Here is a 125,714-nt window from a genome sequence, read left to right as displayed (position 1 = left end):
TAGGGGCTTTTTGACAGAATTCGATCAGTTTGGAAAAAATTTGTTTGAACTGTCAAGTGATTGGAAATCTTCTGCATTTGAGTGTTATGTTTTAATATAATTGTCAATACACATGGACATCAGGGCTTTATGCAGTCTTTTTAATCAGTAAATTCTCTTTTTTTTGTTGGATATGTTATGAGGGACATATAATAATGATAAATAATAATAATATAATAATAATACTTATTATTATTACAGTCTTAAGTAATTAGATTTTGTAATCTTATTACTGTAACTAATTACTCCCCAACACTGTAGACCTAATATAAATATGTTATAATAATCTAGAAGACATATTGGCATTTGGCATTTTTGTGGGCAGGTGCAATTATGTCTTCCAATAATGGCCTGCCCAATTTATAATCTGGCCTCAAATCTGCAGTACAAGAAAAGCTACAATCCATGCATTTTTATTTTGTTTTATTTTGGCATGAAGTTAGTCACATCCAGTAATGGCAGGATTTAATATATGAAATCATGGTGCCATACACTATGTGGCACATAGGTCACATTTTGACATTTTGTGGGTCCCCTGCTCACACAGACATTCTGGGCAATGTGGACATACTGTCCAAATAAGCTGTTAAAAGAGAAAATGCACCATAGATAGAATACAGTGTAGTTTGTAAGGTATGAATCTAGAAATAATTCATATTTACTCAAAACATATTTGGTATAATAAGAAATGGGGGAAGAAACAGGAGGTAATAATGGCCTGATAAAAAAATGATGCACATACTCTTAAGTTCACTTTGACAATTATGCATTATAGATGCAGGTTTTCAAGTCAGCCTTACAGAGACAGCTTGCCTTTTAAAAGCTTGGTAAACTGAGCTTGGGTGGTTTTTACCTCCAACATCCTTCCTTTGACTGTAAATAGTCTTTATATATTTTGTCAATTTAAGTTGCTACAAATGGCTATACTTGCGTCAGCTTACTACTTCCTGTAAGATTACAGACAGGCCACAGCCAAAGTAAAAAACATACCTCTTTTTTTCACTCTTTTACCTATTGTGCTTGCTTGTTCGAGGTTGTTTTTGCTGCCGTCATTCTGCATTGGGCAACATGCAGGGCGCTGAAAATTGATTTACTGGCAGAGATTTAGATTTTTCCATTACACAGCACACGTGTTACCGGGGTGGGCTGGTTGGAAACAGCCCTTATTGGCCTGCATATTCTTGAAAACACACCTGTCTTTATCCCGCACTGTGGCAAAACTTTTCTTCATTCTTTGCAGACTGTCACTGCGGCACACTGTAATGAGTTTCGTTGTCCATTATTAGAGTAAGATGACAGGGGTCATGTTCACCTCACCCACGCTGCATACTGTATTTCTGTGATGTCTATCAGCAGATGGGTCACTGACCTGCTCTCTTAGCTGGGCCGGGGTGTGCAGAGGCACAAATGGAGCAGCAGGAGCAGATGGGAGCGAGACGGATGAGAGGAGGATGAGACAGAGCTGTGTGCTTAATATTTAACCAGTGAAGCAGCATGCTGCTCCGCCCAGGAGGGGGGAGGATAAAATCATCACACTGAAGTGACACTGATTATAGAGACGCTGGGATTCACAGGTGGAAAGTGAAGTACTGTAATATGCTACTAACATTCTGAAGTGGCACTTTTTTTAAGTGCTAGGAGACTTTACATCCAATGGAAAATACTGCACCTTGTTAGAAATATTCCCCCAAATTGAGAATTCTATAAAGTCTTTATCCAGCTCAGTAATGCACGTTTTAGAGAATTCACTCAAACTGTAAATCTTTCTTTCTGTTCTTACGTCTTTGTTGTCTGTTTTCCCCTCTGGCTATTATTCTTTCCTTGTCCTTTATTTCTTCATTCAACTGATGTGACAATATGAAAATACTGAATACTGGAAATTTAAGATTTCACACAACAAAACTACAGTAATGGTGGCCAATATGAGAAGATTAAATGTTCAGACATTTTGCCTGTTTTTACTGTGGTGCAGTAGCTATTCCTTTAATATCTCTAAATATAGTAGGTCACCGTGGATTATGTTGCAAATCATTGAGCAGGACTGCTTTAAGCCATTATAAGATTTTGATATGATTTTTGCATCAATGTGTTGAAGAAGAAACTTTACTGTATTATTGAAGTACGAAAAAGTACAGAATCGCACTACCAGAGCGAGGCAAGCTCACCTGAACATTTGTAGACTTTCAAAACCATAATGGTGAAGGTTTCTTTTTTCTGCAGTGGTGCTACAGAGTGAAACAAACTGCCTCTTGCAATAAAGGAGCTGCAGAACCCACAAGCCTTTAAGAAAATGGTCCAACATGGGCTGTAAGATAACATCTAAAATTAAGGTCATGGTCATTTTTGTACATTAAAGTTGTTCTTTTATGTACAAGTGTGTTTTGTTGTTGCTTTTTATTGGCATGTTTCTCTGTGAGTGAGTTGTCGTGTTTGGTTGTGGCTAGTTGCGGATGTGCGTTTAATGCCTGTCCTCAAACCTTTTGTGTGGCGAAAGGAAGGACAGAACCACGATGGAAAGAAGTCCTAGACCTTGTTGTGGCGTCCCTGACAATGTCTTACATGCCTGTATTCCTGTATTTTGTTTACAACTGTATAATAATGATTTTATTTCAAATAAACTAAACTAAAAATACACTATATATCAATACTGTAATGTAAAAGCACATTCAGTATAATGTAATAAAGAATTTTATTAATATCATCCACCCCTATGTATTTTATTTTTTGTTTTACATAGGTGAAAATCTACATTGGGTATTTTGGGAAAAATATCTCTAAAGAATGACATACACAGAGATGAGCTGGTGCCCATCGGACATATTCTTGGTTAATTGTTTTTTAGCTGAGAAGCAGTTGAGTTTCCTGTGCCGGTGCTGATAGTGTAAGAGCCTGCAGAGAGTAAATGTTTATGAACATTATTAATATAGACTAAGATTAATAGTGTATTCACGTGCTTACTTTGGATGCAAATTAGTGGTAAATTTATCGTATGGTGTTGAAAAGATACAAGGAGAGGTTCTGCAGCAGCGCCCCCAGTTGAGAGTTACCTAAACTGCCAACAAGTAGGCAGTTCTCCCTTCTGGCCTCTTCATTAATCAACACACATGGGTCCAAACACACGCACACACACACATACATGCACACTGGAATTCTCAGTATATTGGCTGCAGACCAGTGGGAACCTGGTTTCACAGACACAGATTAACACCATGCCTGTGGACATCAGCACCCTATAAATGAACCCCTGGGAAGCCAAGTCGGTCTAACACAACGTTCAGTACTCAACAAACCTCAAGGTCACCTGCGTTCAGAGTATAATGTAATATTCATGACAACATTGAGTCTATTGACATTATTAACTGTATTTTTTAAAGCTTCAACAGGAATTACTATGCATCTTTATTATGGAATTCATTGAACACGGCACTGAAGTCTTTCCAGTCATCATGCTAAACTAAGCTAAGCTAGGCAGCTGCTAGCCCTGGCATTATAATCAGTCCCTTCAGGATTTTGCAAGCTGTTTTTCAGATTATTGAGGCCTGAAATGCCTCATTTCACTGCAGCTTTTCTAAAAAAAAATTGATGCATGTTGCAATGTTTTAAAGGTTACCTTTGCAGTGAGATTGCAATGGGCAAGTGTAAATTGCAAAAATAGCTGTGATGTCTCGGATTTGGAGTGTGCCATAGAAGTAGAATCTATTTGTGATTGATGGACAGACATGAAAGTGGTATCATCGATCACATGTAACTCTTTCCAAGAACTGTACTTGCTATACTGTCAAAATATTCCCTTAAAACCTTTATTGCAGCTGAAGTTATTTTTAATTTAATTTGTTGTACTGGGTTGATTGTTAAAGAGTGCACCATGAATGAGTCAAAATGTCTCAGGCAACCAGATGAACAGAAGCAAACACGTTTATCTGCAGCAAGTCAGTCACAGACAAGATGTGTCCCTTCTGTCAAACAGAACTTTGAGTGAGCAAACAAGAAAGAAAAAAAAAGTATTGATTCTTAGTCACCTTTGATTTATTCCATTTGTCACTTAAAAGAGTATATTATCCATTTGTTGCTCTTTTTAATTGAGAACCCTTTTGTCCTTAAGGTACAGCAACCCGAAAATCCATTTCACCTTTTAAATGCCTTCACAATTGTCAGAGGATTCCCAATGCAATGAACAGAGCAGGTTTATCTGTTAAATTCTAAATTGTGTGCGAGCACAATAGGCCAAATTGGTTTCCTGATTATGAGCCACAGCAATAATTACTCTGGACTAAGCTCACCTCAAATAAGCCTCGAGAAGTAGCTTGCATAATTTTTTATCATTAGCATAATAAAGACAAAAAACCTCCACTGGTAACTGACAGCTCGACAGGTTAGATGGTTCCCTGGAATCTTTATTTCCAAGCCGAGATGCTGAAACACGACTGAATAAAATCTTTAAATCTGAAGTAAATGAACCTTTTTCTTTCTGGGTAGTTTGATGTCAGATTTTCCTTCCACCAGACAATTCCCAGTTTCCATGACCACACATCTATCCAGCTGTTAAGTATGAATAATCATTCTGTTCTTGAAGTGCATCCACTTTCTAGTGTAGAAATTATGTAAATCTCTTCTCAGTCCAGAATAAATATAGCCTGGCAACACACTGCGCTTTCTTAGAAACTGTCACTTATAAGAGGGGACAAATTAAAGACATGATGAGGGAAAGAAACTGCATCAAAGAGAACAGTACTTTAAGTTATGGCTAAATAGGATGATTAAATAGAGCTATCAGCACATCTTGGAATGCACTGAAACGCATCATAAGACCTCTTCAGGCTCATTTTGTCCCCAAAGTCATCTTAAGATATTTCAAGACATGGCTGATAGTAACTCCATGGAATAACAGTTGAGCATGAACTTGATCAGATTTCCAAAAAAAGCATCTAAACAAATGACATAAATCCACTGTGCATCAAAGGGGCTCTGGTGGGATTTTACTGGTAGAAAACTTGATTCAGGGAACCTGTGAGGCATCTGAGACAAATGTTCCCAAAGATGGCTTCTCTGGATTTATGCTTCGGCGGTTGTTGGAAGAACTCTCACAAACAGAGTTTTGGTGTCTAGAGATTTTACTGATGAATCAGCTGGCAGCTCTGAAAAACAGAGAGAGACAGAGAGAGAGAGAGAGACATTAAACAGTTACAAAGTGTGCTTATTTATATTTTTGGCTAAAATTAAAAGTGGAGACACATTTTAAGCAACCACACAAGATCACAGTTTTCAAACTGGAAAGGTCTTACGATGCTCAAATTTGGAGGTTAGTTTAGTTTATTCAAATGAGATGATCCAAAAAAAAGGATCCAAAAAACTTTCATAAGTCATTAAGAAATGTCCTCGAAATGTTTCATACATTATGCATAACTTTATTGGATCCCAATTCTGCCATCATATCACAGCTACTTATATATGGGACATGTTAGTATTCCTCATGTTTTAGGAGCAGTCTATGGACATGTTCAAGGTGCATTTTGTATGCGTGTCTCAATTGTTGTTTTTACTGCAGTTTGCTGCATGCAGCTTTGTCTCTTCATGGTCAGCTCTGTGCGTTGTACACAGACAGTTGATAACAACCCTCTGAGCCTAGCAGGTGAAGCCACTTAAAACCCATATGTATGAGGATGATAACAGCCATTTAATCAAGTGATAAGAGTAGAAGCGGATGCAATAAAATAATATTATATTGTCTTTTGAAATGTAATCAATCGCCTGACAGTAGAGCCTTCACCCTTTAATACCTTCGCTATAAGATGACATTTTTCTCTTGGCATGGGATTAAAAGACAATTCCCTAATTCTAGACCTGCTCTGGAGACTCCTTTTTTTACTCAGTGACATGTTACACAATGAAGGTAAGAACTATCAATCAGATTTATTCCTCACTGGATACATATGCCCAGAATGACTGGCCTTAAACCAGTTTACAAGTCAATATGATATCGATCATTTTCTCTCTTACCCTGCGTGAGGTCCTCGTCCAGGTAGAGTTTGAGCCGTCTGCTGCGGAGGCCGAAAACCTTGGCAGCCTCAGACAGCAGACCTGAGAAGCTGAGTCCATTCTGGCCCACTGGGTTCATCAGCAGGAGGGTGCCCACCTCTCCTGTCTGGCACTCTGGAGGAGATAATGTTGAAGAGAAGTGAACCAGACAGACTTTACTTCCTTTACAAATTAAGAAATGATTGTCTTGTTAGTGAAGCTTGTTCACAAGTCCTGGAACGGTATCAAGACTAAGATTAAGCTTTGGGAAAAGGGAAGAGACGGAGAGGAGGACTGATAGGTCAAAAAGAGAGGACGCGAGATGTAGGGTCAGAGGGTCAAGGTGAAAGGGTTAAAGGATAAACCTGGATTATGTTACATATCTTTCAGTACAATTCATACAGCACATTATGAGTGCAGCTGATGCAAACGGTGGTAAACATCTCAGCATATTAATTCAACCTATAAAATATTGTGCCCACCCAAAATCATATAAAAAGTAGTATAAGGATAAGTCCTTTTTTGGGGGGCAAAAAAACAGGATTTAGCTTTCCTCTCTGTACAGTAAATATTAATCTACAGCCAAGAATTGGATATCTTAGCCAAGAACGAACACAGACAACAGCAGAGGAAAATGGCCTGTCACTATTCAAAGGTAAAAGACATGAAAGGACATGCTGGTCAACCTACCAGCATGTCTTAATATCAATAATTAACTTGTTCTTTCTCATTTTTAAAGCTGCACTGTGAATGATAGGACCTGAAATTTTGTTTAAAATATCTACAAATGAAGTAATATTATCAACAGGACATCACAAAGTAACAGTTTTGACATTTTGTCAAACACGCATAAGTATAGTGCTGCAGAGATATCAGGGTTCCTGCAGCTCAAGGTAAGTTATATACAGTATAAGACTTTTTAACACTTTTAATGCCATTCAGAATTAAGTTTACCACCAAGTTTCTCATAACCAATGTTGGGGGACAATGTTTATTGTAACATAAAACATGATGGGTTTTTTTTCACCAGTGAAAATAGTTAATCTATGTAAAATGCTGAAAAAAACAACCCTTTTCAGAGTGTAGAAAGTGTCACTGTCCTGTGATGTCACTTGTACGTCGAGAGGCGATAGTGAGTCTCTAAAGGGTCTGCAAAGGTTTGACTACACAGACTAAAATTTGTCAGAGGGATGACTGAGTCACGATAGCTGTGTGTTAAGTATATTTTGGTGTATATTTCTCACCAGCTGGTTGTGCGTTGCAGAGCAGCAGGTTCACGTAAGGACACAGGAGGGTGTCTGTGGTGGGGGCGGGGCCAGGGGAGGATGCGCCTGAAGTCACTGACAAAGTTTTACCGCTTAAAGTCTGAAGGTCCATTTTGCTGGTCAACTCTGTCACAAACACACAAGCACACAGAGGACTTTCAGATTTTCATCTGAGTTACTATGGAGACCAAAAACTTAGATGATGATTTTCTATCATCTATCATCATTGAACACGGAACCAATCATTGCTCTGAACATCCATGTGCACTTCCACAAATTATTATTATATAGGCATTAGGAAAATTATAAATACTGTGTGGAAAAAATAGGAAATTATTTTGATAAATGGTTGTGTGCAAATAACCACACTACTTAAAGATCAATTTAAAGTAAAAATAATTGTTTAAATTGATACTATCAACTGATACAGTAAAAGTATAAAGCCTTACATTATTTCAACATGCTATTTAATAATGTAACAATTGTAATGTAACAGTATTATTTATTCTATGTATTATATTTTTCTTTACTTACAATGTAGAACCTTTTACTATATTTTGTCAGTTTTAGGGCCCTACAGTTAACTATAATGAAATGCTTCAACAGTAAAGACTAAGTACTTAAGTCTTTAACATGAGGTTTCAGCAAGAGGGTGATTATAGTCACTCAATAATAAGAGATGGCAGATGTTTCTACCCTAACTGCATTTATGTCTTTCTCAGGGGCTAAAACCAGTTCTCACCAGTGCTACCATTGAAGAATTTGAGCTGGGTGTTATTTGTTCCAAAGATGCTGCCGCACACTTTCTTCAGCTTGTCCAAGTTGAGTCTGTTATCCCCTTTGGGGTTCTCCAGCAGCACCACCCCCTCTGAATAGAAACCAGTCAGGCAGGATTACTAATGTAGCCAAACAGTTCACAGAGTGAGTTACAGGTAAAACAAGGAAAACTTATCCAGTATATATCATGTTATCTTGATAATCAGTAAATGGGTTTTTTTTTTTTTGCCAAAATGCAAAAACACCTGAGAGCACCTTCTGTTTGCACTTTAACAGTTGTATACACTCTTGTTTAATATTCTTTGGCTGGCTAGAAAAACAGACTTTATTTTTGGCCTTTTCATGTGCTACCTTGTTCTTTGTTGTTGACCTTAACTCTGACGTTCACGTAGGTGCAAGCTGGTCCATTTAGAGGAGCCCGAGGGGCTGAAGATCCATTTACTATGGTTAACTCCAAGTCTGAGCCCTTCAGCTGCAACAAAGACGAAAAGAGCATGAAGGAGGCAAAAAGAGAAATACATACTGACTTTGTTATTTTCTTAAATAAAATAAATAAAAATATAGAACAGCAGAGTGGTACAATGGAAATCACTAGAGGGAAAATGTTCCTCATTTTGGGCATAAAATCAAGAGAATTCACCGCAAAGTATCACTCACGCTCATCGTAACACACACTGTCTGTTACCAGCATGTTTCCTGAATCTTGAAAGGTTGTGTTACACAACAAGCTTCCTGTTCAAGTGAACTTGTATTATAGCACAGCAAACAATAATCCTGCTTGCCCTGAGGTGTTCTTTCATACCCAAGTCTTTTCCTCTATGATGACGCTGGCAGTCTTGGGGACAGGGAAGGGCAACAGTGGAGCCTTGGTGGTAGCCAGGATAAAGTCAGTGTGAGCCTGAATCACAGAGCCCAAGTACTCCCCCTCTGGCTGGCAGCGATAGTACACAGTTATCTCATCTGATGGCACTAAATGACCCTGAGAGACAAGGAATGGAAAGACAGGTAGTGAGTAAATATGTAAACAAACACCAAGCACAGCATTTTCCACAAATAAATAAGGATGTTTAAGTTAAAAAAAAAACTCCAAAATATCAAAATAGCTAAAAGACATCATAAGAAACCATAAATGAGTAATGTGCAAAAAGTACTGCTTGAATAGCTCTTCAAAAAGCAACGCACGTTATCTGTTCTCTGACAAATGATTGCCAGAGACACATTTTTGCTCCAGGTAATTGTCTGCAAAGCTTTTTCCTCTTCTATAAGAAAAATAAATCTGGGGGAAACAATTACCTGAAAGAAGGAAGTTAGCAGGCGGGAGGATGGGACAAACAAAATGGAAGGGCGGCCAAAAGAAGAGAGGGTAGGGATTAAAAAAAAGGCAAAAATCAGACAGTGTAGGAACAAATAAAGACAGAAGGGAACAAGGGAAGATTTGTTTTTTTATTGGAAGAGAGCCCACCATTTTTGGCATTGTGTGCTGACAGCTTCCTCTAACCTTGACACTTTCAAACACATTGATCTCATCCTAATTTGCAGTGTGCAGACGTGTGCACAGACGTACACACATATATTGAATGTATAGTACACATGCACACACACACACACACACTCCTATTGCAGTATGTGGCTCAAGGGCGGAGTGATAACGTTAGCTAGATACAGAGGAGCAGTCAATCAATGGAGGAAGGTTTATAGGCTTTTCCTGCCAAGTCAAGGTACTGACCCTACCCTGAAGGGGTTGGTATTTTGTGTGTGTGTGTGTGTGTGTGTGTGTGTGTGTGTGTGTGTGTGTGTCAGATAGAGCCACAGAGATCTCCAGTTTGTGAGAAGCCTAATGCCAAAAAATAAAATAAATTTTTTAAAAAAGTAGAGGCTAACCTGTTTCTCAACCCTGCGTATGCTTACACACACAAATCCACGTGCAAACACTGATAAAAACATGAATGCGCACACACAAACTACTACCAAACATGTCAAAGATTTGTTAAAAAATTAATTCCCATCCCCGGGGTGGAAAATTCCTAACAGATCTCAGTTTGAAATAACTGGAGGAATTTAGCCTGGACGGGAGCCAGTGCACACCACTGCTATAGGGGGACGGAAAAAACTGTTTGTTGGTTGTGAAAACAAGGGGCTGTTGGCTAATCCGTCTTTACTCCCCAGACCACTTCAAAGCTCCTACATTAGAATCTGAAAGGGGCCAGACTGTAATTAAGCTTCCATTAAGCCTGCCTTATGATGGAGAAACTTCTAACTGTGACGCTGCAGTGGAAAGATTTCAAAACTGCCCTGACAAATTTAGCATGGGACATAAAGAGGAAGGGGGGGTGATCAAAGGGAGGGAAATGTAAAATAATTCAGCAAGTTCTCTGTTTGTTCTACCCTGTAGGGCTCCCACTAATGATTATTTGCATTCATTTCAATTAATCAGTTATTGGTTTAGTGTATGAAAAGTATTTGAAAAGAATGGGGTCCTGTTAGTAATTACCTTGAACATACAGACTTAGAAAGTATTCTGGGTCACCCTGAGTGAATCATGGGATTATTGATGCTCCTCTGATAGAAACAGGAGGGAAGCCATGCATACCTCCAATTATGTTTACTGTATGGTGGGATGAAGTTAGACATTGGTGATTACTAGCTGTGAGAGAAATATTTTTTATATTTTTATGTTTATTTATTTTATTTTTTTTCATATTTTCATTTAATTTGTGATGATTTTTAAAAGTGTATTTTTTATTTGTCTTGTACATGCTACCTAGATATATGTCGATATATTCCTTAAAGGTATTTTCTTAGAAAATGAAAAAATATAAAATTACAGAAAAGAATGAAAAAAAATGTTCAGTCTCCTAGAGCACAACACTCAAAGAAATTATTTGGGCCACTTTTAGATTCATGTTTTACAATTACATCAAATCAACCAAAAAAAGTTATATCCATATTAATCAAATACAACTGGGAGAATTTATGTCAGCAGAACTCAAAGAATGTATCTATTTATCCGGTAAAAGTTTATGTAATTACTGTTAATGTATTACTGTTAATAATTAGCGGTAAACATTAATGATAATAATGTATTTAGATATATTGTTAAACACCAAAATATTTTATATTGGTAGAAATAATTAACAGTAATTACAGAGACTTTGTCAAGTAAATTTTGTAAATTCTATTCATCTCAATTTTAATTGATCTAATTCCATAAATGGTACTTTTTTGGTTTATGTTAGAATTACTTGATTCATAAGGATGGAAATTTTATATGTAATTGAAATTTGTAAACCTAAAAAACTGACCAAATAATTTCTTTGAGCGCATGTCATCAAATATTTGTTTCGTCTAACCAATGGTCCAGTATGGAACCTCTGAATAATATAACTGCATACCTCACCATATAATATTTTTGGCTAAATATTTAAAATGGATTGTAAAAAGTAATATAAAGCTTTTTACTCTATATACTACATTTTACTCTTCTTTCACTACCTCATTTTCAGCACTTTTATATTTTTATTTTTTGTTTTAGTGCATTTGGTACATTTAAAAAAAAATATTTCTCTGTATTTTTGTCGGCAACATTTCCCATTTTCCCCATCAGATTTCAACATGTCAAAATGTTCCAATATTTACTGTATATAACAATAAGATTAGTATGACACATATGATAAGCTGTAAATCAAAATGGTTTTGTATTTTTTTTTTAATTCCCTCTCTCCCTCTCTCTTTCCTACATATTCCTATCCTCGAAGAGGGATCTCTCCTCAGTCGTTCTTCCTGAGGTTTCTACCATTTTTTTCCCTGTTATAGGGTTTTTTAGGGTAGTTTTTCCTTAGTCCATGTGAGGGTCTAAGGACAGACTTGGTATGCTGTAAAACCCTCTGAGGCATATTGTGATTTGTGATAATGGGCTTTATAAATAAAATTGACTTGACTTGACTCAAGTAACTCACTTAAATGATACATTTAAATTGCTTCTGTTTTAAATTCTGTTCATCAACTTTTAGCTCTGCTGTAATTTTCAAAACATATGACAGGGACAGGGTTTGTGGTTAAGATACTGGATTAGGATAGGATTTCAGACTAAAAGATTATTATCAACAAAAGTAATGTTAAAAGGTGCATAAGCAGGAAAACCTCCTAAAAAACAAAACAAAACTGTATCTCCATTTGAAAAGTGGTTTTAACAGTTTTTGTTGTGTATTTCTAATTGTAGAGAGCATGCAGGGTCAAACAACTTTTCTAGGAGAAGACGTGCTGGTTGTCATCATCCTTAAAAATAAGACACTGATTTGGTGTAAATTTTTCAGTCCGAGTGTGCCATGCTCCCAAATGCTTCTCGTACTCAGTCAATTTCCTTTCCGCTGCTTAACTGTCATACATTGCTCACCATGCAACAGCCTTGACTGGTATTTTTGTCTCCCATTACAACTCATCAAACTGCCTCAGTGGCATGTTTTGCTCACCCTGGCACGGCCCTGATTACATGTGTTGGCAAACTGTTTCTAATATGTCAGATTCTCTTCATTAGACACTGGATTGTAAAATTCACCAGTAGTGTGTTATGTGTCACTCTAGTTTCCAGAGCGAGTAGAGCTCCTGAAATAATTGTCCCACCTTCTTGCGTAGTTTCTGAATGCGGTTGATGACCTCTCGGGCAACGCCTTCATCCACCATGGACTGGTCCGGGGTGACATCCAGCAGCACCAGGACCTACGGGACAACATAAGTGTTTTGTTATTTTTGAAGATAAATACCGAAGTGACAACAGAAGTGATAACAGAAGTGATGTTACCAAAGACTAATATGGCAGTTTTGCCTCATGAAGAACACTTTTCATTTATTTATTTATATCTGGGGGAGCTTCATGGACTTTTTTTAAACAAAATGTTGATAGAGACCAATAAAACCTATGACAAAAGTGGGGTCGGGGCCACTGGAAATAAGGATATAAACTGTAATCTGCCCATGTAATCTTCATGATTTCTGTACACTGTAACAACTGTGACATCTGTTTTTCACCTCTGTTTTAATTTTGTCTTTGTTGTAGTGTTGTTGTTTTTTGTGTTTGGTTTTGTTTTGTTTTTGGCTTACCTTTTCATATTATGATACATCATTTTTTCCTGCCAAGACTATTTAATTATATGTAATATCTGTTTCAACTGAAAAACCCCAATGACGATAAATATTTTTACTCTTTTTCCCTGTTAAAGTTCCTTTCCTGGAATTGAGTGTATATAATAAGCTTGGTTCAATGAATATGCAAAATAGTGTCTGCCTCTTTCTCCATCTGCCCCTCAGCTGCTCACCTGCAGGCGTAGCATACCTGCTCACCTTCAACTCTGCCCATCATGAACACAAATCTCTGCTTGTTATTGTTTTCTAGCTACTACCAAAGTGGTGATATGGGAGTAATTCAGGCATACATGTTCAAACTGGAAACGGTTCAGAAGAAGAAAAAGAAGAGCGAATTGTGAAGTGTCACCTACAAGATGACTTATCAAAATTATTATATATTTCATGTAGTGCTTTCCATAATTTCATAAATATAATTGTAATAAAAAAACACAAGCCTTTGTCTTGATTACCTTATTGAAAAAAGCTAATATTGTGTTGTTTATGTTAAATAAACCTTGTTCTCGACTGCCAGCAATTTAAAGGGGGGGTCAGGAGGTAGAGCAGGTCACTCACTCATCGGAAGAGTGGTGGTTTGATCCTGGTGCCGACTATTTACTGGGGTTTACCATCAATTGGCACTAATGCATGCAATGGGTACAAACAAAGTAATTTAGTGTGTATTTGAGCACACACACCAAGTTTTAATCAGGACATTTAGTTTTTATATTTGGGTATTTGGGTAAGGGAGGTGCAGAACACGGAGGTGTCTTGTAGAGAAAAAAGTATTTTATCTTCCATCTACTAGCCTTAGTGAAGATATGAATTGATTTCCTGTTACTGTAACAACAAACAATGTGCTCCTGCAGCACTTTAATGATGACAGGTTGTACTATAATCACCACTCAATTATTGCAATATGCATTCGACAGACTAGTAGCAGAGAGTGACAGAATTTCACATGATGTGAAGACATCAGAGGTTACTGTAGCCACTGAGTAACAGGCTCCTTCAGTGCAGTGGGACAAACTGTACAGCTGCAGAGACCAAACTTCTGAAATATATCTGCCTTCCATTGTTGTTCAAACATCTATAATGTAAAAGTAATAAATAAAAACAACTAACCAAGCAGCAACAATGGCAATATTGTAGTCTGTGTGAGTCACTAATGTAAAATGAGCATCCTGCTGTGTGAGGCTGAGCTGCTGCCAGCTCTCAACACTTTATCAGGTGAGGAAGGAGGGAACGAGATGACAGGGTGACAGAGAAGAGTACACAATAGCATACAGAAAAGGAATATGAGAGAGAAAGAACAGAGAGACAGACAGATGGGAGCTGGGGAGTCGGCGTGAGCGAGCGAGAGTAACAGAGAGAATTAAAAAGCCAGCTCAGTAAACTGGTATTAAGGTGCAGCCGTGTGGTGTGTGTACGGTTGGAGGAGCACTGATTAGAGAGGGCCTGTGGGAAACGCATACATGCTGGTTTCCACTTAGCCGTGAAATGATTTCATACATCACACACTTACAGTAAAGAAAAATAAATGCATTTACAGTATATGGCAGGTCGGTGCAGGAGCCGCAGCAGAGAAGCATTTATGTTTTTAGATCCTGTTACATTACGCTTTCCAGCTCAATCTATACAACAGTAATGTAAAACTAAGGAGACAGGAGGAGTCGAGGTGAACATGTGTCTGTTTCTATGCCTTTTCATGTTTGTTAACAAGTGACTACAATTTTATAGAGAATATATAAAAAAAGAATTAAAAAAAGAAATACATAACTAGAAATTAAAAGAAAAAAGATCCAAACTTCATATCTTTTTTCATTGAAAAATAAAAGGATGTGATTGCTACCAGGTTATAGGAACAGCCTCACATTTTAGGTTATAAGTTTATTCTCTTTCTTGCTAAGAATTTTATGCAAAGAATGGTACCACCACCATGTTTGTACTTTAGATTTGAAGCTACTGCCAGGATATGATTAGCACAGCATTAGGACGGCATTGTCTTGTCTGGGTGCAGGAACGTAGCACATGACCCTCTGAAAATCCACAACAATATTTTGCCACACCTCTGTTGTTATCAGATTAAATAAACAAGATATAAACTTTTGTTTGATGACCTTTGAGGTGCTGGTTGGCAGATTTTGTTACCTTTGGACAAAGCCAGGCTCAGGTTTCCGCATTTCCAGCATGTGCTAAGCTAAGCTAACTGACGGCTAGCAGTAACTTCTTATTTCCCATACAGATACAACCTCTCTGTTTCTGTTTGTAATAGAGAGCCCTAGTAATTCCTACAACCCGGAAATGAGTTAGCATTTCAGCTCCTCTGGTTCTCTCATATCAAAGTCAAGGATTTTTTGAATGGGTTTTTGGTTATACGACTGAAATAAGGTCGTATGTATCTTTAAAAAAGGTGGCTGCTAACAAGTGGTGAAACAAGACTACAAAGCATCATCACGCCGAGCTGCGCTGAACATGGCTTTACAGCTTTGTCACGGTGGCAGCATTAATTCATGCGGCTGTTTGTTTATAGCCTCGACTGCATTTACGCTTCCAAAATGGAAGTGGTGTTTATCTGTGAAGATTATCTTGCTGAACAAAACATGCAAGTATCATAAGTGTTTGTTTACCACAGAGCTTATTTTCTGCAATAATCAAAAATGTAATGGAAAAATCCCATAGGCTTTTTGACGACAAAACCAGGGCAAAGATAACATCCACGTTAGCCTACAGAAAAGCGTCATCCCTGGGGTATGCTTTTATGTTCTGTTCTATTTTTCTAGTATAATGAGGATGCTCCCAAGCATTGAACACAAAGAAATGCATCTCTTCCAGGATGGATAGAAAAGCCATTGCAAAAATGGGAAATAAGTTAATTTTGTCTGTTTTTGCTATCCAGTGTTACAGAATATGTGCATGAAGAAAAAAACAGGACCATTAATTAGTGGTGACAAACAAGTGGGGAGGTTAGCATGCCAGGTGTGTGGCTAGTTTTGTGAAACTATTTTTTAAAAAAGACATATGAATCACTGTGTATGCTCTCTGTATGTTACCTAGCTTGCATGCAACCACTATCAATCCAGAGCTATCAACTAAATCAAGCCGCTAAATTTAGGAAATAAAACCTGTCAGCTAATTTGTTTTTGCTTACAGTCAGAAATCTGTGGCAAATTATGGCAGTTCTCATAAGACTTAATGATCTTCTGTTTGACTTGCATACGTACACAGAGCTACGTGTAAATGAGGCGTAAGAGAGGTATTGATCTCCTTTAACTTCCAGCAAGGATTTGAAAAAGCAAATTAAATGTCAAACTACTTCCTTACTACAAGGGCATTTACATAGTCTCCTTAAAAGTTGGCACTTAAACAGAAAATGCAAAATAAAGAAAACCAATTTCCTGTTAGCCACCAATTCTCCAAAGGCAATTCTGTTATGAGGAGCCCCTACCGTCTTGCAATTAACTTTGCACTTCATTCCTTAAATACAGAAGCTACGTTCATACACATAAAAACAAGTATTACTCCTTTTTAATCCTTTTTTTCCCAATATGGCCTTCAGTTTAGATGCAAAAGGTATCTAATGCAAAAAAACCTTGGGTTTAAATTTGTAGCATACCTGTGCATCAGAGTGTGCTTCATACTGAGCTGCTGAGCCAGAGCTCTGGTCGAAGGAGTACATGAGCCTCAGGTCCTCCTCATGGAGCTCATGGCCGTCCACCATGATGGATCCTTACAATTACACATTAGAATATGAAAATGTAAAATAATCAAGAAATAAACATTGTTATATGGCAGTTTACATCAGCATTCATCAATTCATAGAAAAACAGCGTGTGTGAATATGCTGTTCATGCAGAATGCAACACCACTGTGCACTACAGTGTCGTCGCAGCATCAGACCACATATCTGAACAGCCATAAATTATACAGCCCAAACAAAACTCACCAGGGGGTATGAGAAAATAAGTCAAACCATACTTAATATACATTAATTAAAAAGTTTGCTACTAAGCATATTAAGATTTTCCTCTTGGGTTGAAACATTCTTGTCAACAATGACATAAAATGTTCTGGTACAAAGTCAGATGGATGTTGAGTGATAAATATTTAAGAAAATCTTTGGAAATGGTATCATTTTTTTTTCAGATCACTCACATTACTGCATAAATAAACAAAAATATTAACATAATAATTTGAATAGAAAGATAACATACTGATTTTTCTTTTTTTTCTGTGAGAGATTCTAAAAGGATCCTCGATTCTTTCTGACAGAGAGATCTATATGCACACAAAACTAATATTGCACTGTCTGTTAGCAGACATCGATAATTTAGGAGAGGATGAAAATGCATTGATGCATTTAAAATCATTTATATTGATGCCCATTATGATTCAATCAATGATGGCAACAGACGTTAATGCAAATGTGATAAACAATTTTCTGCCCAACTATTCTCCTAATTAAATTTGAATAAATTACTGAGTGATTGTGTGAAATGGGTCTTAATTTTGGTGTTTGAAGGATTCTAGAAATGGTTTCAATTACTCCGAATCATACTGAGTAAAGTGCTCTGTTAACTTGCATGCAGACTGAGGCTTTGTTTCGAGTTAGCTGGGGTCTGGACCAGTATTTGCATGCTTTCGAGATTCCTTACACGGCAGTCTTCTTGGCCACATCCACATGAGATCTGAGCATTTAAACAATAGAGCGAACCCAATCTAGTCAGGTTTATATCTCCATTTTGCCAGTGGCAGCAATTACCCACGTCTGTGTTCTGACTAAAACCGTGACCGTGTTCTCCTCTCCTCTTCACTTCTCCACACCCAGAGGCTGGGTGAAACAGTCACTCCGTTTCTCTCTAATCCGAGATTTCCATGCTTTGATTTCCTGTGTCCCTCCCCGCTTCTCTGCTCTTTTCCGCCTTCTCTCTTAACCTCTTTTTTTCTGCCCCGACAAAATGATGGGATCAAAAGGTGCAGGTAGGGAATAATGAGTAATACAACCAATAGCCATGAACGAACAATCAGTTTCTTGCCAAATTGCCACCCTTCTAGTCTAAAAGGGTTTTCTGAGTCACAGATTCTCGGCTAGAAATTGCTCAAGAGGTTAAAAGTGGACTCTCAACTCAGGGTGAGCTGTTATCTTTTCCATGGACAGATTGTTTTGTGGTTTACCTTTCACTACCTGACTGATCAGTTAACAGACCTTTATTTTGTTTTTGTACTCCAATGATTTCCCATCCTTTTTTGTTTTTGTTACTCTGCAGGGACAGAGCCAGGCGAGCTGTTTCCCCTGCTTCAGTCTTTGTGCTGAGATAATAAAACTGCCTCCTTACTGCAGCTTTATACTGTGTTTAACTATCCCTTACAAGGAAGATCGGTGATGCGGTATAAAGTTTAGCACTTTAAAGGGGACCTGTTAAGCTTTTCCTTATTTTCTGTAATATATCTAAAGTAAAAATGTTAGATAATTATATTAAACAAGGGCAGCTACAAATGATAAGTTAAACATAAATGATCCCAGTGAACAAATACCTCAGGCTTCAGACCATTCCCTACTTTCTAGAAAAGCTACTGTCAGCTTGTGATGGATTTCTTTATATAGTCATTTGCTCCAGGCACATCACAGCAAGTGTATAAATTATGTAGTCTACACTGCTACATGCTAATGACAGGGAAACATGTAATCTTGGTTGCCGATGTTTTAAATTGCTCCCTGATTTTAGATAACATTCCAACAGGGACATGTCTAGAGTGTTTAGAAGCTTTTATTGGTCATTTTAAATAGAAAGGCAAAATCCCACTTCTCCCCCTTGGCCCTACGCCTAGATTTGGAGTGCCCTCCACTAAATAGGGGTCCTTAAAAAAGAGCCACAAGGGGTAGGGTTTGAAATCTTAATTCAGGCAATGCGATGACACTATGCCATCAGCAGCTGACAATGGCCCATATGTAAATTAGTAGTTAGCTAACACTGATGAATAAAAGGTTATAACAGTGAGCTAAAAGTAAATGATAAACAGTTGAAATAGCATTACCTAGCTAACACCTAACACTAATGAATATGCTTGTTTACATTTTCCTCTACCACTCCGTCTGGAGGGCCACCTGGAGGGCTGGATGATCACTACTCCTTGATCCCCTAAAAGAAATGAGACACCCTACCCTACACAACAGCACTCAAACAGAGCGGTAGGGCCAAGGAGGAGAATTGGAATTGGGTCAAAGTCATTCCCAGTCTGCAAGTACACAGCTACATGAAGCTCTACGCTAACGTCGGGGAAACATGTAATCTTCGTTGCCAACGTTGTGAATTTCTACCTTATTTTGCATCATATTCCTGCAGGAACATGTCCTGTTATGTTTTGAAGTGCTGGAATTCTTTGTTACAGTCATTCCCCAGATGCAATGACGGTGCAGTGACACTGAAATGTAGACCTGTAAATGCTGACCAATCAGAGCAGACTGGGCTTTTTTTGGGAGGGGAGCTTAAAGAGACAGGCGCTAAAATGGAGTGCTTCAGAAAGAAAGTGAATACAGGTGTTACAGCACAGACAGTATGAGGAAAATTTAGTGTTTTTTGAACATTAAAGCATGTAAACACATTCTAGTCGAAACCCAAACTACAAGTATGAACCTGAAAATTAGAAAAATAAGTCCCCTTTAAAAGCAAGCTTTGCACACTCAAACATCACGTCAGTGAAATGTTACTCAGTTACGCTGTGCGTAATTCCATCTGTGTGTTTCCTCTCTCCATCATTTTTCCACCATCCTATACCACATCTACCTCTTTCCTGTCATCGCTCATCCTCCGTCTTTCCTTCCAATTGGCTAGACTTCAAACATCCAACTGATTGGAAATGTTAAGTTCCCACAGCCCAGCTGACCTCCGCTGCTCCCTTCCCCAGAGACTCTGGGGGCTCTCCTCGTTTTTCTATAATTGGAGAGACAAGATACCTTGCACTGCTTTGATCCGTGCTCGAGCTCTGATTATAGTTTCAGAAGGACGAGGGGTTTGCATTCAGAGGATAAACTGGCAGTCTGTCTGTATCCGACCTTCAATGCAACGATTCATTGTTGGATTTTTGGTGTAATTAGTATGATTTTGACAAAATTTGCAGCAATTGTGCAGTTGTGATTAAAATCCTAACAGGAACCAACTCCTCTGTACTGACTAAATTACCTGGTGAACAAAATCTTTGATGACTGAACAAGTCTTTTGTATGTGTGGTCACTTGCACAGAGAACAAAATGTCTGATTGAAAAATTAATATATAAAAATAATTCTGGGATATAATTTGCAGAGACAGTATGTAAACTTTCACATGTGTAAATGACTGAACTATATTAGGCTGCTGATAGCTGTTTCACATTGCACCACGAGTTATGAGTTCACAGATTTTGCTCACACAACCAGACAGCCACATTCATCAATACCTGTTTTCTGGAAGGCCTCGAGCTGTTCGTTGGTGAGTTCCTTAATAGAAGCAGTGATAGCTTTGAAGGCCCCCTTTAGTCTCTTCCCCAGCACCATGTGGTCTGGCTCGGCTCTCAGACGAATACCGTACTTGTCCTTGTCTGTTGATAGAGTCAACTGTCGGACATTAAGTTCCTGCAGGAGGAAAAAAAAGACACAATCCATGTCTTACAGAAGTTAAAGTCACTGTCTTGTTATTCTTTGAGTTAAAATTCCAAGTATACTGATGAGTACCAGGATTCTTAATGTTGACAAAACCAAACTCGAACATGAATACAAAAGTTGAAACATAAAACCTGTAATGTGCACTGCAAAACTAACAAAATTGAAATTTAATTAGGCATGGCATTACTTTTGAGACCCTTTGTTTTCATTATATGCTGCTTAACCATTAAATGCCAAAAAAACACAGCTAAAAGATGAACAAAGCTCTCCTGGTAACAGTGTGGACATTAGATGAGCCGAATGCATTTGCTCAATTAACCTTTACAAAGCTCATCCTGCACCCAGTATATCTTCTGCTGACCAAATGGAATGTGAAATACCTAGTGCCATGTGCAATAACATTTTTTGTATCAAAAGTAAAGAAAAAATGCTTGTGATTTATCCACAAATGGAGATACACTTAGAACTTTAAATGCCCACTGAAAATGAATGACAACTAACTTGACAGAATTCCAAACAATAACAAAATTAGACAAAATTTAATTTAAAAATTAAAACATAAACACTTTGGGCATGCACTGTTAAGAGCAAATCAAAAACTGATTAGAGTGAGTCATACACTCAAAGAGTAAGTCAGCCACAAAATTGGCCTCTTAGTCAGTCCGTGAGCGATTCCTACTATTCAGTCAATATCTCCGCCTTTCAATGTAGTACGTTTCCTTCTTCAATCTAAATGGAAATAAAAATCTGTGATTTGGTTATATATGGTGAAGACAGAGATGCTAAATTTAGCCATACTGATACCAACCCTGGCCCGCCACGCACAGCATCTTTCAGTCGGTCAAACTGAAAACTGAAACTGAGTTTAAGTGACTTGCTGACAGAGAGCACAGATAAGCTGCTGCAGTGCGCTGAGTAATAAACTGAAGGGCAGTGTGGGGTTGAACAGAGCAGCTACAACATTTGTTTTGAGCTGAGCACGGTTACGGAAAACAAGGCTGAATCGATGCAGAAGTGCACAAAAAGAACTTCTTTTATCTTGAGGGCATACATGGCTTTTATTTGTGTGATTTTATTGCATTACAATTTATTCAGGCTGCTGTAAACTCAAACAGCATCTTGATGGATATTTCAACTGAACATCCTCAAACCTCTCGACAGTGGAGCCATCAACATGCTTTTCGGCCAAACAATGCTGACCAAAGCTAAAATTAAAATTGCCACTGACCATCAACAGCGAATCTCACTGTTTGCCTAATTTCTTCCCTCTGAACACTGGAGACTTACAACACTCATGTTTTGCCTCAAGACAAAGACAATAAAAATGTAATCAGCACCATTCAGGGTTTACCCTTGCTTCGTGTGAAAGGCAAAGTTGCTGTGTCTTCTTTTGTTTTGAAAGTTAAGACTGAAACACTAGCACTGGCCACTAATGCCCAATTCACACTACATGACTTTAGCCCTGATTCTCAGTTTTTGGAGCTCCTTCCATCCTGACCTGTGATGTATTGCAGACGCACCAAGATAAAGATCTGAATTTGTCAATGAGCTATAATCAATGAGAGCACAAGATATGGTAGACAAGTAGTGCTGCAGCAATGTGTGTGTGTATGTTTGTGTGAGAGGGTGTGGAGAGAGTGACAGAGGGGAAGAGAAGGTGGAAGGTGGACTATTGCACACAATGTTTCTTTAAGTTGTTAGCCTCATAACTTAACTAAGAACGCTGTTTGTCACTTTTTGGCTTTGATATTTTCTTTAAAGCAACCAACCCTGTGTCATGGTATAACCTATGCATCACATGACAACACTCATCAGATTCCTGATGTAGGGTGACAACTGCAACAACTTCAAGACTCCAAGGCAGCAATTCAATGGCCTTTTGGCACTTCCACAGTGGCTTCATTTTTCAGCCTTGAAGGTTACAGTTTGAACTCACCCATTTAAATGTTACTAAGGCTTAAAGTTGCACATACATAAAGGTACAGCAGCTTTAAGTGACGAGTTGTCTGCGAGATGTCCCTAGAGTCTATGAGTCACATCCACCCTCTTATTTAAATCTGCTCACTTCTGGCATCCAAAATGGCATCAGCCAATGTGCTGAATTCAGGGCTTCAAAAACCAGTGGGTGATATCATGGTGACTACGTCCATTACTTTTTTGTAGTCTATGGCTTAAAGTTATCAAACCCATGAAGCTAGGATTAATGCCAATAGTATCCCACAACTCTATACATCAGACAAGGCAATTGTGTGGGGTCTTGAGTTAAGCTAAATGCTTTGTTACATCCTGCAGGAGTCAAATTAAAACCTGTAATTGCTTCAGTCATGTGCTGTAAAGGAGCAATCAAAAAATGTAATTCACTCAGACAGCAAGTCAGCCATGAAATCAACTGGTCGTTGAGCCAGTCGGCAACAGTAGGTGTCCAATCAGTGCACATATAAGTAAAACCAATTTGAATAAATTACAAAGAATTACCTGTTTAATAGTAATAATTATAGCATAATAATAAAATGAATCTAAGAAGACGCAAGAGTGAAAAGGTGAATCCAGACTTAATTTCTCTAACTTTCAAATGCTAAACTAAAACGCCATCAACAGTAAGAGAGTTTGAAGGTTCTTCCCTCGGCTGCAGGACCTTAAACTGCTCTCAATTCTGATCAAATAAACCTTGTTTATTGGAGGGAAGCTAGAAGCCAGCAAGGTTAAATGTTTTCCTCACCAGAAATGAAACAGAGTGAGAGATAAGAAGTGGCTTGAACTAAGATTAATCTTGCAGGATCCAACAGAAGGTTGCACCAGAGGCCCTTTTCCCACATAATCCTTAATCTCTATATGTTCTGTCAATTTTCTTGGTCAGCCATATATGAGAACAAGAAACGCAATCAATTTTCCATCCTTGATGCATCAGTAATTTCTCAGCTTGAGACCTTTAAGGCTTCATGTGGCTATAGTGGGAACAAAAACAGCAACACTTCCAGGTAAAGCATCCGAGAGGTTGAATAATTCTCAGTTAAGACGGCAGTGGGGTTATATGAGTCAGCTGTGGAACAGCATTGACTTCTTGAGCTTCGTTGGTGGAAAATCAAACCCAAAGACATAGGGATAATTGTCAGTGTAATGGCTTCCTGCACTAAAAGGCTATGACAATTAGTCTGTCTACTGTCTGAGTTGTCATTTTTCCGTTCTTTTTGACAGCACCTGAATGGACACAACAAACTTATGAAATTAATCAGCATTTCCTGGTGCATACAGTAACCATACTTTATGATGTTCCATTTAATAAAATGACATTTAAAGAAATATTTCACCCCCAAATTACCTTTTGTTCATTAATGGATCACCCCCGTGTCATACTTAATTTGTGAAGACAACTTTTTTTCCACACATGCCTCCACGGTGAATGAAGAATGCAAAAACTGATATAGTTTTGCTGTTAACTTCAATTCATCAGTAATTTTTCAAAGCATGAGTTTAAAAACTCTCTCACAACTTATGCAGTATAGTCCAAGTCTCATTTATCTAGGAGTATGCTCAGTACCTCTGAAAAAGAGCGCCCTTTCAGACAGGGAACTGAACCGATCCTTTTCAAAGCAAAAATCTATCAACAAAAACAATAATTTTATCTCCGGGAACATGTGAGATGCTGATAACACTGCCTCCATCAGTTTATTTGTTTGTATTATTGTGTGACTTTGGTGAATCTGAACTTACCATTTAAAACACAAAAGTCACATAATAACACAAACAACATCACTGATTAAGGCATTGACATAACGGCAGCTACCGAGCTCAGTGAGGTAAAATTACTGTTTTTGTTGACAGAGTCTAGATTTGAAGATAGCAACTATAAATTTTTCTTTTTGTTAAGTTCCCTGTCGGAAAGGGCTGTCTTTTTGGAAAGTACTGAGCATACAACTGGATAATGAGTCTTGTATTATACTGCAGGAGATGTGTTAAGAGTTTGTGGATGGATGTTTTCATGTAGCTTTGCTGTTGTTACATGCATTTGTCTATAATTTCCATTTATCAAGAATTCTTCCTTAACCGTGGATGCATATAAAAAAAGTTTTTTTCATTGATTCAATGAAACAAGAGGTGAGTAATTAATATACAAATGGTCACTTAGGAGGCCAAAGTATTCCTTTACCACTGCAGTCCTTTACTTTATGTCTTTTTTTAATTTATATGTGAAGCCCACAGGATGTATGAATGGCAAAAAACATTACTTTGCAGTATCATCAACTCAGTAATGTGGCAACATCTATTTGTGAAATGAGAGCTAGAAGAGCTGTGTAAACTATAATGATGCAAACTGCGTCTATGACATACACAGACACATTAACAGTAATGTAGTGTTTCCTTGTGCTGGAGAAAAAAAAAAATACTGCTCATGTTAGCGTTCTATATTTGAAAGGTCTGCGTGTGTGGCAAGTGGAGTAGATCAAATGTGAAATTCTTTTCCAAGACATCTCCTCCACCCCCTTTTCAAGTGAACCAAGCACAGAAATTTCAATTACAGCTGAAGACACAAACGACGTGTGAAGATGAGCTTCCTCTGTTGTACACCCCCTCTGTGGAGTCAACACACTGGCTTTGGAGTGTCAACAAGGTTCCAGGAGGGCTTTCTCTTTAACTTTGAAATTTAATAGTGCTGATTAAAGCATAGTAAACAGACAAAAAAGACAAAAAATTGGAAAGATGAGATGAAGATGCACCTGGCTGTGATGCAGAGCACTGGTAAATGACACTTTACCAGGGCTACTTTATCAGACTGGACAAATGATCACACAAAATAAACAAAGGCTGCTCTTGGTTCACTTACTTCCAGGATGTATTTCTGCAGGGACTGGATGTCTTTCAGAGCCTCTGGGTCCTGGTGAATAACTACCACCTCCTTTAATGGGTACTGAAATACAAACCGCCATTACAGTGGGTCAATAGCTCCCGTAACAAAAAAAAAAAAAAAGGGTTGCCATTATCCACATGACAACCATACCTAGTGCATGAACACGACAAAACCAGATACACTGAAAGCTAAAGGAAATTTAGGAATTTGTGACACAGTACAGAGAACATGAGGGTTGGATTGATGCTGGATTTTTTAAGCAAATATAATAATATTTGGGTGGCACAAAAATCTTAAAGCAATATAAATTTACAGATATTCATCATTTTTATATTAAAATGTAACAAATGTAACAAGTAAGAGATCCCTTGAGCAATTGTGAACAATTAATGTACTAGATTTTTCAAAGTTCTTCACTTGTTAGTGCTTAATGGTGCGTGAAATGCCTATAAAACAAAAATACAAACATGGTTTTGGCATTTCTGTGCTGCTTTTTGTTGATTTTTTAATCATCTGACATGGCTTATCTGCACTAATCAAATATCAGCTGATATATTTTATGTTTCCCATAGTTTTAAATAGTGTATGAATGGACTGTGTAAAGCTGATGATTCACCTTGACGGGCAGGGTCTTCCTGTCTCGGATGACTCGGCCCAACTCAATCACAGACTGCATCTGTGAGACGGCGCTCTCAATGCGCTTGTCAATCAAACCCTCCCTGAAAAAAAACAGAAACACAGATTAAGAGAATGTTATCACATAAGTAGGGTTACAATGCCATGGTATAAGTGCTTGAATAACTTCTTAACTCAGCAGTTTGGATCATGTGAATGAAAAAAGGTGGTCAACCGTGAGCTGGTTAACAACAGAGACTATACTTGACTGGTCAGGCATATTGCTCTATAGGTTAAATTGCATACACATACTAACTCTGCTAAAGTCTTAAGAGTGACTCGCCGACAGTGCCATGATGCAGCTTCTTTGAGGGGGCAACCACAACCCAACGCATCTGAGACAAAGTCAGAAACACAGCCTTTGATTGGTTCGACAAAGGCATCATGGATGCCCAACAACAATAAATGTTTTCAACACGGAAAATAGATAAATAATAACAGAAGACATTTGGTACGTGATTTATCATATATTTAACAAAGTCTCAAAAGAGGCAGTTGAAGGCTAGGTATCAAATCTTCTGATACGATTGTCGCTGAAACGGCAACAGCTAACTTTAACTTCTGGGCCAAAAAATAGTAAGTCTCTCTCGCATGCAGCCTTCCAGAGATTTTTAATTTTTGTAACGTTAACGTTATGTCATGAGTGACACTGTCAGCTCCAGAGTTAGCTTCTATAGTGTGTGCTATCGCAGCTTTTTCTCGTAAATCCCATCTAACACACAGGAGAGAAAGTTTTTATCCAAAACTCTATACCTGAGGAGAAGTGCAATGGGTAGCACCTGACAGAGCTCTTTTCTTATAATAACAGGATGTAGGAGGATGAGAGGAACATCTTTCAGAACAACCCATCGTCTTAAGAGAATAATTCATTAATTTGTGAAATTCTGCACAATTTCAGGGTACAGTTAGGGGATGTAGGTGCATTTCTGCCATAACTCACAAGCATCGACCACCATTTTCGGGTTAATTGTCGGTTTCAGAAAGCAAAATAGCTAGAAAAATGAATAATAGAGCGTGACAAGGTTAGTAGAGACAGAGTTCAAAACCACCAGCGCCCGAGTTTAACTAAGGAGCATCCACTAATAAGGTACACAGAGACTTCCGCCTTTGAATCCAAATTAGAGCTGCACAGCCACCAATAATCACGCATAATAGAGATATTAGCCCGAACTGTCTGCAGGAACACAGGCTGTCTGTGTGTGTCTGTGTGTGTGCACGCACACAATGCTTGTTCATTTACTGCAGCAGTCTGCTTCTCTGTGTGCACACAACAGTGGAGTAAAATGAGAAAGGAGAGGACTCCGGGGACAGCCAATCATTTAATGAGCTGATTGAGGAGCAGCTCTTCCCCGTGCCTGATTGGTGGCTGACCTTTGGGGGGGGGGTGAAGTGTCCCATTCGACAGCAGGAAGGACAAGAGGCTAATAAAGCAGCAGCACTGAGCGCTGCCAAAGTGACAGAGGAGATTATATGAACCATTACACAAACTATTTTTCCTTATGCTAAATCAAACGGATATTTAATCATGTCAGAACTTTTTTGCAGTTAAAGATGATGCAATTAAGTTTGGGCAATTAGAAATTCCTCCCAGGCATTATAAAACTGATCAGCCACCAGGGCACGCATTTTACTGAGGTAATTGAAGGGAAGGAAATGAAATGATTATATTTTGAGAGCAATATCCATTTAGGGTTGACAATCAAAGACAGGCCTTGTGCAGTTCTGTGTGGGGTAATTCTCTGCCAAAGCGCACAAACTTGAGAGGAACTCAGGTTTATACTTCAGGGAAGCTTGGGTTTATACTTTGTGGCTCTAATGACAAATTTGAGAAAACGTGGCCTCCCTTCCTGGTGTACACTGAATCTAACATTTAAATCTTTTGTTATGTAAACCTATGCACTGTCATTGTTTCTGGACACATGGTATCAGTGAATCTTTGCATTTGAATTCTTAAGCAACTTGAACTAGGGTTCGGTACCTTTCACATTACAGGTACCTGGAATTCAGTTCTGGTACCTCACGATACCTTTGTTTCTGTGCTATTTTTTCACTGAAATAATAAAAATGTAATTTTTGAACAAGCTGCAGGGGATGACATAGAGGACTAAAAATTAATTCCGCTCCTTCTCTCTTTTCTAATCACACATAGAGCTAATGTTCTGTCTCGGTCTGTCTGCTTGCGTGTGTGTGTGTGTGTGTGTGTGTGTAGGTGTGTCTGCTTATCTATCAGTGACACCAGGCTATTATTAAAATAATCTAGAAAGGCAAATAGATCACACGCCGAAACTATCGCAGCAGATTGCTGCTGCAGCAATAGTTTTGGCCTGCTAGGGAGTCAATAGAAGAGCCGCAGAGCTCCGTGGGCAGCTTCCCCATTTCGGGGCGCTTCTGCCTTCTGTTTGAGGTTGAGGGCAGAAGCAGATCTCCTCTTTAGGCCTGGGAGCTCTGTGTCTGGCTTGTGGCTACTTCGCAGTAGTCTCTTTTTTTTTTTTTTTTTTTTAAACCCAGCGTTCTCAGCCAGATCTGTTCTCAGGTACTTGTTTTGGCACAGATGGATTCAACATAAATCTGAACTAAGTAGTACTGATGTAATAATTTCACTATCCTTAGTCGAGTTCGGTACCCTACTTTAACTAGACCCACAATTTTCTTTTTTGTTTGTGGAACACAAAAAAGTATTTGTATTGAATGTATCTTAAAAACTGAAAACCAATTAGCATAATTAAAAATATATACAGTATATATACATAGCATCCTCTCTTAATCTCTAGTCTCTGATGACCTGGTTGTTGTTTGAAACTAACTTTTTACCACTGTGGAAAACTCATCAGTGTGATTAACTTTTATCACCCAGAAAACAGCCTTGTATTTGACACATGAACAGAAAATCTGCTCATTCAAACACAACTTTTTATCTACAGAGCCAATCAATCCCATAAAATAACATGTATGATAATAAATACTAAAATGGAAATCTGATCAGAGTGATGGTGTATAAACTGACAGAGGAAGAGGACACAGCGAACAGCACGGATGAAGAGAAGAAATGGGTAAGACACAGAACAGCTGCTGTCAAGCCTGACAGTCATCTAGAAACTACTGTGAACCCTCAAGCTTCAAAAGCTTCCACTCTGTGGAGTTCAGAGTGTGATACGATCGGGGTAGAGTAAGGCCATGCACTCTGGCTGAAACTGATTAGGCTTTGGATCAGCAGTGGAAATCCTGTGAGTAAAGGGGCTAACACAAGGAGTGGTTTGCTGTGAGAGCTGCAGGGTGACTCTGTGGCAGGAGCGGCAGTTTTTGAACCAGATGACATTAGTTAAATTAATTTGGTTGAATCCGGTTTCAGTACGTGTGTGAACTAATTAGGAGTCCTTGAAAAAGACGTCCTAGAAGATACAGGGGTGTGGCTCTGTAGTCAATGCTATTTGAAGGAGTTGCAAATAACTAATTTCCCTACATAGGAAAATGAAAATAATAGCTATTATCAATAACACTGGGTTTTCCTCACCTTCCCCACTTATAACAACTCAAAAAAGTTGACATTTGATCTGCATTGTGTGACTGAAAAGTGCTACATTAAGGTTTTTACTATCATCACTTATTGAGACTATGAACAAAACAGGATCTTGTCACCTTGTGTAACATATATGTGCAGATGGAAAGAACACTGTGGCTAAAATTTGTTAAAGAACAGGTCGCCCCTGGACATGAGTGAATACAGAGTCTGCTGTCATGGCAGATGTTGTGATTTAAGATTACAGGAATGCTTAAGTAATAACCTACATATTTATAAATTCAGGGATATTTATGAGACTAAAAATATATATGATCAGTGTCAACTGGCAGTCCCTTGGGACCTCTGTGCTGTGCCGCAGACCCTGCCGCCTTTTCGGCAGGCAAAGGCGGTGCACAGAGCTTCGGAGAGGGGTGGATGATGGCCGAACGCCAAGTGTTAGATCTGTGCAAAGCACTGGAACAAATACATCGTCATATTACGGACAGCATGATCACATCCATAACATAAGTTTCAATCCCAGCAGTTTCTGTGACATGAGAAATACTCTCAACATAAATTAAGTCACACAACACCACTGTTATTATGAATCTATCAAGGATTGCCTGTTCTCAATGTCACATTTTTGGGGAAAATAATATCAAAATCAATCACTGCCACCTTGTGAGTTGAATCAGGCAGATCCTGATATATTCTCTTTTGATAAATTAAAGTTTATTGAATTGATATGTAGCTTTTTATTACATAAATCGTTTTCCTTAGAGCTGCTGCAGCGATAGATGAAAGTTAAACAAATTTTTCTGATGTTTGCATAGGTGACCTGTGAATCATGCAGGGCAGCAGGCTTCTACTATGAAGTACTCCTGGAAAGTCTGTCTAAAGAGTATGTACTGCACATGCCCAATTTCTAGCCGGATCCACACAGCCGAAATGTTTAAAAGATGTGGGAGCAGCAGGGTGACACATTTACCATCACTATAGCATTAGACACTCTTAGCTAGTGTGAATAGCATTAACTCTAAGGGCACTTTTGCCTTTTTTCCTCTTCAGTATAAGTAGCATGAAACAGTCGATGTCCATAAAATTTTAGCTTTATCGGAGGATTTTTCCAACCTGACTTGGGGCAGCATGAGATAGTGGATGCTGCTGCTGTCCTTCTCTTCGACAGAGGCGGGGTCGATGAGGTGACACAGATTTTGGTACATCATCTCTGTAATGAAGGGTGTAAAGGGAGCCTGAGGTGAAGGTGGGAAGAAAGCAAGTCGACATGAGAGAAAAAGGAAGGGGAGAGAATTATTAGTTGCTCTGTACTGTAGTTAATTTACATTTTTTGACACGAAAGGTCTAAAAGTCAGAAGCAGCTAAAAAAATCAGCAAACAAAACACATTTTACTGCAGTTTTTTTTCCCTCATAGGTGCAAACGTTCAAAGAGAATTGTGCTAGAGTGAGGTCACTTCCCAAGTAATTCTCTACCATTTCAGCCGTGGTTAATTAATTTGTGTAGCTCACAGCTGATCTGTATTGATCTGGGTTAGGCTAACTGGCTCTTAGTGTGCATCTCGCCTCACATGCAAACATCTTCAATGTGTTATAAATAAAAACTCCTACTCCTACTCATACATAATTCATAGTCATGCCAGCACGCGCACACACACACACACACACAAACATTATTTTTTTTTGTGTCTTGCATGCACAAAAGCAAAACCTCACCACAACAAAATTTCCCCCATACCCGCCCCTCTCACTCTCACACACTCACACACACACACACACACACACACACACACACACACACACACACACACACAGGCGCAAACAGAGGCTGTATGACTCACCATCAGCCTGCACATGGAGAACAGAACACTGAAGAGGGTTTCCAGCGCCCACAGGCAGTCCTCAGTGCCACTCTCTCCCTACAAAGTTCACACACACACATCAATACAGGCGGTCCCCTTGGAACAGTGGAAAGATAAAAGTGCCCGAGCACACATCGGAGCATGTATCCCCAATTCACTTCAACCAAATGTTGATGAGGAGGGCCACAAACTGATTGCTGTAAAATGTTCAGGCGATGATGAGGAGACTTATCAGCAGTCCATCAACTGAATGAATAACTTATGTGCTTAACAAAACAACAAAACAAGAAAGGTACAGGACATCAAATGTGGATTCATCTGTATTTATACACTAAAGTCTACTTGACTCATCAGATCCTACTACTGCTACTAACTGTCACTCCTGGGCCTCCATACATTTTAGTCCCTAGCTTCATCTGCCTTACATAATAACAACATTACCTCTAAATAAGCTCTGATTCAGATTCTCACCTTTAGACGGCGTCTGTTGGTCCTCACGTACCAGTTGGTGAGCATATCCACAAACTTGACCAGACGAGGCACAACGGTATACAGGCGGTAAGCTGCAACAAGAAACTACCGTCAGTTTATTTACGCTGAATATAGAAACAACATGACCAGGTTGCCAGATGGGATGGATTTTAAAGGTCTCAAATTGTCCTCATTTTCAGGTTGATACTTATATCAAGGGTTTCTACTCAAACATGTTTAATGTTCAAAATACACTTTCTCTTTCTCATACTCTCTGCTTGAATATACTAGCATTCAAATGTTTCGTTTTAGGGCCTATCTCTTTAAGAACCCCTTTCAGAAAAGCCCAGTCTGACTGGTTAGCATTTCCAGGTCTTTCACATCTGCACTGTCACTGCAACCAGGGAATGACTTTAAGAGCACTGTAACAGCACTTTCTATATATTACTAAAAACAGGGTTTATAAATAAAAAGACATGGAAATTTTCATTTTTACAATATGGGACCTTTAAAACATGGAATTCCTGGGAGTAAAAACTGTGTGCGCTTTTGTGTTTGGAGGACGTCGGTCTCACCGTCCATCTCAGCCTTGAAGAACTGGATGAGGGACTGCGTGAAGGACTGAATCCATTTGTCCATGATGTTGTCACTCTTCTTCGCCGTGTTTTCATTGTATAGGAACTGAATGTCATCCTCCTGACATAAACACACAAGTTACTATTGTTAATGACGACACATAATATCACTAATGTGAAGCGGCTGACACCAGGCCTGAAACCTGTACCACATACACCCAAGAAAAGTAGAAGTCATAGCAGTTTCGTCCTGCATGTAAAGAAATGTTGATATTGTCATCTAGAGGCAAAGAAAGCGAGTTCTGCAGCAATACTTCACATGTATGCCTCTGCAGGCAAACAGTGTTCTGACATGTTTTCCTGCTTTCATAGGTGATGTTTGTGTCTGTGTGTGTTGAACACTTTTACATATAAGCCACAAGTTTTGAACAAAATTTGAACTGCAGATGTACAGTGTTTTCCACAAAATTGGAGTCTATGGGGGGCAAAAGCTGATGACGATTTTTATCCGCTTAGTATTATCATTCTGTGTTTTTGTGGATCCATGAATGTAGTGCATGTGAAACGCTTCATGAGAGCAGCACTGTGAGCATTTTGAGTTACACGGTTGATAGTCAGATCAAATCGATGAATGAGAGAAATAGCTGCTGCAGAGGGAGTGACAGCAAATTTTTAGAACCAGCACAAGTTCTCTGCACTCCAACAGTGTGGTGCAATGAATAACTGAGTGGTATATACTGTATATACCACATATATATATACATATACATATAATATGTATGCCAACAGCACTGAGAACGAATGGTCGGGCTCCAAAAATTTTAAAAATCATTACATGGCAGGCTGCCAAAAATAAATGAATGTGTGGGAAACCCCAACTGTTACACTGATGGCATGCAGGTGGTGCAGGTAGCTCAGCCTGCAGCAGATGTTACTGTCTTTGTCTACAGGTGGAAACACAGATATGTTTATATTTTCTTTCCTACTGGTTGGTGTAAGAGTGGTCATCCAGTGACTGAATTGCTACCCATTCAACATGAAGCATTCAGATTCTTTTTCAAAATTGCTCTCACGAGTTTTTAAAGTGCAGGTCTGAGACAATCGAGAGAAAAAAAGGTTTATGCTTAGATTTTTTTTTCAAATTGGACCCAAATACCATCAGCAAACAAACCATAAAGGGACATTAGGAAAAGGTATTACTGGAACAATTGTACCGTTATTTAGCGGTAAACAAACTGCTGTACTATCACGCAGTGCTGTGCTTTTTAGATGAGGAATATCCAAAGGAACACAGCGGAAGCTGTTGGAAGTAATGCCCTTTTTATTCTGTTCATTACCTTCTGTAACCTTTGTACATTCTGCACCAGAAAGCGGTACGCATTATACCACGGCAGGAAGACATCCTTCAACACATCTCGGACGCCCTCCTCTTTGAAACGCAGGTTCTCCGCTCTCACTACAGGAGAGTTGATGAGGTACAGCCTTCAAAGAAAGACAGTGAAAGAGTTGGTTAATGCGGCAGGATTGATTATGAGTGAGTAAGAGCATACAGTGGGAGCACAGGTAATAACTTCAACATGTGCAGAGAGAGATGTAAAAACAAGTGGTTTGTCAGAATAAACTTTGCAAAACTAAGCTGTGTTGCCCAGATACATATTCACCAAAGTTTCACAAACATCACAGTAGCTACAACTATTGTTTTACAGTCTAAGGTCAAATGTCATCGTACTCAATATAATAATATTGCTATGTTATGCTTTACTGTGGCATTTAATCAACAATAACATTATATGTACATTTGGAGCTAATCCAGATTAATTAACTGCCTGACAAAAAAAGTAAACTATTTTTATGATCAATTAATTGTTGAAGTAATTTTCATGCAAATATGGCAGAAAAGGCTGTTTTTAGGCCTCAAATGTGCAGATTCTCTGCTTTTCTCAATTTTACACATGCTGCAACCTCTGAGGCTGTAAAAATGAAGCCGAAGCAGAAGTGCCAAAAAACTGCAGTTCATCGAATGGCCATTGGCGGCTGGCTCAAAAACAGTGAATCCCAATACACACTCATGATTAACCGATCATGAAAATAATCAGTTGTTGCAAGATAAATCACCGTTATCTCTTTAAATGACAGTTCATCAGACAGTGCACACCAAGACATGTTTTCATTAGTTTCATTAAAAGTTTATATATGGAAAGTAGGAGTGTACATACTGTACACCTACACAGATGTTGGAAACTTAATAAACTGTAAACTTTTGCAATGCTAAAAATAATAATTTGTTGATACTGATTTCTATAATAATGGTAGAGTTGTCCCAAGAGACTGTGCAAGACTCTGAGAGTATCTAGTTCAGTCAGGATTTATTTCAATATAGAGCCTGAGACAACTGCATCTGTTTTTTAATTCTAAACCATTGTCAGAGTATACCAGCTGCCAATAATGCCCCATTGAGCTCTGATAAACGCTGGAACAGGAACACACATTGTTGCAAGCGAGCAAACCATGCACAGCGTTAGAGACGATTGAACCACATCATTAATTGCAACTGTATCTAGCAGATGCAGACAGCATACATCAGTGAACAAAGCAAGAAGAGCCACTTTCGGCTTACAAAAGGTCACTTTGTCATTTGTCTGACATTTAGCAGGTACAACATGCCTCTAAAGTGCCACTGTGGGTTGAAAGCAGCATTTGAACTTCAGTATGTTGCTCATGCTGATGCGTAGAGGCTGTTAAATCCCTGTTTAAAACTTCCTGCAACAACAGTCCGAGAAAACACTCCTTTTTTACATGGTCACCGTAAAAACACTTATTGGACATGATTAAAGGAAATCTGTGAGGGTGGCTGTATTTTCCTAATGCAAAGCTATTCAGCTGTCAAACGTATCTGGATTAGCTTCACCAATTAGGCTAAATGTCCAACATGAATATGTTCTGCACAAATTTTTGGGACCAAAAACCTAATTTTACCAACAGCATCTCAGTGCAAAGAAATCTCTTCATTAAAGCTAAATAAAGACACCGTAGACATGACAATGACAGATATTCAGAATAATCCATATCAGTATAATGGTCTGTGGCAGGCATCAGCACAGTGGGTTAGAGTGGTAAGAAAAGGTTTTGATGATGATTCTGGAAGCAAGCTAACATGATGCAACTTCATGAAATAGGCCCTGTGCAATTTTAATAGCATCAACTATTAAAGATACATTAGGAATAAAATGCAGGATAGACAGAACCATCAGTTGGTTAAATACTTTTGGGCATCTTAAAATGAGCCAACACACAGACTCATGGTTGACACTAACAATACTTAAACAAAAACACAGTCTGTATTTCAGTCTCTCGCTGGTTTATTTTCTATCTAATGTAAGAGAATTGGCATTATACAAAAAGTCAATCCGACCAGGCAATCTGATTGGTCAACTTCACATTTGGAATGTGATCAAATCAGCAAGACAGCACACACCTTTAATCACTAAAAATATTACTCCACCATTTCCATGGCAACATTGTAACTTCCAGAGCTCAGTGGCTACAATACTGATATAAAATGGGTCATTTTTTTGCTAACTGTCATTTAAATCCACTTTCTTTAATGACTATAATTTATTGTACTGACAGATTGCTGTTAGACTGCCCCATTAATGACTTAGAGGTGCATCCCTCCCTTGTGTGCAACAAGCCAGAGAGCAAACAATTTTGTAACTGCAGTGATAATTTTGAAACTACAAACTGGTAAACTAGGTTTCATTACATAGTTGTCTACTGACTGGACTGACAGTCAGTAGACTGACCTATACAAGCAAAAAGTATTTTATTTTGAGAGTGAATTTCCCCACAATATCAATAAATTTTGATTAAAGCTTTTATTTTGTTGGTTACTGTTGCATTATAGCAATATTACACTTGAGGATGAGCTTGACCTTCATTATTAGTACTTTAGTGATATGGCCAGGGCTGAGGTGCTTGCACAGAGGTCTGTGTGCAACATCATTGCTGAAGTAAAACTCTTAAAGAGCTCACTGTACCATAAAAATAAAATATAAAATTCTGTGAGTAAAGTTTTATGGCACACGAGAGACATTTTATATATGGAAGCCTTAAAAAGAAGTAGACTGCTTTCTCTTTTTATCTCTGCAGCTCACTCTTCATCCGTATACATGTGAGCATATGGCGTTACTGCATAGTGCTTTATTCATTAGGCCATATGGCCGTAGCACTCTCACTGCTCAGGGCGAAGGAGAGAATGTATGAGGAGAAACGCGTGTATGAATGTGTATGTACAGTATGCGTGAGTGGGGCTATACTGTTTGTATGACGAAGAACGAGCCAACTAAAGCGTGGACAGCAATTCAAACCTTTTAAAGCCATGCCTGCTAATAACATACGGTAGGGTAACACACAGAATCGTGCCACCGGCACACAAGCATTCATGCTTCAGAAACACACACTCGTTCACATTCAAGCACAGAGCTGACCTGAGGGCATCGGCTCCATAGTTCTGCACTATCAGTGCGGGATCTGGGTAGTTCTTCTTGCGTTTGCTCATCTTCTGACCATCGCTGCAGGAATGAGACAAGCAAAGGCATTAATGCACATACACATGCATGCACGCATAGAAGTGTATGTTAGAAACCATGCACTATTCAAATTAGTCCTTCCAGGTCAGTAGGCCTGTGAGCACAGTGCTGCCTATAGACCCCAGGGCTGAGGACAAGTTGCCCTATTGTAGAGCAGCTCTCAGGGCTAAATGTTACAGCACACATACCAAACTGATCATGAGAAACAGCAGAAACTACAGGATGGATGAATGGGCAGGTGGAGAAGGGAGGAGAAAATAATAAAAAAAATAGGGGTAAAGACAAGGACAAACAGTGGATTAGGCACACAAGACATATAATAACTCGGATGTGTTTGAAACTGACTGACAGGATAAAGTTGGCAATATCCTGTATTTTTCTTATTGTCAACGAATCCCATTTAAGACAAAAAACAAAAAATGGATACCAGCACTAAGCATTGCCTGTGTAGCCAAAGCCTGAACGGGAAATTGGAGGTATTGGAAATTGGAAAGTATCAAGAGAAAGAAATATTGTTGGTTTGAATCTTTTGAGAGAGGGTAGTAATGTGTACATCACTCAGGCTAAAAAAAAAAAAAATTAAAAAAAAGCATACATGACCACATGAGGACAAAGACAGACACATGAGGACAAAGACAGACGCCTAATGTTGCTGGTGAGTGTTGTGCTTTTATCATCATACATGTTGTAAGCTCGTAGTTAACTGAGTGGTCAACCCTCTGTTTATGCACTGTTACGTTTGCCACCTAGCTAACATTAATGTGAAGATACTGTTGCCATAGAAACAAAATCCACTTTTAGCACATCATAAAAAACAACATTGGGAGCTCTTTACTTATGAAATGCTAGGATGAAGTTCTCCCCAGCAGCCTGCCAACACTTTTCTGCCTAAGAAAATGTTATGTGGAAACACACCCTTATAATTTAATGGAGGTAATCTTTATTTGCAAATGAAAGAAGGAAAAGCAAGGAGTTTGTTAATAAGTCAATGGACTCACCTAGCGAGTACCAATCCGTTAACGATGACATTTTTGAAGGGCGGTTTGCCAAACAGCGCTGTGGAGAGCACCAGCAGGGTGTAGAACCTATGACAGGATACAAAAAGCAACAAGGTCAGGGTAACAAGTAGGGATTGAAACATTACAATTCATTCCTTCTGAGGTAGGACTGAAGAAAAACTCATATTTATGTAATCTACACATTTTATTCATTTATCCACTATCATTCTGGCCAATGATTAAGCCTTTGAGGAACTCGTCCACATTTTATCTGTGTCCATCCATCCATTCATGCTCTGCTCTTGTCAATTCCCTCAATGAACTCAGCAGGGAAGGTCTCAACGTCTCTATTCCTCATCTGTCAGCCTTGTTCCATCTATCCATTCATCTACAGCTTACCATCCCCTCGTCTGGTCAATGCCTTCAGCGATAAAGTCTGCTGGGAACGTGTCCTCAAACTCCTTCCTGTTCTCGAAGGGGTAGTGGGCCTGGGCGTAAGGCATGCTGCCGCTCTCAAACCAGCAGTCAAACACCTCCGTGACCCTCCGCAGCACGCCCTTACCACACCGTGACGGGATGGTCAGACTGTCAATGCTGGAAAAGAAGACAGAAAAGGGAAGAGAGAGAAAGGAGGTACAACTGTTCAGACAGATGGCAGCAATAACAGTTTGACCAGTTCGGTTTTATTTTAGGTTTCATTGTGGCCATGGGGAACTTTTTAAACATGTGTACACTATATGGTGGATCCATGGATCTATAGGCTTCTTTGCTGAAGTCCAAAACAATGATTTTATAATCTTTTACTACTGGGAACGAGGTTTAAGAAAAGAACAACTTTGTGCTGACACCCACAAGAATAAGCTTGGTTATTGCTTTGGGTCAAAAGCTTCAGACACAAGGATATGGATTAATTTACTCCATATAGCGACTCAGATTCAGCCCAAGAACAAAATCATAGTTTCTTCAGTAAAAGTTACATAAGCTGAGGAAAACAGATGGCTGGAGAAGGTACAAAGTGTCAGTACAGAATAAATTCTAAAATATATTAATTAGGGCTGCCCCTTTAGATTCTAATTATCAGTCAGAGACCCCTAAGTCGCCTGAGATACCTTAAGACTGTAATATAGTTTGCATGAGAAAGTAATCCTGCAAGTGAAAGTACATATGGAGTATTTGAGGGGATGTGCTAAGTTTTATACTTGTGTAATCAATGCTGCAGTGTCAGCTGAGCAATGTGCATTTCAGAAAATGTTGACAACCGCTACAACTGCTAAACCAGTTAGACTCTTAACTTTCTAGGGCTGCCCCTTTAAAGTCGTAGATTCAAATCATCAGTCAGAGACCCTGAGCCAATTGCCATTGCTTCAAGTAAAGCAGTCTTTTTTTTCTTTTTTCTTGTCAACATGCTGTGCAGTGTGCTTCTGGGGACGTTTTGGTCTCCAGATTTTGCTGTGGAATGAGTGCTCTTGACTTTCATGCTATTCCTTTGTTCAAATAGCTGCGCCTGTAGCAGCACAAGGGAATTACTTGACACGGGGAGAGGGAGGCTGCTCTTTTGCAAGTTAATACACGGCAGTCTCTGGCTTTTGTCTGATATCTAGTGTCTGCAAAAAATGTGCTGCTCATCTAGCAAAAAGATGGCTTGGCGATCTATGCGGTTATCAGCAAAAATAGACAGTGAAGATGATGCCAGTGTGAACAACGCCAGTGTGCAAGATGCAGCAGTTCGGTGAGGTTGCCGTCACGCACTGCTCACACCTGCAGTGCGTTCCATGCGTTTACAACAAGTGCACAACTAAAAAACACTTCCAGCCCAAGATGAGCAGAAAAAAAACACTGGTGGTGCTGTTTTTATTTATTTAATTATAACAACATTCTTCATAAACTTCATTAAAACAGTACTTTAACTTAAATAAAGCACTTTTATAAAGTAAAATAATTATGTAACAGAAGTGTCCTTATTTAATTTCAATGTTTCTGTAGTTTTTTTTAAGAGTTTAGTTTTAGATTTCAACATATCTAGATATATGTATGTGATATAGCCTAAAAATATTGCTTTATAATTTTTCGGCCATATTGCTCAGCCCTATGCATAAGTGTTTTAAATATTGAGGTTATAGCAAAAATGCAAGTGTTTGGGAAATAGTGAGCATACGACCACATAAATGAGACTTGGATTATACTGCAGGAGTTGTGTGAGAGTTTGAAAACGGATGTTTACTTTTGCTGCTGTTAAACAAGGCTCCCTTTTCCCCTTTCTTAACAAATTCAAGGTAACACGGAGTGGTAATTGGTATTCAAATGGTCATTTGGTGTTCCTTTAAGGAAATTTACCTTCTATTCCCATCCAGTAATACCCATTAAACCTGTCTAGAATTATAAGCATTCAGGCCTAAAAACAGCAGATTACACCTTTAATAATTTGCTGTTGGCCACTAAAGCCTCTCCGTCACAGTACTTTGCTGCTCTAAAGAGCTCTGCTCCTGGGCCTATTGAGGAAAGGCAGAGTGTTACGCAGGAATTTTCCAAAACGAAGTACACAGTTGAGTACATTTTGAGTAGTTTAGTGCGTCATTTTTGTGGCGCGTTATTAAGATTGTGTGAAAATGTTCACAATGAGGGCAGAGCTATCATCTCTGCGAGCTGGCCACTTCAAACCTTAAAATTTTGTGTTACAGTCTGTCCATTTAGCTTATAGACATACATACATCCTCCATATTGAGTCATACCACCGAACACTTTTAAACACCAGACAAACTGCTGAAGAGATGATCAGGTATTCTTAAAAATAAATAATCTTAAATAAATGAGTTTCTTTTTAATTCTCCTAGATTGTAAAATTATTTTAATTGCTTTTCCAGACCTGCACAAGACACTAAACACATAATCCTAACACAAGAGCAAGAGGAAGGCGACCTCTTACTCCAACATCAATTAACAATGGAAGTGATTAAAGGCTATTAGCGGATGGAGAGCGGAAGAGTAAAGTGATCTGTGCTCCACAACACACGTCTGGTTCGGGCAGACAGGTCACATTAGAAAGCCAGAGGGCAGATTTAACGAGGACAAATTCATACGGCAACACACACATAGGACCACAGACACCATATCATAAACATCAGAGTCTCTCTCTCTCTCTCTCACACACACACACACACACACTCACACACACACACACACACACACACACACACACACACACACACATACACATACACACACACACACACACACACACACACACACACACACACACACACACACACACACACACACACAAAAAACTGAGGGTATCACACTCCCGCAGCAAACACACACCAAGTGCATGCTCAGGTAGATAGCTGATAATCTCTGTGTTCGATCAGTGACTCACTTCTCCCGATGCAGATCAGCTATTTTGACTCCGGTCAGTTCCTCAAGTTCGGCCATGGACCCGATACACACCACCTGATGAAAAAGCACACACAAAAAACACACACACAAATTAGCTTGAGTGAGCAATCTGACTAAACAGTACTCACCGTTGAAGAAATTAATTATTATTCTAAGTTTAAGTTACGTTATCAATTGGCTGATGTAAAAGAAAATGAACCGTCAGTAATTTACATAATGAGTAACTGTTTAAATCACAACACAAAAACATCAAATATTTGCTGGTTTCAGCTTCTTAAATGAGGACTTGCTTCTTTTCTCTGTTTTGTATCATTGGACTGTTGACCCAATAAAACAAGCAATTTGGAAACATCACATTAGACCTCTGTGCTCCATTTGATCAACATTTATCAATTAATTAAAAAAAAAAAAAAAAGATCAGCATTGCAGCCCGTATAATGATCATTGTTTTTGATCATTGTGTGTGTGTTTACGTTGAATAAAATTAGTGACGTTGTATTTTTCAGTGCAAATATTCAATCTGATATTGGACAAATTCATTTCACACACTACATATAACAGACCGTGTATATTAAACAATATTATGTATATTAAATAGAAATATTACCATTAGATGTACCATATTAAGCTTATGATGAGAAAATAAATACTTCACACATGTACAATGAGCAAACAAATATAACATTTTTGTTACCTTTGGACAGAGCCAGGTTAGCCGTTTCCAGTCTTTGTGCTAAGCTAAGATAAACTTAACAGGCAGCCGGCCTGATGTCGTATTACAGCTAAATGTTAGGCTAAATCATGTGAGAAATAGGCAGCTCAGTAACAGAATCTTGGTTTATATTTGATCAATGCTGCTTAGTTTTACAGGTTGATCTCAGTTTTTTCAGCCTACGTTTTACTGTGAAGCAGTATGACGCCCAGTTCCTGATCACAGGCTCTTGCTAATATGGCTAAATATGGCGCTAAATATATTTCAGAGAACATGTTAGGAGACATACAGACAGTGTGGAAATGTAATCTTGATTCTTGATCTGCATTGTCTAGTTTTACCGTTTGATCGGATTTCGGTCCATTTTTAAAAGAGAGAGAAAGGGGCAGGAAATTCTCTTGATCCAGCTCGATACTCTTTGTTTCCACGGTGACATGTTTGGTGGGCAATACGAATGTAAAAATATGTCATCGTGCAGAGTTTTGCAATGGGGGAGAGGAGGGACATCTAGGTAGATATGCTTTTATTTTGGTCGTTATTAATCTATGTTTTTTATGCTAATGCTTTTATCTTGTAGCACTTTGACATTTGTTGCAAATGTAAAATGCATTAAAAATAAAAATCTATTATTGTTATTATTATTATTATTATTATTATATTATTATTATTTATTATTATTATTAATTTGAAGTTACCCATGAAGGACTATCAGTACTTAACCTCTTATATATTTCTGATGAAAAATTATCACAATACATCAGAACTTGAAAGTAGGCCTACTTCAACACACTTCCTAAATAACTTTACCTTAGAAAGTATGGTAAAGTGTGTTATCTGGTCTCCTCTGAGAGTTAACCTGTAGGCTGTGCTCTAGTTTTGCCACAGCACCAGGTATCATGGCCCAGATACAGCCTGATACACTTTCGTCAGATGCAAAAAGAAGACAGAGTTAAAGAAACATATCCAGAAAAGACAGGAACATGGAGAGCAAGAGAGAACAAAAAAAATAACACTGAGAGAAAGATATTATACTGCCACACAAAGAGAAACACACACACTTAGACAGACACACCCGCTTTAGTTTTGGGTGTGTGATTTGCCGCTGTGGGGTGTGTGAAAGAGGCACCAGGGAGCGCAAGTGTTCTGGAAACAGTCACAATGCTATTTCCAGCAAGCAGGTCGCTGCCTGTCCCTCTTTCAGCCAGGGGACCAACGCTTCATTTTTCAAACGCTCAAACAACCCAATTCTGACATCTTTATTCAGTTCAGTCTAATTCACACAGCCAGCCGGGTTTGGCGACGAACATCCATAAAACAGGCGAACATTTATACCGTTTGGCTGGCTTCTCTGCCGTCTTCTTCTTCATTTATTTCCCTCCCCCGTTTATCTCTCATTTTCCCCCCTTCTCACGTATTTCATTTCCTGATTTTCTTCCCTGGCTAATTTATTCCATCCCCTCTCCCTCCTCCCTTTACTTTCCGTGTCTTCCCTCCTTTCCTTCCCGATCACTGTTTGTCATGAGGACCTTTTGAAGTCACCACGAGGAGAAACCAAACACATTTTTGGTTCTTTTTTATTTGCTGTTTACATTAATGAATCATTCATGTGCTGAGTTTACGGAGGCACTCGGTAATGGTGCCTGAGGGGAGCTGACTCGCAGAACGGAGTCACGCTACACTCGCTGGTTTGACACCATGGTCACCTCACTCTGCCATGCCAGAGAGTCTCTCCTACACAAGCCTCCGCACACACAGAAAAAGGGCCAGATATGCTAAATTATGTGAGTGTCAAAAAGAGGTCAGCGAGAAGAAATTTCCACCCTGCCAATTTCTGAGAGGAGTTGGATTTTGCACCCTCGCAGCGGACCAATCTTCCTTTGGAGAGACACAAGACATTTTTTCCCCAAACCCATTTCTATGGTAAATAAAAGTGAGAGTTATGGAGAGTTCAACTTTTCAATTATGCCCTCTCATGCTCAGCCCAGATTGATTTGTGAGCGCTGCCAACCCCAAGAAAAGACTAACTGTCTTGGTATTTGGTCATGACACAGACAAATTGTGTGATCTCCAGAGTACAAGGACACATTAGATGCATTAAGTACTCTATTAAAATGTAACAAGTGCGCATCTGTGTGTTTTCCTGACCTCCTCAAAGTCGTCGCTGACCCAGAGAGGGATTGGTGTGCCCCAATAACGGTTCCTGGAAATCGCCCAGTCTCGTGCGTCTCTCAGCCAGTTCCCGAAACGCTTCTCACGCACAAACTCTGGAACCCTGCAGACAGAGACAGAGAGATTATAATCTGTGTTCTGGTTTCAGTTATTCTCTCACGATATAAAACGATGATTTCAGACATCAAGAGATTCAAGTGAAGAACGGAGGTCTACTTTGTCTCAAAATGATGCACAACAAGAACACTGTGATCATACTCCTGTTTAAACCTTACTAAACGTGGCGCCCAGTCGCTCAGCTGGTAGAGCGAGCGCCCCATGTACAGAGGCTCTGTAGCGGCCGCAGGTTTGATTCTGGCCTCAGTCCTTTGCTGTATGTTATTCCCTTTATCCCTCTCCTTTTCATGCTACAGCTGTCCTATCTTTAATAAAGGCAAAAAAGCCAAAAAAACCTTTGCCTTTTACAACCCCCGCTTTTCCTGGAAACCATGTTATCAGGGTTTCTTCAGGGTTCACCAAGTGAAATCGAAGACTTTTAAAGACCTTTTCAACACCAAAGAGAATGCAATTAAACAGCCATTACACTGTCAAACAGTCCAAAATTACGTGTAAAAACAAAAGAGAAAACAAGTAGAGACGATATGGCAGAGAATTATTTACTTACCAGCAGTATATATTACAGAAATTCCTATTCAATTAACACCACCTGGACTTGGCATAAAGGGCCGTAATTGTCATGTAAAAGATGACGCAGAAGTTCTTGAGTACGGAAAAAAATTAATAATGTGAAAGTGGTGGGGGAGTGGCAAGGCGGGGCAATAAAGTAATTATATAATAATAATAATAATATAAAAATATAATAAATCAGGCAAGATGTGATCAATTGTACCTACTATGAAAACGCCATTAATGTTTTTCTAAATGACATGGGAGTAGGCACATCTGGCTGTGGATGTTTTGAACGCTGAAGGGAGTTTTTTTATATCTTTTTTTTTTCATTTTAAACTGTAACGTTTCTTTAATGTCTGCAGCCATGGTGCTTGTGCTGTTGCCTGTCTTGATTTGGACAGTTTAAAGAGAGGTTTGTAATCTCAGTGAATCTTTTCCTTCTGGTTAAAAAAACAGGTTCAATAAATATGTCTTTGCTAAAACAGATACTTCATTATAAGACAATGAGCTCTCTAGCTACTGTAACTGGCAGTAATGGCAGTGTTTGCGACAAGTCTGAATAAAAAAATAAAAAATAAAATAAAATAAATGTCTGAACAGCCTCCTGCGCTCACAATCCACTGTCAAAACAATCCCACTCATAGTTTATTAAGTGTGTAATGTTTTCAAACAGCCTGCATTCAAATAAAAAAACATTTTGTAACTAACACAAGTGCATACTGGAAGCAAGAGGAAATAATTATAATTGTAAATCAAATTTAATATTTTTTTAATACCTACTAGAATCCTTATAAGACCTGCAGATACTCTGCTAATTAAATGTGCAATGCATTTTCTGACAAGAGAAGGCATTTTTATAATGTCCATTATTGTTCCTTCTTCCTATTACTCATTTTCCTTTTCTTTCTTGTTTCAGCCCTAAAAATAAACTGCGCTGCTCTCTTTACGAAGCTCAACTGCAAAGGTTAACATTCCCTTCAAGGCAACTCCCTCCTCTGCACCCCTTTCCCTGTTTTGCCTCGACCGATTTCTAGCTTTAATCCACTATCTCACAATCTCTTCCCTTCATTTTTTTCTGTCCCCCTCTCTTGCTGTGCTGGGCCATGTTGCTCAGGAGAACAGAGCAGGGGGGGCATAAATCGTCGTCAGGATCCACGCGCTAAGCAACGAGTTCATCAATTCCCATTTGTAGGAGGCATTTCTATTTAGGCCCCTAATATATCAATTTAATGATTTTTTTTTTCTCCTGCTGCTGCTGCTCACCAGCCCCGCTCGCCCTCCCACTCCTGCTTCATGCTAAATGTAGAATTTAAAGTGTGCTGTCTTGTGCTCGAGACGCACAGAAGAGCCATTTAACATGTACAGGCTTCTATTATAAGTCAGAGACGCTAGGGATGGATACAAGAGGGAGACAGAGGGACAGAGTTTGTGGTCAGGGCCGAATGAGCGTGTGCACGATGGAAAAAAGGTACGGAGGGTGAGAAAAACAGAAAAAGAAAAAGAAAACCGATGAAAGGCAACATGCAGCTTAATGGGCAATTGACTGTTAGCTAAACTCCTCCTCCTGAACAATGATTATCCAATCATGGCTCAGTAATTGTAACTATGCACAGCAGGTCTGCTGAGCTCTGGATTTCTCTACATGTTAAAGCAGTGTTCCCGGCGCTGTGAGAGTGACAAACTGTACATGAAGAGTTTGGTTGGTGGATTCGTTTTTCAACCAAAAACACAAGCACAAAAGTGTTGGTTTTAATTGTGTGTTTGTCTGCTGTAATGTTGACTGCAAATGTAAAAGGGACAGTGCACCCCAAAGTCAAAAATACGTATTTTTGTTTTGTTTTTGTTTTTTTCAGAGTTTTAGGCATCCTTACCATTTCTGGCTAACTAAAATCTACTGGCAACAACAATGAAACAATAATTTCAGCCGACATGTCGCTTAGAAATGAGAGGCCTGCTTTTGTCTCCCACTGATTGTTTCAACAATTACTCAGAATATCAAAGTGGGTTAGCAAACACTGGGGTTGAATCAACGAGACAGTCAAAAAGAAAGAAAAGAAACTTTATGTCTGACTCCTGCCTTATCATACCTGAGTCATCATTGGACCAGTCACTCAACGCCACATTTTCTTCTCACTTATGGTCGAGAAATTTCGTTCTGAAATTCAGGCGCCAGTAACTGAGCTCCCTGAACCTTGAGCCTCAAAAGAGACCAGCTCTCCTTGCAAGCGCTCATTAATTTGGTCCTTAATTTATTCAGACAGACAGACATCTGGAGAAATCAGTCTGAACTTGCTCAATATATACTTAGCCTGAGTCTGCCCACTGCACCATTTGAGGAAAGAGAGATAAAAATGAACAAATCACCCTGAGAGGATGGTAACAACCACTTTGCTTTCTGAAGGATTCTTTCAAGTCTCTCATCAGCTAACATGAACTCCATATAGGAGGTGCTGAGCTATGCAAGCATTCACTTTTTTTAAGATGCTGATGAGTTGGCAACCCTCACCGACAGACAGACTGAAGTATGAAACTGGAGTCTAATCAACGAGGAAAAAAATCTTTTCACAGAATCAAAAAATTAAGGTTGGAGAATAAGCTTAATTAGAAAGCTGCAATAGAGCATCACCATCAGTACGTCACCACGCAGGCACTGGAGGAAAGTATATCAACTAAATGTATCATTAAAAACAATAATAAATCTACTGTGATTTTTTTCAGACACAGACAATATAAATGTTTCATAATGTCTACAGATTTTTAAAATTTCTTGGGCTGAAACAACTCCTGTAGAAACCTAATTACTTAATAACTATAAACAGCGTACTAGGTTTTGCACGGATGATTATTACTGTGGCATAACACACTTTTACTGTGGACGGGTGGCGTAAAGAGGACACATAAAATCAGAAGATATTTGATGGCATAGATTGTAAAATGAAAGAAGAGAAAAAAAATGATGAGGGGCAGGCCAATTTCGGATCATTTTAAGCTAAAAAACAACATCAACAACAAAAAAAGAAGCTGTACACTGAATCTGTTGTAAAACCAAACTAGCCTCACATTAATGCTTCAGCATCTCAACAGAAAGCAATAAGTCTGCACATCCAGTTAATGGAGCGGACCCAACCCATGGCGACGTTAACATTAGCATTTAATGTAAATTATTTTGACTGCTATATTTGAGGTAAAGCCTCATAACAAAACATCCATTATTTATGGCCAATTATGCCGATTTGTAGCCAGCTCTGTGTTGCTGCAACTTGGGCAGTAACACTAAATGCAAATTAACAATGCTAAAGCCCCCTTGACAGGAAACCCGGGGACCCCCGCCAGTGGATGAGCAGGGAACTTTGTGCAGTAGGAAGCCAAAAATGTCAGCACAAACAATACAAGCAGCACACACTGCAATGACACAAAGCTGGTTGAAAATCGGTAAAGTTTCGCTTTTAAGAACGTAAATCAATATATTAGCTGGTTAGGCTCTCACAAATTGACTGCAGCATTTTATTTTCCACATAATCTTGGGCAAAACTTAGCTAACTTAAGGACATAACCACAGAAAATGAAATGCTGCAGTCAGTTTGTGAAAGCAAGCATGCACGCACGCACGCACCCCTTGCAGTGATGCATAAAAATACCCCAAAAATCAAAGTATCAGGTGGTGTAAGCAGCAACTGCAGCACACTTCTATGCAAAGTTGTATGTAGTCTTATTTTCTATTTTGTGTATTATGTGTTATGTGTTTATTATTGCTCTTTAATAAGGAAAAAATCTTTCTTAACAGTTTACATAATTAATCAATGGATAATTGGCAGGATACTTGATTACTAAAAAAAAATCAAAACTACTAGTGGTGAAACTATCAGGTCCATTGATTGATTGAATTGAATTGAAGAAATTTGGTCAGCCATAATTTAGATTATGTAATTGTTTCAAGATTTTTTTTTTCAAAAGGAAAATGTCCAAATTTAAGGTGTAAGCTCCTCAAATGTGAATATTTGCTGATTTCTTAATTTTCTATGAAAGCAAATGTAGGTTTGGTTTATTTATTTATTTATTTTTAGCTTTAATTGGATAAAAGATGTCACCCTGAGCTTTGACCATTTTCTGACATTTTATGGAACAATAAGTTCATAAATTGAAAAGAAAACTGGCAGACTAATCAATATTAAAAATAATAAGTGAGATGACCAATTCTACATAAAAAAACACTATAACACACTGTAAATTAATTTACCATCCACATGGACATGGTGCAACACTTGTACCCCTCACATAAGGAATACAGCCTTTAAAGTAGTGTGTGCGTTTGTGCCGGTCTCTTTGTACATGTGTGTCTGTGCGTCTTCACCTTCCTAGCGGCTAGTCATTCATCTCAGTTTGACAGTCCCATTACCAGAGGCAGCTACTGTGGCTCAGAAAAGAGCACTGGGAGCACCAGGGGTAATACCACTTAGCAATGCCATCATGCTGACGCTTACTTTTGCTTCACGTTCTGCCTTTAAAATTAGCATCATCACGCTAATGTTTTATATAAAGCATCAGTCCCGTGTGCATCATAATACAATGCTTTGAGGAGGATTTTAATCCTGTTTAATGATAATAAAGAAAATTCACCACAACTTGCATTTTAAATGCAATATCTTCACATTAAAAATCAGAGAGAGGCCCATTTATTTATTTATTTACATTGGATCCCCATTAGTTGTTACCGTAGCAACAACTACTCCATAGCTGCAACAAAACACCTGATGTGGTCATGCAGAATCGCAGCCTTACTTGTTTTGGGACTGTGACTGCTGTCTGTCTTGTCTTGAAGTATTTTAGACCATTTGACGCTCATAGCTGTCAATTCACTTTGTCACTTAGCACCAAAAACGGTTTCACCTGTCCCAGAAAATGGCTTACCAGTAGCATGTGCCATTGTTGTCCAGGAGTTTCTCCACCATGTGCTCCACTCGAACAAACCAGCTGGGGACAGCCTTGTAGATCAGGGGAGTGTCTGATCTGAAAGTGCATAAACACATTACATAAAACATAAGGCTGCAACATTCTGACTATTAAAAGATCAGAGTCATAATTAATTAATCCAGCCATTTATTTTCAGGTACGAAGCTACAGATTGCAACTGTTATTCGCTTTTGCATGCGTTTGTATTTTAATGTTAATCTGCTGTACTGACCACTGAACAGAAGCAGGGCTGGCACAGTCAGTAATAGGTGGTGGTGTCTTTCAGCCATACTTCATAGTTTCATTGGTGATTTTGTGTTTCTCACGCATGTGGGATTCCACCGCCTTGATTACAGTGATGGCAACTTGTAACTTTGTGCTGTTTTCGCTCATGCTGCAAAATCCGGATTACATTTTAATACTAATAAAGGGTTTTCCCCTTATTTCTAAGATAATTTATTCAATGCCTTTAAGACTTCTTAAGGATCCTGGACCCTGTATTTGATAGTTTGCTGTGAAATATACGGACATTCATGGTGCCCAGGAATGAATCCTAATGACTATGGTGATCCCCTCACTTTTCATCTGGGCCCACAATGCGTTTAAAATTTGTGGTTTAAAGTTAACTGTCACTATTTAAAGAATTCTCTGAAATTTTGAACAGGCCGTCATGTATCAGCTGTGCTATGTATTCAGTATTAATTAGTGAACGTTAGTTAAGGAACGGGGGGGAAAAAAACCTTGATTCTTCTTGTCAGCATTGTCATTGCAAGTATGTTAACATAAAGCTCAAAGCTCTTCTCTGCCAAAGTACAACCTCACAGAGCTGCAGACTCCATCTTTATCTTTTCTCCATCATTAAGATGTTCTTTCTCAACCACAAAACAGCAGAGAAAATGTGAGCCAAGTCAAATTTAGCTCAAATATGTGTTCTGAATAAGTAAGAGTAAGTGAAAAATAAATGTGAAATCGTTATTCTATTAACTTGTCTGACTCATTGCTGCGTAATATGTTTTAAAGAATTCTACTTTTTCATCTCCAACACCAATTTGTGGTTTATGGATTCAGGCTTTGTTGAAAGCTCATCTCTCTTCACTGTGTCGGAGCTCTACCTTACAGGTGCTGTGTGGTTAATAACAGGACCGTTTCATCTGTACGAGCCTGTGTCTCCTTGTGGCTGAAAGAGCAAATCTCTGCATATTTACTGGGTTAATTAATCCTGCTCAGGTCAGACTGCAGCTGCTCCAAGAGAGACAATGACTTGGTCTCCTCAGAAAGTAAGTTTCTGTGTGTGTCTGTCTACATGTGCCTGTTAGTCACGATATGATAACGTTATACGTTAAAAGGTTCTGTGTTTGTCACCGCACTGACATTGGTTATGTCAGTTAATTTTGTGCAGAGACCACAAAATCTCTACTGACATCTGAGGGATAGATGCACAGAAGAACCTCAAACCTCTGCTTTCAAACACTGTTCTGAACACAGAGCTAATTGTACATTATGTTTTCTAGCACTAAGGCTGCCCATACTGTAGTGGCAAATACAATATTTAACTTAACTATAGCCCAGTATAGACCATGTGATTTTGGGCTGTCTCATATGAAAAATGACCAACGTGACATCACGGCTCTAATATTGTGGTCTGTCATCGAACAGTGAGAGAGGTTCAAGGATGGCTGTTGTCACAGTCTTGAGATCAAAGACAGCCTGAGATGAAATTCTGACCGAATCAGAAATTTGGGAGTATAACTGCTGTTATGACCTACATCTACTGATCAACCAATATAAATGTAGCATGAAACGACTGACACTGATAAGTGCGACACTGCACTAAAACTCAGTTTGCAAGAGGCTTACCCTTGATGTGGGGCAACAAGTAGTTGGTACCTGGTAAACAGGCACACACATACAAATGTCCTTGTCGCAGTGGCCATGCGTTCGATTCTGACCCGTGGCCCTCTGCTACATGGTATCCCTTCTATCTCTCTCCCTTTCACTCTCACTGTCTCACCCCTATCTGCCCCCCCCCCCCCCGTCCAAAAAAATAACAATAGACCAAACCTACTCCAAAACCGGGTTGGGGCTATTCTGTAACTGTGAAGAGTAAGACTCATGGACAAAATTCACAAAAATGGATTTCGACTGCTGATAGCACCCTGAATTGCACTTCCCTTGCAACCTCTATCTGCCCCATATCAACATCTGATTCACAAAAGATATTATGCTAATAATACACACTGCCATAAACTGAGTGCAATTTGCCCTTTTTTGCATTGGATAGCGGTTACTAATGGGGCATAAATGTTGAATTTGCACCAAGAAGACAGCGAGCAGAACAATGGCAGAGGGTCCTGACCAACAAGGTACAGAGAATTCCTCAAAACTTCAGGCAAGGAATTTAACCGTGATGGTGAGAAACCAAATTTGACATTTAATATCCCAGTCTGTCACTACATTTCAGTTTCTACCAACTCTCTGAAGACACTAATAATTTCACTGACTGCATGTGGCTAATAGCTATATTTGTTGTGCTCGTTCTTTGTGAATTAGACCGTTTTTGCAATAAGGTATATTTGCAAAGAAAGGGCACTGCATATTAACTAAATTAAATATACACTAGAAGCAATGGAGAATCAAGACACTATTTGCATTGCTGCAAAATTAGGGGTGCATTTCACCTCTTGTGGATGCGTTGAGACTTACACCTGTTTTTGGGGGGTCGGTTAGCAACCAGAAAAGCTGTGCAATCTTTCTGTCACGCTGTGATTGAATTGGAAGGAGCCGCACTAACATGGCACAGTGGTAACATTAGTTTCACATTTTAATTGTGTACATATCTTACCTCCAGCAGAAGGGGTAACTATGTTTGTAGCTGCTGCTATTGACGAGGCGACCCTTCTCCTTCAGCCACTTGATAATGTTCTTGTCTGCATCCTGTAAATAAAAGAAAACCAAAACAACAGACATGATTCACAACATACAGCTTTAAAGAGTAACTTTACACCAGGCTGAAAAAGCTGCTCTTCACTGTCCTCTGTGGTTGATAAACTGTTGTGTGTGTTGAGAAGCGTCCAGTGATGCATCTGTAAATACACTCAAACATGAAGTCATAGTGTGCCGACACACTGTGGATTACACTTATACATCACTACTGCAAGGTGAGAAGTTCAAGCAAAAACAAGACTTTCGGGCGATCGACTTGCTAAAACATGGAAAAAAAAAAAGAAAAAAAGATGTGATTAGGGATGATACTAAAATTCCAAATAAAAACTTATGAAAGTTCAATTGCAGCCAAAGCTTTACATAATTAAACATTTTGGCTTTTTTTGCATCTCACCATTTTTCTTCTCACTTTCTATTAATAGAAGCACTTTCAAGCTCTCTTCTCCACAAGTGGACCCTTTTTTACTAGAACCAGCAGTGAACAGTTTCTTCATGAAGCACATCTTTAAAAAATACTATTTGCTGTTTTTTTTTTATCATGTCCATTTTCTTTTCTTTGTCCATTGCTCTTTATATTTTACCCATTATATTAACATATTTATTACTGATTCTGTCAAACAAATGCTGTGGCTTAACAGCTCTGTCCCCCGTGTATGTACCTTTTATACTGAATGGCAAGGCGAAATGATGGCGCAAGATTTCCGGCTTAAACAAGCAATGTAAAAGGGGCTCCAGACCTCTCAAATTAACAGTCCTAATTATAAAACACAGTACAACATTTGTCTTAAATAATTACTACTGTCTAAAGGATTTGTCCTTTACATATTGGGTAATGCTTTATTTTAATAGGCTGCCTACAGAAATTTTATAGGGTATTCGTAACATTTCAACAGATTATTAGTTGACATTCAACAGTCTCACTTTATTCTGTAGAATATATATGTTCAATATGGATTGTTCACCCAAACTATGCAGCTTAGGTTCAGTGATCAGTACAAGTTCAACGTATTTATTCCGTGAGTATGAACTGAATTGCCACATTTACTCTATAAACATTTACAGACAATAGTAAGCCGCTGAAATACTCCAAAAAACTCTAAAAAAAAAAAAGTGTTACCATATATTGTTTGTAAAACTCTTCAGATCAAGAAAAGCTTGTGGATTCATAATGTGAAATTAGCAGCACCACAACTACAGCTGAACTTATTATTTGTAATATCTAGAATACATTAAATTAAAATGTTTTGTATTATTGTACATGCTGCATTATTATGGATCAATACATTCAGTGCAGACAAGTGGTTCCCTTTTATATCTTCTATATAAACAAGATAAGATGCAGTTGGCCCTTTTTTGTATTTCTACCTGATTTCTTGTTTTTAAAAAGGGTGCAGAGTAACTGCAGCCCTACTATGCAGTGCAGAGAGTGTGTTTCTCCAGCCATGGCTAGAGTTAAAGCAAAACATTTGTCCTATCATTCCTTATCACTGTGTAAACATTACTGACTTTTAATATTACACTTTCTCCTGCAGGAAAGAAAGCTCTGGATCATTGCATGCATCACAGCTTTAAACATTCCTCTAAGAAAAACATTAAGTCGTGCAGCCAAGGTCACGGTCTACTCATTCAGGTATGATAAGTACCACCAAACAGGTAGGATGAAATTGTCCTTTTTGTCACCCAGCTCATTGTTTATGGCAAACAATCTAATATGCAATCATCTCTGTGCCTTATCACGCACTATTTCATCTCCCTCTAACCAAGCTCGCAGTGCAATTCACAGGAAGCTCATAAATATGACTTTTCACCAAGGTGTTTGGCAGACTGTTGGTCGTGACCTCTTTGTAGAGAGAGGGGGTTTTAAACTTTCTAAGCCAGGAGTAAATTTTGTCATGCCCTGACCCCGGCTCATTAAAACATGAAAGAACACCTGTGATGTGGAGATTTACTGGAACTTTGCCTAAAACCAATCGAGAGAATTTCACCATCTGGTCAACTGAGTATAAACAAGGGTTTCTCGATATGTTTACCAGATTACTCACACACACTTGTGACTCCTTTAGAGACTCTTTGTCACAAAGCCTAATTAATCAGCAGAGTTCCTGGTTTGAAAACATGTTTCTCCTGTGTTAAAATTTGAACAGCTAAACTACCAGAACAAATCTTCCTGCTTTAGATTTACACAGCAATTTTATTCCTTAGTGGCACATTCAGTGTTTAAAATGCATGACAGGGTAAAGCAGAATACTAAAATAATTGTAATTTACTGGGCTTGACTCGGTAAAAACAGCTTTTCAGCACAATTCCTGTTTTGCAGGTTAAAATGAGGATAGAAGAGATAGATAGAGAGCAGACAGTAAAATAAAGTTATTACAGAAAGAGACCAAGTAGTCCAGCAAGAAAAGGCACATTATTAAAGAGTACAACATAGGAACTCACAGGAGAAAGGGAAAAAAAGATCAATGCATTATTTTGTATGCACTCACTTCAATCTTTATTAATTAACAGTTGGTCAACATTAGTGTAAATGGTCAATAGTTTTGTCTTTGTCAAAACATTTGGAATAATCATAGGGGGGCTGTGAAGATCAGTCAAAACACTGATATCTGCTTGGTTTAGACTGAGATGAAGCACATCACAGTTTGGAAAAAAATTTGTAATGTTTTATAAAGGAAGTAGTATCCTCAAATTGGATCATGAGAAGCAATGGTGGCGAAAAAGTGAGCAGATGCAGCAAAAGGAGGGGACTACAATGGTGAGAGAGGTAACAGTGGGTTGGTTTGGTGAAGTATTGCAAGGCTGTTGCAGGAAAAGTCATTAAGGAAAATGGTATAACTAAGGAGACCTGAGGGCCATAAACAGGGAACCAGGGGGACACTGGAAGTGAAAGGGTAGGGCTGGATAGGAAAGGGGAAGGACAGGAGGATTGTTTGTGAGAAAATCATGCAAAATTTGAAATACATAAGGACTGGGAGAAATTGAAAGGCAGGAAAACATTGTAGCAAAGACATAAGGACAACAGGGTCAGGGTGTGGGAAAGTAAACAACAAGGTAAGAAGAGCTGGGTATCAAACCTCAACACTTCATGGGTACCAAAAGAAATGTGTTCAAAACCGTTAAGTACAGAAAGCTGGCATCAAATGTTTGGTCAGATTCATAATATTGTTTGCTTATTTTCTTGATCGCATACTTCCTGCCAGCACCTCACAAGAGTAGGCATGCGTTTTTTTTCACGCAACATTTTACATTTGATATCATTGCTCTCATTTCTTAAATTTAACAAATTTAGAAAACGCATGTTTTTCAAAGAACTACTTTGGCATCCATACTAAAGCTCAGGTGTCAAATCAGCACTGGTATACAAACATTTCAAACGGTACCCAGTCCGGGGAGTAAGGAGGATAAAATAGGGAAAACTGGGTAAGATAGGGAATAATCTTTTTAACGATAATGAGCTGATCTCTCCACTCCACCATGCATGCTCTGCTGGTCTTCTCTGCTGCTGCTTTGGACTTGCGGGTCCTCTCATCTCGGATATTTAGGCATCTTTGGCAATTCCAAGCCTACTCTCCTCCCCTTCCAGCAGCTTCCTGTAGGTGGCGATCTCTGCATCCAGCTTGAGCTTAATGTGCAGCAGTTCCTGGTAGTCTTGGAGGTACTTGGTCATCTCTAGTTTGGTTTCGCAGAGCTGGGCCTCCAACTGAGCGATTATGCCCTCCAGGTTCCCCACCTTATCCATGTGAGCCATCTCCATGTCCTCCAGCTGCTGCTCCAGGGATGCGTTGCGAGCCCTCATCCCGTCGATTTGGTTCTGCAGCTCTGTCACTTGGGTGTGGTAGGTCGTGATCTCATCTTTCATGGCTTTCATTTGCTCCTCATGTTTGCCGGCATGCTCTTTGAGGGTGTCGAACTTGCTTTTGTACCACTTCTCAGCTTCCTTGACGTTGCGGGCAGCTACAGATTCTATCTCTGCACGCATGTTGCGCAGATAAGCAGCCAGGTCGGGCCGATCGCCACCCAGCTCTGCAGTAATCTTTGAGTCCTCGATCTGCTTCATGAGGTCAGCTACCTCTTCGTCGTGCAGCTTTTTGAGGAACTCTATCTCGGCCACCAGTTGCTCTATACGCTTCTCCAGCTCAGCCTTCTGCAGTGTGGCGTTGTCAACATCCTGGCGAAACTCCCTCAGGATCATCTCTGCCTCCTCTTTGAGTGCCAGCTCCTCCTCCAGCTTTAGTCTCCACACCTCAACCTCTTCTTCGATGTAGCCTCGCTCGATATCAGCTGCTCCCTTCTCATTAGTCAGAGCCTCAATCAGATCCCGCACCTCTTTGAACTTGAGCTCATATTCTTCCCCAATGCCTGTGGGGCCTCCCTTGTAGCGGTTCTGCAGTGCAGCCAGCTCAGCTTGAAGAGCAGCATTCCTCTGCTCCAGTGCCTGGACCTTCTCGATGTACCCTGCAAACTTGACATTGAGTTCCTGCATCTCCTCTTTCTCGTTGGCATGCTGCTGGTGTATCTCTGTTCCCAACTCAACCGCAGTACTGCGATAACCGGAGCGCCCGCGGCTGTCATAAGAGGATCCACGGCACCGGGAAGGCGACGGGCTCTGAACTCTTACTCTGCCGCTGGAGCCGCTAACCTGCAGGCTCTTCTGGGTGTAAGATGCGGCTCTCATGATGTGTCAAATAATGAGTTTGGCTTTCAATCTACAGACTAACAGCTGCTCTCTCGGCCTCTCTTTGTGTAACCCACGTCGCGACTGATGCTCCCTCAGATCACCCCTGAGTTTTTATGCGGCAATAAAGAATGTCTCAGACAGCCATGAAACTCACGCTTGGTTTTAACATATTTCAAAAGTGGATTATGACAGACTCTCAGAGAACTGTGGCCGCATGCTCTTTATTAGCTAACGCTGTACTGTTACCAGCCAGGCGGGTCGAGTCCACTCCCTGGCCTTTGCACCAGGATGTGAAATAGTGATCAGATCATGTATGACTGCTATTTTTCACTCAATATCCACTTAGGATGGTAATGAAGTTGGGTGTGACAGAGAGGGCACCCAGTGCACTGCTAAACAGTGACAAAGTGCTTTGGCTGCAGGTTTTCCTACACAATTTTGTGAAACTGCTCTGACGCCAATTCCCTTAATTCCCTCCATATCAATGAACGAGTCATACACCTAAAGAATAATTTAAAATCACATTTAGAAAACATGATGAATATTTCATATTCCCATGTCAGATACCACCAATCATATTTCTTAAAAGCATTAAACCTGTAACTAAAATGAGAGGTTGTGAAAGTGTTGGGAATGAAAGTGGCAAAAATCATTATGGAAAGACATTTTTCTCCAGATGCAAACACAGAAAATTGAGAGAAATAGGAGAGTGAGTGCCCAGAGAGCGGCAAATGAAATTCTGAATTAAACCAGCTATCAATATCGTTCAGGGCTTTATCTTGTGTATCATACCAGTGGCTCTTACCAGGGGTGGAAAACCCTGAAATGTCTGCTAACCTAATCTACATGTAAATGTCTGATGTGTCACTCACTTTGACATACTGTCCCGCAAAGTCAGTGACCTCTGAAGTGAAGCAGCCCGAGGCGTCCACAGGGCAGATAGGAGCCTGGTCCCTCTGGATGATCTTGTATTCAGTGCACACCCTGTAATCATCCTGCAGAGAGAATAATACACAGTTTAAAGGGTTTACTTGGTGAAGGCATCTGTTATATCCAATTCTACGTTAATTCCAAATACAGCACATTGTAAATAATACACATTGTAACTAGAGGTGAAACAATTAGTCAGTTAATCAATGATAGACATAATATATATTGGCAATAATTAATACAATCTATTTATCATTTAAGTATTTTTTTAAAGCAAAAGATGCTGCAAAAATCACAGTGTTGTATAATGTTTAACTTCATAACTTCAGGTTTGGAACTACTTGCTATACAGACAGGAAGGTTAATATTTCAGCTCTTGCTTCAGGACATTGTGATTGACATTTTATTATTATTTTTTTTTTTTTTACAATTTTCTGACATTTCTGTACCTAACAATTTATGGATCAGTTGAGAAAATTATGGTCAGATTAATTAAGAATGAAAAAAATTATTAGTTGCAATCCAAATTATAAAACAGTCATATACCAAATGTTATTACTGCATCTTTAAAATGTGTTTGCAAGTAATTAAAGATATACTGTGCAGGATTTTCAAAAAGAAAATAACAAAAAAACGTATAGACTTGCACAAAGGTAATCCCTAAATCATCACTAATGACACACTAGAAGTGTGTGGCAATATATTTATGTACAAAGACTCCACCTTCTGCCTGTGTTGCCTTATTTCTTTGTTCGGGACGTTTATGGGTGTGAGCTCCCACAGAGCCTAAGTGAGGCCTCAGTTTTTTAAAAAGATAGCGACCAAGTGCCAGACTGTAAGCAGCAAGCATCAAAGAAACACGGCGCCCAAAAAACGTGAGTATAGCCACACAAAATGCCAAACGAGAGTGAATCAAGGGTTAGCTTTCATGTTCACTAGCGATTGCGTTTACAATCCTGCATAGTGCCTTTAAGTTACATTAGGTGATACTATGTTAATACAGGGATCCATGCATTTCAAATTTTGTTTTAACAATATTCTCCAAATAAATCAAACTGTATTTGTTTTTCATTTAACTTTCATTTTAACAGGAATATTCCCAGTGAAATTCAAAATCTCCTATGCAAGGGAGCCCTTGCCAAGATGGCAGCAAAAAGAGTTTAACATAAAATAATAGACAAAACACAACTGCAAAAAAGTTAACACTAACAGCATACAAAACTTCACGTACAAGAAAGAAGCAACAGACTTTAAAAAAAAAGCCACTTTAATGCAAACAACTGAATTAGCAGCATTAACTAACTGCACATGTGCATCCAGCGGTCAAACTTAATCCTAATTTGAAAATCTCCCATCTTGAGACTTTAAATACCATCTTGAGACTCTGTAGCTGACTCCAAGATGAGGCAGCAAAATCTCTGAAAGCATTTTCAACGAGGACTGACGTACATAAGTTGTCCGTGTGACCGAAGATTGCAGCTACTGACAGTTTTAAGAGTCAGTAGGGAACATCAATAAGAAGGCCGTTCCTGTGGTATGGCCTTATAAAGAAATATGTACTAGTGTCCCATCCTATGGTAGTAAAAAAAAATAAATAAACCAGCTTTCTCATACAGAGTGCAATGATGTGTGTGGAAACCCGAATCATATGAAAATAATTATCTAACCTCTTTGGCAGCCAGCTTCACTAGTTTTAAGAAATGTTATGACTGCTTATTAAATTCCTTGTTGAGCTGGATACTTTTTGCTGTGTTGAAAGAAGCACTACTGGTATGTGGCAGCTATGCATGAAAGATCTGAGTACTGTCCAGCTGTAAATGTATTTTGTATTCAAACACCCTGTCAAGAAGATCCAAGATGGATGGCTCGCAGGGTCACTTCACATCCAGTCATGACAACATAAAATTTGAAAAATGTATTTACAGCACATTTCCTCACACTGTATATCTTCAGAGGAAATGTGTTTGTGTTTGAGATTTCCATCAACAAATCAATATGAATGTGATCACTAAATAACAAAACTGTTAACAAATCAAATAAAAATCAAACCTTGGAAAGTAAAATGTATGTGGGATGTTGATGTGAAGGGTTTAGTTAACAGCCCTGTGGGGACTGAGCTGCAGTCAAAAAAGGCAGAGAGGGCAGAAGAGGAAGCTAAGACTGAGTATGTATCCACAGCTGGCTATAGCCACAGGGGCATCCATCTGCCCTTGACAAGGGCATCTAACCTATTAGCAATGACCCAATACCTCTGATAGCACTACAACATTGGCCTTGAGACTGTGGGAATACATTGATACTGTAGCATTTGAAAGAAATATAAACTCGTGTTAGTTGATGAAGTTCATGAATTAACTGAGATGGGGTACTTTTGCCTTTTTGAACATGTAAGAATTTGTTTTTGTTGGTTGTTAGAGTCTATTTTTTGAGTTCTGTACTGATCATCACCCATTACTATTTTGTTTTGTTTTTATCTGTTTTGCTTTGTTTGTTTTACATGTTTCAAATAAAAATCAATACAATAAATCAATCACAATATTTCATACAATTATCTTGCATTTATCTTGTGCATTTCTTAACAACATAGAAATTAAAGGTGAACAAGTATTTCACCGATAAAAAGAGTCCTCACATAAAACTAATATGTCTTTGCAGTAGACAGAGGCAAAGAGTTTGGAAATTGTTGATATATAACCAGAGAAAACAGAGAAAATGATGCTTTTGATCAATAGGTAGAAAATCTACAACCACCAGCATGCAGCTCTATACAATTTTGTGCCTGTGGTGGCGGCACAGGTGGTAAAAAAAACAAATATGTTAGTCCAGCCTGTTTTTCGAGCAATAGCCCAAGAGCCAGCAAAAATCCATTGGGGGATATCTAGGTACTGGCTACATGGAGGGAAGTTTACCACAGTTTATCTAAATATACTACCCACATCGTTAGATAGAAAGCAGGTTGGAAATCGTGTAAGTATCCCTTTAAATAAGTATTTCACTAACTTCATTAACTCAAAGTGACTGCTATGAACAATTTTATGTGTTAACTGTTTCTAATCAAGCTATATGTTTGTTTTCTACTCGCTTATCTGCTTTTTATTGTGCTTGTTTCCTGTGTCTGGTGGGCCAAAAACAAATTTCCACTCTTGTGAACAATAAAGATAGATTCTTTCCTATATTCTATTCTATAATGGACCACAGTTATATTTACAGGTTAAGTCCTCTTGTAAAGTTATAATATGTTAATGTCATATATGCTTGCATGTGTTAACTCTGCTACACAGGAGCTACACCTGCCATGGCTGAAGGCACTCAAAGCAGCACAAATGAGGAAAACATGTTAACCACTTTAACAACTACAACATGAAACCCTCTGCAAATTCAGAAAAGCAGCAAATACAGGAACAGAAAATAATTGAACTGAGTTGTGTCGGTAAAGGCAATGCTTCTAGACAGACATGAAAGACTAAACTTTTTAAACACTGAACGGCAGGAAAACTGCCAAATGACTTGTTACACTTGACAAAAAGTGAACGTTTTCCTCTAGAGTTTGCTCCATATGAGCATCTGCAGGATTGGATAAACAAGCTCACTAGAAGCAACATTTCAGAAGAGCATTTCTGAACTTCATTCCAAATCACTCGAGGAAGTGGAGTACACTATAATTAAAAAGGAGGAGGGTGAGCCTGACAGGAGGCAGGTTTGAGCTCTGTGACAGTGACAGAAGGGAGCAGGATCAACTGCAAGGGCTGCACACAGAACACTCAGCCACCACAGTGCACTGTTTGATTATTGCACTCTGTTAGTCTTGGTCGAGAGTCTAGACTACTGGGCTAAAACCTTAGACTATGATGAACTGTCAAAGTACATCATCCATTATTCATTACTTTCTGATCAGTCAGGAAATGCATCACAATGTTTTTTAAACACTTGCCAATAGGTGCCAATTCCCTACATCTGTCGTTTTTATAATAAAAATAAAAAAGGACATTTTTCAAAAGGACTGTTTTATTAATTTAAGGGGACTTTTATTTATAATGTTATATTTATATATTTCAGGGGACGTTTTTATAATTTACATTTATTTATTTCAGGGGACTTTTATTAATAATTTTACATTTATTTATTTATTTCAGGGGACTTTTATTTATATCTTTAACTTTAACTTTATTTATTATTATAGTATTCTACTGCAGAGGGCTTTTATTTCCTGATGCCACATTTATTTTATTTATTTATTTTTTTTAATCAGTTTAAATTGAATATTTTTAGGTTTCTGTGGTCACAAAGACATTCATGACGCGCAAGCTAATTTTTTTTTTCTTCCTTTTACTTTCAACTGTATAAACAACAATTATAAATCTCTTGATTAAAAAAAATGCAGAAGCTGAAAAACAGTGAAAGACCACACTTACAGCTCCAAAGTACGGTGCCTGGTGGACCACTCCGGTACCTTCCTCCTCCTTGACGTAGTTATCCATCACCACCTGGAACGCTCCTCTCTCCCCACACTGAAGTGAAACACGGATGAGGAGAATTGCATCACGGAGGGTTGAGTGGTATGGAAACAAAAGAAACAGCCACAAGTAGTGATATATAGAGAAAGATTAAGAGACAGATTTAAGATGGTAAAGTGAGATGACAATTTGTTGTCAGACAGGTAATTAAAGTGAGACATTGTGTCTGTCTTCATTTGTGACAAACAATACATAAACCTGTAGAACAGCCACGAAGAGGAACACAAACTACTAACCTTGGCAAAGTACGGGAAAAGGGGCTTGTATTTTTTCCCCTTCAGAGTCTTGCCCGGAAATCTAAAAATACACAAAACACATTTCAAGTCTGTAATTCATTTTCATTTTATTTCCTCACTAATATTTCTTCTACTCTACTGCGGTCCTAAAAAGATGCTACAGTTTAGAATCAATCAAATATTATATATTACATAAGTTGTTTTTCTGTTAAGATGCACATGCATTTACATGGATTTTAGAAGAGCGAACACTGTGTCCTAGCTAGATGCAACGTGAGCGAGTGTCAGTGATTAAATCTGTTTGATTAAGTTGTTTCCAATGGGGCTGCCCGACAGTGAACAACATTACACAACATGATACAGTGCAATGCGGTGCGCCGTTTTGAGCAGCAGTTTTTTCGCATGCCCCTTTTCTATTTTATTCCTGTCGCACACGTTGACAGCACTGCAAATAATAGGGCTTCACATGTGGACACCTAAGTTAAATGCTTTTTAAGAGGTATGATCTCTTATTCAAGCAGAAGCTCTGGTGCTGAGGATGGCATTTTAGAGTCATGAAGTATGACAGACAATTCACTAATGGTGTAAACAATACACTAAAACCGCCCCCCAAAAAACAGCATAAGCTACCATGATCTGAACAGATACATTAGAAACACTAACAGAAAGAGATTTTGCATTTTGGAACATAAAACAGCAAACTCAACTGCAAACTAAACATGACTCAGTCCAGCACGGGACATGATGGGAATGTGGGCGTCGCTACAATAAAGATGGCTTCTGGCTGCAGGGAGAACACAAGGGAGCTGAATGTTTGTGTAAATATTGGAAAATGTTGTGGGATGCTAGCAAGTTAACTTGTATTAGAAAGTGGAGATGACAGTATGCTGTAAAGTGGAAGCTACAACAATGATTTCTCGAAGTTACCCTCAATAGTGCTGTTGTGACTATAGATGATGGGGAAATAAGTGCTCACACATCTTTTCAGTGGTTATGTCTCTGAGTATGCTCTGAGTGCACCGTTGATCTCTAAGCGGTTTGTTTACATGAAGCGACAGAGTTCCATTTTAATGTATGCAGTGTGGACAAAGAGCATACGATGCAACGTGATGCAGCGCGATATCCGACACTCGCCTCCAGTTAGAACATGGTGGTATGAGGGCTCATTATAATCATTGAAAACACTGTAAAAGTCACTGCCCTCATACTTGCAAGCCTCCTTTACAATAACATAAATGCAGCCAATAGATAGAAAAGTTTCACTCAACAACATGGCCAAGATCGAGGAATGTAAAACTGTAAAAATGTATTTTTTAACGGAGGAAGCATGTAGATGGTGGTGGTCTGTGAGGCCATTAAAAACACTGCAACATGTGGACAAAGAGTTGTTTTTTTTTTTTTTTAACAGATTGGTTCCGTTATGCCGTTTTTTAAAACTGTTTTTGTTGTCTCCTTCAGTTATAGTATCTTGTCTGAAGTACGCTACACTGCCCCCGAGTGCGGACATAGGGCTCCATCCATCTCCATATTATGCGCATAGACGAACATTAAGGAGAATTTAGTTTCTCCGTGCTTCGGGTAATAGGTTTTCTCCACTCTGCGTCATTCCTAACAACGCCACTTACTAAGATGATCTAGAGCCATAAACACTTAAAACACTATTACAAAGGTCAGTCATATTGGCTTTAATGCAAATTAGCAGCATTTGTCAGCAATAACAGAAGGCTGACAATCAGTCTTGATGTGTTTTAAAGCGACATGAGGCAGCTAAAAGACCTCATCAAATCATCAGTGCTCAGATTGCCAATGCATCAGTGAAAAAAGCTGCACTGATGAAAACAAACAGCAGTTTCATGTTGCCAATAATGAAACAGGACCGGGCTCTGCGGTTCAATAATTTCAAGTAATTTTGGGGAACCAATTCCCCCAGTGGATCAGCAAAGGACTGTTTTACTTTGGCACCTTACAGGCTGGGGGTTAAGGGGTTAAATTAATAAGTTAGACCTCAAGCACATTTAGTTTTAACTTACTGACCCAAACACACACCACCTGCTATGATATTTCTCTGCTCGCTACCCACTGGCTAACGGTCAAGTGCAGTTTTGCATGATGGGCGGGGGTTTGATTAGATGCATTTTTAAACACCTCCGAGATCAAGATGAATCATCAAAAAGAGGGATTATGATACAAAAACACTCAAATCTATCTTTTTGACATATATTTAGCTTGTAGCAAGAAATAAATGAACAATTTACACAAGGACATGAGATTAGAACTTCAAGAATGTATTTTTCATATTACTGTGTCTTTCACATATTAGTCACTTGCACTCTACACATTTGTTTTTGGGGATTACAGCGTCCTGTGTACTTACTTGTCCAGGAGAGTGTACTCGCTCTCAGATTTGAACAGAGCTCCCAGTCTGGCCTCCATCATGATGTAGGTCTTCTCTGTGGTGTTATCTGAGAGATGAACACAAAAACTTTATTAGTGTGTTTGTTAATTTTTCACACTTAACTGCCAGATCGAGTCATTGAGTAAATCCAGACCTCTCATTGACCTAAGGCTCAATACATAACATCCTTTGCTGCTGTTACATGGAGGCGCACATTAAACAAGAACACATCTTATGTCATTACAAAAAGGCGTACAAGCAACAAATTAAGACAAATTTAATACATGGTTTAATAGGCTAATTGAAGCCTGGTTGTTCAATAAATGCATGTACTTGTTTTTCTGTTGTTGCCCAATTTACATTTCTATTCTTTGAGCTCTACAATTATTTAATGCAAGTACTGTAATATGGAAATTACTTAAAATGCCCATTCTTACTTAGAACCTATTTAGTCTAGCTTTTATTTAGTATTTTATAATTTTAGAATTTATTATTTATTTATGGTTATTTTCTTATCATTTGTTTATTTTTCTCTCATCAAATTTTATGGTCAATCAGTATGATTTATTCTGTTTTATTTTATGATCATCTCATTATTTTTAACAAAAATGGCTTGTAAAGCACTTTGAAGTGCATTCATTAATTGTTCTGAAAGGTGCTATACATTTATTTGTTTTTTGTAAGTCTGATAGGGGCGCACAGTAGCTCAGCTGGTAGAGATGGCACCCCATGTATAAAAGCTATGTCCTTGCCACAGCAGCCGTGGGTTCGATTCCAACCTCAGGCCTTCGCTGCATGTCATCCTCTCTCTCCCCCTAACACACAATGAAAAAAAGCCCAAAAAATAATCTTAAAAATAAATGAAGTCTGATTGACTGACTGATTTACTGAAAGACTGATTGACTCAAAGAAGTGTACTGGACCTTCCGTGTTGTACCATCTGTGGCATTAAACAAAAAGGCAACAACAACAGAGAGCATTATTCAATGTCAAGATTTCTCATGTAAAAAAAAAAAAAAAAAAGTCTTTATTACATGACAAAAACAAAAATGTTTTGAAGAAGGTCACAACATTCACATTAAAGTCTCAGCAGGTGATTTTATATTTTCCCTTTTTTTCCTTTTCGGTGCAGCTTTCAAAGCTCACAGTGAATGTAATGAGGTGAGACTAAAGATACTGATCAATATGATGAAAAATGAGGGTTTTTTTAGGGGAGCTCTGGTCCCTTTTTAAAGCCTGCCATCTAAATAGCCCCTGCAGAATGATTTATGTTTATTGAACTGAATTTCACGTATAATAAACTGCACCTCATCAGACATGGTTCAAATCCAGGTATCGAATAGATGTGATACATTCAAGTCTGCTAAACATCTATGTCAACTCCTGCTTCATAATTATACAGTGAGCCGTGATGTCAAGGTCAGCAAAGGACCGCATCATGTGGCTGCAACCAATCAACCAAGAACAGGGCTGACTGAAACACACACAAACACCACCTTATTTAGGATGACTGCCTGACATTTTGGGTTACTGAACCTCCTGGAAAACTGGCCAAATGAGGACTTTAGGACGAATAAAAGGTGGAGAACATTAGGGACAACAGTTGTGAGGAGGGCAAAAACCAAAAATGGCCAGTGACAGTGAGACGCACAGAGAGAGAGAAGGGGGCAGCATCAATAAAAGATGTTTCTTCTCTTCACTGGTGTGACAAATGACTGCACAGCTCAGACCTGCCGCTGCTGACAGCCCTCAACTCAAACAGCAACAAAGGCAGCAAAGGAGAAGAGACAGACACGAAAAGAGACAGAAAATAAGAACAGCGAAGGACAAAAACAGGTGCATGTGGAGGCAAAGGGAGTGATAAGAAAATGAGGGGGGGGGGGGGGGGATTTGGATGAAGATGGAGCGAGAGAGAGGACGGGAGATAAAAAGAGAGACTGAGCTGATATAAAAAAAATAAAAAAACATTCATTGGTATTCCAAGGCGGTCTCCCATGCAGCACAGCGCAGGCAGTGCAGTGAGGGGGACAGACTGTGCTTCAACAGTGCCCCCTGCAGGATCATATACACACTGACACACTGGCATGAATCTAGGTCATCCTTTTAAAAAAAACACCAGATTCTCTCTCAGGGAACCAAAAACTACATCAGGAGGGTAACAGAAAAACACTAGCCACCTCTCTGGAGTATTTTCTTTTTTATATTTGAACAAGGACAACACTTTTTTTAATTGACCTGATTTGAGGTTCATCTACATTTGTCAGGTCTGAGCCACACACAAATGTAGATGACCTGCACAGGGACAAAACTGTCAGTTTATGTTAAAGTGATAGGCCTTTTTCCACTGAGGATATTTTGACATGTCAGTATAAAAAGCACAGGGGTAAATAATGAAATTAATGATGGTTGAGTTACATTTAGATACATACTGAGGCAGTACCATTTGCTCAGTTTTGATCATTTTCTTTCAATTCTCATCCTTCAAACTGATTTTTAAATGCCTTCACAATTTAGCACTGGATATTTCATGCAAATGTATCAGCAGGCAAAACAGTGGTGGCAACACCGGGGGCACAGCAAGCAGCAAGTGTAAACTGGCACGAAGCAAGACCTCCTTAGGGCAGTCAGCCTTTTTAAAAAAGGCTCATAAAAGGCTCTAAAATGTGGAACACACTACCAACCAAAATAAAATTAACACAAGGTATTCAGATTTTTAACAAAAGTGTTAACAGATGGCTGAAGCAAAATTGTTGTAACTGTATGTAACACTGATATTTGTGTCTTCTTTGCCTGTTTTTTCACTGCGACTGTATGTTGTAATTCTATGTAATCTTGACGTAAATGTTTACCTTTTGTACTTTTTTTTTTACCATTACTGTTATTGTATGCATGTTATTATTTGTGACCTAGATACTTCTCTTTTTTCCTTCTGTTCTTTAGTAAAAGCCTAATTACAGACAGGAGTTGGAAACTAGAAAAAACTATAATCTCAATATGTAAAACATCAGTTACAGCTTGTTTGTATCAGGTGGAAGTTGTGCTATGTTAATTCACATTGTCCATATGAAATACAATAAAATAAAATAAATAAATCTGCTTCAGTTTCAGGGTCCTGGTGCTGTGCTTGCTGGCTCACTTTCTTTTTCCATGCACAGAATATTTAGTCTTTTGCCCTTTCTCCAAAAAAGACAATGTTGCTACCAATCTGTTTACATGACTACTGAAAATGAAACACTAGGACACTGTCTATGAGGACCCCACACTATGCTGAAGATCCACACCTCTTGTAGCACTTGCTGCATCATGTCTGAGGGAGCCAGTTCTGGCCAACAAAAGGCAAAGCCATGGCATCATGCAACATATTAAAGCAAAAAAAAAGTGTTTCCATTGCAGTTTTGAAAATTATGGATTTTTCGAATCACTTGAAATACTACCTCATGCAAGCGTAAATACTTTTTTTGCAATAATTAGGAATTTTTTCAAAATTTAAGTGTTTCCATTAGGCATATTTTATACTTGAAATATCAATTTGCGCAATTTCAGGGTTAATGGAAACCCACCTACTGGCTGCATTACAGTAAAGTGATGTAATTTTATCACCAGACTGTTCCAGCTGTTCTATTATTGCTTTTACCAATGTTTGTGCCTTAACAAACTCATAGATTTTGGATTTTGCAGCTACTACTCAAAGTTGCAAAAACACTTATTGGAGCAACTTGTACGTAGCAGTCATTAGCAAAGTTGATACACAACTACATTTGTCTTTTGTTTAAATCTGAGAGGGACATTTTATGTGGGTGAGTCTACATGTACTTACAGGACAAATAATGTTTTTAATGAGCCTATATGAATATCAGTTATGCCTCAGCATCAATTTACTGCTCTTAAATGTGAAGCGTCGGCTTAGTTGTAGATAACAACAAAGTTGCAGTCACATCGAGTCTCCTGTCATACAATGAAAAAACCCTCTTATTTCATCAGCTAACACTTAGCCAGAGGCTAAAAACTCCACCAACACATTATGGTACAAAATCCCTTCCTCTGGGTGCAAATTTGCCAAGGCGGCACTCCTCCTCTGTTAATTTGTTTTTGTTTGTTCTCTCTGAATAAAAACACCCATCAGCTGATACTGTGGTCCAGAATACTTAACCCACGAGGGAAACAAGATTTTCAGTCAGAAAACTTCGGCCTCAGGCTACAGCATTTAAGTAACATCGTTCAACAAAACTATCAGTCCTTGTAATTCAAGTAACCCACAACACAAACATGTTTGTGGTCTGGATATTTGAGCAGATATTTCCTTTTTCCCCTACAATGTCTTGAAGAAAGTACAGACAACAGCAACAAAATAATAATGTTTCTTAACAGTAACCTGAAAGTATCCTGACGACAAGGTTAACACGAAGAGCAGATTCTGTTTGGACAAAACACTTCAGACCAACAAACCCTGCAGAGAGGCATTCAGTCCTATTCAGCACATCAGGGGGGTTTCTATTGGCACGGGGGACCAAGCACTGATTTTCAAAACCCTAAGCTGTCGCCCAATTTCATACCACACAACAATCCTACGCAGGTTTTTTAAGTATGTAGTGTGTTCACACAAAAAAAGTGACAAAATCGTCATACATCATCATATCTAGACACTTTTCTACCATCATCCTACAACAAATGAATGCTATTAGTTGGCTAGTGGAACAAATGTTGCTACACAGAACCAGAATTACTAGTCAGTTAAACTTCAGATAACCTGAGATAACCTGTAACCTATTCTAAAATACCCACAAGAAAACGGGAGGGATTTAAATCAGCATGCGACACTAACACACTGATCATCAACAGCTCTCCCTCTCCTCCCTTTTACACACACACGTGTGCTCTTAAGATTCAATAAATGAAACTGTATAGAGATGACGCGGTACATTAATTACTTAGTAAATATATGTTATTTGCTAACTTTTATTTATGGAGTTGTCGTGCAGTGTTCATAAGGTATGATGAAAAGTGCCACATGTTTCAGCGGCCTTCAAAATATAATTTGTTACTGAAAAATGTGATTAGCTTTTCGAAATGGCTCTTAAACACAATATTTTCTTAGACAAGGTTTAACGTTATAAATCAAGTTGTGCACATTTTTCTTCTGTTAGCTTATCTTTAAACTAATCGACCAGTCTCAGTGTAAACCTGTCTAACTTGTCTAAGAAAATAAATCATTAGGAACATCCCTACACCTTGCTATCAATAACCTCTCCATCTTCTAAAAGTTTTAAAGCCAGCTGGCAAAAAAATAGCTACTGAAACAGCAGATAACATGTGGGCAGTCTTGAGCACATATGCAAATGCTCAAAACACCAAACACTGGCTTACCCAATTTAAATTACTACAGGCTCTATTACTGATGTAAAAATACACAGCAAAAAATCCAAAATGTATCAAATGTCATTCCACAGAGGTAACTCTTTTTCATAGTTTTGTAATATGCCCAAAGGTTGAATATTTTTGGTCTGACATCATCAACAACATCTGAGAAATTATTAATACTCCTCTAGAAATAGAACCTTTATTATTACTGTTCTTACTTTCTCTGAAGAATTGAAAAGACTCACCACAGCCTAAAAAATACCTTCCTATCACCTCATGTAAAAAAAAATGCATGGCAGGAAAAGAAACGATAGATCCTGAATACAAAATGTAGTTACATGATCTAACCAGCACATCGCATTTGGAAAGGATAACATACTGCATGTCTTAATGACAAAGAATTTACTGAGTTTAATCCTAAATTACGTTTCATTTTAATTAATGAGTTTAATAAGTGAACGGAATGGACAAGGAAACAGAAGAGGTTCAGGAAGAAAAAGAAGACTAAGGGAGGAGATAAAGGTAGGAAATCAATGTTCCTAGACCCCCTTATCTTGATTATGTTTTTATTTGTAAATTTAGATTCATTTTACGTCTCTTTTTCAGTATATACATTCATTTTATTTTTGTCAATTTAGATTACATTTTTTTTTTAAATTATGTATTCTTTTAAAATTCCTCTCTCTTTTTCTCAAAAGAAAAATATAATGTTATAATTATTTTATATAAATGGAAATGAGCATTGACATAACAATATACTCATGTATGATCATATTTGGCTCAGTAAAAATATTTGGAAACACTTTTTGCACCTAATCAGATTCACAAAAAAATGGAGAAGCTATACAAAGCTCAAAAAAAACTTAAATTAATTGTGTATAATGGTGAAACAGCTCGAGGAACACGTCAGAAAACAACAACTTATGTGTGGAGTTTCATCGCTCACCTTTGACCTTGACATACAAGAACTCAGGGTTAACACAGAGGGCCAGGTTGCTCGGCAGTGTCCATGGTGTGGTCGTCCAGGCGATCAAAGCCACATCCTCATTGCCAACTATCGGGAAGTTGACAATCACAGATGGATCTTGAACATCCTGGAGACAAAAATAAAACAGAGATTAAGTCAATTCAGTGTTTTCATTCAAACATTAAATGCTGTTACTGGTGCTGAATTAGACCAGTTGAGGTGGGAGGTCGAGTTGTAATTTGTGCCAACCTTGTAGTTTTGGTGGGACTCAAAGTTGGACAGGGGGGTGTTGCAGGCAGTGGAGAAAGGCATGACTTTGACACCTCTATAAACCAGACCCTTATCGTACAGCTGTTTGAACACCCACCTGAAGGGATAGAGGATACATGAAAAAACTTAAAAGAGGAAAACAACAGAGAAAAGCTACACACAAAGGAACAGACTCAAGACTTGGACTAAGTCTGTTTTGTATTGCATTTTTTTATTATACATTGCTTTAAGTATTACACTCTAAGTACACTGAGATTATTCATTATCATCTTTGTACTCCTGTTACCTTTGTGTTTAAAGCATGGCTAAAAAACAGATTTCCTTCTGGAAAATAAGTTAAAGGGTAACTTTGGTATTTAAAAATTGACCCTATGCTCCCATTTTTTGTGTCTTTGTGACTAATGGTAACAATAATGCTTGAAATTAGTCCACTGTTGAGGGAGAACAGGCTATGCAGCCTGTTTTATTGCTGCCAGCTGCAATGCAACCACTCGGGGCATGTTAGCACCATTGATTTCCGCCCATTAAAAGTGCTGCTATTGTCTCCGATAGGCTCGTATTATTATTCTAAGCATCTGATACCTTATGGAAAGGAAGACCTTTTAGTATAAGAGTAAGATCCTTTTTGTTAATTCAAAAACCTCCCAAAATTGCTACGGCCAAAACCCACCAGACTCAATTTAATGTTTAATTTTAACTTTTTATTTTAATTTTATCATCGTAAAACAGACTTCATTCAAAGAAACAAATGACACATGCTAAAGCCTTCCGTCGTGGTTCATCTTTTTACTGTAGTTAAATCGCACCTTGTTTAACAGCCTTCTTGCTCAATACTGGGCCAATTTCAAAAACAAGGGGAAATGGGGCATAAGCTGAAAAAGACCGAAATTAAATAATTTAAGAAATGATTAAGTGGGAAAAAAAATAAATCAAAAGAAATCTCTGATGAAAATGATTTGCTGATATAAGTATATCAAAAGGGGTCTACCTTTTATTCCTTGTATACAAGTGAAATACAAATCATGTATCTTTAAGGCTAAACTTGTATATAGTAAATCTAACATTCATACCAGACAGTCTCCATGAACCATGGGTAGAGAGTCTTGTAGTCGTTTTTGAAGTCAATCCACCTTCCCATTCGCTTCACTGAGTTCTAGGAATAAAAAAAAAACAAAAAAACATTCATTTAGCAAATCAAAAAACCCAGAAACGATCACATGCTACAATTCTGCAGGGAAACTTGTTATAAAGCACTATTATTTTGGTCAGTCTTTAACAAGGAACATATAAATCCTATAATATTAAAACCGTCAGCATGTCACAGAGCAGGTTCAGTGCACTGTTCATTCAAAGTTGTGTTTTTTCATTTGTTTGCCAAATGAAATAAAAAACCAAACTGGCCTCTCAAGTATGATTCCACACAGTTCTCTCACATACTGTTCTTTCCTGTATGCTCACCTCCCACTCGTTGGCGTATCTCATGACAATGTTCCTGCACTGCTTGTTGTACTCAGCGATGCCCATCTTGGCCACATCTTCGGGCCCTTTGATCCCCAAAGTCTTATCAATCTCATACTCCTACAAAAAAACACACAAAGCAACACGAGACAAATAAATAACCACCGGATGTACATGTAAATATACAAAAAAAAATCCATACAATGTGATTTTAACAATATTCAGGATGACAGACTCTTACCACAGGCAGGCCGTGACAATCCCAGCCAAAGCGCCGGTCCACATGGAAGCCACTCTGGTGGGCGAAGCGAGTAACGATGTCCTTGATGGTGCCAGCCAGGATGTGCCCATAGTGGGGTAGACCCGTGGCAAAAGGAGGGCCATCATAGAAGGTGTACCTGGTTAGGAAATTGATGGGAAAATAATTTTAAAGATCTGGTCATCAGGCTAGATAGTGTTTTCTCACTGATTAAAAAAATGTTAGCTATGTAATGATAAGACAAGATGACCGGTTCCTCTCAATCAAGCATGTAAGACAACGAGACAATAAAACTTCTCATTCTTAGCTTACAGAATTAATGTCTGTCTCATATTTAGAGAAAATCAAGTGTAATACTAGGAGTTGCCCCAATAATTTTAACAAAACTTGAGATCTGTCATTGCATTGCATATTTCTCACCTCAAATGTTTTCAGTAACATATTTTAGTTTACAGTTTAGCTGCAAAATAAGGTTTGTGACCCAGCAGTCATGTTGTAAACAATTAAACAGCGTACCAAGCACCGCCTAACAGTCTTCTGCTCTTCTTTCAAAATTTAGAGACAGTTTCAGAAAATATGACCCAAAAAAAGATCATAAAAGTTACCAACTGTAGCTTTAACATTTAATTTTTGTGCTTACTGAGAATTATCACCTGAGAAGATTCCTATAAACTTATTAAACTGACATTAATGCCCCAGTGTTTCTTTCTACATGTTTTCATACGATGGAAAGTACTGATACTCAAGGAGATAAAATTATGAAAGTATTCAGTGGAGTCTAAAAGTAACTGGTTAATCAGGATATGCAAGTGCGTGACTTGGCAGCGCAACAGCTGGAATAACGATCCCTTTAAACAGTGCTTATTCGCTGCCAGCACTACATGATGCAGCAAGGTGAATATGTTTCTGTTCAAAACTATTTAATAATTTATTCAAAAATATTTTTAAAAAACCCATTTGCTTAAATAATACAAAAAGCATATTTATTTATTACTAGCTTAATGACTAGGTTAAAAGTTTGGGGTTTTTTTTCAAATTTTATACAGAGATAAATGTATTTCAAACTAAGAAAATTTAGACCACTGGCTTGAGTTAAAGTTTAACAAAACACTAACTTCATCTTAGGCTTCGATGGCTGTTTAACACAGTAAATTAATAACTATAAAAAATAGACAGTTGGATTTACTTGGGCCTGTTTTTGGACTGTTTGAGACACTCCTGGAAGCAGTCCTTCTGTTGCCACAACTTCAGGATCTTTTCCTCCTCGGAGGGAAAGTTGATGGACTCCGGTACTGGCTCCACCATGATGTCTGCCAAAACACAGAAAACAATAATGTAACTCAATAAACATGTGGAGCAGGCAGACACTGAAATAAATCTCACAGTATGTGTCATGAAGATTACATGATAAATATTTTATTTTTCCCCATTTAGGGCTGAGATTTTAATAAAGTATAACCCAATAAACTATCAATGATTAGCCATAATTTAAACAAATGAACCAAGATTGAGTAAATCTAACTTTCAACACACATTCATTATCCCACAATGCTACCTAACAATTGGGACAAGTTATTTGAGAAAAAGAAAAGTGTATTGTTAATAACATTTTCCTTATACTACCTATAAAAAATAATTTGTAGATATATATACAGGAAAAGACATTACCAAATTGAGGAGTAAAAGAAATAAACAACTTAAAAAAAATACATAGGAAATAGACAAACTAACAATTCACATATAACATGAGCTTATATAAATATGAAATTTAAAACTCTATTGATATTAGGGGTAGACAGACTGTCCGCCTGGTCGATTATTGGGCCAATATTTAGCATTTTGCCAGTTATCTGTATCAGCATTTTAATATTAGAGCAGCCATAAAATTAATTAATGAAACTTTGTGCATATTATACTCAACAAACACCAGAGAAGTCAGTCTGCAATATGTGCAAAGAAAGTGTCAACATGGAGGAGCTTTAGTTTGTAAAACCTCAGGGAGCTGTTTTTATTCATTCATGCCATATTTAATTTTTCACTGAACTTGTTGCAGGGAACTTGCTGTAGAAGATTTTTTAAAGTTTCAGTTTTGAGTAATATTTGCTAAATGCATTTAAAAAATATTTTGTTTTAGAGTTTATTATATCCAAATTCTAAATTTCGACAAAAATCTTTTCATTTTGATTGTAAATGCATATGACCAAATATTGGTTATCTGTTGCATTAAGCACAAATAATCAGTATTGGTATCGACCCTCAACAACCAATATTTGTCGAAAACAGAAATACAACAACAAAAGAAGACCAGGTTGTGCAGGTGACATTGAGAAACTTATGAGGAACCCCACCTCAATAAGCATATTAAACATATACAAAAGCCATGTAATCAAGAAAATCGAACAAAAGGGCAAACAAAGTTAATAAGCAAACATAAAGTAAGCAACATCAGTCAACTTAAAATAATTAAAAAAAATAAAAGTTAGTAATTTAAACCAACATTATGTGTGGATATAAAAATGTGCCTACCTTTGACGAAACCTCCCTCTGAATCTTATTAATAGCTGACTTGTCAAACCTGTCAGTGCTCGTCAGTTTAACAACAGAACAGGCGCTTCTTTTTAACATTTCATGTACTAAACTGAGGCCTGGTCCAATATTTTATTTCGAGGTTCAACATGCAGCCGCAGAAACGTTTCCCTGACTGGTTAATCACGTCAAATAACTCAGTTTTTCACAGCAGAAGTTCACAAGAATGACGCCTCCTTGTTGTTAGCTAGCAGGCTAAGCTAGCCGGTCAACGCTTAAATTAGTTAGCTTGAAGCTAAACGGACAGCAAAGTTTGTCAAAGGCGACGTTTAAACAGACACATTTACTGTCAGATGCACAGCGAAGTGTGGCTGTAACGAAACCTTTAAGTTGTGAATATTGAGTTTGAATGGATATACTCACATGTTTTCTGCCCCCGGCTGCCAAGAGAGACAAGAAATGATGCAAGTTGAAGTCAACGTGAGCGGAAATGACGACACCACGCAAGCTAGTTTGTGGGATGAAAATAAAATGCGATAATTTAAGTTGTCATGTTTTTAATACTTGTAATATCACCCTTAAAGATATAACTGGCTGTTATGATTATACAGATATTAACTATTTTAATTATGTTGTTGTTTTTTATTATTATTTTAAAGGGGAAATTCTTTATCCACAAACAAAACATTATGAGGTTCACACCCCACTTTCAGTCTTTTTTTCTTGTTTGACTTTAATTCAACGTTTTCCTCACTCACTCATAAATAACAAAAAAAGCAACAACATTTTAGATTACTATAAAAACCTATTTGGTGAAACCTCTGATGTAATGTGAAAATGTATTACTTTTGTTAGTCTGTTTTTTTAAATACTATTTTAAGTATTTTGATTAGTTTATGTACTGACATTTACTGACACTTATTTTGGACAGATTTTTTGTTACGTAAAGCTGGAAAAATCAATAAATGCAAAATACAACCACAAATGCGACCAAAATAAATAAAATGCGACCAAAAATAAATACATAAATAAGCATAAAATAAAAAGTCACCTTTGTATCTGTTTATAAAAAAAGTTTTACTGTTTATTTGTTTGATTGTATTAACTCATTTAATACAATAAAACATAAATGAAATTAAAATTAGGACATTTTACTGTGCTTGACCAACAAAATAAAAGCAACTTTAATGCTACTTTGTACTTTTACTTCACCACATTTTGGACGCTCTGTGTTATTTATTTATTTTCATTGTTATTATTATTATTATTCTTACTGAACTTCATTTATTTTTCAGCTTTAGTTGCTAGTTACTTTCTGCATTTGGATAATTAATAGCCACAAAATTGAAAATCAGATTGAAAGGAAGATTTTCTTTTGTAAGTGTGAAGAGGAGAGTAGGAAGGGATAGTAAATGTATAGTTCCAGCCTTTCCCAGCAAAATTTCAGAGAAAAAGAGATTATGAAGTTAAATGAAAAAGATGGCTTTCATATGCGCAGCAGGTCACAAAATTGGATTTTGAGTAGAGAAAAACAATCCAGTTTCTCTACCAGGGTTTTTATTTTACTCATAATCATAAATAAGAAGCTATGAAAAAAAAATGCAACCTCCATGCACCAAGACCCTGTTGGTGTCTTTAAAATTGTGATTGTTCATTTGTATTTCTTCAGCATTTTGTTCTTTATTTAGAATAAGTGTACTTCTTCCATAATAGCCCCAAATTTTAGTAATTACAGTAGAAGCAAGTGTTTTTCTACCACAGACAAAATTAGATCCCTTTTTTTAAAATAATAAATATAATCTGCCAGAGATGCTTTCTAAATTCCACTTTTCAACATGGTATTTTCTCCTCTCTTTCCTGTATTGTCTCCACAGCTTTTCCAGGTAAGGAGCTGTGTGAGAACAAATTGACTTTAAAAAGACTCGATACATAATGAACGAGGGTGTTCAGTTTCTTCACGCAGGGTAACTTTTGGGCACTTAAACAAAAAAAAAAAACAGTTGTTTAACAGTCATGCTGATAAGTTGGCCACTTTTTTGTTGTAGCATGTAATTCACTGGCAGATCAGTACCTCAATTATGAAAGTGAATTAATTTTCTATCAAGGATTTAAAAAAAATTGCAGACCACACATTTAAATTATTTCATGTTATTTGGCCTTTAAGACATACATATACGGACATCCTGTATGTAAGAGGTAATGTACTCTACTTTTCCTTAAAAAACAACACTTTTTCACAACTATTCATCAGTGAAGATATTTCTCAGATAACCATAATTTGATGTTGCAATTAGTCTAAGAGTCCTTCAGTCAATGTTTATAACTGGCGTTCCACCACGATCCTTAAGGAACAAATTAATTTCATACTAAAAATCAATCTACTTCATCCAATTTATCTTTTAAATTATTTAAATCATTTACTTTTCTTTTGTTTGCCTTGTATTTAAGGTGGCCAGAGAGACGGGTGGTAAACATGCTACAAACGTCCTCAGCCAGAGACAAAACAGGGACATGTGGTCATATTATGTGTCTTAAGCTTCCATTCCCTCTTTTGATTATAATGATCAACATTGATTATGATGACATCGCCTTGGACAAATCCCAGGCGCCAAATCAAAATCATCATTCCTTAAAAGTCAGATACAATAAAAGAGAAACATCTGATGGTTTGTTAACAAAGCATAGCTTTATTGTGACGGTGGAAACACAGTCAGTGTGACGCTGGCAGACGTGGAGGTGACCGGGTGGAGGCTTATTGCCTCTTTATTGCCTTCCTGCACCTCTTGTTGTGCTTCTTAGCAAAGCGCATGTTCCTCAGGAATTTAGGGTCCACCTGCAGCAAAGAAAGAAAACAGTGACGTGAGTAGGGTGGAACTCGAGAGAGGACAGTAAGTGCACAATTGCATGTTTGTTTTTTTAAGCAAAATAATGAAGCGATTTGAAAAAACATAAAACACACTCACAAAAGCTAAATACTTGTTTATCTGCATTTAAGTAGTGAACATGCATATCAGTCTCTGGTTTAAAGCTGCAGTTGGTACTTGTTAAATAATTTGTGTCATAGTTGCTGAAACTGTCACTACGTCCACACTTAATTAAATGAGAATAGTCTGAAAAAATGATGCCATTCTGCCTCCTCATAGTGCTTCTAATGGCCAATTTGCCAGAATTTACCCAGACAGTGTACTGTTTAGCTGTAAAATGAGAAAGTCAGCGACCCGGGCGCCATGATGGAAAACGCGACGAACCAAGCACCGCCGAGCAGCCACAACAAGCCACAGTTCACGGGCGGCGGTGAACATGATTGACAGCTGTGTTAGAGACTCTTTGGTTCTGATTGGTTGTTGTCGTTCACGTGCAGCATAGCCATTAGAAGCCATAACAGGAGCCTGAGGAGCACGATATTTTTCAAATATTTTCTGTCTCATGTATTGCTGTGTTGGTGTAGTGACAGTTTCAGCAAAGATGAGAGTTATTTTTCACAGAAGTTATAAACTGGAAATAAAAAAAAAAACACTGGATGGTACTGGAACTACCTCACTGGTACTGTTATCAACTTTGACAACAGAAGTAGCATTATAGACATCATATTTATTATATTGTGATTATGATATAGTCTGTATGAGAAAATAATCCTGTAAGTAAAAGCACAAATGATCAACATAAGACTAGTTTTCCATTGGAACAATATTTTTTATGGAGTATTTTAAGGGGATGTGCAAAGTTTTATACTGTAATGCTGTAGTGCCAGCTGAATAACGTGCATTTAAGGAATGTTGGCATCTGCTACAACTGCTAAACCTACCCACAAATAATGCTTTTAACTTTCCCACAATTAAATGAACAACAGACAGGAGGAACACTTGTAACAATGCTTTCACTATTTAATTCTTTTCAATATCTCAGCTACACGTATAGCATTAATATTTTCTGCAAAGATTTGAGATGACGGAGCTTTATAAGTTGTTTGAAAGCCTGCCTTGAAACCAATTCCTTTTAACAGTGAAGAAAATGTGGCAGCTGGCTGCTTCCGCAACAAAACTGTGCAAATTGAAATTGTGAATATAAAATACACCCAATGGAAACGCATCAGTTTTGAAAAATCTTCCATTTATCACAAAAACATGAGGTGGTATTTCAGGAGATTTGAAAAAGCCATATTTCACAAAACTGCAAAGGAAACACTTTTTCACTTTTATAAATCAGGAGATGAAAGACCTGGCTCCTTCAGGCAAGATACAACAGGCCCTTCATGAGGTGTTATTGCATCACACATCTCTTCAAAAGTTGAGCAGCTCATCCAGAAGTTTTGAATCTACAATTCGTTTGTGAAATAATCGCTTTATGGACTCTTCACCTCCCAAAAATACCTCATACGTGGCTTGCCTTACCATTATTACTAGCATAACACGCCTACATCACTTTCAACTGGAAATAATGACAGCTAATGCGGTGGCTGCAGTAAACCTACTAATGTTTTGAACATCCATCATCATACTTCTAGGAACGTTTTCACGAGAGTAAAAGTCACATGACACCACTCAATGTAAACGCACTCAACTCGCAATTCAAAACTATTGCTCAGTTTTGCACATATCTGTTATGGAAACCCGACGAGTGTGGATACAGTGAGGGAGAAAACCATTATAACATCGGCCCTCACAGAAAATTTCAGGTAATTGATATGGGTAAAAATAAATAGCCATGAGACACAGCATGCATTGATCTATGCACTTCCTTCTTTACGTAGTCTGAGCTTTTCGAACGAAAGAGGACAGCTTAACTCTGTCAGGTAACCAGTTACAAATACTGAATGTAGCTGAAGAGTGGAGACAACAAGGGTGTACATGTGTCGATACATTTCCACACGTATCACAATTATTACAACAAATGCAATACTGAACGGCATCAGATACTGTGTGCAGTATTCTTCTGCATTATTATTTTTAACAGGTGGATAACAAAAAAGCAAATAAAGACAAATAAAGACCTGGTACACAAAGGCCTTAACTTTGTTACTTATACGTATGTAAAACGACATCCATCTAGACAGAGCTGTAACTGTACATACCCCCTTTAGTGACTCATAACGGTTAGATCTGGGCTTCTTGATGCCATTCCTGTGGTATTTACGAGCTGCACAGACGAGGACAGAAAAAATTAACACAAAATAGCTGATCTATTTGTCCCATTTCTTGCATCCTCTTCAAAATATTCTTTAGTAAGTATCATGCAAGTAAAGGTAAAATCCAATGTTGCAATATATCTGATCACATATGATTGGTGTAGCAGCCTACATTTTTAAATGATAGCTCCTTAGTTGTTAAACTTTAAACTGCAGTCATACTTACACTGGTTGTGGGTTGTGTGATTCTTGGACTTTGCCATTTCGACGCTGGTTAATCTGGAAAAAAGGAAAAATTTGAATATTATTTTTGCTTAGCATCACTGCTATTAGCATGTTAGCTTACGTTTGAATCGCCAGCCGGCAACTACTAGGGATTACTATGTAGACAAAAGTGCGTTAGATAAAAGACAACTTCGCAATAAAACTATAGCTGTCAGATGTCGTTGTAAGATTAGCATCAGACCCCAAAGAAACCAGACAATAATAAAACAGGGAGGCCGTTTTGGGGCTGTTTGTGGTACTGCTGCTAAGTCGCTAGCTGCTGTGCTAAAGGCAGCGTTAGCAATTTTTAAATGTAAAATTCATCCGTTAACGATAATCACATCTGAATCATACTGCGGCGGAAACATTGCCAATAAAGTGTTTTATCAAATTCAGAAGCCGCTTTTGTGCGTGAATGCAAAATACACGAGGATTGATGAAGATTTTAGAAATTCACATCTTGGTTACCTGCCACACGAACAGACGACAACCGGAAGAGAAAGAAACTCGGCGGAGGAGAAGAAGAAGAAGAAGAAGAGGAATGGCGTAAAGAGAGGTTTACCGACACCTCCTCCTGCCGGTGGCGTCTGATATGACGGGTGAGAGCCCACAGCTGACCACAGGATGTCACCCTCTGTGCATCACATTTATCGTGTGTGTGTGTGTGTGTGTGTGTGTGTGTGTGTGTGTGTGTGTGTGTGTGTGTGTGTGTGTGTGTGTGTGTGTGTGTGTGTGTGTGTGTGTGTGTGTGTGTGTGTGTGTGTGTGTGAGTGAGAGCGCACATACATGAATGAGTCATATGTCTACTTAATTCATGTGTCTTCCTTCGAAATGAAAGTGGAAATTACATGACTTCCTGTATCTGGAAGGCCATGCATTTCTCTTTCTCATCCAAGTTGTAGTTCTTTTTTCTTTCTTTTTTTTTTTTTTTTTTTGCTGTTTAATTTCCTTTCTTTTATTTGTCATAAACAGTGGTGAATGAAGTATCTGAAAGGCATGCTTGAGTAAAATTACAAATATCTTGCCAGAAAATTACTTTAGTAGAAGTTAATGTCACTTATTAGAATATTATTGGGTAAAAACCTTAAAATATCTGATAAATACTGCATTTAAGTAACAAAAGTAATCTTATATAATAAATGCAAGTATGTAAAGTAAAAGTACAAGTAAAATGCTACTTAGAAAATAAAGCGAGCTGTCAGAATTTTGAGAGTTATTAAGGTTATTTCTTCATGACATACACCACCTTTAAAAGGAAAATTTCACTTAAAATGAGGTCTATTACAACTTAAAGGATCACAAGAACAAAATTATTTTTTCTCTTCCCTCTCATTCCCTCATTCATCCATCCCCCTCCACCCGTCCTCACTTGTTTTATAGTAAGTAACTAAAATGCTTAGGGGAAATGCAGTGGAGTAGAAGTTTACATTTTATTTAGGAAATGTAGTGAAGTAAAAGTAAAAATTGAGAGAAATATAAAAAGTTAAGTGAGTTGGTGGATTTTGTTTAACACTGTGACCATCTATCTATTGCCATCTGTTGGCAACACTTGTTTTTATTGTTATGAACCAAAATATATAAAAAAAGTGTTCAAAAAAAAAAAAAAAAAGAAGTATGGTGGTATGGTAAGGTGCCAGCCTTGCACACTGCAGTAGGTGAATCGGGGTGGTGGCATCTACGTCTCCTATAAAAGGAAAATCTGCCACTGCTGTCAAAGATACTTATCTAAGTGCTATTCTCCTTTTTGTTGTTGTTTAATTTTGCCTTCTAAATCCATTTTCTTAAAAAATAAGGGGGGGGGGGGTCCCATTAAAAAAAATACATTTCCTAAAAATCATTTTTCAAAAAAACAGCAATAAAGTACAGCCATTTCAAGTTGTAAGCCCCTCCCCTCAGCCAAAATTGCTTAAATTCTTTGACATGCCTACAGCTAACATGAAAGAAGAGACAAATAAACAAACACATAACATATCCAAAACATTCAACCAAACATTTTAGTGTTATGTTATGTCTTCAGCTACAGAAAATGAATATACCGTTATGTTACATTAATGTTATTTGATTTATTACACAGTACATTTCTATGATTTTCCCAAAACCACGACTGTGGGAACCCTGAGATTTCCAACACTGAAGTTAATAGGCTATCAAGCCCTCAGCTGACTATTGATCTGATCTGTTACCATGTCAGCTCAGTACAAAGAAATATTCAGACAAAAATATTAAAATGACCATCAGACATATTTACCATAAATTCGCATTCACGTTTTTTTTTTTTTTTTGCTTTGTGCCTGATTTTTTATTTATTTTTTAAAATATATGTTTATTATTTTAATGCAGTTATACATTTAAACATATGACACGATGTACACATGACAGAACTTTCCCCAAAGGAAAAATATCGCAGTGCTGAAATAATAATAATAATAATAATAATAATAATAATAATATAATAATAATAATAATAATAATAAAACAAAAAACAGTACGTTTAAAAAAAATGATGTGGCTTCGTGCCTGTTTATGTCTGAGGTTATAAAGAACTAAAAATGTTTTTTTTTAATGCTTTGCTCGGTGCTTTTCATGGACTGACTCCCTCTCTTAGTCACGATATCCAGCATGGTGAGATGATGGACAGATTGTAAAGCGGCCAACATTTATAAACAGATTCATAGAGATTACAGGGCTGCTGACCCTCCCCTATGTTGTGATAGATGGGAGAGGATGCACAGACATGTGACTGAGCTTACTATCTCTATCTCTCTCACTCTCTCACACACGCACACACACCCTTGATCATACACTGACAGAACCAAGAGATTTTTCTAAACATGGCCCTAACTTCTCGTCTTCCTTTCCTTTCCTTCCTCCTCTCATTCTCAGCCGAGGTTGGGTGAATCCCTGCTCAAGCAGAAGAAATCATGCAGCAGCATCCTATATTTAGACCCCTGTTTGATCATACAAGCCTCTCTCTCCACTCCGCTCCACTCTGCAGCGCTCAGCTCGGCTCTGCTCAGTCAATTACAGATTTTGGGTGCGTGTGTTATTTCATGCTTTCTCCTTGATCCGATGGTGGTCAAGAGAGGACAGCTTTCCGTTTCCTGTGAGATTCTTCACACGTGGTAGTTTTGTTAGTGTGGGAGTGCGAGCTCATACTGCACAATGAACACATCGCTGTGAATATTTTCTCGGCATTATCGGTGTGAAATCTTTATTAATGAAGTTGAATAATCTCACTTTGTTCAGTGAAACACACAATTATCATTACCACAGTAACTCTCCCTGCACAAGTGGGGAATAAGAAAATTCCTCAAATAACTGCATAAAAAACTTGCTCTCATTTCTGCTACTTTAGGTTTTGGGTGGAGATACAACTAAAAACTCATGTAATATTTCATGTTGATGCCATAAACTCGATAAGATAATGGACATGGTTACCATGACGTCACCCATTGGTTTAAGGATTCCTGTTTTGACGCCTTGAGTTTGGCATTTTTATTGTCGACATCTTGGACTTTTGGGGCCAGAAGTAACCCTATTGTGACAATAGGGTGGAGCTAACAATAACACTAGCTGCTAGCTTAGTTAGCATGGTGCATTTACAGCATACCTCCATCCCCCCTGGAAGAGTGCAAGACTTTGAAGCAAATTCCACATAGTGGCCAAAAGTGGAATTACACTGTCACTTGATGCTATGGGTCCCAGAAAGTTTTTTTTTTCCATTGACTTACAATGTGAGGTTCTTGTACAACCAAACACTCAACAAGACTTGTTTTAGATACAGTGATACAGTTAACAATGATACAGTTAACATTAATAAACTGAAAACATGGTGAAATATTGACAGCGATGGCTGCAGCTACACCTATACTCTGCAAATCTGGCGTTACAACATGGTTACACATTATGTTAACGTTGTGGCCATGCTAGTAACGTGTCAACTGACAGAACCGCCTGTCACTCAAAGTGGGTACACCCTTAAGACCCTTGTACCAGGCTGCAAACATGTTAATTTCTGCTGTAAAGTTTTTAATGTGGGGGGTGTATGGGGAGTGAGTTTCTAGAGTATATTGGAACCAGCTTCAGGTGGCCATTAGGTGTAACTGCAGTTTTTTCAGTTCTGCATTGGCTTCATTTTCAGCCTCAGGGGTTGCCACTTGGTTGATGCACACAAAATCTCCACTCTGTGATAGTCGACTAATTGACTTGCTTTGTTCGGTAGGCTCTTTTTAAAAAGATAAAGTTCAAAGTGAAGGTTAATCAGGGTGAGACTGCAGGAATTTACTGCATCTGGCTAAGAAAAAGTAAAACACTTAAACTCTTATAAAACACACCTTGTCACTTCTAAACTTTGTTCCTTGTAAGCATTAAACAAACTCAATAAAATCTGTTAATTAGTGCATTTAGAGGTGCTGGTAGGCAGATTTTGTTACCTTTAGACAAAGCCAGACTTGTTGTTTCTAGTCACTGTGCTAAGAAAAGTTAACCCCATATTGGCTGTAGCTTAATATTTAATAGACAGTTATGAGAATGGTCCCTACAAACATATACACACACTTTCAGTTCTCCCAAGACCAACACTAATTTAATTACAGAATATGAAGGTCTTGTGTGCTGTCTAACGTGATCTTAGATATTACATCCTCTCTATTGAAAAAAAATCCCTGCACATCTATTATTGTTTATGTTTATTAAACATTTTGCAATATTGCTTCCCTGATATTGCATGGCCTATTTCATATCACAGAAAAAGTTCAATTACATCTTCATTCGATGCCATGATCATTTTGTTGTAATTATCTTTTTTCCTCTCTAAAGTAAGTTCTAATGTCAGAAGGGTGTTCTTATTTAACATCACATGGCAACAGTATATATATATATATATATAAATGCAGTATAATGACGCTTCTGCAGAATGAGCAGTGCCTTCAGAGCTGTGCATTAAGTCCCACCAATAATGAAGTCTACAGGGGACCGCTCTGATACTTTATCGATTCCCTTTGAGAGAACAGAAGACATCACATGCGTTGGCCTTCTGTGGCTTTGTTTCTGTATCTGTCATCCATCTGATGTTGTCTCTTTCTCCTTCACTGTTATTTGTTTCACATGGTCCTCTTATATGTCTTTGCAGTCTACAATTGAATAGTTCCATTAAATGCTATCCCTCTACAGCAACAGCAACTCTTTGACAGCAACAGCTACTGGTTACTTTCCCTGATCATGCCAGATTTTACATCCCAAATATACAAACAGTGTTCATTTTATCAGGTACATTTCTACAATATAATCTTCACTGCATTTCCACCAATGTTTTTGGAGCCAAACATCGGTGGAGCAGCACATCATAGTATTTCCTAACAGCATTTGTGGCAACAAACGTGTGTGTTCTTTCACCAATTATATTTCTATCCTCCACTTTGATTTCCTTCACATAATCCCCCTTTCCTCCTGGTCTCCCTCATTCATGATGATCCTGCTCCCTTTTCTCTGACTCCAACTCTTTTGCTCTTTTCTCACTTTGTACCTCTCTCTCAGTTTTAACCCTGAACTCCCTCTGTTGTTCTTCAGCTCTCTCTCTTTTGCACTGCTCCCCACCCACTTTCATTTCCTTTTCATCTGTGAGAGGAAATCTTGTCTTTGAGCAGCACAGAGTCAATCCCTCTGGGACTCACTTTACCTCAACACATGAAAGAGGCTGCTTATTATGTCTCTGGATTTGGGAGGTATTATAGGGAGGCACATCCAAACAGAATGGAGGATCCATTAAGTGTCACATGCACGAGTGCAAATGAATTAAATAAGTGGGGGAAAAGCACTACAGGATATTGAAGACCTGAAGAGTCACAGTGGGTGTGAACATGTAATGTGTCTTTCTTCGGCTTTAAATTAGGAGTTCAAGTTTTACATCAATTAAAAATAGTGGTGGCAGGTGTCTGGTTGTTCCAACTGGACCCACATAACAATCTCTTAGAAGTGCTGTATACCTACGACATTCAGAGTGTATCTATGATTCAGAGTCTGAGCCAGGATTGTCTACATACGGTAGGTTCACTGCTCCATGCAACCACTACAGCAGCTTTCATGTTGACTAAAACAGAGCGAACAGAAATTGAACAAACTGATATCAGCCTGAATGAATGAAGTGAAACAAAACAGCAATTCAGTCTGATTCTCAGGCTGTCACACACAAACCCTGGTGATGATTTACAACCCTGTTGCTTCCTAAAAGATTCTAAAAACGGTAACAAGTTTAGGAACTAAGAATTTGTTTTCAGTGCAGAAGATTTCTCGTCACTGTAGATCAGAAGAGTTATCAAAGTGCAAGTAAACAGATGAATATAATAGATGTAAAAGTAAAATATCTCTTTCAAATCACACAGCTCTTTTAAATAGCAGAAGCGACAGTAACATGGCCTTTTTAAACAGCTTCTGCAGTTGTGCCCTTGAGCAACAGTGAATCATTGATTGCTCAAGTTAAGCGGCCCAGCAGGAAGGATCTGCAGCAGTTGTGGTGTGTTTTTTGTGCAAATGCTCCCTCGCCATCAGCATGTGATGAATGTCTTCCTGCCTGGTTAAAATGAAAAATGGCTTGCAGGTAATGCCCTGCTTTTCGTTAGCTTGCAGGGCAGACGGATGCACAACAAAACCCTTACTGGTGCATCACACTTGTATTGTCCCTTCACTTGCTCTTCAAGATTGCACTGATTTTTACTCACTGAGTGATTCTCTCACGCCGGCTGTGTGCATAGGTGTGTGTGAGTGTGTGAGCTTGTGTTGGATGTACATCATGCTCTGAGTGCTCAAATGCAGTTTAAATGTGTTTAAGATTTCGGTTCTTCTAATCTGTAGCATGAACAATCCAATGTACATAATCTCTCTATAACACTGTCTATCTCTGTTGTCCCTGACTCCGCATTTGCTTTGCTGCACTAACTTCATTCATTGTGGTTGAAGGACGGAGTTCAGTATACGAAAATGAATGGCAGAATGAATGCATGAAAAAGACTGTGTGTTTAGATGCTGGGAGAAAGCATGTGGGCGATCTTGGCTAAGATTGAGCTTTCCTATTGGTTAATGGGAGGGGATGAATAAAAGTATGCTGAATTGAATGAAGGCCGGGGATATAAAGCATGATCAATCTATCAATCTATCTATCTATTTATCTTTCTATCTTTTTTATCCTCCCTCATCCACATCACTGTGGCTAAGCTGGTACACACACATCAATACAAGTTACAAAGTAGAAATATGTTGAAATCTTAATTTTTTTTTATTTTGTTGCATGACAAAGAGAACTGTATTGTCTACACAAATACCAAATCCAAGACGTCCTAACACAGGCTCCAAACTTCTGACCAGAAATTAAAAATAAGTTTCTATTAAAAGTTATTCTGATTATAAACCCCTTTTCACTCAACAAAAAAATCCTATTCAACATTGGCGTGCGTCCCCCGCTCTCTCATCCTGTAACGTTTTTGGTACTTAACAGTTTTTACTGCAACAGAAACATTTCACATGATAACAGAAAAACACCCCACCCACTCTAACAACTGGGAACAATTATATTGTATTTTACACTTTGTTGTGGCTCTTTTTATGGCACAAATGTGCTTCTATTTACATTTTTTTTTAAAAAAAAGCATGTATCAGTCTTGAATTTGTCAGTGTAGTTATTTACCTTCTGTTTTTTTCTCGTCTTGACCTTGCACATCAGTCTTGATGTTTGACTTTTCCCATCATATTTGACTTTGTGCATCCATTTGCTTCTGACAAAAGAAAACAACAACAGATGTCAGTCTACATTAAACAGTCAGGACATGAGACAGATTCAAAAAGTACTTACAGTAATACAATAGTAAGCGCTATAAAATGTCAAAACAAAGAAACACTCAAAGAAATCAAACAGAAAAGATGCACAAAGTCATCAGCAAGGAGATGCAGAAACAAAAATACGACGAAAATATAGAATATGCCATAAAATCCAAAAATATTAACACAACTCATTTTGTTCATACCTCTCCGGTAGATCCTTGTTATTTAATGTTTGTAGGAAACCTTTTTATATTTTGCTTTGGCGTATATTAGTTTTCCTGCACAACAATGCAGATACACAGCCGAAATAAACAACATGAACTGAAACGAAACATGAAACAAGAAGCAGAAATATTAAGTCTTAACATATAAAAACATGGGCAAGTAACAGTTTTTTTTTCAGTCATTACTAATTTTTCAAGTGAATGCAAAGATAAATAACTTAAGACCATGTGCGAAGACCTTGGTTATTAGACATCAAAATGATTAAAAAATCCCCTATTATCTGAGGACAACAACAACATGATATCCAACACATCCAGTATTCTTAGAGGTAAACCCACGATAAGGCTTTTCCTCTCTTTAAATGACCTAGAAAAACTGCGACACACTGTTTTTTCTTCCAGTATTAATTACTGAAATGTACTTGTCTCAGGCGTCCCCTCTCCGCTCTCAATCAAACTAATTCTAAACTCAGCAGCCAGAAAATGAATGTGAGCCAGTAAATATGATTACATTATCTCGGTCTTCTTTCATTGGCGCATTGTGAATGCACATACTGATTATAAAGATCTGTTGCTAACTACTAAAACTTTACACTCCGTCACCACACAAAAACATATCACTGATTCACTCTCTTTGCTTTGTTCACAGGATCCAAGAGCATTGTTGTATTTGAAAGAGAAAACTCAAGGCAGAGACTTTCTGCTGTGGCTTCTCGACAGTATCAGGGTATCAGACGGTCTCATTATTGGAGATTCATCAAGGGAAATATATCAAGACCGATATTAATGAAGCACATAAAAAAAAGCTTTAAATTTCAGTTGCTGCACAGCTGTTAGTAGGAGTCAAGCATTTTGAGGAGGAATAAAAAGGAGGAAGATGAAAAAAAGTCGGAGATAGAAGACAAATGAGAAACACAGGAGGTTTGGGTACATTTACTCATTTATTCATTTTTGCACACTTTCCTGTAATTCTGAATATGACGATGTGACACAATGCATCAGAATTTGATGTGGGTCACGTGAACAGCAAATTCCATTCAGATTTTCCAAATTAGGCCTTATTCCAAATTCAGCATTTTTTGACTGAGACATGTGGGATATGCTGATAATTTTTGGAGTTTTAAAAGCATTCTTTTATATACATATACAGTGCTTTTAGAATATATGTCTCAATTGGGGTTTTTACCGCAGTTTGTGTCACACGGCCTCTTGAGTGTCTTTAGCTCTATGCTCTGTCATAGATTCGTTGTACACAAACCAACTAGCCAACAGTATGCAGGGCTGATGGGTAGAGGCGTATGCAAAAAAGAAAAAAACACATTTCTGGTCAGAACAAGTAATACATCTACTTTTAAATATTATGAAAGACTGGGATATTAACAGCATGTGCAAGTAATGAAACATTAACCTTTTGCAAGACGGTGGTTGAAGGAATAAATCATGGAGGCTGTGTTTACACAGATGATGCTAAGACGCAAAATGACAGTGACTCCAGCTGTTCCATTTTTCCATATTTTGACGTGATAATAAACATGTTGGACATGTTAATTGGTATATGCACAGCTGTACTGTACTAATGTCATGCACATTGTATTCTGTGCTGTGATACAAGGTCTGTGGATTATCTTGAGTAACCAGGTCACGATTTCTGGAAAGAGACATTGCTGTTGAGTTTTTTAAATGTATTTTTTGATGCTTTGAGCACCACAAGCCAAGTTCCGTCTACTTCTATTATACTGGAGCGTAGGCAGACATCTCTACAGCTGATATCTCCATCACAAGGCAACTCACACCGAACAATCTACATTAATAAAAAGCACCACAGGTTAATAAATAAATAGAAAAAGACAGAGGTAGATTCGATTTTGGGGTGAACTACAAATCCAATATTTTTCCAATCTAACCATCCACCCTAACCTCCTCTCTGTGTAGACTTTTTTATTCTATAGTATAACTTCCTGTGGTTACTTGGGAGGACTCTCACACTTAAAGTCATCATGTCATTTTTGGGCCGAAATTACTGATGCTGCTGTTTTTCTTCGGAGAACAGTCTCCTTATCGCAGGTGTCACAGATTAATGTAAAGCTGTTTGCTGGTTAAATAATGGACCAGAACCTAAGGCAAACAAACTGTATTAATCACATTCTGGTGACTCACTTGTATCATTGCCACACTCGCTCACATTCACACAGTACACACACATTTGTTGCACATACAGCACACACACATATATGTGTTTTCACAACACACCTACGCACACACTTGCACACAATGAAGCTAAGCATTGGGTATTTTTGAACACAGTGTTGTTGGGTAGCCTGTTATACAATATGTGTCTCAGGGACAGCCAGTCTTACTCTGACCTGTTTTCTGTCTCAGCGGGAAGGTGGGAAGAGACCAGCCTCACAAACAGGCACGACTCACTTTTGTGTCCTTCCTGAGAGAGACAGAGAGAGAGAGAAAGAGAAAGATTAAAAGTTATCATCTCTGCCACTGGGCATTTCTACTGAATTATACTGATGAGATCCATCGCAGAAAGAAAACACTGAGGGGCGTTGTGAGGTGCGTTTGATATGAAAATGTAATAATTCTAAAGTGTTGATGCTCTAAAAAAATGAGGCTTTGATTTGAATAACATTAATTAGATGTTATGCTAAGCTGCATTTCCACAAATGTTATTGCTTGATTAAGTGAGCGTTATCAGTGGTTATCAGACGGGCCCTGCTACGCCGACTTGTAGGTTGAGAAGTCTGTTATCAGCCCGTTAAATCTGGCCCTTATCAGTTGTCATTGGAAGCATAGATTTGAGGTACTACAGTGCTACGTTACCTCCGACATTTAGGTTTATATGGCAACCTGTAGTGGCTGTAGCATTTATGACGGGAGCAACGGAGGGAGTTAGACGTAATATAAAAAGCGCCAAAGTCCACAAAGGGAGAAGGTCAAGGTTGATGAACCAACCAAACACAGGACTTTCAACATGCTCTCCGGGTCGTCTGGCGGCACAAGTGTTAATCATGCCCAGTGCAGCACTGGTGGTGGCTGTGCCTGGTGCCTGTGCATCCAGCTCTTATATGGAGGGATGGCCACCCTCTTGCCCACTGGAACCTCTGGTGCAGTGCCGGCGTGCATTGATGCCAGCCAGGGAAGGGTGGCCGCAGAAGTGGACACCATTGGTGACACCATGTAGGGAGGCAAATGGGCAACAGGGACAGCCTGACAGAAGGAGCAAGTGTAGGAGATATGCTTTGACTGTACAACAGGGACAGACACAAAGCTTTCAGTCAACTGGTCCTCTTTCTTCAGCTCTGTCTTCAGACAGTGGATATCCCCCGTTAACTGTGAGAACTTTAGTTTGCAGACGCAGTACGCACACACAGCCATCATCGCTGGAAGTAAACTTACTCATAAAAAAGCGCGATCATTAAAATGTAGTCAGTCAGTCATTTTCTGTAACCCGGTTTGCGGGGGGCTGGAGCCAATCCCAGCTGTCATCAGGCAGAAGGCGGGGTACACCCTGGATAGGTCGCCAGACTATCGCAGGGCCGACACATATAGACAGACAACCATACACACTCACATTCACACCTAAGGTCAATTTAGAGTCACCAATCAACCTGAGCTGCATGTCTTTGGGCTGTGGGAGGAAGCCGGAGACCCCGGAGAGAACCAATGCAGACACAGGGAGAACATGCAAACTCCTAGAGTTTTCAGGTTTCTTTGTCAGCATGTCCATATTGGACAGCAATTGGCTTTTATATTAGCGACCTACCTTATCTCATCTAACTTGCCCTCTGTACATTTGAATGTCTGATTTTAGGGAAGTGCACAGACATCGCCCTCCAGTAGTGCAATGTGAAAACAACTTTCTAGTGACAAACTTTGCAGAGATACAAGTTAGTAAAGTTTAGGTCAGACATTTTAGGGGACATAAATAGAAAGAAAAGATACTTTTTAGTGGAGGGAATCTCTTGAGTTAGTACTGACCAGTTAAACATGAGGGTCAGCTACCTGGGCAGTGGTTGCCATTTTTACTATTCAACTCTGCTGCCGTGTCTGCATCTGGAAACTTCTTATTGCCTTTTACCAGAACAATGACAACAACAATAAGAAAAATAGGATATAATCACTTCCTATCCAATCACAACTCATATTTAAGATGAATACACAGTTTAAATATATGTTAATCATATAACAACGTGCCAGATTATGTGAAATCTTCTGCTTGTTTTTCTGTCAATCATTCACCACACCTGTTAGGTAACAGATGCATTTTGTCACCTGTGCTGTGGAATTTAATGTGAGAGAGTTAATTTCACACTTGGCTTCTTGGCATACACAGCAATTAAAGAGTCATGTTTTTATTCTGTAAATAACATGTGAATACAAACATTTGCTTTCTGCACAGAGGCACAAAGTGATAAACACATATAAGCCACAATTAGCAGAGGAATTTTGTCAGAAGCAAAGCATGTGTGTCACTTTAACACCAATTTACACTCTGGCCCATTTCCCAAATTCTCCCATATAATAAAGCTACTCTGTGACTGGTTGACCCTTGGTGGAAATAACACAGCTGCTGACACTTTTTTTTTAAATTGTTGATCATCTTTGTCACAGCTTCACGCTTATATAAATGCTCTTTTGAGATTTTATAGAACATGTTAAAAATTGCCGTTAGTTCATGAAAACTAAGTCACGTATTAATTAGGCACATTGGATTATCTAAAAAAATGTAATGTAGACACTTTTACAGAATGATGTGCAGAGATTCAAATGTATTCAGGAGGCAGGTTAAAAAAGACAGTGGGTGTGTATTTGTATTTTGAACGTATTGAAACCAAACATTAACCTACAGAGCTGCAAATTAAGCCAATGCAAAAGTGCCAAAAACAGCAGTTCCTCTAATAGCCACTTGAGGCTGGCTCCAAAAGTGAGTCAATCCCCATAGATGCCCATGTTAAAATGCCTAACTTTACAGCAGAGATAAAGATCAAAACCCAGTTTTGGTCTCTATAACTAATTTCCCCATTCATGACAACTAAATGCGGGGTACATTTTTAAAGCTTAAAGTTACGCATTATTAAGGCTGTGGCCACTTTTACTGACAGTCTGTCTGTGTGGTTACACCTCAAATTCTCCTCCTGCATAGCACCACCCTCTCATCCAAATTTGATCACTTTTGGCTCCAAAAATGGCAATGGTCAAAGAGCCACACTTCAAAGCGGGAGTTCACAAATAAATGGGTAAAATCGCAGTGGCTATGCCCTTAATTTTTAGTTAGTCAGTCTTTACACAGGTTGAAACAGATACAACGTGAGAAAGGTCACACGCCGGGTTTTTTGCGCCTCGTATCAATTGTTTACAAAGTGAGAGTTACGCCTTTGCAACACGAAAGTGTTTCCAAGCGCCTTTTTCTCAGGGCACAAAGGCTGCATCCTGATTTTAACAAAGTTCAACTTTTGGCAGAAAGCAATGGGCACAGCATGTCATTGACAAGGAACCAATCACAGCTTGTAGATATCTTTTCCTTTAATCTATACATATCATTCTTATTGTTAATGTTGAGAAGAAGTTCATCGTTTTAGTGCAAGGTCCCCAGAGCTTTACATCATCTATCCCACTGACAACAAATTACACCTAATGCACACTTGAGAACAACTCCTTGAAGAAGACCAGCTCCAAAAGGGATTTCTGGTAAATAGGCTATGATATGGGGCTGGTGATGGTTGCTAAGCAACGTCAGGCACAATCACCCTTAGTGCCCATAAAAGTTGGCAAAGAGTGGGCATAAGAGTAGCACCTAGCGCCTGACCTCACGTTTTCCAGGTGGTTAAAGATGCAGAATATGTCCTGGCCATTAGTCTTCTTATTTAAGTGGAGTAGGGACACTTTTTGAATTATTTGAAAGGATTTTCTGAGAACAATGTGTGCATGTGTGTGTGTGTGTTTACATTTACAGGATGATATACTGTATAAGTTGAACTCTGCTAAAACAGCTCACCTCAGAAAAAGCATCAGGTAGCTAAATGCCTCAGAGTAAAAATGGTCTAACAAATTACTTTATCTTCTATAAGCTAGGTAGCCAAAAACGCTTTAACTACCCATGTTTTTGCTCTGATCAGCCAAAGTGTGTAATATTGTGACTCATTGTCGATGGTAATAAAGGCTGTATGTTTTCAAATCTAGGTTAACACGGTGTCTTACATCTCTGGATTTAAATAGGAAAAAAAAATTATGAAAGCACTGTTATGTGAGGCTGTTTTCCAAAAGCGCATTGATGGTCATGCCTGGGTGTTTTTGACCTTCAATTTTCTTTGTTGAAGCGTTGTTAAGAGATACAGTAAAGCGTCCCTATCAAGAACAGGCTCCTCAGAGAGCTGAGTCATGTATATTGACAGACTTGTTTGGCTCTGAGTTTGCTCTGATTATTATCCTGCTTCTTTTCTTCAGGCCTGGACAAAACCAGTCGCCGGTCTCACTCAATGATCTGCTCTATATTTGTGATTTTCAAACCTTTTCTCTGAGGATCCACGCACTGGACCGTTCTCTACTGAATTTTAGATCAGCATGTTTTCAACTGCAGAAGTCTATGTTTCTGTTGAAGTATTTGTTACCATTTGTGTCAAAAATACACAATACACAAGACCAACAAGGGATATTCTGACTAGTTCAAAAATCAAAATTAAAACTTTTATCACATGATTGTTATTTAAACGTCACTTTTAAACACAAACTTTGTAGCACAGTTTTACAAGTGCAATATATGTATTTGAAGCTCTTATTTGCAGCGATTAGTAACGTTTCATTAAACTGATTTATGACCATTTTTGGTCATAATACACTTTACAACTAGTATTCATGATGATGTTTATACTAGTAATTTTAATTTTAGCATAACCTTGATTCTGCATTTATATAAACAACTATAAATCTTGGGTTGCAATTATCCACATCAAAAATCTCTTCATTTTCAAAAAGCTGTTGTTATTCAGGGGAAAAACCAATATGTCCATAGCTGAAATTCTGTAGCACTTGCAGCAGTTCTGCATATTTTCTGAAGTCGAATTACTTGCATGATACTTGCAATTTTGGGTCTGTATTCACATGGTTGAATGCATTTAATTTAAGTGATTTCGGATAAAAAGCATGAGCTAAATGAGTATAATGTAAATTGATATAGCTAAAGGAGTGGTAGTTTTTGTGGGTCATGTAGGGAGTGGTTACAATAATACTTTTAGTAACTGAGTCTTTACAGTGTGATACCTTTTTGCTTTTCTCTGCTTTCTGTTGCTCTCTTTTTTATAGGAGTAATTTCTCTGCTGTTGAGGTGTGTATACGTAATTACAGTGGAAGCTCCTGATGGTTGGCCAGTACATGTCGACACACGTGATGAGGGAGAGCAGTGCTTACAGCTGGAAACCCGCTGCTGTCTGTGTTATGGGAGAAAAAGTAGGTCTCTCATCTTGTTAATCACACATATGCAGTTTGCTGCGAGATGAAGGTGTTGATTAAACACGTTGGCAAGAGGAAAAGAGAGCTGCAGCTCTGCCTGAGGATTTTTGATGGGGAGGCTTATTTTCAGGTCAGCCCAAAATCTTTGTGCAAACACTCTCTGCTGAATAGATGTTGGGTGTGCCTGCAGATTTTTATGTGGTAGAAAGTATTTTCACTCAAAAGGTGTTTAAATGTTCTTGGATGTAGGATTTCACAGATTTGGTTTGCTAAAGCAAAATACAAATATGATCATGTCTTGTGATGTCAGTTTTGGTTCATTTTGCGAAAGGCCAACATCCATTAACTGGCAACTAACTGGCTAATTAAAAAAAAGAGATGAAATACTGAGGCCTTCCCTTTACGTCTTTAGTCTTTCCAATCTGTAAATGGCACTCATTTAACTTAGACAGCTTTAGTGTCTTCACCATAAACTGTATAAATAATGGGGGTGGCTACCATGACAGCCTTTGATGTGTGGTCTGCTGTTTTTAAGCCTCAAGTTTGCCAACTTGTTCATCACCATCTTGTTTGGTATAAGACACATTTGAGTATTGCAACAAGACAAACTGTATTTACTCTACTGTGGGCAGGAGCAGGTGGTTGGCATCACCATTGATGAATTTAAATATATATAATATTGATATCTGTTATCACTGGGTTTATCTGTGCATGTAAATGCATGGCCTCCCAGTAAACCACCATATGTACCGTTTTCACTTAGTTCCATTTCGGTTTGTTATAAATTCTTTGTAAACAAGTAATATAAAGTTTTGTTAACTTTATTTAAACATCAATAAACTCCCCGCTCCCAAAAATTGCCATCCTTTGTCTACACTAATCTGTAAAGATAGCAACAAACATCACTGCTTCTTGGAAATTGCACATTCCAGCATCTGGTTTGTGTCTGCTGCTATGGGAAACAGCACAAACTACCAGAGAAACAGGGACCTAATCCATAACATTTTTATCCAATTTTAGGTCCCACAGCTTCAAGTTTAATCCATAAGGGCTGCATGTGTCTTGTTTTCTTACAGGGTGAGGTAGACAGATTTCCAATAGAAAACACTGGTGCAAGTGGGAGTGATCAGGATCTCCATGGAAGCAGGTGGGAGTGGGATGATGCATCCGGCAGGAGTTTGAGCTGAAATGAATGGAAATCCTGCAGAAGTGGTTGAAAAACAACACTCTGTGGTCCCAAGGATTTTTTTTCGCTTGATTAATTATTGCAGGTCCCTTTAACACTACTAACACCTCACTTATATAGGCAAAAATAATGTATAACAAAGCTGGTTAATGCAAGCCTGCTAAACTGTTCTCTCACATGCAGGTGGAGAAATTGAAGAAAATCCTGACAGCGTGAGATGTGATGATTTTCCTCTGCACTGCCACTGCCTCGTGTGCTACTGAGCAGAGGCCATGTGACAGCAGATCCAAGCAAACGAGTGAGCGAGCAGGCGGCGTAGAGCAAATGCATAGACAACAATGCACGGGAGCATACACGCACCATTACTCGTGCATTCATGCAAATGCTAATGTATCTCTTTATGCATGAGAGTAAGCATGCTTTATTAGCAATACTTCTTGCTACAGATGCACTATTGTGTAGACAACATCATAAGCATGTATGAGGAAGAACAACATATTGAGAAAGTATACACAGGCATGCATGCACACACTCCCTCTACCCATCTCTGTCGTCTCTTTGACTAACTGAAGGCCAGTCATGTGTGAAACTGAGATGTGCAGCATTAATGAATGAATAGCTCTCAGTATAGACCATGTGCTTTCATATGTGTGTATGTGTATAGTGGAATTAATACTCCCTTTGATTCCCTCATGCAGATCAGTCAGTACAGTGGATTGTTATGCATGTGTGTGTGTTAGTGTGTGCGTGTGTTCGTGTGTTCGTGTGTGAGTGAGTGAGAAAGAGAGAGAGAGTAGAAGAGGGGGTGTTTGCAAATCCCTCTCATTCAGCAGCTAGCTACTGTTTGATATATCATTCAACTAAAAACGAGTCTTGGCGAAGGACAGGGAGGGGTGAGGAGAGAGATCAAGGCAGAAAAGTGGAGCTGACAGAGATGAAGCGAGGTGGTATGAGACAAATTTGGAAGAAAAAAGATATGAGAGAGGCCAATGAAGAAGGAGAAGAGACAGAGAGAGAGGAAAGAAGCCATTGCAAAGGATAATTAGAATCTAGGATCTACATTTCCTCTCCATTGATTAACAATGAATGGGGCTCTGCAGTGCAGGGCACTCACTCTCTCTCTGTCTGTGTGTGTGCGTTAGTGTGTGTGTGTCACTCTGGCCTCCATTGTATACCCACACACAAACGTGGTTGGGCAGAATCGCTGGCTGTGTCCAAACATCCTGAGTGAAGCACAGTGATCTGTGAAAAGTCACATGATCAGGTCCACTTTGAGGAGGATCACACTCTAGTAGTCAGCCCTTTAGCAGGAGCTGAACTCAAATTAAAACAGAGAAATAGAAAACGAAACCTGGATTTTACAGATGAGAATAAGACTTTGTACAATCGTCATTTGCTGTCTCAAGGCAGTGACAGACAACAGTACAATCTCGATTAAGCCATGCAAGTGAAAGTACACAAGGTCAGTTAATGGCTCATGAAATCATGGTTCCTATGGTTGTAGGGCTTTTCCGCTGGCTGTTTTCGCCACACCAAGTTAAACCACGCCGCGTTGATTTGCGTGTCCATAACCATCTGAAGCGAGTTGAGTTGTGCTGAGTTATGGACCATCTCTGAATGGATTGACTGCCTCGGTGTGGGTGTGATGCCATCAGATGGGCTTCATCATCATTCAGGGACAAGTCAGCATCAGCCTCCACTGCTGTTACTAGACATAGCAAATACTTCAGCTGTTTTAAGTGTGTCCCCAAAAAAGTCGCCCTGTCTCCAGTAGATGGCAGGCAAAATCGGAACAGCCTGAAAATCCATGATGATAGGTAGCTTCAACAACAACTGCACACTGCACTAATGAACAACTTAAAGACGGCGCTGCTTTTAAACGTCAAAGACTCTTAAGCCCTGTTTATAGAGATGAAAATCCCTGCAATTGAAGATGATTATAACTAAGTCAAGCCATGCCAGCACATATGTATGGAAATGGATATATCTGTAAAAAACAATCGCATTTTTTTTGGCAGCCTGTTGCAAACACAGTGACAAAATAACTGATTTTGTTGTTCATTGGTCTCAAACAGTGGCCTGCAGCTCGGCAGTCATCTCACCTAGGCGCCAACCCATCTATCATCCCCTCCACCTCACGATGACAAAATCAGCTCATATACTCAATCATTTTTAGAATTTGATAAGCATACAGACGTCATGTATTCATAGATTGCAGAGATGCCAACATTTTTCATCTGGCCACTGGGCGCTATGTTAAAGATCTGAGTACTTCCTTCACCACCTCTTGAAATTACTAAGAGTTTAAGAAAGGAATTAAACACAAATTTAGTGATTGATTGCTACCCACACTAGGCTAACCATGAAGCCTCATTGTAACAAAACAAAACAACAAAAAAAAGTACAGCCCATCAGTTTTTTTTAGAAGGTGCATATATTTTTGTCTAACAATAGGCTACTGTTATAGTTTACATTTATGATGAGTGTAATGCTTTTTGAGAGTGAAACGCCTATGAGCTTCAGATCCCATGAGAGACCGGTCCATAACTCTGACTGTGTGCCAAGGCCTCCACAAACTATTGATCCTCTGGTGCACTTTAGATGTAACCCAACTCTCTGCCCCCATCAATTCTCTCAGCCCCCTCTGCATCCCGCTGCAGCATCCAAAACTGCCTCCTAGGGTACCAGGGCTAACTGGAAATTATTGATTCTGGCATGGACCATCTGATTATGATGTGTTTTATGACTCTCTGGATGGGAGCTTTATTGTTTTAGTGGCCGCATCTGGTTTCTGATGATGGACTTGATGATGTCAGTGTAGGGGGAGAGGAGAGGAGCGGGAGGCACAAGTGAAGAGAAAAACACAGAGAACAATGGAGAAAGAGCGAGACAGAGTGATGCGTTAGAGGGGAGAGTTTAATCGATACTCTAAAGCATGACATCATCATTTAGCCAGTCTGGAGGGACATCAGGCGCTCTGCCAGGAACCGACAACAACCAAACCCTGGCCATGAATCATTAATGTCATCCGCTCATCCATCCCTCTACGTTGGTGCAGTCCAGTCTAATGTTACAGGCCAGGGCACCTTCAAGCGGAGCCACGTGTTTGTCAACAACAACAACAACAACTGATTTCAAATGCTGGTTGTTGGCGTGTTGCACTAACTAAGAGAAGTGGAGATGTACACTAAATACCATTACCACTACTACACCACCAACAGGTTTTTAATTTTAAGATAATGTCTGTACATTTTTTATTGGTCTATCTAACATATAACTTTGGCACTCTGTTTTCTCTCTCTTTTTATGATTCTACCATTTTAAATTTCTCTCTCTATTTTGTACGATTGTATAATATTTTTTTTTTTTTTATCATTTTTAGTGAAAAAAAATTGATAATTGAGTAATAGTCAATTTATCAAGCAAAAATGTGAAACTTGTTGCTTTTTGTCAACTTACTGTTAATTTTTTGTTTCTGCGATAGTCTGGCGATCTGTCCAAGTGTAATCCTCCTCTCGCCCAATGACAGTTTTGATAGGCTCCAGCCCCCCCAGCAACCCTTAAGAGGACAAGCGGATACGATCAATGAAGGAATTAATCAATAATATGAATAATTCAATTTATTTGAGTTTTTTGTATTTTTGGTCAGACAAAATATGATATTTAAAGATGTCAGTAAATGTAGATTACAAATTAATTATTAGTTGCAGCCCTTTGTGATGACTTACTGTATACTAGAAATTATGTTTATATCTATCTATCTATCTATATATATATATATATATATATATATAGCAACAAACATACACATTTTGCAAAGTATGAATTTGGCTAAATTATAACTACTTACATAGCAGACCTTGTACCAATCATGCAGTCGCCCTACCATTACTACCAGCACCTGCCTCAACCATAGGTGCAGATTACAGGGGGGGACGCAGGGGACACGTCCCCCTCAATTGTTAGAACATGTGCATTTGTCCCCCCTACTAAAAACATGAAAGCAGCAGAGGATCTTAACTTTGACCAAAGTAAAAACACCTTCAGTTGATACACAAAATGCACAAATGGGTGCATAAAAATTGTGAGTGCAGGAAGGTATTGCTCTAATGTCCCCCCAAATATTGAAACGAGACTAAACCAGAACAACAAAACCAGGTTTTCAATTGAAAAATACAATATATGCATTTTTTCCTATTATACAACATTTTTTTATATGACCCTACATTTTTGGAAATAAAAAAAGAAACATGTTGGAGAGTAAGGAAATCTGCACACCAGCCATATACTGAATTAAGCAAACCTATTAGATGCTAAACAGGAGGCGTTCTCAAAAGCACTTCACTGAGCTGACCTCTAGACGAGACAGGATGACTCGTCTAGAGGTCATTCATAAAAAAGAAAACACACACAGACAAAGATGCAAAAGGTAGACCACACACACCGGAAGATATGTGAGACACACACATGTAGAGACAGACAAAGAAAGGGAGAGTCTGTGGATGGGGAGAGGAAGACGTTAGTTAGTATTCCTGCTGTCTGGAGGTGAATTGGTCTCTAATGGATTATTAATGAAGCAGGGAGAACCCCTTGTAACTCAGTACGCTCACTTATTTCAACTTTAATGATCCAGGCACATCCGAACTCCCGTATATCCTCAATGATGGTTAAACGGGTGGACAGGCATGTGGACAAACCGTGGACAAATACTGTAGGTACACAGAGACACATCAAATGATCTAAAAGCACATCAGAGATTTAAACTGGTGTCTTAAGATGTCTTTTAAAGCACTACATGGTCTAACATCTGCATCAATTTTATGCCCATATGGACCTGTACACAATCTCAGATTGTTCAACAGAAACCTACTAACAGTCCCTTAATATCCATTTTACAGCTGAAGGAGACTGTGCTTTTGCTGTCAGGGCCCCAAAACTTTGGACCAGTCTCCCTGTTGAAATCCATCTTGCAACCTCCGTAACTTCTTTTAAATTACTAATAAAAAGTCATTCTTATAAACCTGCTTTTCTTCAACTTTGTTTTAATGATTTATTGTTGGTGGTGGTTTTTTTTTTTTGTCTTTTTTCTTGTCCTATGTATTGTTTCATTTGTTTGTGTGGGGTGAGTTGATGTATTGTCCTTTGTAACACTGTTTTGAAAGGTGTTATATACATAAATGTATTATTATAATAAAATCTCTCTTTGTGTGAAAATATTTATGGTAAAGTTTAAAGCAAATGGTTCACAGTATTAAACAGGAAAAAAAGCAAAAACAGCACATATATAGCAGCAATACATTGAAACATGTTGTACGGGGCTCCCATTAGCTAACAGCAGAGCGTGCGCCCCATGTACCAAAGCTACATTTTTGAAGCAGCGGCTGTGGGTTTGATTCCACCCTTAGCCCTTTGCTGCACGTCATCCCCTCTCTCTCTCCCTCTCACTCTAAAAGCTGATTTATCTATAAGAAAAAACACCAGAATATAATCTTTACAGACCACATACAAAAACGAAAACATGATAACACCAGAGGTTTGAACTGGTAGGTCTTAAGCTGTCTTTGAAATTGCTCATTATTTTTCTCGTTTCCACTAACTTCCACTGTTGGCAAGATTTACTTGATTTAAGTAATCCCACAGGGGAGTATTTCAAATTTTATGGTCAGTATCTTGGATTAAAGTTTATGATACAAAGGATTAAAATTGGCCGTGTCTGCAGTTGGAGGTGTCTTGCCAAATTTTTCTCAATAAATCTCATGAAATCTCATTTTTTAAATGTTTTTTTTTGTTTTGTTTTTTGCAGTACTGCAAGAGGCCATCCAGTTCTTCTAATACATCCATGGTCAGTTTAAGGATGTTAGTGAGTGTAATGTGAAACCTTTAAGCATGCCATTTGCTTGTTTATTATATTACATGACTACAGCTGTCACACTAAATGTCCCGCAGAGTCCATTCAGACTTTAAAACTTTGTATGGAAAATAAAACAAATCGTCGCATTGAACAGCCAAATCCGACTCGACTGGCATGAATGTTTACCATTGTCACCATCTTAGTGGGTGTTATTAGTAAAGGCTGATGAAATAAGTTTTGCAGCTATTCGGTCTTGAAACAAAGTATTACACAAACTGAATGGATGATGGTGCTACACGAGAAGTCAGGACATTGTCAAAGTCAATTAAATACATGCTTTGGGATCAATGAATATACAACATGGAGTTGCTGCCCAAAGTTGGGAGGTACAACATGCAACTACCTTGTTAAGGTCAAATTATGTGAACAAACCATGACTCGTGTCCTCAGTGATGCAAGAGATGGTGCGTTACATACGATGACAAAGGCATAACCCAACCCAATGTGCCTTACTCTGCCTCTGATTGGTTTACCGTGAGATTCTTACGCTAACCCTAACCAATCACACTCCTCTTGCCTAAATCTAACCAATCCAACCAACGAGGGCAACAAGCACTAGCCAATTAGAGCTAGAGTATAGCAGGTCATGACTCCACTGTCCCTGGAAAGGCAGATTTGCTTCCAGGACACCACCATTAACATCATTAATGACATCAGTGAACTCAGTGAGTTTGTGGTGGTTTTAATCCCCGAAACAACAGAATCAACTGTACCCAAAACTACAGTTACATTATTCAAAAAACAAGAAACCATGAATTACCAGAAGCACCTGTAAACATCGATAATTAAAAAGCAGCAGTCGCAACATAAGATGAGGCAAAAAGGAACTAAATTAAAATGCACAAATTGAAGGAGCAGATGGAGTTGCATTTCACAGGAGTTGTACTTTCTATGACTTCATGACTGACTGACTTTGTGCCAATCCATTGTTGATCAAATATTTCTCTGAATGATTAAAACATTTTTGACCCAATGGTGGCAATCACCAAAGTCGAATATAAATGTCTTCAAACGTCACAGTAATTGTTGAAAAATTTAAAACTAAACCAACTGACATTACTGTCTCTAGAGTGTTGTTGCTTTGTTGCAGTGCGTTTTTTGTAAGTTATAATAAAACAACTCAAACATAGTTGTGGTCAACAATTGGATTACTGTCCTCAGTCAGAGCAATAATAGGAACCTCTTTACAATGTTTCTCAGTTGCACAAAACACGGACCCACTCGAGCCCTTGGCATGTCAGTCAAAAAAACACAATGCCTAGTTAAAAGTGAAGTTACTAAAGGTACAGTTTGAGCCACGTTTGTCTTCGCCTGTCTGGGGCACGAATAACAACAAATCAGACTCTCGACTTTATACATGTGAGATCAAAAGGATTCCCACAGTAGCTGCTGGAGTATTTAATGAAACCCCCTCGAATATCGTCTTCACAAGCTTAAAGAGAGGCGAGATGTTAGTGTGTATCCATAAAGTTAATCACAGCCGTGCATGGGCAGACACCTAAACACATAAGCACATGTTTCCATACACAAACAAATGTGCACATGCATAGAGGTACTTATACACTCACACATAAACACGCTCACACTTCACCACCCTAGTTATGCTGTGGCCCAGTTGCCATAGTGACAGGGTGACAGAATATTGAGCTCACTGTATGTGTGTGTGTGTTTGTGTGTGTGTGTGTGTTTTGTCACACTTCACCCTCTCCCAGATCGTGTTGAGTGTTGATTTGTGAGGATTTCATCAGTGCTTCACCACAGCACTGGAGTGTGAGTGCACGCAAATGTGTGTGGGTCCATCTCAGCGCATGTCTTTGCATTTGTGAGTTGTTGTGTGTCATTGTGTGTGTGTGTGTGTGTGTGTGTGTGTGTGTGTGTGTGTGTGTGATAAAACAGAGGAAACACTTGAGCTTGTCTGTCGGCACTCCAACCAGAAATAGGCCTTATGAACACCTACTCACCAGATAAGGGCCTCTTTTCCATTGAGCCCCAGACTGAAAATCACTCTGACCACTCTGACTCAAAAATTACTCATCTTCTCCCCCTGAATCAACCTGCTGAGAGCTGACTTTTGCATATTGTGGTCTACTTTATAACTTTAATTTGGGGAAAATACTGAACTTGGTGCTTATTACAATATCTGAAACATAGAGCCAGAAATTTGTTGTTTTGTTGACATCAATCTTAAATAATAAGTTTGTGTCACATTAGGCGTTTAAGACTAATAATCAGTGCTTTAAAATAAGGGTAAGTCAGTGAAGTATGATTGATCACTGCGACAACATAAAAATGACGTGTGATTGAGTTACTGTTTTCTTTTTTCTTTTCAGAAATAAAGATACTCTACAACAGACGCTGTCTACACTTTGTTTTAAAAATACATCTTTGGTGAACAGATCACACAAGGACAGTGATAAAATGCTGCATGACTGTCCATCGTTTTGCCCTATGGAAAGACACAGTTTCAGTTTCCTAACAGCAATAAGTCCAGCCGTACTGACACAACTGCTAACTGCCAGACTGTGAATGCAGACTGTCCAGCGATTTCAAGAGAAGGATAGACTTTTCCTTCAGAAAATACTGATTGTTTATATTCCTCTTCATGTAACTGCATGTCAAAATTATTCAAAGAAAGTAAGGTTAAAGACGGAGTATTGTTGCTTGTCTGCTAGTGCAAGGACATTAATCGAGGGTATAAAATGTTAGAGAGCTTTACAACTTTGTAGACTGCTGTTGTTAGTTTGGTTGATTATATAGAACTTGCATAAAACTTGCATAAAACAAGTATCCAGTATGAATAATGTACTTTTTACAACAATAATCATCATCCTCATCATCATCATCATAAAATGTGTCAGTATTCGCACTCCTGATATGTGAAAACCTTAGTTTTGGTAGCTGTGTTCAATCACTTTTGCGCTTAAAAATGATCCAAAAGCTCAATCCTGAGATTGTTTCGTAAATTGTTTTCTAATAAATAAAAAATATAGCAACTTCTGATCAAACTGTATCAATATCAGGTTTACAATATCAGCTTCAGTCCCACCAGTTTCCAGTTTTAACTACACTCACATCCAGATTAAACTCTGGAGCACAGATACAGATCATTTAATTTGCTGGACAGATACAAATACAGATGATGATGTACTCGGTAATCTGTAGTTGTTAGCTGCCAAGCAATGCTATAATCGGCAATTTATGTTTACAACCTCACCTATGCTTTTGCCTGTTCCACTTGCTTTTCATCACACCATACAATTGCATTTTCACTTACTGTATCGCTAGACGAAAGCAGAGCTCAGTAACAAGCAGACGGATGGAAAAGGCGACCAGCAACAGGACAACAGGGCTGGAGTGGTAAGACTTGGTTGCACAAGATCTGGTGGGGAATAAGGGAAAAGGACTTCATGCACTTAATGAGGGAATGATGAGGTGATTGAGAGCAGGTGTGAAGGTATATGTTAACTTTAATTAATGTCATCCACATAAGTGAAACTCGAGGAAATTTGCCTTCACACAGAAGACATTGTGACTGGACAGTAGGAAAAGCACAGGTGTAAATAGTAAAACTAATGAAGACTGGATTCTTTTTTTTTTCAGTGAAAATCATTCACGAGAGCCTTTTCTTATATATTCTATTTTTTATTATCTTCTTTTTGATCATTAATAGTAGTGGTGGTTCCTCTGCTGTCTCTGTAACCCAACGCACCCATCATTTCTTTAACAGGAAGCCCGGTGGTTAGCATGTTGGATGTTAATGATCATAGCATCTATTTTCAGGCTGAGTGCTGCAACCTGAGATGACTGGCAGCTGTGTGGACCTGGACTGGGCCACTGGCCCTGAGTACAGGACAGGAAGGCAGATTGGACACTGGGGTTTAGGTGTCAGTATGTGTGTGTGTGTGTATGTGTGTGTTGTGTGTGCCCGTGAGGGCAGGAAGCGGACGTGGACACCCGAGTCGTCTGATATGCAGGGAATCTGTCGCCTCCGATCACATGGTGGAATCTGTCGCACCGGGCCAAGGACAGGCCAAGACTTTCCCACAGTCAGAGCGTTAGTCAAGAGCGAGAGAGACAGACAGAGAGAGAGTCACTTCTGTCAGTTTGGGCAAAGACACGTGGACAGAGCAACACTTCCTGTTTCACTGCAGCATGCATCAAGACATAAAATCCCAGTTGTTTACCAAAATAAGACTCATATACTGAGAAAGTGGCACACTCGCCGACCAAAACTGACCTGAATTTTCTTTGGAGTTAAACTGATAAAATATATAAGAGCGTGTCACTGAGGAAAATCAGCAGCGCATAAAGTGTACTGAGGTTGATTTACGATTTTATTTCTTTCTATTTACGGCCATCACAATTTCTTGATTGTTAAAATATAAAAGAAATATACAGTATAAAGTAAAAGATATGAAATTTCAGAACCAGGGTTAAAAAGTCCTCTTCACAAGACCATTTATTCATTTATATACTATTTCAGTGGCAAAACAGTACTACAGACCACAATGTCCACTAATAGCTATTCTGGAGCTTTCAATTGTATCACACAGTCTTGAAGCCTTTGCACACCTAGTCCGTAGTTTTCATAAGTCTTTTTTAATCATCATTCAGTAAAAATCGTTACACACAGAAATATTGCACACTGAGTCCAATGTGTTTTGTTGTTCTTTTTGTTGCAAAAATGTCTAATACTAGACAAAATGGAAAGACACATTTACTCCCATGCTCGCTCTGTTAACTGGAGGGACATCCTTTGCTTTCGCCTCTCTTTTCCATTTTTCGGCATTGCAGCTACATCTTGAAAGACTTTTGACTGATGAAAAAAAACCGCACAAAAAATTGAACCTGTTCTGAAAACTTTAACGACTGACAAAAGAGTCAGAGTGTTCAAATGTAACTGTCTCAATGTGAAGTTGATTTTATTTTTTCAATGTGCAACAATTTGGACTTTAAGTATGGACGTGGTGTGCAAAGGTAAGTTTCAGTGGTTGTGATGGAGATGCAGATGTTCAAATCGACATTTTTTCAGAACATTTCACGACTTTTCATTCATATTGGCCTGAAGGATTAATAGAAAAAAAGTAATCTGCTGAGAAAGATTGTGTGAAACAATCAAAAGCTCCATAGCAGCTAATACCATAAAGTTTCTTGTTATCCTGCTGTTTCCCAGGTTGATAATTAACTTTCCCTCTCAACATTTAAGACATTGTGGACAAAGAAATCCTTGAAAGGCTCAAAGGAAGACTGCTGAGGTCATTTGAAACAATTATTTTTTATGTAGTTGTGATCGTAGTAAAGTGTACATTATATACAACAGATAGCAGTGATAGTGAAAAGCTCTGAGTCATTGTTCTTACATCTTAAATGTTTGTTGATTCCTGCCCACAGCAGAAAATCTTCCAATAACGATCTGTTTTCAGCTCGAAGAGCACACACCATGTGTCACTGTGTGGCTTGTTAGCTGAGAGACTGAGAGGGCAGATTTGACTTGACCCTGGCTGTCACATGCTGTCGTTAACACAGCGGGCAAGACAGAGACAGTATCACAACCATCAACCCTCTGAGAGGGAGAGAAAACAGAAACTCAGATTCATGTGTTGTGCTGAATCACTATCAAAAAGAGAAGCCATTCAACATGTATTAAAAAGTGTGAAATGTGTGGGTGTCAATGGAAAAGCAGCAGGTCTCCTCAGTTACAGTTGCATTTTATAACTCATTAATGTATTTGTATAATTGACCATTTACATGTGTAGCTAATCCGTTAGTGAAAGGTAAACAGGCACATTTTACAGGTCAATGTTACAGCATGTTGTTTTTTTACAAATTGGATTAAGTGTTGACAAAACAACCACCTGAAACAGGAAATGCTTTGCAAGCCTTTTATGTATTAACAGATAAAACAAGGTTGTTTGAGGTTACATTTTAGAGTTACTGTGCCTTTCAAATATTTCATATTCTGATTGATGGTGGGCAGCTAAACACTGATAAGTGAATTTACAAAAGGATTTTGTGGCTCTTGCAGCCTCTAAGCCTGCACACATAAGACAAAAAGAAACCAAGCAATTCTAAAAGCAGCCACCAAGAGAGAAATGCACCCCTAACTGTGCTGCAGAGCAAATGGTGTTAGTTGCTCTGTGCTATTTGCACGTATTTAAATAAGGCTATATGCACGCATTTAATTCCTTTCCTGAGAGCAAATTAAACTCACCTGCAAAACTTTGTGGGCATGTTTGCGCTGATTTTTATTATTAACAAATATCTTTTGTGAATTGGGCCTAAAGACAGGGCAGAAAGCAGTTGCAAGTGATGCCCCAAGTCATGGTGCTATCAGCAACTGCAATCCATTATTTGTGAATTTGCCCATGACTGTAGTTTCCATTTAAGTGAATTTTCTGATGACAGAAGAGATAAAAGTTTCAAGAATTTTGCATAAATAAATAAATTAATTAATTAAATAATAAATTGAGGAAAAAAGGCATCATTTTTGTTACACTCTGTCTATTCCTTATCACTGATTATCTTTTATAAAACAGCAAATGCTGAATGTGCCAGCTGACATGACTTGGAAACTGAACACAGGTAAACAGAGGTGAAACAAATATTTGTGTAAAGTCACCACTTGGACAATAACGCCACTACCACAACACCGCACTATTTCAATGTCAGCCTGTTTTGGGATTTATCTTTTTCTTGATGAATTAAAACATTCCTATTTACTGCACTTTAAGACACTGATTTCATTACATTTCTTTTTCCTATCAGTCTAAATTTAGCAGGTGTAATTTACTGAGCTCGTACTTATAGTGCAGGAATCCCTCTTCCACTTAAAGGGATTCCACTTAGTGCGATGACATAAACTAATCTGTGTGCGTGTGTGTGTATGTGTGCGCGCTCTTACATGTGTTCTTTTGTGTTGCTGTGTGCATAATGCAGACATCTCAGCTGCTGTACTGTAAAGCTCAGATTCATATATGCCAATTAGTTGCACTGACACTAAGCCTGAGCTGCAACATGACCATGGGATTTGTAGATCATTAGTAGCCCTAACACACACACACGCACGCACGCACGCACGCACGCACGCACGCACACACACACACACACACACACACACACACACACACACACACACACACACACACACACACACACACACACACACACACACACAGCCCTGTGTCTCCTGCAGGAAATGACTTGTTGACATCCTGATTCTGAGCGCTGCATCTTTAGCTCTCCCCACAGATAAAGGACACTAATGAGGTGAGACTGAGAGAGAGAGAGGACTAAAATAAAGCATTCGCCACATGAAAGAAAAAGACGGGATGGGATGAATTAGCCCCAGAGACAATTAAATGCGTTTGAATGAAACAAGAACACCCTGTGAGCACATAATGAGATTACAATGTGGAAAGAACATTCATGATTATTTTGAATCCACCAGAGAGCTCTCATCTCCGTTAATACCGAGATGCGAGTATTCCTCGATAATAAAGCACTTGACATGCAGTCTGCACACGTTTGTGCAGTCCGAACAACCAACACAGAATTGCCTGAAATCTGTCCTGCAACAGATGGTATTGCTTGTTGTTTTAAGCCGACGATTTCTGGAAAACTCTTGGTCTCCAGTGGCCTGTTTGAGGTTTGAGGAGTCAGCAGTCAGTGATGGTATAAAACAGTCAATAAAACAAGATTTTCAAAAACTGTGAATCATTGTGACCACAAGAGGTCCTTGAGCATACAGTCATAAATGTGTGCACGAAATACGACGCTGATTGGTCCAATAATTTGCGAGATTAGCTGCAGACAAACGGGGACACACACACACACACACACACACACACACACACACACAACCAAACACATGCTCCCTCCGGACTGATGTCTGATACAGACACAGTATAAAACAAATAAAATTGATGCAAGCAGAAGCCCAGATCGCCCAACTTTTGATCATTAATATAGTGATTAATCCCCCCAAAAGGTTGGATCCTACACTTCCCTAATGCAACTTTGTAGACATCTTTTGAATCCACACCCACAACAGGCTTTCTGTCAAAAATGTCCAAGCCAAAATATCCACGTGATGTCACTTGAGTAATTTTTCCAGACTTCACAAGAGGAAGGTTACACGCTTGTCTTCACAGGTTGAGCGGTAATAAAACTGACTTTAACATGTAAAATTGTTGGAGTATCCCTTTAATTTAATTGTATCATTCCTCATTTACACACGCTTGTCATGTTGGGACTTGGTTAAAATCTCTTTATCTTAAAACTAGTCTTCTACATATTGTATGACTTTTTTGGAAAGTGGAGCTGAGAGAGCGCAGGTTACACAATACTATGTTTCTTTCTTTTCATCGCAGCTGCTATTTTAAAACAGCACTATGAATAAACAGCCTTCGGTGAGTCTTTCTGAAGGACACGGCTCACGGTCAACCTTTCTGTTAGTGTGTTTGTTACTCTGAGCTGTTGTAACCAGTTAAACAGTAAATCTGAAGTTAAAGGTGTCTGAGTTTCAGTGGCGAATAAATTTTGCATAAAAGTAGAGATTTCAAGGTTTTCTGTGTTAGGGAAGTTGTTACCCAAGCTTTAGGGAAATGCATTTATTCAACAAGCATGAAACTCAACTCATCCTCCTGTATATAAATTCATTTAAATCTGCGAGGAGCAGAACACAACACTGAAACGCAGAATTTGAATAATTATTAATGTGCATTTTTGCCATTTTTATGTGTGAAGTCTACCCTGCAGGGAATCCTGTAGCATTATGTAACACATCTCAATGTAGTTCAAGTCTTCCTACAAACAACAGGGCATGGAGTTTAAATAAGTTTAGGCCAGAGGAGGAATGCTTGAGCACATCGGGGAGAGGTGCTTATTGGAGGATTAAAGAGGAGCTTCTGAAATCTTAATTCACTCAGGGAACAGTGAACTCTTTTTAACCTTAAAAACTGGAGCTAGTCAGGCTAATTCAACTCTCTCTAATGTTGCATTTCCACTGCAGGGTATGGCTTGACTCAACTCACTCCTTTTTGGTTTTCCATTATCAAAAGTTGTGGATAGTACCTGGTATCTGCTAATATAAACGTGATAACGTTTGTTATCATGCAAAATCAGGGCAGGGGCACTGTGTGCAAGGGGCACTACAGTTTGTAAGTCAGATCCACACCTCACTCTTCCACAGCTTCAACCTCCTGTCCAAATATGGTACCATCCGGCTCCGAAAAAAAAAAAAGATGGTGACGGTCAAAATGCCAAGGCTTCAAAATGGCAAACCACAATCCAATGGGTGACGTTATGGTGGCTACATCCATAATTTATAAAGTCTGTGTATATTTGACTTCTCACCAAGACTTTATGGATCTGGAAAACAGTGAATCTAACAATGTCAGTTAAACTGTGATGGAGCTGTGCCAATGGTTGCTACAGGCAACAAAATGCTAACTGAAACTAACTGCTGGTCATGGAGCAACTCCCTTCAGTTATTCAACATTTTAAGAAACTGACTTTTTCACCTCCTGAAAAAGAACTACATGTGATGATCAATACCACTCTCATGTGTGTGCTATGCATGGAGCTGGAGCCAGTATAATCAGCCTATAATCAGCTTGACTGACTCTGTTAAAAAGTAAAAAAAAAACAAAAAACAATCAGGCTCACAGGAGGTGCGCCAGGGTTTAAAGGCAATTTATGTAGAGGTGATCCATAGGCATCAAAAAACTTTTCCCCAAAGATTTATATTGTGAAAGAAATGTCTGTAAATACGTCCTATTGACCGCTACAAAGTGAAATGACACGTTTCACTATCAGAATGTGATCCAATGCTTATAGGGCATTTCATTGTTGTAGTTTGCAGGTAATTTAAGATACTACTATATAGATACACTAATAGGAAATACTAGGCTGATTATAGAACTGTTCATATCATATAAGCATATCATATGTTTTTAATGTAAAAATGATGTTGTAGTGGAGTAAAAAGTACAATATGTGCATTTGAAATGCAATTAAAACATAAAGTAGCATAAAATGGAAAGACTCAAGTAAAGTACAAATATGTCAAAATAGTACCTCAGTACCACATGTACATTTCACCACTGCCCTTAATCTCCAGTAAATGTGATTGTACAGGCTTTTCTACATAGCACATATAGTAAATAGATACTTTCATTTGACACTAATGATTCCTGAAAAGAGAAATGCATCTTTTTACTCTGTCGACAGTGAGATCAAAGCACAGTTTCTGACACAGAATCATGCCACTTGAGCTAAAAGAGATTAATTTTCTTGCTCAAGGACACTTCAGCGGGGTACATTTTAACTGTGAAGAGTGGACTGAATCACTCTGCCACCCTGCTGACCACTTCTATAATCACGGGCACAGTGTGGTGTGCACAGTGTCAGCTCAGCTGATTTGGGTTCAGCACGGTGCAGTTCAGGTCAGTGGGAGTTTGCAGAGGCTGATTATGCAAGCTGATAGATAATCTAATGGGGTCAGATAAGACTCTGGCTAGAGTCCACAGCATGATGATAAGACCTCACCACAGTAACCACCACATGCTTCCACGCTAATCAGGAAGACACAGTAATTGTCGACTTTCCACTTGTATCTTTGATGGTTGTGCAACGTATTAATAAACCACAAACAAACACACACAGGCTGTAATCACTTATTCTGGGGTCTGTCAGTGGTTCAGCCGGTCCTGCTGAGCTCTGCAACAATTCCACTTCCTTCCTGTTCCCAGGTTACCATGGTAACAGTAAAGGAGAACTCTGTTATCATCAGATAGATTGGGCCGCAAAGATTATTTTTATCTCCACTTCCCCATCTCTCAGCCTCCATACAACCAAGGGACTGAGTGTCCTCATAGGTTTCACGCTGCAGCTGGAGTGTGCGGCCGCTTGAAAGGATGTGAGAGAAGTTGAAACAAGATAACGGTATAAAGATAATCAGAAGCTTAGAAAAAGTGTAAATATTTATTAGAGCTTCTGATATAACCAAATAAACAGAGGCACACGCAGAGCAAAGGATGGACATTAAAGCAGCAGCTGCAACACAACGTGCAGATAGGAGGGCAATGTGTTTAAAGCTCAGTGTTTCTTAAAGCCTCTGGGAAAACTTTCTTAATATGTAATTTAATGTCTTACGTGCATAATAGAAGCAGAAAAAATTATCAGACATTAGCCTCAACCAAAATTTCAAAATTCATTAGTTTAGTTTTTTCAGTTTCCTGAAGCTGGTTTGATTTGAGTGTGGTTATCTTGGATCAATATGACATAATATGGATGAAAAAGGTGTCACTTGATACTATTTCAACATGCCAAATTGAAATTCCTCGAGGCTCCTTTCAATACTGTAGATGTAATTTTACCAGATGTAGCAATGCCACTCTGGCAAGTCTTCAACTAATGAAAAGTTACATGTGCAGCACACAGTGTTTGTGTATGTTACCTGGCTTTTACCAACATTACACAGATTAACACCAGTGAGCATGTGGCAAATGGGAAAGCAAAAATAATTATGATGAATGAATAATAAGGCACTAGCGCTAACTAACGCTAAAGTGCCATAATTTATCATCGTATTCATAGTTTTGACAACAAATGTGGGATCTCAGCTCGTGTCATCTGTGCTACGTTATGCCAACTGTATGCTAAAGTAATATCGATAACAAAGTATTTTCTATTTTCACCATTCAGTGACAGAGTGAAATGTATTATTTTGAGAGTCTTGTGATTCTGGTCAGAGGGTGCGTTTGGAAACACTCACTCAGAGTGTCAGAGCATGCGAACTGGCCCATGCTAAATTCGAAGCACTGTTGGAATGTACTGTTCGGTTACACAGAGCACTGCACTCTGGGATTGTCAGAGTGCACTCTGGGTAATGAACTTAGTCATTTGTTAATTCATGGAGAAATAAAATGCTCTGTAGCTTCAAACAACAGCTCTCTGATTTTAGTGTAGAGCGTCAGATTTTTATTAACGAAAGCACCCATAGTCAGAGGACTGGAACAGATAGAGCTGTACCACGCCAATACTGTTTTGCTCCATGGCCGTCGTGGAGACGGGGACAGTTGACAAAGGTGGGATCCAAGGAGGTGTCAATCAAAGTGTAATCTGCCATGCCCACAGAGTCTTGAGAAATGCCACCATCCTTAAAAGGAGCTGTTTTGAAGTAGGTTTTCTCATAGTTGGGAACATTTATTACTTGATGATATTTACTTAATGACACTTAATGAGACACTCAACTTTGTTATAATACTGTATGTGCATTCTTACTATTTCAAGCCCCATTTTCAGAGGCTTTAACGGCTCAGCTCTTCACTGTACAGAATAACAACATCAAATTTTTTCAATCTTAAAAAATGCTGTATTCTAAAATAATTTCATTCACCCTCATCATGCACAAAAAATGCTGAAAATATCACCCAAAGGTATGAAGAAAAACTTTTTGCAATCAAAACTACTAAATGCAGCTCTGGTTTTATATGAAACTGGTAATTTTTAAAAAGTCAAAGTTAGGTCTTGTTGAGCCAGTGCAGTGTTTTGGTTTTTTTTGTTTTTTTTTTTAATCTAGAGTGAGAATAAACCTATAAACCTATTACAGTAACTTGTGATGTTATTGTTTGTAAAATCATTCAGTTTGTAGGCTATTGCTTAAAGGACAGATTTGGTGATATTGTCTCTTTTTTATTGACAATAAATCCCATGAGATGACCAAACCATCCATAAATTGATTCTACTTACACAGTATTACTTGATATATCTTATCCCTCTGTGCCCTTGACTGTTGTCAAAAAAACAAAACAAATCAGTGAGTCTCACTGTTGCACTGGGCACCATGAACATGGGCACTGAGGTTTATTTTAAGTCTTACACCCACCTGCTTCTGTAACTAAATGTGTATAAATCTGCAGCTGAAAAAACCCCTCTAACAAATATTTTTTTTACTCCTGTTTGAGTAACAAGCCCAGCTGTTTTAGGAAATTACTATGCATTTTTTGAGCCTATGAACTTTATATTTGTCGACCTGTTTAATGATTTACATCCTCAGTAGGAATCAATGGGCTCTGGGCTCAGTGCCACAGACTGAAAGTACTAAAAGATGGACTTACACATTGTTGGTTTTAGTCTTTTCATGGGATTTTTCAATAATAAGAAACACTGACAATTACACTAGACCACAGACTGTGTCAAAATAACAGACGTAGCCACCGTGATGTCACCCATTGGTGCATGGACTTAAGTTAATGCTAATGATAATTTTCACTAGCAAAAACAAGCATAAAAACATTAAAAATGTACTTATTGGAAAAAAAAGAACATCCTGCGCTTTACAGTGTGTTTACAACGAGTGAGATGTGAACGTTTTGCCTGATGAGATTACAAAGTCAATGCAAAGACACGAATAGATGCCAGTTCACACTGGGTGGGCTGAATGACGCAAATGTTGACAGTGACACATGAAAACAAAATTCAGCCACTGAGTTGCTTCTCTGTGCTGCTTACACCCGACTTTCACTGATTTCAATCCTGGTTTATTTGGTGGAGGTAACAGAAAAGAAATGCACCACAGAAGATATAAATTCCATATAATGGAAAACTTAAGGATTAAAATCTTGAAACACTGAAGGAGCATCATGGTCTGATATTTGAGCAGCCTACGAATACAGCCGTTATTTCAGAGGTTAAGATCATCCTCATGCAGCGGCTCATCCCTCGAGTGTCTGGTGCCTGTCTCACATCCAGTAATAATTTCTAATCTAAACGTTTGTCTCAGAGGAGCATCATGGGTGAAAGAGGGGCATTAAGGTGGTCTAAAGCCAGTAAGGTGCTCCCGAGACGATCAGGCAATTTAAAGGAGTCAGCGTGCTAATGGTGTGCTAATCCGACTCCGGGGAGCACAGCGCAGCATTTCATTCATCATTCATGAATGCCAGAGTAGAGAGCATGTCTGATCACTGATTATTTTATGGGTGCATATTACCTGTAATACTGAACATATCTTGTTATTACTCGAGGGAACAGTCTACATGTGAACGGATGAACGCTGTGATACAGGTTTAAAAGTAGGTTCATAAAATAAGAGGATGACCTTGCCAGTGTCTGGGATACCAGCATAAAAATGAAGCACTAAATGGCAGAGGAGGCTTGATGCTTTTAAATGTATGCACATAAAATATAACAATATTAGCATAAACCAACATATTGCAGTACTTTTTGTTCTTGTAGGCAGTGCACCACACTGAAATACAGTACAGAAGAAACACACCTGTTGTCTTTTACAGATTTATCTCCACTGTTGAGACCAGTTGGCGTTTAAAAAAAATAAATGCTTTCATAATAATTTTTCTCCTGGCTCTGCTTAAGAGTGTGTGTGTGTGTGTGTGTGTGTGAAGAGCATATTTTTCTCTGAAGGGACATTGCTGGATTTAGTTTCATTGTCACGGATGGATTAGTGAATGGGCCTATGGACACAGGCCCAAAGGCCTAAAGTGTCAGGGGGCGCCCTGGCCTTTGCCTGCAAAATGTCACTCAAAAAAACACATACCGACCGGGAAAAATGACCAAAAATGACCACAAAGAGACACAAACAACTACAAAGAGATGCAAAACAGCTGCAAAGAGACACAATGAGACTCACAATGACAAGGGGCAGGGGCAAAAATACACATAAATGATAATAACAATACACCAATTGCCAAGATGGCGCCTATTCATTCCGCTGGAACTGCTAGCCTGGCATGTATGCCCAAAAAAGTTTCTAGCTCTCGGGTTTACATCCATGGTAGGCAGCCCACTAAATATGCGCAACAGTTTTTCTTCAACAGGCCCCGCCCCTGAGTTCGCTCTTGGCTCATAGACTTTACATTGTGTTGGTGTCACATAATTTAAATCACTTTTGATTTAATTCATTTTTTTTTTAAACAAAAATGCATAATACAAAGACTTATAACTAACCTTGTTTGAATTTTGAAGTGTCCTGTCGACAGGTTTTCAGTTGTCTCCTTTACAGTGATTGCCTATCCTTTTTGGGCCGGAGGGACTATTTTCTCTGCATTACTGCAAGTGGCCACAGGAAAAAATGGAAGCAAGGCAAAGTGCTCTTCTGGGGACCTAGGCAAAACAGAGACATAAAAATTACCACAGAGACAAAATTACCATAAAGAGATACAGAAAGAGCACAAAGAGACAAAAAATGACCACAAAGAGGGAGAGTATGATCACAGAAAGACACAAAAAACCCTCAGAGACACAAAATAACAACAAAAGCCATAAAATGACCACAAAGACGCACAAAATGATCACAGAGAGACACAAAATGACCACAGAGAGACACAAAATGACCACAAAGACACACTAAAGAACCACAGAGAGACAAAAAATTACCACAATAGACAGAAAAATGACAACATAGTGACACAAAATAACCAAAAAGAGACACAAAATGACCACAGAGAAACAATTAATGACCACGGGGAGACAATAAAACAAAACAAAACAGAGACATATGTAAAAACTATAAAGAGGCACAAAACAACAACAAAAACAGGTGATAAAGTCTGTGTCTTGCTCCTGTGCAGGAGAGATGGTGAGCTCTTCTACATGTTTGAGCTCAGGGGCCCATTGTCTTATAACCTGCCCATGTTTGAGTTTATGCTATTTGTCCACTCCTAAACAAACGTGTTGTCCATCAGCTCTAGAATAAACAGAGTAGTTTCATATATTTTATCCTTTTTTTTTTGGTATTCCAAAAAGTGCTCCGTTAGTTTCATGATATTATCATTATCTCACTAATCTCTGTACCAAAACACACATGATTGTTTCCCAGACGTGGTTTTTACAATCTGGACTGCGGTCTGACAGTCTGTCGTGTGGTAATCACCTGTTGTTGTTACTATTTATCTTAGAGCGGACGTGCGGCACACTTTATTAGCTATGTGTGGTCTTTACCCTGTACAGAGTCATGTTACAGTGGCCGGGGGAAAGAGGTGGAGGTGAGAGAGGATTGGGAATCAAAGGGAGACAGGATAAAGAAAATGAAAGAGGATTAAGATATAATACGTGGGAGAGGAAATGAGGAGTTAAATGAGGTGAAAATTCAGTGTAATTGGAAAGAGAACAGAAAGAGTGAAGTTAAAGAACCCTGTATGACTTCATTGTTATCACTCGATGCGCCAGACTTCACAATGAATCACACATTTCACTGCTGGAATCTGGAAAAAGGTTTCTGTGTGGTAAAGTGACTCGATAAGCCAGTGGTGAGAGTGGAAAATTACAATAAGACCTTATTGTTGTAATTTAATTTGTCAACCAACCAACTAAACAAACAAACAAACAAAAAAGCCTTAAGTTATTAAATATGTGATTGTGAGGCTGAAAAACGTAACAGTTGCTCACTGCAAGCTATTAAACTCATTCAATTAAACATCTTCATCCAAGTTGGATCTTCTTGAGGTCAAAAAGTTTAATTTTCTACGGTTTACAGCCTAAACATAGCAACAGGCTTTATGATGAGAAATATCTCATAATTAACAATTGACCTTGACCCTTTGCTAAGTCCAGAGCCCCTTAGTTACTGTTACAGTTAATTTGGTGTTTTTTTTTGTTTTTTTTTCTTTAACTAACTATCATCAATCAAAGGAAATAAACGAAAATTTCTGGAATACTAGTTCTGAAATATACAAGAGAAGTAGACAGAAATTATATATTTTGTCAGAGGAAAACTGTGATATAGGAGGACATTCTTATCCATACATTCAAAAAATAATACATTTTTAAAAATCAAAGAATCACTTGATCGCCCCCTGGTGTCTGTCTGCGGTATAGGTCATAAAGCCCACCCCTCCATTACAGTGAATGAGACATAGGCCAGACTAAAAACTCAAAGTACACGCCAAATAAATTAGTTCTCATCACCCTGATGTTTGCGCTAGTGTTTGTTTTTAATCATAAGTTTGGTTTTAATGAGTCATTAAATTATACAAAAGGGGGATTTCCTGTCATGATTGACAGCTGTGACAGCCAATCTGTGCACTCACATTCAATGGAGCTGTTTGCGATTGGTTGGACGGGTATTTTGGCGGGAACTCCCCCACTGCAGATATCGCTACTGCGCAGTGTCTCCAGCTCTCAATGGCATCACCCTTACGAGATGGCAATGCCCAAATCTCAGATATTTTAAGCTCATTTCAGCATAGCGGAGGGTAAGTGGGGCTATGTTGTCCATCTTTATATAAAGTTTATGGGCCAGACCAGCAACAGCACTACAGCTCATTAGTGGACCATGATATACAGTCTATGTACTGGACCAATTTTATTCCTTTGAAAGACATGGTAAAACAGGGTCCAGGTTGAAAAACATTCTTTAACTATGGAGTTTTAAGTTTATTTAACATGCAGAGAGCAACACAGTAACTCTTCAGTAGTAATGCTTTGTTTTCTCCCTCGGTGTAAAAGGATGTGACGTTTTATGGGCTTTACCATAGACACCAACTGTATCTATGTGACTGAATTGCCACAAATATCAGCTGGAGTTACTGAAAAATATAAATCTGACCCCAAAACTAATAAAACACATTCAATATTATAAAAATTAAATAATTATGAGAGTGGCCTCTCAGGTTATGTCACAGGGGGCAAAGAGATAAGAGCAAACTGTTTGCTCACAAAGAACAGGATCAAAGTCAAACATAAGCACACGTGGCTGCTCATGTGCATTTATACAAGCATCAGAGGCACGCGCGCACACATATACACAAACGCACACACACACACACACACACACACACACACACACACACACACACACACACACAGCAGATATAGTGTCTGAGATCATAGTCTATAACAATCTTTTGCTGTAGCCGGCAGTAAGTGTTTAACCATATTTGGCCTCAATAAATCTGCTCCACATGACTCAGACGAGGATTAATTTCCACAGTGCCACACATCCATTCATTTTGTTGGGCGTTGGGTTAAAGATTTGTGAGCAAAACTCTTTCATTATCTATCTAAAAGAAATTTCATTGTGAGTTCCACTTTTATGGCAGCAATGACTGTGTTTGAGGTGATGTCAGAGGCTTGATGAGTTCAAAGTCCCTTAAGGTGTGTGTATGTGTGTGTGTGTGTGTGTGTGTGTGTGCTTAATGAGCTGGCAAGTTCAGCTAAGACAGGTGAGCTGACGAGGTGTGTGTATCCCAGCTGCTCCTGTCAAACAACTGTTTCCTGCATCATTACCATCTTTTGGCAAAAGATGTGCAGATGACTGTAAACTGTGACTGTAATGTTTAATTGGATTTAAAACCTACAGACAGCACTCTCTGTAAAGTTTGTCCTGTACTCAAAATTAAATTTAAAAAAGGACTTTCATAAAACATGTAATCTAATGCTCTTACAGCGTCTTCATTACGTGAAGTATCTCTTGAGTACTTCTAAAATACTAATAATTAATTATTCCAATAATAAAAATACCCAGAAAATTTTAATACTTTATAATTCAATATTATAACCACACAGCTGCAAGATGCTTTTAACTGAACCAACTGACACAGACTCAACTATGACAGGGCAGACGTTGTTTTTTGGGTTCATTGCCACACCACAAGGCCACGAACTGCGGCCTTACTCTTATATACTGTTTACAGTTTGCAATTGCTTAGATCAATTATTATTTATTGCTCACACGATGGACATGATGTCACGTCATTTTTCTGGTGTTGGGCAGTTTCATTAAACGGAAAATACTGACGTAATTTTAAATCTAATGACAAATACATAATAAACACACAGCAACCTTCAGAAGGCAAACTATCTGCCATGGTGATCACACAATAGCAGAAAGATTTAAAGAGGACCTATTGTCCTCAGTTTCAGGTTCACACTTGTGTTTAAGGTTTCTACTGAAATATGCTTTAATTTTTCAGTTTTGAAAGTCCAGGGTTTCTTGGATCCATCCACTACCCTAAACTTGCCCTGTAAGGACCTTTGTTTTCCTTAAACTACGTATATCGTCACTGGCAGTGTTTCAACCTCCAGCAGCATATCATGTGGACGCAACAATTCCCCTCCAGCCGCAACTGATGTCGGCAGGTGCCATCCAGTCAGTCATCTGGCGGCATATAATAACACAGCAAATGGTTCAGTCTGGCTGCGCCCTCAGCAGACATTGCCCAGTGGCGTATCATGCGGACGTGAAAAGGTGGCTTTCAACATTGGGATCTGAAATCGAAAGCCCTGCAAAAGCAGCTCATGTCACGAGTTTGGGATGAGTACCAGCTGGTAGCACAGGAATGACTGTAACAGAGTATAGTAACACTTTCTACCATGAAAAATTACCAACAAAAGCTACAAAACTGAAATCTTAATAGCCAGACATGTTCCAGCAGGAAAATGACATGAAATCAGGAAGAAATCTCAATCAACCCTGTTTTTCCTGATGCCAGCACGTAGCTAGATGTAGCCCTTGTGCGCACCTGCAGAATTGTGACAGAGCAGATGATATCAGCTTGTAGCCAGAGTAGAAAAAGTATTCAGAGCGGCCTGAAGCCTGAGGTTTTCACTCACAATGGTTATACGCCATAATTTGAAAGTTTGATTATGTTTAATATGAACAGCTAACCCTGTTACATTATATATATATATAATATATTATATATATATATATATATGGCAGTAAAATAAGGGAAATCATAATAGGTTTTAAGGAGTGAGTAATGCTGTAGGTGAAACACTCATCCAGCTTTTCCGTTCCTTTTAGTTTTCCATTTTACAGGTTATGCAGGCCTCAACATGATGAAACATCTCTCCCTCCCTCGCTCCTCTCACCCCCCTCCCTCCCTCCACTTCCGCTCCCTCCCGGCTCCCCTCTCATTACGCTCTTGAAGTGGTGCGTTGCTGGAGAGTGCTGCACTGGTTCTTTATATAACTGTGAAGGAGAGCTGAAAGTACAGTACATCAGAGTACAGTACCACTCACAGTGGGAGGACAGTGCTCGCCTAAGTACTGCAGCAGCAGCAGCAGCTATAGCAGTTATTTACTGTAATTATTTGAGCCCATTAAAGGAGCCGGCAACAGTGGAGCTTTTGTTAAAGTGGCCAGACCTGAGCTCCTCTGTTTGTCAATGTCATGACTGTGGCAGATGTAATGTAGGAGTTTCAGTTCTGTCAGTCAGACAGAAAGCACCAAAAAATCTCATTTAAAAGAAGATGGGAGGCAGGACCATTACTGAAGTGAGCATGCAGAAATGATGGCACTAACATACAGATATTTAAAACTGCGAGAATGGTAGCTACAGCCACTCACACACACACACACACACACACACACACACAACGTCGTCTGTTCCAATAAAACATGATGTCCAGAGCTGCAGTTAGCACCTGCAGTTTCTCTAAAAGAGGAAGTGTTGAGATCAGATGTACCTTTCCGCTGTGACCCTTCGCTCACCCTCAGATCGTTTCAACACTCCTCAACTGTTTGTTTGATGCAATGGTAGTTGAATAATCCTGTTTTATAGCTCGGTTGTACAGTTTGCCAATAACTTCCAAGTATTGGTGTCACCACTGACTGACACAGAGAGAGGATTGCTTTTTTTCCTGCTGCCAACATGTTTTATTTCGGCCCAACCTCCCTTTCTGAGGTAACTTGATCTGACTGTCACAACAGTTGTGCATGCATTATCAACAGCAACAAGGGTTAATCATTTCTCTAAAACAGTTGTGTGTACTTATTAAACAATAGGGCTGTTAAATGAACAAATATTCTTGCTGACAGGATATGGAACAATTCAGTTGTAAAGGTGATATCACTTTTCTTGTGCTGCTTTCAGTTACCTTTCACAAGTACTAAAACCTTTGAAGCCTATATGCAAATTGATGCTATTTCTTTCAGAAACGTGGGAAAAAAAGGCCATAAGCA

At 38.6% G+C, this 125,714-nt stretch overlaps 2 protein-coding genes across 3 annotated transcripts; both read right to left on the bottom strand.

Moving 5' to 3' along the window:
* Positions 1–4,043: 4,043 nt before the first annotated feature.
* On the bottom strand, positions 4,044–77,286 carry iars1 (isoleucyl-tRNA synthetase 1). Of its 2 annotated transcripts, none has more exons than XM_042506187.1 (34): positions 77,236–77,286; positions 75,473–75,596; positions 74,269–74,425; positions 74,028–74,147; positions 73,640–73,722; positions 72,549–72,666; positions 72,279–72,426; positions 65,954–66,041; positions 63,580–63,640; positions 63,242–63,337; positions 58,772–58,894; positions 53,121–53,212; positions 50,237–50,335; positions 44,636–44,762; positions 41,759–41,832; positions 38,785–38,979; positions 38,386–38,472; positions 37,286–37,369; positions 34,136–34,280; positions 32,799–32,919; positions 32,224–32,315; positions 31,732–31,809; positions 31,006–31,127; positions 26,317–26,419; positions 25,677–25,760; positions 20,650–20,824; positions 16,831–16,943; positions 12,717–12,812; positions 8,899–9,075; positions 8,448–8,568; positions 8,062–8,187; positions 7,299–7,445; positions 6,037–6,189; positions 4,044–5,174 (listed from the first exon to the last, which is right to left on the bottom strand). In XM_042506187.1, the coding sequence occupies exons 2-34, from the start codon at positions 75,589–75,591 to the stop codon at positions 5,092–5,094; spliced, it is 3,807 nt and encodes a 1,268-aa protein (XP_042362121.1). In that variant the 5' UTR covers positions 75,592–75,596; positions 77,236–77,286; the 3' UTR covers positions 4,044–5,091. The 2 variants fall into 2 exon arrangements, with proteins under 2 accessions (XP_042362121.1, XP_042362113.1); XM_042506179.1 differs by lacking the exon at positions 77,236–77,286 and adding an exon at positions 76,813–76,833.
* LOC121957565 (vimentin-like) lies at positions 56,562–58,467 on the bottom strand. The gene has a single exon (XM_042506198.1). The coding sequence runs from the start codon at positions 57,894–57,896 to the stop codon at positions 56,760–56,762; it is 1,137 nt and encodes a 378-aa protein (XP_042362132.1). The 5' UTR covers positions 57,897–58,467; the 3' UTR covers positions 56,562–56,759.
* Positions 77,287–125,714: the final 48,428 nt, after the last annotated feature.

Source organism: Plectropomus leopardus, chromosome 2, assembly GCF_008729295.1.
Source record: "Plectropomus leopardus isolate mb chromosome 2, YSFRI_Pleo_2.0, whole genome shotgun sequence".
NCBI classification, from domain to species: Eukaryota; Metazoa; Chordata; class Actinopteri; order Perciformes; family Serranidae; genus Plectropomus; species Plectropomus leopardus.
Note: the sequence above shows the minus strand (reverse complement) of the source record. Positions and strands in the feature narration are given on the sequence as shown.

Excerpts from the sequence above, each read along its gene's own strand:
- LOC121957565 (XM_042506198.1), bottom strand. The coding sequence starts at position 57,896 with ATGAGAGCCGCATCTTACACCCAGAAGAGCCTGCAGGTTAGCGGCTCC.
- iars1 (XM_042506187.1), bottom strand. The coding sequence starts at position 75,591 with ATGGTGGAGCCAGTACCGGAGTCCATCAACTTTCCCTCCGAGGAGGAA. Across the intron at positions 63,641-65,953 it reads GAGTACACTCTCCTGGACAA|ATTTCCGGGCAAGACTCTGA; the intron begins GTAAGTACACAG and ends GTGTATTTTTAG. Across the intron at positions 7,446-8,061 it reads ATTCTTCAATGGTAGCACTG|AGTTGACCAGCAAAATGGAC; the intron begins GTGAGAACTGGT and ends TGTTTGTGACAG.